We start from the raw sequence: 122737 nt of genomic DNA, 5'->3' as shown, positions 1-122737 counted from the left end.
GAGAGCACTAAAAGGTGGTTGGGAGAGTGGAGAGATCTTCCTTTGACCGTGATAGGTCAGGTAAATCTGCTGAAGATTGTTCAGTTCCGTTGGCTGTATGTTCTCCAGGTGCTGCCGATCAGGATTCTTAAGAAGGATTTGAGGGGCCTATATCGGTTATTCAGTGGTTTTTGCTGGGCAAAGAAAAAAAACGAAGATGCGTTTGTCAGTTATGCTGGGTGACTGGAGGAGGGGGGGCTTTGGTCTTCCCAATTTGCAACAATACAACCAAGCATGCTTGCTGTGTCATCTGGGAGACTGGTTTGGTCAGACACAGATCTACATACCTATAGAACTGGAGAGTATATACTATGCACCTTACAAATTTTTCTCATTACTACATCTGCCAACGTTGCAAACACCCTCTCATCTGAAAAGTGTGTTACTAAGGCCATTGCAGGAACTGTGGCGTTTCTTGGCGGGGAGGCTGGGAGCTAACCCCCTAATGTCTGACCAACTTACCATCGGAGGTAATGTGGCTTTTCAGCCAGGCATGGACAACCCGATCTTTGGGGAATGGGAAAAAAGAGGCATTTCATTACTAGAACATGTTTTGGAAAGGGAAGGGCAGTTGATCCCATATGAGCGATGGCAGAACCGGGTGGGATAGCAATGGGGGAATAGGTTTGTCTATGTACAGCTCAAGCATTTTGTTTTATCCTTGGATAGGATGCAATTGGGGACACACTTGGGGGCTAAAGTTTGAGAATTTTTCCAAGAGGTTGAGATCCGCGGCCTATCTGTTTCAGGTCTGCGTGGGGCCCTAATCAAGGGGATACCAGATAAAGATTTTACATGGTTGAAAGCTAGATGGGAAGAAGATTTGGGGGTGTCACTGGGGCACTGGGATGTCGCTGCTACGTTAAAGGCGATATTCTTGCTCACTACAGAGGCGAGACTGAGGGAGTGTGGACATCGAGTAATACTTTGAGCATATTGGGCTAAAGCGCAGCTCGTGCATGTGGTCGAAGAGAGGGAGTCGAGCTGAGCTGTCCTATATGTAAACAACAGAGACAAACTTATATTCATGTGATTTGGCAATGCCCTAAAATAAAAGCCTTTTGGGGACGGATCAGGGGCTTTTTAATCTCGGATATTGGCCCACACTGTCCAAGGGACGGCAGAACAATTATTACTAGATAAGCTGGGTGCGTTCCGGCCCCTCGCTAGATACAGCATCCTTTTATGCCACAAGCCTAGCCTGGTGGCCAAAAAAGTGATCTACAATATTGGACGTCATCAGACCCTCCAGCATTTTGGCACTGGCGTAACCATGTTCATATACTGGCCACTTGGGAAGCTAAGGAGGCGAGTGGCTCCTACAAACATAAACAACTATTTCTGAAGCTCTGGGACCCTTATTTGGAAATTTTGAGTCCACAGGGCCGCAGCCTCCTTGTAAATAATCTATAAAGCTAGGAACTGGTGGGCCTTGTCTGGCAGGGTCCTTTCTTGTGATAGGGTTTGGGGAGTCACACCTGGCTATTTAGGTAGACTGGTAATGGGAGGGGGAGGGAAGAGGAAGATTTATAAACTGGTCTCTAGGGTTAGGATGGGGTTGGGGATGAACACTAATACGGACTGTGGAAGTGGGGAGGGGTGTGTTGGGAGGAGGAAGGGGGGGAAGGATTTAAGTATATGGTTGATCGGGTAAAGGTTGGGAATGGAGAGCACAGCTAAGGGGATGGTATTTCATTCCTGTGGGTTCCTCAATATATACTTTGTAACTTTCTTAACCATCTGTTTGCACTGTAGATAATAGTGAGGGTTGGGGGTGGGGTAGGATGGGGAGAAAATGGATAGCATTTGGTTGCTGGTACAATTGTCTTGTTCATACTTATTTCAATCAGACAGTGATGTTTGCTATTCTTGCATTTTGTGTTTATTGTATGTTCAACTTTGTTGTATCACCAATAAAAATATTGAAACATAAAGAAAATGTGGGCCAGGCACATGGGATCCCTTAGGAAAAGTTAGTAGTTATGGAGGATGGGCAGACTCGATGGACCATTTGCCCTTTATCTGCAATCATGTTTCTATGTGTCGACAAGAAAGGAAATATTTACTCCTAGTAACAAATGGCTGTATATTATCATAGTGGTGTGTGTGCAGTTCTTTAATGCTGTGGCAATTTGCATACCATTAGTTTACTGTAATGGGACTAAAACTATGTTTTAGCTAATGGATTTTGTGCTGGATCTTCCTATAAGTCTTCAAAAGCCCTAGCTGATGTCACTAGACCCATTATGACGCGTCCTATATAATTCTCATCCCCAACGTTCTATGCGTCTGCCTGCCTGTGTCCGTATCTTGCTTCACAGAAGGGCTCCGAAGCTCCGAGGGATGGCGGCGGGAAGGGGGGCTCGAGAGGGTCGTGGCAGGGGGGTCCAGGGGTCAGGAACTCCGAGAGGGGTTTGGGAAATTGGAGGAAGGGGGGTCTGCAAATCGGAGGGAAGGAGGTGGGGTCTGGAACTCGGAGAGAGGGAGGGGTCTGGAATTTGGAGGGGGAGAGGGAGCGGGGTCTGGGTCTTGGAGGAGGGGAGGAATGCACTACCTGTACAAAAACTAAAACAAAAAATGGGGGGGGGGGGGGGGGGGGGGGAATGACCCTGGAACGCAGAAGGGTGAACGACCCTGAAACACTGAGGAAGGGGGGGGGACACTAGAACTGGGTGAGGGGGGGCCCCAGGCGCACGCACACACACATACTCTCGCTCTCTCTCACACACACACACAGTCACTCTCTCTCACACAGTCTCTCAAACATACACACTCCGAGCGCCCATTTCAATTGTGTCAGAAACGGGCCTTTTTTAACTAGTTATAGAATAAAGATTCCAACTGTGCCATTTTAGGCCTTTCTGAGCTTGATTATTATAACTCTTTATCAAACCATGGTGTATTTTGGGAGTAGACATCTGTCAGGTGCTAATGCTGGTCCTCAACCTCCACTGCCAATGACTTCCTTACCTTTGGGCCAGGGCTGTACAAGCCCTGCAGGTGCAAGAGAGAAAGGGGTGTGCAAATTACTCCTGTCATTTTTTTCTTTGCAGTAGTTGCAGAGCAGGGGTGTATTGCACAGGGCATAATTCTGGTTTGGGACCCCTGTACCTGAGTCCGATCTCCACCCCCCCCCCCCCCAAGCAAGCAGGTACAGTGGTACACTACACCGCTGCTAACAACCCCTAGTTTGTTTCCTCGTCCCGCCACCCCCCTCAAGAAATCTGCGGTTATCACGTTCGAGCGAGGATCTGATTGGACAGAAAAAGTATCTGTACATAATATGTAAACCGCTCTGATAGTTCCAGAGAAAGGCGATATATATCCTTTGATTCCCCCCCCCCCCCCCTTCATTGCACCTTCCTTTCAGAGGCGCCCCACAAACATTCAAGATTTTAAGATATTCACAGTAAATATACTCGAGACAGATTTGATACTGTAGAGGCAGTGTATGCAATAATTGTGGATCGGTCGAAAACCCGAGCAATTTGCGGCGGGGGGGGGGGGGGGTGCTGCTCTGGGTGCTCCCCCTGTCCTACACGATCAGAGAAGCTCCTGTTGATCCGGTGCAGCTCCACCTTAAGCCACCGAACCGCAGCAGCAGCAGCGTGGGCTGGGCTGGGGTGGGATTTCCTGTGCTGGAGGTCAGCTGTTCTCCCTCAGCCTCACTCTCTTTCCCTGAATATTGGCTCTTTCCTCTTTTCCTCATCCGTCTCACTCCCTGGTGCCTCTCGATTGGAATAAAATTAGTGATGTGTGAGCTACAGGATGCCCAGCAGCACTGGAAAGAGGTTTAAACCCACAAAATACATCCCAGTCTCTACAGCAGCTGCCTTATTAGTAGGATCAAGCACTTTATTTTTTGTTTTCACGTAAGTTCCTTTGCTTCTGCTTTTGATGCATTTTGTCTGCTGAAGTTTGCTGGCTCGGAGAGAGCTGCGGATGGAAGTGGGGAAGGCAGGACTTCCCCCAAGGCCTTGATTGCCCTTCTCGATGCTATCGGTTCCCTAAAAGCTTTGCCCTGCGGCTCCAGCAGAGACTGTACCTGGTTGCCCGGCTCTTCCTTTGCACTGCAGGGAACAGCCCTCAGGATCCTTGCAGCTGCCAGCTTTATCTATGGCGAAAACCCCAATTAACTTTTTCTCTCCGTTCTGAGTAAATAAGGAGGTGAAACGCTGTTTGATCTTGTTTATCGGAGGGTTGGTGTTGGGAGTGAAATCTGTGCTGCCTGGTAGCTGGATGGAAACTGAGATGTGCTTGTTTGGATTAGGCTGTGGCCTGTGGTTGAAATCCTGCTGGTTTCTGGGGCAGTGGCTAAACTGAAGGGTGGGCTGAAGCTCGAAAGAGGCATTTATTTTCTAGTCATGCAGCTTCACTGTGGTTTTCTTAGATAACTTACTGAGAAGCAGGTGTCCAGTCTCTAGGTGTCCCCTATTCCTGCTTAATTTTAGGTAAACATGCATTCTGCTGCTAATGTTTTGAGGTGCACTGGTTGATATTGATGGCTCATGCTGAATACTTGTTTTCTTGGGGGGGGGGGGGGGAGTTGTTGTTGTTAATTTCAGTACATTCCCAGCATATTAGGCTGCTTTGAGTTTTCAGTGACCTTAAATATTATGTATGTTATAAATATTTTTTTCTAATAGGCTGGTTTTCTAACAAATGGATCCCTGCTAGACAGTGGAATAGAGTAAATCTATGTTGTGCTTATTGCTTAATGTTGCAAAATCCTTACCTTTTGGAAAAGGGTTTTCTTTAAATCATTTGCACATAAGAAGTTGCCAGTAGGTGAAATGGAATGTCTGCGCTTCCAGGAGCTGAAAGCCAGCTTGCGTGGGACAATGTGACCAGAAACAGTTTTGCATGGCTCTAACTGGCATTGCCCGGCCCAGGATTCACTAACAAGGAAGGTCTCCATTCGTTTCAGGACAGGTGGAGAGAAGGAAAAGGGGTAGGAAACAGTCTTTCCATGTTCATTAGTGGTTACATGCGGATGGGCAGACCTTATCTGCCGTCATGTTTCTAATGTGTCCATGTTCTCCTAGGCTAGACGCGTTCAAAACATATACTTTAGAACTACTTTTATGAGCAGCTGGCCTTCATGCACAAGTAATTGCGTAAATGAAATTTGGAAGGATTCTCCTTTTTGTTTTTACAGCATTTTCAGGTTTTAGTTTTCTGAGTCACGGGGCACAGTTCTAGCGTTTACATGCATATGTGTGCTTATGTGCCTAAATGGCAACACTCTCCCTAAGCGCTATTCTGCAAATGCCCACTTAATTTACATATGGGCATAGGCATGGGTAGGGCTCACACTTATGTACATAAATCCTAGTATTCTATAATTTATGCACATAACTCCTGGTATTTTACAATTTATGCGCATATCTCCAGCATTTAGATGCTAACACACCAGCTCTGTGGCTGAAGTAAGTACTGGCGTAAATGTTAGGCTAGTATTCTGTAAAGGAAAGTAGGTGTCTATGTTCCCTTATAGAACAGACTCCTACCAGGTGCCCTGTTATAAAATTGCCCTCCACGTGGGTTTTAAAATTGAAGTGTCTAGCAGCTTGCATAAGGTGTCCCAAGCCTATCCTGAGACCCCATACCTAGTCAGGTTTTGGGATACACACAATGAATATGCAGGAGGTAAAATATGCATGCTCTGGGTTTCCAGTATATGCACATTTATCTCTTGCATATTTGTTGTGATTTCTCTGAGATCCCTATCATTGTGGAGCCCCTAGGATAGGTTTGAGAGGCTCTGTAAACTGTCCCCAGAGACTAAATGGCCTCTTCTGCTTAGAAACTTAAAACAACTCTTGCTTCTACTGTAGAGCTAAAATGATAAATTGCATATTTTATGCTAATTATTAGACTCTGAATGGATGCACTTTGGGATGTGTGCATACAAGAGGAGTTCATTTTATTTTTAAAGGTATATGGTTAGCTGGTTTTAATAAGAACAAAAAGCCATTAGTGTGACGGCTTGTAAGGCAACATTTTAGTGTTAACTACATGGAAATAAAAGGTCATTTAGCGGAAAAATATATGTTGATAGTCCAATAAAAAATGTTAACTTTGTATATTTCTTGACTTGTTTTTGAAAGCTAAGATCCCATTCCTCAGGCCAGGACAGATTGAACAGATCAAAACAAAAGATGAGATTTCTGGATATACAATTACATCATAGAATACTGTTACAGTGGTGACGTGGATAGGAAGGGGGAAGTATGTGTGAAGAGAGGAGAGAGAAAAAGTGTGGCTTAGTGGTAAGAGCAGAAGACTGAAAACCAGGAGTTGTGGAACTGCGGGCCAGTTATTCTGATCCCGGTGATGAGTAAATTAATGGGGTTGCTGCTAGAATAGAGGAGAGGTCAGTTTCTGAAAGCCATTGAATTCTAGGATTTAAGATAGTACGGTTTAGCAAAAGTAGGTCTTGCCAGAAAAATCTGAGTAATTTATTTGACTGACTGACTAGAGTTGGATCCAGGGAGAGCACTAGATGTGGTATACTTGATTTAGTGGAGAAAAACAGCAGAAAAGACCTTTAAGACTGGAGTAGACAATGATTCTTTCTTCAAGTAACCCAACATAGGCCGTGTTTCAGCATCACTATGCCTGCGTCAGGGGTTTCATCAAAGATGTCTAAACAAATTCAGTTATAGGCAGGAATTCGCCAACAGAGTCTACTGTGTGTGGAACTCCTCATAATGCTTCAAGAACACTGTCACCAAAACTGGTGCCTTTGACGCATAGGCTCCGTATAGGTGTCTTATAAATAAACCGAGAGCCCTTTTATATGGGCTTAAAGTTGACTTACTGGGTTAGAAATTGGTGGGGTGGAAGGCAGCAAAGGGTTCACTCTGAGGACAGGGGCGGCATTGGTTCTTGGTCTATTAACAATATTTTTATGAGTGACATTGCAGAGGGACTGCTGGAAAAGGGTTTCCTCTTTGTAGATGACACCAACAGGGTAGACACCCTAGAAAGTGTGGAAAACAGGAGGAAGCATCTAGTGAAGGAGGGGTTTAGAATGTGATGGTTTAAGATTTAATGCTAAAAAAAATGTAGGGTCAAGACCAAGAGAATGGTACAGTATGGGGATGAAGTTCTTTGCAGAAAAAAAGAGTGAAATTTGGGGATGATGGTATCTGATTATCTTAAGGTGGCCAGACGAGTAGATAAAGCAATGGCAATTAAGCCAGAAGGATGCTTGAGTGCAGAGAAGAATTACCAGAGAGAAAAAAGGAGGTGATAAACAGAAGCACTGAGTCTCTGGTGAGACCTCATTTGGGGACCTATTTACTAACATTGTTATCGCACGCTAACCATTAGTAAATAGGGACCTTAGATTATTGTGTGTAGTTCTGGAGACTGCACAAAAGGATATAAACTGGATGGAATTGGTCTAGAGGATGGCTACTTAAAATGATCAATGATCTTCATGTATACCCTTGAGAAGAGGCAGGAAAGGGGAAATATGGCAGACGTTTAAATATCCCCAATGTGTAAATGCATAAGAGGCAGGCCTCTTTTAGTATAACAGTGCTTCTCGGTCCTCTCCTGGAGGCACACCCAGCTAGTTGAGTTTTCAGGATTACCCCAACAAGATACATGAGAGAGATTTTCATATAGTGGAGGCTATGTATGCAGGTCTATTTCATGCATATTCATTGTGGAAATCCTGAAAATCTAACTGGCTTGGTATGACTCCAGGAGAGGGCTGAGAAGCATTGCAATGCAATAGAAAGAAGGATCTGGAATAAGGGATCACAGGATGAGGGTAAAAGGGAGTAGACACAGGAGTAATTTTAAGGAAATATACAGTGGGGGAAATAAGTATTTGATCCCTTGCTGATTTTGTAAGTTTGCCCACTGACAAAGACATGAGCAGCCCATAATTGAAGGGTAGGTTATTGGTAACAGTGAGAGATAGCACATCACAAATTAAATCCGGAAAATCACATTGTGGAAAGTATATGAATTTATTTGCATTCTGCAGAGGGAAATAAGTATTTGATCCCCCACCAACCAGTAAGAGATCTGGCCCCTACAGACCAGGTAGATGCTCCAAATCAACTCGTTACCTGCATGACAGACAGCTGTCGGCAATGGTCACCTGTATGAAAGACACCTGTCCACAGACTCAGTGAATCAGTCAGACTCTAACCTCTACAAAATGGCCAAGAGCAAGGAGCTGTCTAAGGATGTCAGGGACAAGATCATACACCTGCACAAGGCTGGAATGGGCTACAAAACCATCAGTAAGACGCTGGGCGAGAAGGAGACAACTGTTGGTGCCATAGTAAGAAAATGGAAGAAGTACAAAATGACTGTCAATCGACAAAGATCTGGGGCTCCACGCAAAATCTCACCTCGTGGGGTATCCTTGATCATGAGGAAGGTTAGAAATCAGCCTACAACTACAAGGGGGGAACTTGTCAATGATCTCAAGGCAGCTGGGACCACTGTCACCACGAAAACCATTGGTAACACATTACGACATAACGGATTGCAATCCTGCAGTGCCCGCAAGGTCCCCCTGCTCCGGAAGGCACATGTGACGGCCCGTCTGAAGTTTGCCAGTGAACACCTGGATGATGCCGAGAGTGATTGGGAGAAGGTGCTGTGGTCAGATGAGACAAAAATTGAGCTCTTTGGCATGAACTCAACTCGCCGTGTTTGGAGGAAGAGAAATGCTGCCTATGACCCAAAGAACACCGTCCCCACTGTCAAGCATGGAGGTGGAAATGTTATGTTTTGGGGGTGTTTCTCTGCTAAGGGCACAGGACTACTTCACCGCATCAATGGGAGAATGGATGGGGCCATGTACCGTACAATTCTGAGTGACAACCTCCTTCCCTCCGCCAGGGCCTTAAAAATGGGTCGTGGCTGGGTCTTCCAGCACGACAATGACCCAAAACATACAGCCAAGGCAACAAAGGAGTGGCTCAGGAAGAAGCACATTAGGGTCATGGAGTGGCCTAGCCAGTCACCAGACCTTAATCCCATTGAAAACTTATGGAGGGAGCTGAAGCTGCGAGTTGCCAAGCGACAGCCCAGAACTCTTAATGATTTAGAGATGATCTGCAAAGAGGAGTGGACCAAAATTCCTCCTGACATGTGTGCAAACCTCATCATCAACTACAGAAGACGTCTGACCGCTGTGCTTGCCAACAAGGGTTTTGCCACCAAGTATTAGGTCTTGTTTGCCAGAGGGATTAAATACTTATTTCCCTCTGCAGAATGCAAATAAATTCATATACTTTCCACAATGTGATTTTCCGGATTTAATTTGTGATGTGCTATCTCTCACTGTTACCAATAACCTACCCTTCAATTATGGGCTGCTCATGTCTTTGTCAGTGGGCAAACTTACAAAATCAGCAAGGGATCAAATACTTATTTCCCCCACTGTATATATATATTTTTTTACAGAAAGTATAATTCATGAGTCAGTCCACCACCTCTGGGAGGCTAAGACAAGCACGGATCAGAAAAAAAGAAAAACAACAACCCTGTGGAACAAACACAGAGATTCTCATGAGGGAGAAGGAATTGTAGAGCAGGAATTCTCAACCCAGTCCTCAGGGCACATCAAGCCAGTCAGGTTTCAGGATATCCACAAGGAATATGCATGAGATGGATTTGCATGAACTGTCTCTTTCGTATAGATTCCACTTCTCCTGCCATGTTACTTTATCTCTGTTGCCTCAGTTACACACTGAAAAAATGACTTGGAGCAGGATGTGCTAAAGTATTCTGCGTTAATTTTGCCATTTGTGCACGCTGAGCGGCAGTATTTATTTTTTTGGAAGGAGCATGTCAGGGATAGAGAATGAACATGGAAGCTCTATTCAGCAAACACTTTGATATCACCAGCGCATTAACTGGTTAATGTGTTATAGGGGATCCTTGTCATAGGGCTGTCGATATTTTCTCTATAAAGCACGTGTGGTGGGTGTGAAGTGTATCTTGCAGACATGGTGCATGAGAGATGCCTCCTAATCAGTGGCATTGGCGTCTTTTGATTCAGTTGTTATTAACCTGGGAAGCCCGCTCTGCCTGTCTCACAGCAAAGCGGAAGAAATAGCTTTGGATGGTTTGGGAGCCCTCTCCTCGCACGCAGCCTCCTTATTACTCTACCTTTATAGCTCTTAGTGTGGAAGTTCGCTTTTGGTTTCTCTGTCTCTGTTTTATCATTCTTGTTCATCTTTTAGTGGGAAGGGGGGGATGGATTACATGGATTCAGGAAATCGGTTAGGGGGAGATTGATTTAGAGTTTTCTTTTCTTTTTCATTTGTGAAGAGGGGAGAGTTGGAAGAGTCAGAACTCTCCCGTGCTTGGTATACCTGATTTGCAATATTTGGAGGAGCTTTATAGGGGGATAGGGATTGTTATGGATTATGATATCTCAGGGATGTACATGGGGGTGGGGGAGGGGGGAGATGAGAGGGGAAAAATTGAGGAAAAAGTTTGATGATGACCTATACGTTATTGTATGCAAAGAGCATAGCGAAGATGACTCGGTCTTAAGATGATGTATAACCAGTCCAATTTATTGATAAGTCCAAATCAATGAATAACATTTTGATGTTTGAAACAGGTGACATTTCACGGCTGCTCTTATACAATGCAACTTCTTGAGCTTCACTCTACAAATGAAGTTCTGTTCTGAAAACACTTTGAGATATCGTTTGCCGAACAAGGTTATTGCTAAAGAATATAAAGACTCCTGAGGCAGACCGATTGGCCGAAACACGGCCATATCGAGTCTCATTGAGTTTTTTTCATTGATTTGAACTTATCAATAAATTGGACTGTTTATACATTGTCTTAAGACCCTTTCTCGAGTCATCTTTGCTGTGCTCTTTGCGTGTTTGAACTTGCAAAGATTTTGTTCTTCTGTATGGTATTGTACCATAATTACTTGTCTATGTATCCTCACATTGTATTTCTTGACAGTTGTTGTTAATACTTAGTCATCAATAAAAAGTATTCAAACTGGTTAATGTGTCACTAACATAGGAGCCCTCAGCTCCTGCTCGATTGAAGTCTGAGTGCTCCTGCACGCGCTAATGCTAACAGTGCATGGCCAGAAACTCAACAAAAAGGCATTTTCTATTTTACAGCCACTTGGCATGCTAAGACCGTTTACTTGCGCAGTTTAGTAAAAGGTCCCCTTAGATTGTAAGCTCTCTTAGGATATGGACTTAATGTACCCAAATACGAATGACACTGTGAGACCAAGGTCCTGTCCTGAGCATTAACTGGAAATGTGGGATAAAGCATTTCTAGGTAGTGAGTCAAAAAGAGAGAGAAAAAAACCCCTACAGACTCTAGTACATTTGTTTATCAGAAGGTCACTGATGCAGTGGGCTGGTCCTGAAAACAATGTTTCTCATGGAGAGATTGTTCACTGCCTCTTCTTTGTGGCATGTAATTTTGTGTCTCTCTAGGTTTATTCTTGTTCACAATATTTGGCTTGTTTCCCTGTCGTAGCATCCCTTTTCATTTTCTGCATCGCATAATATATATTGCATTGGAGCAGCATGAGTTTAGTCCTCATATGTGCCAGAGCTGGTGGTGGGAGGCGGGGCTGGTGGTTGGGAGGGGGGGATAGTGCTGGGCAAACTTATACGGTCTGTGCCAGAGCCGGTGGTGGGAGGCAGGGATAGTGCTGGGCAGACTTATACGGTCTGTGCCCTGAAGAGCACAGGTACAAATCAAAGTAGGGTATACACAAAAATTAGCACATATGAGTTATCTTGTTGGGCAGACTGGATGGACTGTGCAGGTCTTTTTCTGCCGTCATCTACTATGTTACTATGTTGAATGTCTGTCCTATATGGGTAACTGATGAGATCTGCTGGGTATTTGTGACCCACTCTGGCCACTGTTAGAGGTGGGATGTTGGACTTGATGGACCTTGGTCTCACTCAGCATGGTCTTTCTTCTGTTCTGAGGGCAGAGTCCTTCTGATATGTGCTGGTACAGTTTGTGATATGACATATTGTAGGATTTTGTGTTGTTTTCTTCTCTGAATTAAAGGGTAAAGAGTAATGGATTTGATTTACTACTTTTCTGTGGTACAGCCAAAGTGATTTACGTTTTATTATATCCAGGTACTTTGAAATTAGAAAGAAAGACCAGGATCAAGTACTTTATACCACGTTCATTGTTGGTTTAATCATGACTTGGTAATGAGTGTGACTGTTGGGCAGAGTGGATGGACAGTTCAGGTCTTTATCTGCCATTATCTACCATGTTACATTGAGGCGTATTTTCAAAACACTTATTCTTAAGTTGCACAGTAGCCTCGTAGTAACCTATGGAATTTTTCTAAGTCTAAGTATGTTTGTACGTTTGGGAAGCTTGCCAGGTGCCCTTGGCCTGGATTGGCCGCTGTCGTTGACAGGATGCTGGGCTCGATGGACCCTTGGTCTTTTCCCAGTGTGGCATTACTTATGTACTTATGTAGGTACTTTGGAAATGAGCTACTATGTTACTTTCTCTGTCCCTAGTGAGCTCACAGTCTAAGTTTTTGTACCTCTTCTGTTTTAAGGCTGGATTCTTATTTGTGAGTTAATAGGGCAGCCACATTAAATTCGAGTTAGTCATGTCAAAGGCTTCTCCAACACAGGCGTACTACATGGTTTTATACATTCTCTAGAGATAAAAATGCCTGTTGGGGGAGGAGGGGAAGAAGTTTCTTCTGTAGCTTGGGGCTTTCTTTGAGTGCACTTCTCGTGTGCGTTCTCTAATCCAGAGCTTCACACACTGTTGGTCGGGACCTCAAATAGGGGTCAGAAAACCAACGTTTGGTGTCGCGACCTGGGTGGGCTCTCCATAGTTTCATTGTTATTCTACACAGAGATCGCTAAGTACTGTTCTAATCATTAGTTTAATGCAGTGGTTCCCAAATCTGGTCCTGGAGGCTCCCCAGCTAGTCAAGTTTTCAGGATATCCACAATGAATATTCGTGAGGAAGACGTGCATGCACTGCCTCCACTGCATGCAAATCTCTCTCATTCATTGTGGATATCCTGAAAACCTGTCTGGCTGGGGTCAGTGACGTACTTAGCTTGGTTGCCACCTGGGGCGGGTTGCCACTGTGCAGCCCCCCCCCCCCCCCCAGCAGAGCACCACCCTACCACCCTCCTAGCAATTATTGTGGTAACAATAATTGGAGTGGCCTAGTGGTTAGGGTGGTGGACTTTGGTCCTGAGGAACTGAGTTTGATTCCCACTTCAGGCACAGGCAGCTCCTTGTGACTCTGGGCAAGTCACTTAACCCTCCATTGCCCCATGTAAGCCGCATTGAGCCTGCCATGAGTGGGAAAGCGCGGGGTACAAATGTAACAAAAAAAAATATATATGTAACATGGAAATTAATATTGCCGAGTTCACATTCTGCTGCATTTGCTGGTCTGTGTCTTGCTGATCATATTGATGTTTTTTTGTTTTTTTTACTTTGAGTTTTGTTACTTATATGTTTAATTGTACAGTGGGGTTTTTTTTATGATATTGTACACTGCTGAGAGCAATATCAAAGGGTGCAATAATGTTTGAAATAGATGTTGGATTCTATTTCATTTATTACTTTTTTATTTGTTCGAAACATTTATTAAATGCAGCCCAGCAATACATAAAGAAAATTAAACAAAACATCAAAACCATTGGGAAAAACCTATATCAATATAACCTACATCCGTGTTTCCCAAGTCCGGTCCGGTTCGGTTCTGGAGTACCCCTTGCAAGTCAGGTTTTAAGGATATCTACAATGAATATGCATGAACTTGATTTGCATGCAATGTCCCCATTATATGCAAATCTCTTTCATGCATATTCATTGTGGATATTCCGAAAACCTGGCTGGCAAGGGGTACTCCAGGACCAGAGTTGGGAAAGACTAATCTGCATCACAAAGAGGAAGAGACCTGAAACCTAACTATACGTTACAACCTCCCAAACCCACCCTCGAAATCACAAGATACAAATCATCCCAATGACTTATATTTAACAAAACATTCCAACTGGGAACACTCAACAACCCCCAAGTTTACTCCTGGTGTTTGATTAAATACTTCAATAGCTTTTAAAGGAATTGGAGAAGGTGCAGAGAAGGGCGATGAAAATGATAAAAGGGATGGAACGACTTTCCTATGAGGAAAGGCTGAGAAGGTTAGGGTTCTTCAGCTTAGAGAAAAGGTGGCTGAGGGGTGATATGATAGAAGTCTACAAGATAATGAGCAGAGTAGAGCGGACAGATGTGAAGAGATTGTTTACGCTTTCAAACAACAATAGAACCAGGGGACACAAGATGAAGCTAGAGAATATGGTAGATTTAAAACAAATAGGAAAAAGTTTTTCTTTACTCAGCGTGTAGTTAGACTCTGGAACTCGTTGCCTGAAAATGTAGTGACAGCAGCTGGCCTTACGGAGTTTAAAGGGGGTTTGGACAGATTCCTGAGGGAAAAATCCATTGAACATTATTAAAAATTATTTTTTTTAATGGGTTTTGCTGGGTTCTTGAAGCCTAGATTGGCCACTGTTGGAGATGGGATGCTGGGCTTGATGGACGCTTGGTCTTTTCCCAGTATGGCGGTGCTTATGTGCTTAGGAAGAGAGACTCCCACAAAGGTAAACTGTTGAGCCTCAGTTGAAGAAATAATCTCCTTTGTGCTTGAATAACCATGCATACATTAAGGAAAACAGAAATTTTTGCTCACAGAAGAATGCACCCTCCTTAGCAAAATAAGGGCCCTGTTTACTAAGGTGCTCTAGTGTCTTTAGCGTGGGCTAAAACTTAGTGCGCACTAGCCATGTAAATACCCATAGGAATATTATGGGCATCTACATGGTGAGTGCGTGCTAATGCTTAGCGTGTCCTTAAAACACTAATGTACCTCTAGCGCGGCTTAGTAAACAGGGCCCTAAGTTTTCAGGACCCTGACTTTACCCTATTCATTTTGGAATCAGACAAGAAAGGTTGTCCCTTGAAGGTTTTCTAATGAATAAAATTAAAACAAAATCAGCTGAGAGATCCAAGCTGTTAACTGTGCTTTAATACTTCAGATCCTACTTCAGTTTCATTTCAAACCAAAGTTCTCAGGAGGTATAATAAAAATGAGAGCTCTGCAAACTCTCTGCATCAGGTAGGGCCAAGATCTCATGGAAATATTTTCAAAGCAGTATTTCAAGAGTTAATGAATGTGTTATAGGAAAATTTAACAAGCTGAATTTCTTACCCTGAATGGAATTTTGTAATATTTCCAAATCCCTGTGGAGAACAAGACTGTCCTTAATGCTAGAGATACGGTAGCTTATAAAGAGGATTACTGGGTCACCAACCTACCACATCTAATTCCAAAGTTTTCTCTGTTCTTTTTTTTATTTTTGCAATAAGCTTTTTATTTCCTACAGATTTTATCTGCTCGGAAGAATCTCGCAAACAAGAGTCCCTACAGTCACCCTCCGTATCTCTAATACAGAAATGTAGTCTGGATCAGAAGACTGATCTGAAAACTTCCAGTCCACCACCATAGGCAGCAAGGAAATAGGTTGAGAAGGCTGTCCTATGATAAGTTCTGAAGAAATTTGGAAGGATGTGGGAACAGAAGAAACAATTAAAACGGAGATCTGCCCAATCCACCCTGGTAGCCTCCCATACAGCCCATTAAAGAGGCAGGAAGTGGAAGAGGACTTCTACTAATGGGGCTTAAGGATGCCCCTGACACAGAGGGAGAGACGTGTTCCTTCTGTGATATCCCAGGCATTTGTGCTGCTTGTAGCACTGGAAGGGCATGCTTATTCCTTGGCCCAGAAGGGGCACCAGTCTTATTGTTCCTTTTACCCATGTCCACTTCAGAGATGCTCTGAATTGGGTTAAAGGTTTGGTAACATTTGTTTAACCAACTTTCATCAGTGACAACAAAACACATTAAAAAGGTTCAAAGTAATAAACCTTTAACATAAAAAGGCAATACCCAATTAGACTAAATGGAAAACAGACAGGACATAACACAAAAGGAGACCTAATATACATTGTATTAAGCTAACACAAATGGTAACGGATGAAACAAAAGAGGAAATTACTGGAAAGCTCAGGTGAATAGCCAGATTTTTAATCCAGTTCTAAATCTTGAAGAAGTAGATTTGGCTCTATGATTTATGAACACTCAGTTAAAAAGGAACAAAATATGCAAATGAAGACTGATGCATTGAGGGGGGCACCAAAGAGGCTCGCTCTCCTTTGGTTAAGCCCCTTCAGTTGCATATCTGAAACCACACACTACAGAGAGGCTGGTTTAAATGCACAAGGGCCAGCCTTTAGCGATGTCACTAGTGGGGGACAGAGGCAACACTTTCGGTGAGCCTAGCTTCTTCAGCACTGTCTTGTGGTGGCCCCACAAGATGCAGTGGGAAGAGTGGTTTAAATGTCAAAACTCCTGGTCAGCCCAGCCTCCTCAACACACTTCGCCATGGGCCCAAGAACACCCCAGCTAGGCTCCCCACAATTACCAGCACGCATGTTTCAGGTAAATGACTTTCTTCCTTGATGATTACTTTAACGTACGGTTTGTAACTGAATCCTCAGGACACATGCAGCCATTCGGATTTTTAGGATACCTACATTGACTATGTAGGAGCTAAATTTACATGAACTACCTTCATTCTATTCAAATTTATCTCTTGTCAGCATCCTGGAATCCTGACTGGATAAGTGTGTACTGAGGACTGGGGTGAGATCCATTGCTTTAATGGTTGGTAGGCTAGTTTTCTGATGAGTCTGGTTTAGTTGGTTCAGAATGGATTTAATCTGCCTCTTTTTGCTCTGCTGGCTACATTGGTTACCAGTACAAGCCCTGTTCATAAGTACATAAGTAATGCCATACTGGGAAAAGACCAAAGGTCCATCGAGCCCAGCATCCTGTCCATGACAGCGACCAATCCAGGTCAAGGGCACCTGGCAAGCTACCCAAATGTACAAACATTTTATACATGTTATTCACGAAATTGTGGATTTTTCCCAAGTCCATTTAGTAGCGGTCTATGGACTTGTCCTTTAGGAAACCGTCCAACCCCTTTTTAAACTCTGCCAAGCCAACCGCCTTCACCACGTTCCCCAGCAACAAATTCCAGAGTTTAATTATGCGTTGGGTGAAGAAAATTTTTCTCCTATTTGTTTTAAATTTACAACACTGTAGTTTCATCGCATGCCCCCTAGTCCTAGTATTTTTGGAAAGCGTGAACAGACGCTTCACATCCACCTGTTCCACTCCACTCATTATTTTATATACCTCTATCATGTCTCCCCTCAGCCGTCTCTTCTCCAAGCTGAAAATCCCTAGCCTCCTTAGTCTTTCTTCATAGGGAAGTCGTCCCATCCCTGCTATCATTTTAGTCGCCCTTCGCTGCACCTTTTCCAGTTCTACTATATCTTTCTTGAGATGCGGCAACCAGAATTGAACACATACTCAATTTAAGATTTTTAGCTTTAGTTTTCCAGTTCTACAGGGCACTGACCCCAGTTATTTAAATACAGTACAATGCCGGTTATCTGAACACCGATTAACCGGATGTCCAATTATCCGGACCGACATCTCTCATTTGTCTTTTCCCTCCAAACCTGCTTTTACAGTCAGCAGCGCTACACATTCTGCTTCTCCATAGCTTGTTGCCTTCCTCTGTAGCGTAGTGTCCTCCCTACAGGAAACAGGAAGTTCCATCAAAGGAGAACGGACGCTACAGAGGGAGGCTTCAGTCTAGAGAGAGGCACTGAGTTCAATGCTTGTTGACTGTAAAAGCAGGTTTGGAGGGTTGCCAGGGGGAGGGAGAATGAGAGATGCCCGATTGCTGGCCGTGGGAGAGGGGGGGGGGGGGGGGGGGGGGGGGGAAACAGGAGAGAGAGAACTGCAAGAGATGTGGAAACAGGGAATTTATTTATTTAGATTTTGCTCACACCTTTTTCAGTAGTAGGTCAAGGTGAGTTACATTCAGGTACTTTGGATATTTCTCTGTCCCAGGAGGGCTCACAATCTAAGTTTGTACCTGAGGCAATGGAGGGTTAAGTGACTTGCCCAAGATCACAAGGAGCAGCAGCGGGATTTTAACCGGCCACCTCTGGATTGCATGACCGGTGCTCTAACCACTAGGCCACTCCTCCGTGAAGCACAGTAATCAGCGAATTTGTTTTGTTATAGCGAGGGAAAAACGCAACCCATTTTGTAGGTGGTAAGGGCTCACGCGGTAATCCTGCACTAACCAGTTAGCACGCGCTAATATGGATATGCTAACTGGTTAGCACAGAACACCCACTTGCCTGCCCCCTCAAAAAAAAAAAGCAAATATTTTTTTAACGTGGCTTAGTGCATGCTAATTTGGCAGTTATCGCAGGACGCTTGTATGCATGGCACAAGGGGCGGATTAATAAGCAGCTGTAATCTATAGTGGCTGCTACTTGAGCTGAATAACTGATGGTCTCCTGTTTATGCTTTTAAATATTTTACACACCCATATGCATATCTCTATAGATGTACTTCTAACATTGCAGCATTTCAATTTGTCTTTTCATATTCTTATTGATGATTATGGAGGAGTTTTTTCTTGATCAGTTTATCAATAGCATCACCAAATTATAAAAAATTAGAAATATTAGAATAATACAGTTGCTTAACAGAATCTTAAAAATAAACGATTTCATTAAAATTCTCAGTATAAAAATTCAACAAGAAAATTAAAAACAAAACACCAGAGTCTCTTAACGCGTTTAACTTGATCATACCCCAAATTTCCTCTGAAATAGTTAGAAGCTTCAGGAACCTCAGTAGGTCAACAGCCGCTCTTATCTCTTTTGGTAAGCAATTCCAAAGATATGGTGCAACACACATAAATGTTCTTAGTGCTAAATTGTTTTGCAGGAGCGACCCTTAAGCATATTTCCTCTTGAGATCTCATCCTAGTATATACAGGTTCACAACAAATTCATACAAAGGTTTAAAAAACAAACAGCCCAACTTTAATCTGTGCCCTCTCAGCAATAGGTAACCGATTCAACTTTTGTCCAAATATGATCCCTCAGGACACAACCTACCAACAGCCAGGCACCCGCATTTTGAACTAACTGCAGACATCTAGTTTCCACCTGTTGTAACTCCATGTCTAAAACATTGCAGTAGTTCAGTCTTGAGAACCAACACATAAGTGATAGTGGCCAATCTCCCCCTTGTCAAATAAAGGATTTTTTTTTTTTTTTTTTACTAATCTCAACTGTAATTTTTTAGTAACGTGAGAACAAAAACCCAACATGTCATCCAGTAGACCCTCAGGTTCCTAACCTTACTAGTAATCTTAAGAGGAGAATTGGTAGACAAACCTGAGATGCTACCCTTTCCTCCTTGGACCTACCCAAATCATGATCTCAGATTTATCCAAATTACATTGCAATTAATTCTGGATTGACTACTGCTGAACTGCTAAAAGACATTCATTAATCCTACCCAGGGCCTCATGTCCATCGGATTCCCAAGAAATCATCTGCATAGCAATGAAAATGAAGTCCGGACCTTAAATAGAATGGGGGTATAAGGAGGAAACATGGTGGACTCCAGACTGCAGAAGGAAAAGGGCTACACCTCTTGCCTCCACAGCCTAGTGGGTCACCACGCAACATTATCAACCCCGGGGCTGCCAGTTTAAAAGTCTCAAACTAGCTGGTTTCCTGGGATTTCGAGCTACAACCTAATAAAAATTGTTTTCAGATACCAGGGCCATATTTTATTTAACAGACAATGCAAGAAAACCAGCTGTGGTTCTTTTTATTTTGTTTTTAATAGACACAAGAAGCAAACTGTTTTTAGCCCTTCCTATATTGGATCTCAGAATAAAATCTATTTTTAGATGTGCTGAACGGTTTCCATGGAGCAGGCCTGTGAGCCTGCCTTTCTCTGGTGAGGTAAAAAAAGACCTGGTGCATGGCAGGGGAAGAGGAGAGATGGGAAATGTTCTTGGATATTTCTGCATTACATTTCCAGTGTGCCGACAGACACAATGATCACCAGCAGATACAAATGGGCTCCTCTGCCTGATCCCAGATAATTTTTCAATGAGTCTTTTCACTGAAGTGTTGCTCATTGAGAAAGTGAAGATGGCTAGTGATTTTGTCAAAAATATTTCCAAGTTGTAGAGAGATTTTTCCCTCCCGGTAGTGGTAGTACTTGGACACAAAGGAGGAAGTAAGGGATGACACAGTGACATCCAGTGGGCAGCTTGCTGCCAATACCATCTTTATTCAAAAAAGCACCAATGTAGCCTACATTGGTGCTTTGTTGAATAAAGATTGTATTGACATCAAGCTGCCCACTGGAAGTCATTGTGTCTTCATAAGAACATAAGAGTAGCCATACTGGGTCAGACCAATGGTCCTTCTAGTCCAGTATCCTGTTTTCCAAACAGTGGCCAAGCCAGGCCACAAGTACCTGGCAGAAAACCAAATCGTGGCAACGCTCCATGCTACAAATCCCAGGGCAAGCTATTGCTTTCCACACCCTCTGGCAGAGTTCCAGAGCTTAACTATTCGTTGAGTGAAAAAAAAAATTTCCTCCTATTTGTTTTAAAAGTATTTCCATGTAACTTCCTCGAGAGTCCCCTAGACTTTGTACTTTTGGAACGAGTAAAAAAATCGATTTACTTCTACTCATTATACACCACTCAGGATTTTGAAGACCTCAATCATATCTCCCCTCATCCGTCTCTTTTTTTCAAGCCGAAGAGCCCTAACCTCTTTAGCCTTTCCTCATACGAGAGGAGTTCCATCCACTTTTATCATTTTGGTTGCTCTTCTTTGAACCTTTTCTAATTCCACTATATCTTTCTTGAGATACGGCGACCAGAACTGAATGCAGTACTCAAGGTGCGAACACACCATGGAGCGATACAAAGGCATTGTTGTATTTTTGGTCTTATTCACCATCCCTTTCCTAATAATTCCTAGCATGCTGTTTCCTTTTTTGGCTACCGCAGCACACTGAGCAGAAAATTTCAGCATAATATCTAAAGTGACACCTAGATCTTTTTCTTGAGTGCTGGCCCCCAAGGTGGACCCTGGCATCAGGTAACTATGATTCGGATTATTCTTTCCAATGTGCATCTCTTTGCATTTGTTCACATTAAATGTAATCTGCCATTTGGACGCCCAGTCTTCCAATTTCCTAAGGTCTTCCTGAAATATTTCACAATCCACACGTGTTTTAACAACCTTGAATAGTTTTGTATTATCTGCAAATTTGATCACCTCACTACTTGATTCAATTTCCATATCATTTATAAATATGTTAAATAGTATCGGTCCCAGTACAGATCCCTGCGGCACTCCACTGTTCACCCTCCTTCATTGAGAGAAATGACCATTTAACCCTACCCTCTGTTTTCTGTCCAATAACCGATTCCTAATCCACACCAGAACCTTGCCTCCTATCCCATGACTCTCTAATTTTCTCAGCAGTCTCTCATGAGGAACTTCATCAAGAGCTTTCTGAAAATCTAGATACACTACATCAACTGGCTCACCTTTATCTACATATTTATTCACGCCTTCAAAGAAATGAAGCAAATTGGTGAGGCAAGACTTCCCTTGGCTGAATCCATGCTGACTCTGTCCTGTTAAATCATGTTTGTGTACGTGTTCTGTAGTTTTATTTTTTTATAATAGTTTCCACTATTTTGCCCGGCACCAATGTCAAGCTTACCAGTCTATATTTTCCCAGATCACCCCTAGAGCCCTTTTTAAAAATCGGCTTCACGTTTGCCACCCCTGCTTACTTCTTTGTGTCTGGACACATCATAGGGATCCTTTCCCTGTGTTTATTTGGCCATGATGTGACTACGTACGTACCCAATTATCAAAGTACCCTACCTTCCCTAACACTCTTCCACCCTCACCCCCATCTCCCACTTGTCTAATACTATCAGTTCATGATAGAACACATTCTCTTCTTCCTTATTTGTTTCAACAGGCCTGAAAAAAATATCTGTACCCTTTTTAGCTAGTTAACTAAGGGGGCCCTGCTCTAGTGGTGGTGTATGTTTTTGCCATGCACCAGGGCCCCTTTTACCACAGTGGTTGAAAATAGCCAAAAATGAATTGGCTGTCCGGTAACTTTGTACTTGCCATGTGAGGGGAGAGCACTTACTGCCACCCATTGAGATGGCGGTAAGGGCTCCAGCACTATCCCGGCAGCATGCGACACTGCCAGATTACCACTGGGTAACCCTCTGTGTAAATATTTTTTCAGTATTTCCACTAGTGCCAGAAATGGCGCACACTGGGGGGGTGAGGGTGGTAGTTCCAGGTTGCCGCTGAGCATCCCTTTTTAATTAAAGGGCCCCCAAGCCTTTTGTAACATCAGAAAGTCACAGAGCTCTCACCCACAAACATTGCAAGAATGGTTTTGTAGAAACCTACAATCTGTTTTGTAAGTGCTATGGCATAACTGCATACTAGGACATCAGAAGTGAGACATTGTAGTACAGTCATAGTAAAGAAGTCTGCACAAAAACTGATTAGAATGAATTCATTGTCAGGGAAATGTCTGCCTGCCACAAATGCCAGTCCAGGGCAAGATACAACCAGCAGGTGATCTGACATACCTCAAGTGCTGCATACACGTAGACATTCCCTTATTGAATAATCCAGAGACAGACCATCATTACCAAGGGCTTTTTTTTGCAGTCTTTGTGCATATAGAAACAAATCTTAGTAAATTGTGCCTGAAGGTTTGAATGGGAACCAGAAAAAAAGAATTTTCATTGACTTTCTTCTTGCTGTTGATATTTTGTAGAGTAAATGTTCTGACCATTTATTGGATTTGTTCCACGCCCATGGGAAGAGAGAGTTGTACTGAGATTGGTGGTGATTCAGAAGCATGAGTTTGAGTCTGCTCTCCATATGGTTGCTTTATTTATCTCCTTGTAGCTCTTTCAGTGGAATGAAGTATTTAGAATAACAGAGCTCATAGGATGACAAGGAAGGTGGGGGGGAGTAGATGCAGCTGAAGACAAGGTGTTTATCATAGTCTCACTTTCCTAGCTCTCTTGGACCAGAGCTACTGTTTTTTTAAGCATCCCTTGGGGTATCAATTGATAAGAGCTTACAGCAGGACTCAGGTTGGCTGATCATCTGTAGTACCTGAAGATTGGAAGGTGGCCAATGTAATTAAAAAAAATTTTTTTAAGGGTTCCAGGGTGATCTTTGAAATTATAGATGGGTAAGCTTGACGTCAGTGGTGGGCAAAAATGGAAGCTATTATAAAGATTAAAATTACTGAAGACATAGACAAACATAGTTTATGTGTAAACTTTTTATTAAAAGAAAGGGCAATAAACATGTAAAAATAACATTACAATGGGGCTCATTTTCAAAGCATGTAGACTTACAAAGTTCCATAGGCTACTATGGATCTTTGTAAGTCTAAGTGCTTTGAAAATACATCTCAAAGTCTTATTGGAATTTTCAAACAATTCTAACTCCCTGACTCTCAACTACCCCCTTCCCATTACCCACCCCCCCCAAAAAGAAACAATGCATTACAATGTAAGTCTTCCAACAAATAAAGAATAATCATACCCCTGAGTCCCATATATCTACCCCAAAAATATCCAGTATAGTAGAAGGTCTGTGTTTTCTCGTTCTCTAGCTTTTTAGATTGTATTTACAGTCTTCAGGGTGCAGTTCTGGCACTGGCAGGGTTGATAATGCCCAGGTCCATGGTAATGTGACCCCTGTGTCAAAGTGCTAAGCTTCCTTGCCTTCCAGGGAAGGCATCCTAGCACCTCTGTAATGCTCTTTATTGGGTATAAGCCAACTTGGGGGACTGAGCCTTTTGTTTAAATTTGTGGTTCTGAAGTTGCTAGATTGCATAGAAACCCATAGCTCCACCTTGGGATAGATACAGCACAGGAAACAGATACACACATGTTTTTCTGCCCTTAAATGTGAGCATTTAAAAACAATATAAAAATGCAAACAGTTTTTGAAAAGCCATATTTAAAAGCACAGACCAAGCGTGCCAATGTGTGCACAAGAGCTGAGATTTCTGCAAATCTTTGTGAGCATGTGTCAGGCACGGTCTTCCCCCTTGTTTCAATTTGTTAGGTGTCAATTAACCATGTAGGTCATTTGCGTAAGGTTTTTTTATTTATTTTAGCATTGCTTCGCTATTTCTTTGCATTTCTTTCTGTGTTATGGGCTTTGCATTATGCTTTTCTATGCCCAGCTTTGAGCATCAGCCCCGCAGTGTCTTGTGCCGTAACTTCACTCTGGAAGGATCACTCTCTTTGCCAGTATATTCTTTGACCTGGTGCCGAAACAGTCAGAAGGATGCTAATAGGAGCCAAATTGTACTGGTGATTTGGGTTATGTAGATGTATCCACTGAATTTGATTGATCCCATCAACTCAGTTTATAAACGTGACTAAATTGGTTTGCTGATGTGACTGCTTGGCCTCTGCCAGTGCCAGCAGGCTGAGCTATGTAGACCTTCATGGTCTGATCCCGTATGACTTCTGTTGCTGTGACCTGAGCCAGATCTGAACTAGTGACATAGCAATGAAAGACTTTGTAATCCTGTGCCAGTCTCTTGAACCATTCATTACCCAAACAAGGAATTGTTACCATGCCCTCTTATTTTTAGGAATTCCAAAAATATATACTCAAAAGTAGGACGCACAAGCAACAATCCAAGCAAGCACAAATTCCTACTAGTTAAAGATGAGGGACCCTCAGAACAGGAGCTATGACCAGTAAATACAGCCTAGGTTCAGACTTCAAAACTTTCAATCAGCGGTCCCAACATTCATGATTTCATGTATGTGCATCAAACATATGCTTGTATATCAAGAAATTCTTCACCAAACAATGTAATCTCCGCCAAACTTGTGCCACAGTCCTTCTATTTATATTAAAAATGCTGCAAATCACGTGACCTGCATTGGACCATGCCTATATGGTGCCAACTTAAAAATAGTTAATTCTCTTTGAATGACGACTGCCTTTGCAGCCTGATTGGTCATCACCAAGCAGCAGCCAGAAGGATCAGGAAGGCCAGAGAAGAGGAACACTTAGGATTCCTGAATGAGCGATAACGCTGTGAAAATTAAAAAGTGAACCAGAATGCTGCGAGATTGAAAATCAAGCTGTGTAGTAAATTGTTGATATGGTGCTCCCTGAAGCAATTCAAAATGAAACTTGTTGCCGAGTCAGACTGCAACATTTATTCTTTGAAGAGAAGTGGCTACTTTTACATTCCTTATAGTTGATATTCTGTAGGCACGGTCCAGTGCAGATCATGTGATTTGCAGATTTTTTTTTTTAATCCACGAGTTTGGGGTGGATTATATTTTTAATGAATTTTCTTGAGATATACATGTATATATTTCATGACTTCATGTGCGTGCATCAATGTTACAACTTGATTAACAGTTTGGAGCGTGTTTGAACATAGCCAGTAGCTCCTGTTCTGAGGATCCTTATCTTTTACTAGTAGGAATTTGTGCTGGATGGACTCTTATTTCAGCGTCATCTTATGGCACCAATATTCTGGGAAAGGCAGTGGCAGCACTATGAAGCCATTTGTGAGTTGTGAATCATTCAGTTTGACATTATAAACTTTGTTAGAAACATGAAAACATAAGAATAGCCATACTGGGTCAGACCCAGTGGTCCATCTAGCCCTGTATCCTGTTTCCAACAGTGGCCAAGCCAGGTCACAAGTACGTGGCAGAAACCCAAATAGTGGCAACATTCCATGCTACCAATTCCAGGGCAAGCAGTGACTTCCCCGTGTCTGTCTGAATAGCAGACTATGGACTTTTCCTCCAGGAATTGTCAAAACTCTTTAAACCCAGATACGCTAAACGCTGTTAGTAACATCCTCCGGCAAAGAATTTCGAGTTTAACTATTCGTTGAGTGAAAAAATATTTCTCTTATGTTTCCATGTAACTTCATTGAGTGTCCCCTAGTCTGTACTTTTTGAAAGAGTAAAAAGTCGATTCACTTCTACTTATTCTACACCACTCAAGATTTTGTAGACCTCAATCATATCTCCCCTCAGCCGTCTCTTTTCCAAGATAAAGAGCCAAACTTCTTTAGCCTTTCATCATATGAAAGGAGTTCCAGCTGCTTTTTAATTTTGGTTGCTCTTCTTTGAACCTTTTCTAATTCTGCTACAGTGGCGTTCCTTGCTGAATGGCACCCGGGCTGAGCTCCGATGCGCCCCACCCCCCCCCCCCCACTAAATTACACCTTCCCCCCCTCCGGCGAAATGACAACCACCCCCCCGGGTGCACACCGCTGTGGGGGGGGGGTGCTGCGGCACGCGCCTGCTCCGAGTTCGCTAACTTCTTTGCTCGTTCGCTGCAGTTCCCTCTGCCCCGAACAGGAAGTACCTGTTCTGGGGCAGAGGGAGCTGCAGCGAACGAGCAAAGAAGTTTAGCGAATTCAGAGCAGGCCCACGCCGCTGGCACCCCCCAGCGGCGTGCACCCGGGGCGGACGCCCCCACCGCCCCCCCCCCCTTGGTACAACCACTGTTCTGCTATATCTTTTTTTGAGATACGACGACCAGAACTGAGCACAGTACTCAAGGTGAGGTCAAACCATGGAGCAATACAGACACATTACACTATTTCGGCAGATCCTTTTCTAAAATATCACCAGAAGTGAGCACACCTCACCCTGGGCATCTTGATTTTGATCCCTATGTTCTATGTAAAATGGGGCATTGCAGTGTAAGTCTTCCTGCAATTTCACAGTCCCTTAAACTTGCCCTTAAACTTTTATTGGTGCAGTCATAACATTCATCTCTCATGCCAGGCACTGTTTCTTATGTTATATCACAGGCCTAATCATTAAATCTCTGGTTGAAAAATTAATGATTCCATTACCTGGCTCTCAATTTATTACGCCCATAAATGCAGAGGTGAATCAAATGTAATGCCTTCCATATCCTGGTGGAACAGAGACTTCTCTCTCATCCCAAAAATTGATAAAAAAAAAATGTTTAAGATGTGCTTTAAGGTTCTAGCTCTCTCTTCTGCAAACATCCTGCTCTGTAGTTTGTCCCGGGAGATGGAGCCATATCACCCCAAGTCAGTCCCCCCATCTCTTGCAACATGGGAAGAGATCACAAATGGAAAATTTTACCATATTTGCCTAGTTCCACAATCCTGGAATTGCTTCCTCTCATGGTTGAATGAAGTAACGGAACCAACTTCCATTTTGGTTAAGTTAATTTTCCAGATCCCCAGTTCACCTGATTTGTTTTTCTTTTGGTTTGTCTGGGTGTAAAATAAACTGTGGAGGAGTAGCCTACTGGTTAGTTCAGTGAGCTTTGATCCTGGTGAAGTGGGTTCCACTCCCACTGCAGTTCCTTGTGACTCTGGGCAAGTCACTTAACCCTCCATTGTCCCAGGTACAAAATAAGTGCCTGTATATAATATGTAAACCGCTTTTAATGTAACCACAGAAGGGTAGTATATCAAGTTCCATTCCCACATATTAGCCCAGCGTGCCACCAAACCAGGAAAAAGCCTACATTTATCCCAGTCTTTTAAAAGCCTAGGGACCGGGGGGTGGCTTTGTTTTCAACCACTGAATGTGGTCTTCAAAATGTGTTCACTGAAACCAAATCCATATTGAGATAGATAGATAGTTTTGGAAGTGCATCAGAACTGATTCTAGTTCAAGAGCAGAGTTAAAACAGTAATGTTAAATCATCATCTTGTAATTTAGAACATGCTCTATCATGTAACATAGTAAGTGGCGGCAGATAAAGATCTGAATGGTCAATCCAGTCTGCTCAACAGTCATGTTCATTCTCAATTCAAGATTAAATCAACAAAGAACATGATATTATGTACTTGATCATGGTCCTTCTTTGTTGTTTCTGGGACATAGACTGTAGAAGTCCGTCCGGCTCTGTCCTTATGTTCCATCTACTGGAGTTGCTGTCAGAGCCCACACCAGCCTATCTGAATCCGTCTTGTCATTTGCGGGACACAGACTGTAAAAGTTGTGTGTATTGTGGGTTCTCACTCGTTCCGTCTATTCTTTGGAGCACTTATCCAAGGGATTAAGGGTCCCTATTACTAAAATGCTTTCATAAATAGGCTTAGTGTGTTTTAACACCGGTCTTTCTCATGCACTAAGCTCATAGAACGTTTTTTTTCGTTTGGCATGTCCCATGCTCATTTTCCATTAGCACACGAGACCTACAGAAAAATTAAAATGGGAGCACTTGCCACTTCCTATGTGCTCCCGTATTAATTCTGCGCTAACTAGTTAGTGTACTCTAATTGAAATGCACTAGTTGGTTAATGCAGACGTGCCCATGGCATGCTCCCTTCCAAACAATCATTGAAAAAATGTCATTAACCACGCATTTCGCACATGAAAAATGCAATGTTAGTGCAAAATGCTTTATTGTGTTTTCCTGTGCATCAAGCATGCGCTAGGGCTTAATGCCGTTATTAAAAGGGCCCCTTTTCACTGTGTGTTAACAGTTGATAATTATTTCTTTATAGCTCAACCATTTTATGATAACAAAATAACGTTAATACAACAACAACAATGAAATATATAATACAAAGAGTGCAGCGGATCCAGTAAAAAACAAAAGAATTGTCCATCATCATCAAAACTTTTTTAACAATTTTCTCTCCCTCTCTCTCCAATCAGCCCTTAGCGGAACCTACAAGAAACCCATCAGCTTAAGGAGCATCAAGAAGAAGAACACAAAAAATCCCTTCCTCCCTCCATCTCATTCCTAACCCTATCTAACAGAAATATGTACCCAGTTGCAAAATAGAGCTGACATAGCCAAGGAAACCTGAATGGTCAAACATAACATCCTCCACCAACTCTAACACATACACTCAGCAAGAAATATGGAGCGCAACAGAAGGCCTGATTTCTTATGACCTCCTTACCTTCTAAACAACTAAACATACAGACTCACAAATAAAAAAACAAACTGCAGGCTTTGGGTGCCAAAGATTAGATATAAACCTCCCAAATGAATAAAAAAGGCTTTCCCTACACCTAAAAGATCCCTTAGCTCTATAACTCTGCATTAACATCAAGACATTGGCATTTATTCAACTATACCCAATACGAAGGTGAGACAGATGATGTCCATACTCCCAGGAATAATTTTTCCCAAGAATTCCAGCCTTCCTAATGAGATAACAACCCTCTCTTACCCTCTAAGGCAAAGACTTCAAAACAGTTCAGCGAAAAACCACCAGGGAAACTGATATGGGAGTGTGCCAATAACTGTTTCCAAATAGTTAACTAAGATCTCCCAAAATGCTAAGCCCTCAGGTGCCCCCATAATGCATGATAAAACTTGTTCACCTCTTGATGTAATTTTTGAGAAAGTGGAGAATCATCTCTTCCCATTTTAAATACCTGTTCTTGTGCAAGATAGGCGTGGTTCACAGAGGTCTGCCAATAGAGCTACTCTTACTGTACACCGCCTTGAGTGAATTCCTTCAAAAAGGCGGTAAATAAATCCTAATAAATAAATACATAAACAAGTAAACTCAAAACCTGCAGAACTAATGTGGCAAGCTTAAGGGAAGCAGCAGATCTATGCAAATCAATACCCTACCTGTGCATAAGTTCTATCAGATCCTTCCATGAAGAAATCCCGATTAGCAATCTATGTAATTCCGATAACAAACACTGACTTTACATTTTTTACTATGTGAGACATAAGAAGCAGGGAAAGTTAAGGATGATATGTAATGAGACAGCTGACTGTAGGCGAAGATATCTCCCATTCGAGTCAGGGTACCCCCAACTAAAGCCAACAGAGGCTTCAATTTACCCTCTACTGTGAGAACATGTTCTAAACGGGTTATACTACATTTACCCCAATAAGTGAAGGACCCATTGTCCATGCCTGGAGTAAACAACCCATTACCCTGAATTGGCAATAAATCAGACACATCTGGTGGAATATCCCAATAACCCAACATCTCTTGCCAGAGATTGCTTAAAGGATGAAGCAAAATACTAGATCTCACCTGCTGGAGAAGCAACTGTGAAGGAGTATGAAGAAGATAGCACAGATGCAAAGGATGAAAATAATCCTGTTCCAAGTGCAAAGGGGTATGAATGGATTCCTTGAAAATCCAGTCTCCCAGATGACAGAGCAAACAGACATGATTATATTTTTACATATCTGGCATTCCCATACCACTATTATGCAAAGAACCCAAAAGCATTCTAAAAGGCTTTTTGGTTTCAAGCCCTCCCCCTAATAGTATTTCGATAACAATTTATAATGGTGTTGAATATCTTTTTTTTTTTAACAGTCTAAGGCAACATCTTTAAAATATACAACCACCGCGGAAACTCTGAATAACTGGATCCTGCCATGCAGTCTAAGATGAAGGTGCCTCCAACCCAACAACGTTTTAGATTTGGAATCTTAACAGTTTATCAAGATTTAAGCGATATAACTGAGAAGTCTTCATTGTTAAGTGTGTATACCCCAAAATTTAAAAGAATGAGACACCCACTTAAGAGGAAAGGTTCCAGGCCAAGTCTGCTGGATAGACAACTGAGAAGCTAAAGACTTGGAAAAATGTAATTTAAATTCAGAATAATCACCATACTCCTGAAACGTATCCATCAGAGCAGGCAAAGAAACATGGGGATCAACAATATGCATTAAAAGACCATCAGCAAAAGCTGAAACTTTAAACATGGAATTGTGTATTTGTATCCCATGGATTTCAGGGTGTAATTTAATTTCTCTAATTAAGGCAAGGTGAGCACATACAATAAAGGAGACAAAGGGCATTCCTGGCACACTCTCTGACGTATAGAAAAAGGCACCAATGAAATGCCATTAACAAACCTAGCTACCTGAGAATTTGAATATAAGGCAGCCACCGCATCCCTAAAGAAACCCTAATTCCATATTTATGCAGAACCGCAAATAAAAAATCCCACTCATGATCCACCCATTCCACGCCTATGGCCACACCCCCCCCCCCTTTTGATGGGACACCTTAGACTTTACGCGCACCACTTTATAGATAGAATATATTTAGCAAGTTGTGCGTGTAAATTCTAATTAAAGCCAGTTAGTGTCAATTGCCTGTTAAGTGGCAATTACTGCTGCTGATTGGCTTATTAACTAATTAACATGCGTGCACAAATACAGAACATGCCTGGATTTGTGTGTGCAATTTCGGTCACGCTATATAGAATCCAAGGTTGTGTATAAATTATTGCTTCTTGCAAAAGGCGCAGAAGCCGGGAAACTCACTAGGTAAAACTCAAAGGGGAAAACGATGGCTTATAATAACCTCAGTAATGGAAAAGGATTTTTGCAGCATTTTATTTTTCAGTGGAAAATGTCTCATGGCAGAATAGGAGGAGTTGTGGCCATGGCTGGCCCGTCAGTGAGAGGAGGAACAGAACTTAGTTCTGCTACTCTGACTGACTTGGTGATGGTGCAGCCCTCAACCCTGGCTCCTTCCATTGTCTCATTTTAAATAAATAATTTTAATCTGGAACTTTATGCAAATCCAAAGCATGGGCTCCCAGTGGCTGATAGATTAGCCCAGCCCTGACATACAGCTTTCTAACATGTGTCTGTGTCTGCCTGTACATAGGAAAGGATTACAGTCAGAGTGACTTCATTGTGGTTAGGGCCAGATACAACAGAGCAGAAATTACAGCCGGCAAAGCTTTCCAGGAGCCGCAGGTCATAGAGGGGGAAAAGGGAAAAATAACCTGAAAGGAAGGAAGTTGCATGATGGGCTGTAGAGACAGTAGCATGGAGTCTAAGGTATATGATCAGATGCACATTTTGAAAGGATTTTAGGACGTCCCTCACACACAGTTAAGTTAGCACCAGGGATCTGTTCTAACTGTTTAGGCAGTGCTCAAGAGAGAGCAGCCAGGCTTCACATTTTGGGTAAAGACAGCCTTTTCCAGGGGTTTGGAGAGCTCTGTTTCTCATCCCAGAGATGTATAGTGCTCTTCTGCTTCTCTTACGAGTGTGTGGTGCACTGTGGATAGTTTTCCCTTCAAGTGTGTGCACCTGATATCTTTTATTGTAAAGATTTATTAACCATCTTTATGAAGAGGTTCACCCTGCTTTAGAAACGCTGTTTCACCAAGTGGCCTGCCTTCTTTCCCTTTTTCTTACCACCTTGGCCTGTGTTGCTGCCCCTTCAGCAGTGCGGGCACAACCTGTGTGCCGTGCAGCGTTGAGTTAGGCTCATGTTGATCTGTCTTCATTAGGAGAGTAGTAATTCTATAAAGTTGCGCACCCAAATTTCCAACTAGCATGCAAAGTTGGGCAGGCAAGTTATAGAGCAGTGCCAGTCATAAAACACCCATAATAATAAAAGAATTGAGAAACCCTCCTATCTCATCTCCAGTCCTCAGAACTGTACAACAGAATACCCACCATTAAGTACCGATAATAGCACCTTAAGTGGTGCTAATTGTGAGTGGAGGAGTGGCCTAGTGGTTAGCGCACCAGTCTTGACGTGCAGAAGTGGCCGGTTCAAATCCCACTGCTGCTCTGTGTGATCTTGGGCAAGTCACTTAACCCTCCATTGCCTCAGATTGTGATCCCGACAGAAATACCCAGTACCTGAATGTAACTCACCTTGAGCTACTACTGAAAGGTATGAGCAAAATCCAAATAAATAATAGGCAGTAATTTGTAGCAGGGGCATAGCTACAGGGGGCCTGGGCCTCTGGTTTGGCTGGCGTCCCCAACCCCGCCAGCTGAAGCCTTCTTCAGCGCCGGTCTCCAGAGCAGCCGCATTCGCTGCCCTGCTCTTCTTTCTTCTTGCTCCTCCTGTGCACGCTGACGCTCCTTCTCAGTTTCACGTAAAGGAGTGTCAGCGTGCACAGGAGGAGCAAGAAGAAAGAAGAGCAGGGCAGCGAACACGGCTGCGCCGGAGACCGGCACTGAAGATGGCTTCAGCTGGCGGGGGTTGGGGACCCCCGCCAGCAAAGGTAATTGTTTTTGCAGGGGAAGAGGCGAGGCGGTGGGGAGGGGGGGGGAGGTAGAGCGGCACTCAGGCCCCCTCCCACCGTGAGGTCTGGCTTTGCCCCTGATTTGTAGTTAGTTGTGTAAAGTAGTGTAGTAGCTGTGTAAGTCCACCTTTTAAAGGTAATAAATAGGAATAAAGCAAAAGAAAATAAGATGATACCTTTTTTTTGTATTGGACTAACAATACATTTTTGATTAGCTTTTGAAGGTAACCCTTAAGATCAAAAAATGAGCAAAGTTGACGAATATCAGAATATATAAGAGAAACACAAAAGCATCCCAATGACCAGTTTCACAGGAAGAGGGTGCGGTGGGGTAGGTGAGAGGGAGGAAGAGATGGATGGGTAATAAGAGGGTGACAAAGCAGTATAATTTTATGGTTTATGATGGGAGAGAAAACCCAGATCTATAAGTCCTGTCTGGTGGCTGTCAAAATAGTTCATCATTTCAACTTCAAAAGTCTTACATTCCTGGATTATTTTAAAAAATCTCCTTTTAGTATTCTCACTATACAATCATTGATGCAGTGTTCTGGTTTTGTAAAGTTCTGTCCCACAGAGGTGAGGTCCTGGTTGGAATTGTGATGTTTAATATGATGGCTGTGTACATTGATTCTCGTCTTTAGCATCTGGCTTGTCTCTCCAATTTTTATTTATCTATTTAAAAGACTTTTATTCTGCTTAATTTGAAGTTCTTAGCGGATCACGTAAATACATTCATAATTCAGAACTTTTAGTACAAGAAGAGTGCTGGACAGACTTCTATGGTCTGTGTCCTGAGAATGGCAAGGACAAATCAAACTCAGGTATACATAGAAAGTATCACATACCATGTAAAATTAGTTTATCTTGTTGGGCAGACTGGGTGGACCGTTCAGGTCTTTATCTGCCGTCATTTACTATGTTACTATATTAAAAAAACAAAAAAAAGCAAACTCACGTTATATCTCTACAAACAGTTAAACAGTTAAGATAAATCAGTCCATTGGAAGAACAAATGCTAGAGAAATCATTCTTTACCCCAGCTAAATGCTTGCTTAAACAGCAATGTTTTAAGCTCCCTTTTAAATTCTTCAAAGTTTTGATGAGGCAGCTTATTCCAATGTGCTAGCCCTGCAATGCAGCACCCTTCCTTTGCACATTTTGTATTGAATGATATATATCACATTTGAAGATAAACATGTGAAGGATCCCCACATGCTAAATGTTTTTCCTTAGCGTCCCTCCGGACCGGCCCAGGGTTGGACTGATGGGTTGTGCACGCCTTACAGCAGTGCACAACCTATCAGTCCAACCTGGGCCGGTCCGGAGGGACTAAAGGAAAGCAAATTAAACTGATGGGACTAAAGGAAAGCAAATTAACTGGTAAGGTCTAATTTCTCCTCCTTTGTGTGTGGACTGTGAATTCTGTTGGCATAGTTTGCAGCTTCGTATATATTGCAGGGACGTGTGCCATTCTTTTCTTTTTGAGCTTGTATTGGGAGCTTGCCTTTCACTACTCTTTGTTTCAGATTAGGTGGTTGTTGGAAAGCCAGCATGGTGGAACTGGGAATATCTCTTCAGTAGTTCATTCTCCTGGAGTAGTGGCTGTGGATCTTTTATGATTCTTCTCAATTTTTTCCAGCTCTGGATTGTATGTCACTACAAGGTGGTTTTCTTCTTTCTACTGCAGTAGGTTTTCTCTAGGTATTTTAAGGGAAGAGGCAATGTTCTTTTTTTGAGGTTTTAGCCTTTTTGTTTGAAAGATTCAGTTATGATTTTGAGGTATTTGTCTCTTGGGTCAGAGCATACAGAGGTATCATGTGGCTTGGCTGTGAATAATGGATTTATTTGTATGTGAAGGGTTGAGGCAGCTGCATCATGTAACTGTACTTACGACGTTTAGGTGCTAAGTTCATAGAATAGCGTCTTGCGCACTTCTATAAAGGGGGCGTTCACATAGGCAGGTCAGGGGTAAAGTCTTGCAGTTGTGTGTGTAAGTTAGAGCAATGTTTCTCAGGTTCGGTCCTGGAGTACCCCTTGCCAGTCAGGTTTTCAGGATATCCACAATGAATATGCATGAGCTTTCAATTCAATTCAGGTCTTATGTACCGCTAATATCGCCTGCTTAGAGTTCAGTGAGGTTTACATCATAAGTGGGATGAAGTTATTACAATATTATAGGAAGGACGTTGTGTGACTACAGTCGGGTTGGATTAGACACAGTGTTACAATGTAATATGTAGGACATTGTGTGAGTACAAACTTGTTGGTTAGATACCATGTTACAGTATACAGTGCGGGTTACATCATAAGTGGGATACAGTTATTACATTATTATGGTAGGACATTGTACTCATACAATCTTGTTAGTTAGATACCATGATACAACTTGATTTGCATACACTGCTACCATTGTATGCAAGTCTTTCATGCATATTCATTGTGGATATCCTGAAAACCTGAGGCAAGGGTACTCTAGGACCGGACTTGGGGAAACACTGAGTTAGAGAATACTATTACATATGTGCACAGTCATTTACACCAGGCTTTGACATGGCATAAGTGTTTGTGCGTGCATGCTAACTTACGCTGAACTCTTTAACGGTGATAATTTCACATGCAACAGGGTTTCCAGCTGGGGAAAAATATTCCCAGCCCAACCCGCACCCAAAGGTAGCCCAAAAACAGCCCAAGCTGCCGAGTTGGCTATCTGAGGAGCTCCTCACCTCTTCGCATGTGCTGGTCTGCTCCACTTGCTGTGCTTTCCGCACTTTCTCTTCTCTCGCTCCTGACATGCTACTGCTGCTCTGCAGTGCTGCTCCTCCCCCCTCAAAGTGATGCGTGATGAGTCATCATCAGCTGATGATCACATCATGCACTTCACCATCCTGTTGGTCAAATTTGGAACCAAGCCTCATTAAAATCAAGCTCAGCTTAAACATCATGAACTCATGGGCAAACACAGTCCAACTAAAACTCAACACAGAAAAAACACACTGTCTCATCATCTCATCCCAATACAACAGATACAAACCCACAAACATTAACACCCCAGGATACACCCTCCCTATTTCAGACAGCCTGAAAATTCTTGGAGTAACAATCGACCGAAACCTCCAACTAGAGTCCCAAGCTAAACTCACCATTAAGGAAATGTTTCTCTCAATGTGGAAACTAAAACGTGTGAAACCATTCTTCCCGAGGCAAATATTTTGCAACCTGGTACAGTCAAGGTCTGTGATGCCCTTAGATGTCCGGGGCCGCATGCGCGCTACACTGAACGGATCAGTGTGTGTCTACCCTTCGCCGACAGGTGTGGGTAACCCGCTGAACCCTGTTCGTGATAGGGATCGGGGATTGCAATTGTTTCCAATGAATGAGGAATTCCCAGTAAGTGCGGGTCATAAGCTTGCGTTGATTAAGTCCCTGCCCTTTGTGGAGGAGTGGCCTAGTGGTTAGGGTGGTGGACTTTGGTCCTGAGGAACTGAGTTTGATTCCCGGCACAGGCAGCTCCTTGTGACTCTGGGCAAGTCGCTTAACCCTCCATTGCCAGCCGCATTGAGCCTGCCATGGGTGGGAAAGCGCGGGGTACAAATGTAACAAAAAACAAAAACAAATGGTACTAAGCCACACAGACTATTGTAACAAAATCTATGCTGGATGCAAAGAACAAATCATAAAGAAACTTCAAACTGCCCAAAACACAGCAGCACGGCTTATATATGGAAAAACGCGTTTTGACAGTGCCAAACCACTCCAAGAAAAACTGCACTGGCTTCTAATTAAGGAACGTATCGCATTCAAAATCTGCACAACAGTTCACAAAATCATCTACGCTAGGCACTGGGATACATGACAGACCTCATCGACCTACCACTCAGAAACACCATAAAATCAGCACGATCATACCTAAACTTCCATTACCCAAGCAGCAAAGGACTCAAATACAAATCCACCTATGCTTCCAGCTTTTCCTACCTGAGTGCACAATTGTGGAACTCACTACCAAAAGTAGTAAAAACCACACTCGACCACATGAATTTCCGGAAAGCACTAAAAACAGAACTGTTCAGTAGGGCATACCCCACCGACCCAACATAAAAAACCTGGACATTTGCGACACAACGTAACCAAAGATCGTAACGGACATATCCTAACTCTTCCTTTCCCTCACTAAGTTCTCCCCAATTGTCTTTACCATACATGTATCTCACTCTACCATAATATCACCTTGATATTACTCGCAACTTGTATTTGTTCATACCAGAATCGGTTAACGCCGATTACGGTACTATGTAAGCCACATTGAGCCTGCAAAGAAGTGGGAAAATGTGGGCTACAAATGAAACAAATAATAATAATTCCGGCTACAAATTTGACCAATTGGGTGTCAGTACAGAACCGGAAAGAGAAACCAACAGCAGCCACCCATAAAAACTAAACTGGCTGAAAAAGTCACAACCTGCGAGTGCCAGAAACTGCCCACGGCCAGCAAAATAAATTCGCCCAGTTCTGCAGGAAAAGACTTGGCAGTTAATACCCAAATTCTTTGTACCTAATTTTTGGACACTTTCTTGAAGCTATCCTTATATGAATGGAGCAGCCCCCGTTCCATGATCTTTTCGCAGCTGTGCTATGGCTGTAGACCTGAAAGCACACTTCGTCCCATCGGGTTTTCAGGATATCCACATGAAAGAGATTTGCATGCAGTGTCTCAATTGTAAATAAGTCTAGCTCATGAATATTTATTTTTATCTTGTTGGGCAGACTAGATGGGCCAGACAGATCTTTATCTGTCGCCATTTACTATGTTATTGTGGATATCCTGAAAATTCGATGGGACGACATGTACCCTGAGGACTGGGTTGGGAACGTCTGCTCTAGACCTTGCTGCTGCTGCTAGGTTTTGAAGCCACGGAGCGATCAGATTTGCAACAGCAGAATTGGTAGAGCTTGGGATCTGTTATTAATGTTGCTCAAACCCTTTACAATGAGGACTGTGTTCGAAGAAAAGCCTGGTATCAGGCAGAAACTTCAGTCCTTGCCATTCAGCTGGGTAATTCTAGGCCAGCTTTGTATTCCGGTAACTCCCACAGCTTCTAATTTTTCTTGATTTGCCCTAAACTGACACGGGATGGACACATGACAGAAGATACAGCCAGCAAATCCTGGCAGTCTGGATTGCTTTCTGTAAAGTTGATACAGTGTTTTCTTTTTAGCAGAGAGAAGTACTGAGTGTTGTGTGGGGATTTCTATGGTATTACTCACTTGATTGGGACTGATTCTCAAAACTCTGGCGTTGTATGAAATAGTGCAGAGAAAAACCTTCCCAATGCTCAACACTAATAGCTTACAAATTATATTCGAGCTGTTAAGGGGGAGGGTCGTGCCTGGTGCATGAGCACAAGAGTTTCACAGTAAGTGCAGCTCTTGTGTGCATGCCTGGGGAGGAGAGCCGCCAATTTTGCATGTGTTTGGAGGTGAGCAACAACAGTTCAAATTACTGAGCAAGAGATAAATTTCTTCTGGAGAGTAATTTCTCCAGCAAATCTGTTTCAAGAGAATCCCAGCACTGCACAGAAGGACGGAGCTTTTTACTGCCTGTGGTATCCAGCCTCAGGTGGTGCATCTTGGGCAGATGAGGAGATATCTATTCTCAACCTCCCCTCTGCCCTCTTTCATCCCAGACTGGTAGATTATAAACCAAAAAGCATCAGGAATTTTCCAATCCCTTCAGCGCTACTTTGGAGCTGGCGGTAGGTTCCAGTGTTTATTTATTTATTTATTGCATTTGTATCCCACATTTTCCCACCTATTTGCAGGCTCAATGTGGCTTTCAATATTACATCATGACAAGTGTCGTTAGAAAGTAGACACACAATTAATTACATACAGAGGAAGTGTAACAGCATTAATGGGTAGTATCAGTTCAATAAGCAAGTGAACAGTCAGAATATCATTAATTACAAACAGAATAAGTGTAACAGAATGGATATAATCAATTCAGTAAACAAGTAAACAGTCAGACTATCAAGTAACTAGCGATGTGTTAGAAATCCTATTGAATGTTCTGGTAAGTCTTGTTGAAAAGATGAGTTTTTAATGATTTTTGGAAGTTAGTTGTCGTGCATAGTCTTCAGATCAGGTGGCAATGCATTCCACATCTGCGTGCCAATGTAGGAAAAGTTAGACGCAAGTACTAACTTGTATTTTAGACCTTTACAGCTTGGAAAGTGAAGTTTCAGGAATGTGCGTGCTGATCTTTTAGCGTTCCTGGGTAGGCTGGAGCATTTCCATGAATAATCTTATGAATCAGCGTGCATACCTTAAACACCATACGTTCTTTAACTGGAAGCCAATGCAGCCTCTCTCTTAGGGGTTTAGCACTTTCGTATTTTGTTTTTCCAAATATTAGTCTAGCTGCAGTATTCTGAGTTGTCTGAAGTTTCTTGATGATATAGTCTTTGCAACCAGCATAAAGTGCATTGCAATAGTCTAGGTGACTTAGAGGCTCATTTTCAAAGCACTTAGCCTCCCAAAGTTCCATAGAAACCTATGGAACTTAGCCTCCCAAACTGCTTTGAAAATATGCCTCTTAGTACCATTGACTGTACCAGGTTGCGGAAGATAGCTCTTGGGAAGAAAGGTTTTAATCTCTTGAGTTTCCACATTGATTGAAACATCTTCTTAGTTGTATTCTTCACATGACTTTCAAGTGTGAGATTTCGATCAATGGTAACTCCAAGAATCTTCAGTGTGTCAGAGATAGGAAGGGAAAAGTTTGGTGTGGTAATGGAGGAGAATTTACTTGTGTTATGTTGTGATAAGACATTGTGTTTTTTCAGCATTGAGCTTTAATTGAAAAGCATCTGCCCATGATGAATGCATAATTTGGAAGCTGTGATTGATATTGTCCATAATTTCCATTAGATTATTTCAGAACGGGATGTAGATCACGACATCATCTGCCTATATGTACGGATTAAGGCCTTGGCTGGATAGCATTTTGGCCAAGGGTGTCATCATTAGGTTGAAGAGGGTTGGGGAGAGTGGAGATCCTTGGGGAACTCCGCATTCCAGTGTCCATAAAGCTGACGTATTTGAGTTAGTCTTCACTTGGTATGATCTTGTAGTTAGAAAGCCTCTAAACCAATTGAGAACGTTGCCTCCAACTCCAAAGTATTCTAGAATGTTTAATAGTACATTATGGCTTACCATGTCGAATGCACTGGACATGTCAAATTGTAACAGGAGTATGTTGTTGCCAGTTGCAATTGCTCGCTTGAATTTAGTGAGCAAAGTAGTTAATACTGTTTCAGTGCTGTGGTTAGCCCGAAATCCTGATTGGGAGTCGTGAACATAGTAACATAGTAGATGACGGCAGAAAAAGACCTGCATGGTCCATCCAGTCTGCCCAACAAGATAAACTCATATGTGTATACCTTACCTTGATTTGTACCTGCCTTTTTCAGGGCACAGACCGTACAAATCTGCCCAGCAGTATTTCCTGCCTCCCAACCACCAGTCCCGCCTCCCATCACTGGCTCTGGCACAGACCGTATAAGTCTGCCCTCCACTATCCTCGCCTCCCAACCACCAACCTCTCTTCCCCCACCTGCTCCGCCACCCAATTTTGGCTAAGCTTCTGAGGATCCATTCCTACTGCATATGATTCCTTTATGCATATCCCACGCATGTTTGAATTCCGTTACCGTTTTCATCTCCACCACCTCCCGCGGGAGGGCATTCCAAGCATCCACCACCCTCTCCGTGAAAAAATACTTCCTGACATCTTTTTTGAGTCTGCCCCCCTTCAATTTCATTTCATGTCCTCTCGTTCTACTGCCTTCCCAAAGTGTCAGCTAACTACTGTTGTTATCAAGGCAATTCTCTAGATGGGGACCAGAAATGGTAGTCTGATCAAAGAATTTTTAATTGATTTAACTTTTAAAATTGTCTTAGAATATAACTTTCCTCTTGGTGATATAAATCTAAATATTCCCAATAAATTATAGCAGTTTCAGCAGTGTAAAATGTAACTTTTGAGTCTCAATTGAATGCAATGCTGTTTAAACAGCCTCTCCTCTCTCTCTCTATCAATCAGAGCTTGGCAGGAAAAGAAAGAAAGAAATAAAAGGTTTCACAGGGCAAATTAATTAATTAAGCAATAAGCATTAAATTAAAGAGAATATCTGGTATCTCACCTATAGCCAGAAAGTTGAGAAGTTTGGAATTTAAAGGTCAGAATTTACTTTACTGTGCAGGAGTTTGGATTCAGGGGTCCAATACCTGGAAAGTTACAAAAACAAGTGGGTTTGTCTCCCCCTTCAGAGGCCAAACCTATCTCCTGCTGTGCAGTGAAATCCTCCCAAAGTGTCAGCTAACTACTGTTGTTATCAAGGCAATTCTCTAGATGGGGACCAGAAATGGTAGTCTGATCAAAGAATTTTCAATTGATTTAACTTTTAAAATTGTCTTAGAATATAACTTTCCTCTTGGTGATATACATCTAAATATTCCCAATAATTATAGCAGTTTCAGCAGTGTAAAATGTAACTTTTGAGTCTCAATTGAATGCAATGCTGTTTAAACAGCCTCTCCTCTCTCTCTCTATCAATCAGAGCTTGGCAGGAAAAGAAAGAATTGAGAATTTATCTAAATATTCAGTAAGTTGTTTGGTTACCATACCTTCCATTAGTTTGGTTATCAGAGGGATAGACGCTACTGGACGATAGTTGGTTAAGTCATTTGTGCTTTTTTGGGGGGTCCTTGGGTAAAGGGGTGAATAAAATGTTTCCTTTATCCTTTGGGAATAGTCCATTTTGTAACATATAATTTAAATGGCGCGTGAGGTCTGATACGAATTGTTGAGGAGCTAATTTTAGAAGGTTGTTAGGGCAGATATCTAATTTGCATTGGGACTTGGCAAACATTTTGAGACCTTGGGAGATGGAATCAACCAAGAGTGTATCAAAGTTAGTCCAGGTTCTTGGGAGAAGATGTGTGGGAAAGATTAGAAAGAGGAGCTGTGGGGGTGTCTGTCCATACTCCTCTGCAGGAGAATGCAGTTAAGGTGCTAAATAGGTGGTATCTTACGCCTGCGCGCCTGCAGAGGATATTTCCGAACTGTTCGGACAGATGCTGGAGGAAGTGTGGTCACAAGGGCACCATGGGGCATATTTGGTGGGACTGTGTCAGGGTTCGAGCATTCTGGAGAGCGGTCCACTTCAGGCTTCAGAATTGGTTGGGGTGCACGATTCCTTGGGATTCTCTGCCCGGATTGCACGCCTAGCGCCACACCAGCAGAAACTGGCGAACCATGTAGTTGCCACAGCAAGGGTGGTAGTGGCATCCAGCTGGAAACGTGAGGGAGTGCCACCGGTAGCTAAGTGGCTGTATAAACTGAGATATGTGAGAGAGATGGAGAGATTACTTGCTGAACGTAAACACCACATGGGGAAGTGGCACTTAGTATGGAATCAAATTCCGGACGGTGTTCTGTGAGACCTTACTGGTTATTGAAGTGAGTGTACCGAAAAAATTTCGGTTATTGTATCCACCATGGGGTGGGCTGGGAGGGGGAGAACTATAAAACTTAAAATTTGAAAAAAACCGAAGTTCTGTATTGTTAATGAAGAAAAGGCGAAACTGTAGAGTGTTATATGGATAGGAGGATTTCCTGAAGATTAGTTAAGTAGGGGAACACTGTTTTTTTCTGTTTGACAAATTTGTGTATCATCCTTTTTACTGACTTTTGCATGTTATGATTATACAGTTTCGTTGCACAATAAAGACCTTGCAAATAAAAAAAAAGTTAGTCCAGGTTCTGTCTACCGGATGTTCACCGGGGATTGGATCTAGGCCGTCAAGAAATCTTACGTATTCTGTGGAATTGATATGTAGTGTAAGTCTTAACAATTTTCTCTCTGAGGTAATTCGCCAGATTATCTGCCGAGGGGGTATTTGTGCTGTTAGAGGTGATCGGTGTGGTATCTAATAATTTGTTCACAAGTTGGAAGAGTTTATGTGTATCATTATAGTCTGGCCCAATTTTAGTTTTATAGTATGCTCTTTTGGTTTGTCTGATGGTATATTTGTATTTTCTTTGTAGATGTTTCCAGGCATTGAGTGTGGAGTCGTCTTTCTTTTTGTTCCATGCTCGTTCTAACCTTCTAACTTGGGTTTTTAGTTTTTTCAGTTCTTCGTTAAACCACGGTATTGAGTTTTTTCTTCGTGATGTTCTAGTTTGTAATGGTGCTATATTGTCTAAAATGGTTCTGCACCTGTTGTCCCATTCTTGAAGAAATTGATTTGAATCTGTTTGAGCTGACCAGTCATCATTATAAAATTGTTGCCAAAATATGAGCGGGTCAATTTGACCTCTCGTGGTATAGGTTATACGTTCTTTAATATGGTGTAAGTCGTTTTTTCGCCATTGGAGGTGGAAATTTAAGTTGTAATGATCAGACCATGGTACAGTTGTCCATTTTGTAGATTTTGATAGAAGATTAAGGTCTGATGAGAATTTGTACGTGATGATGTCAAGTGTGTGCCCTTTAATATGAGTTGGTTCCATATTTGGCCACTGAAGATCCCATAATAGGAAGAGATCCATACATTCACGTACATTGATAGAGTTATGGTCTTCAAGGTAAAGATTAATATCCCCTAATATAATAAGGTTGGAGGTGGAAATACATGTGTTCGATATGAAGTCCATAATGTGTGTTTGGCAGTCAAGCCAATTTCCTGGTGGTCTGTAAAATAGGACTTCATTAAGGTGGTTACACAAATTTATATGATTAATTCTGACTGAGGCAATTTCGAGTTGTGGAAGTATGGACTCAGTTATGGTAGTAACAGTAAAGTGGGATCTATGGATTATTATTGCTATTCCTCCTCCTCTTTTTCCATTCCTCGTCTAGTGGGTTATTTTGTGGCCAGGGGGGCACAAATCTAGAATTATAGGGTCTTTAGGATTGTGAATCCAGGTCTCGCTGATAAAGAGAAGATCAAGGTTATCTGATACAATCCAGTCTGTTATAGTTGTTGTTTTGTTGACTACTGACCTGGCATTTATATATCCCAATTGGATTGGTTGGTAGGATTCCATTAGGGTCGAAGGTGTGTTAATTTTTATTAGTTGTCTATCCTCTTGGAGTTTGGTTTTATTTTGTCCTTTCTTTCCTTTAAATTGGTTATAGGTATATGTAGTAGATTTACCTTTTGGTTGGTTGTTATTCTTCTGATGATGATTATTATATTTAGTATTTTTTCACGGAGAGAGTGGTAGATACTTGGAATGCCCTCCCGCGGGAGGTGGTGGAGATGAAAACGGTAGCGGAATTCAAGCATGCGTGGGATAAACATAAAGGAATCCTGTTCAGAAGGAATGGATCCTCAGAAGCTTACCCGAGATTGGGAGGCGGGGCTGGTGTTTGGGAGGCGGGGCTAGTGTTGGGCAAGACTTCTATGGTCTGTGCCCTGAAAATGGCAGATACAAATCAAGGTAAGGTATACACAAAAAGTAGCACATATGAGTTTATCTTGTTGGACAGACTAGATGGACCGTGCAGGTCTTTTTCTGCCGTCTACTATGTTACTATGTAGGTAATCTGCAAGGATTAACTACTGTGGGTATACTGTTGTCTGTGGGAATAGTGGTTAGAACGTGGGAGATCAGTGATAGGGAGTAAATTGTTAAGAGTAATTTGGTAGTATTCATTTAGCTTTGGTTTTTGGAATATACAAAGGGTAATGGAATTTACTGACTAGCAATTAGGTAGTTTGGCTGGTGACACTTGCAGTCATTAGTATGATATAGTACAATGTAATCCAATGCAATAGAAGCAGTAATAGCTAATAGGATTTTAACAGAGCGATAATGCTAGTCACTATAGTGCAATATGATGCAATATAAGCACTTGTAGATCATTAATACATGTCAGTGTAACCGTACCTTATAGTGCAGTATAACGTAACATTGGTAGTTAGAGGTTAAATCTAATGATTCAGGTCATTAATGCAATTCAGAATAATCCAATGTGATGCTGTAGGAACCGTTAAGAGGAAGTTAGCAGCAAAGTATGGCAGTAAATAAGATATTAAGAGTCAATAAGAAGTGATAGAAACCAAAATAGAGCAGTAAAAGGTATGGATCCCTTATTGTTCGTCTATATTACCATAGACAGGTTAGTTGAAAAAGCTGGGGCAATGGTGGGTTGCAGGTATTGACTGGAAATCTTCAGTCAGTCAAAAGCAAAGGTCAGAGATCGTTTTAGTGGGTTCACAAGATGAAGGCAGACCCAAGGGCCATTAACATGTGGTTGAGGTCTGTTAATATTGTGAGAGGCAGGAAAAGACAGCCGGTCTCTAAGCTAAGTCAACCATCAGCATCGATCGTCAAACTGGGCTGTCGACAGCGCATCTGAGGTCGCAGGGAGGCTAATCTCCAGTTGGGCCAGTCAGCCGCACCTGTCTCCGAGTTGGACCGCTACCAGCGCGGTTGAGGTTGCAGATACTTACGAGTCACAGGCCTGGTGCAATTCTTCGGCGTGCTTCGGCTCAGAACAGCTGATCACAAATAAATAGGCCTCGACAATGGGCTCAGGAACTATCCAAAGTGAGTCTCGGACAAACCATCCAAAACCGTGGCCGATTACAGTCCTTGTCTGAGTGGTCAGAGGATCAAGACCCGCGACGATCTCTAGTAGCAGTTCTGGCCAGTATCGCTAGAGTAGAGTCTGTTTTATGTGCTGTTCTCTGAGCATTAGAGGGACTAGCTAATGACCTCATTAACATCCATTCGCCTACATTTACATACTAATTTGTGGCCATCTTTGGTGCAGGTATTGTCCATCATTGGTGCACACCCTAACGCTGGCGCTAATCACCTCTAGCGCTAGCTTTTTAGCATCGGCCCCTTTTTTGGTTAAAGTGTTTCAAGCTGCACACATTCAAAGTCTCTGGTTCCAACTCTGGTGGTGGGGGGATTGTTTCTGATTACGAACAGCATAGAAACACATTTGTTTACTTCTGCTCTTAATGATGAGGGTAATAAATTGTTTTGAAAAAACATCAGGTATAGAGACATAAAGGTGGAGTGTTCTTTAGGAAAGGATATTTGGCATTCCACCTAGACCCCATGACATCCTCTCACCCTGCTTGATCCCAGCATATCAATTCAATGACTCTATCCCTAGTATCTTGCTCTCATCTGGATTCCACTTGTCAACACAATTTTTTTTCCACCCTCTTCATGGAACTCTTAGGGCCAAATCTCATTACAAGAAATTTAAATCTGGTCTCAAGTGTGTGTGTTTTGTTTTGTTTCTGTTTTTTTACATAGGCCTTTGCAGAGGGGACTGGGTAGTAAAAGTAGTAAGTAGGATGACCTTCTGATTTTCTGCTCCTGAATCCTTCATCTTCTGGCATGTCTTGTGTTATTTGCAGATGTTGATACCTTGCATTAGACTATATATATATTAAAAAATCAATGCTGTTGTATAAAAGCTTCCTGGGCCCCATAGGTTTCCTCCCAAGCTGCACAGAGGGAAAGCATTTTGAATGGCCGTAGGACAGAGAGTATTCCTGGATTCTCTGCAGGTTCTGATCATTTTATTGGATATCATCAAAAGTCTCCAAAGAACGCCAACATCATGAGCTCTAGAGACCACACAGATTCCATTTTCAGACTCTTTTTGGGTCAAAGAGCTGTGACCTGCTGAAAAGAAACCTTTTCTCTAGAACAGAACTGTAATGTGCTTTTAGGGGCTGGGCTCCAAGCACCCACTCTTTCCTCTTCTTTAGCAGGCAGGATTTTCATATTTTTTGGTTATCAATAGAAATCAAACAAAATAAAACATGGAAAAGAAAATAAGATGATACCTTTTTTATTGGACATAACTTAATACATTTCTTTCGAAGGTTGCCCTTCTTCGTCAGATCGGAAATAAGCAAATGTGCTAGCTGACAGTGTATATAAGTGAAAACATTCAAGCATTACTATGACAGTAAAATAGATACCATTGGAGATTCTACATGGAATGTTGCTACTATTGGAGATTCTACATGGAATGTTGCTATTCCACTAGCAACATTCCATGTAGAAGGCTGCGCAGGCTTCTGTTTCTGTGAGTCTGACGTCCTGCACGTACGTGCAGGACGTCAGACTCACAGAAGCAGAAGCCTGCGCGGCCACATTGGTGATCTGCAAGGGCCGACTTCTACATGGAATGTTGCTAGTGGAATAGCAACATTCCATGTAGAATCTATAGAAATCAAACAAATAAAACATGGAAAAGAAATAAGATGATACCTTTTTTATTGGACATAACTTAATACATTTCTTTCGAAGGTTGCCCTTCTTCGTCAGATCGGAAATAAGCAAATGTGCTAGCTGACAGTGTATATAAGTGAAAACATTCAAGCATTACTATGACAGTAAAATAGATACCATTGGAGATTCTACATGGAATGTTGCTACTATTGGAGATTCTACATGGAATGTTGCTATTCCACTAGCAACATTCCATGTAGAAGGCTGCGCAGGCTTCTGTTTCTGTGAGTCTGACGTCCTGCACGTACGTGCAGGACGTCAGACTCACAGAAGCAGAAGCCTGCGCGGCCACATTGGTGATCTGCAAGGGCCGACTTCTACATGGAATGTTGCTAGTGGAATAGCAACATTCCATGTAGAATCTATAGAAATCAAACAAAATAAAACATGGAAAAGAAAATAAGATGATACCTTTTTTATTGGACATAACTTAATACATTTCTTGATTAGCTTTCGAAGGTTGCCCTTCTTCCTCAGATCGGAAATAAGCAAATGTGCTAGCTGACAGTGTATATAAGTGAAAACTTTCAAGCATTACTATGACAGTCTGACAGGGTGGGAGGATGGGGGTGGGTCGGAGGTATGCATGGGGACATCAAAGCATATCATTGATATTCTAACAGGACGGGTGAGGATAGGTGAGGGGTGGGGTGATCAACAGAGAAATACAGCTTTATGGTTTATAATGGGCTAGGAACCCCAGATCCTTGTTAAGTCATTTGCTTATTTCCGATCTGACGAAGAAGGGCAACCTTCGAAAGCTAATCAAGGAATGTATTAAGTTATGTCCAATAAAAAAGGTATCATCTTATTTTCTTTTCTATGTTTTATTTTGTTTGATTTCTATTGATAACCTTAAGAGTGGACTAACACGGCTACCACATTCCCATAGTTTTTGGGAAGCAATGACTAACTTAACAACTCTTACTCTGAGAGCAGAATTCTAATTTTAAACCAGAGTAGCCCCGGGGGAGAAAGCAGGGCAGGCTCTGCCCTCTTCCCCTGTGTGATTCTGGGAGTTGGCATTCTGCAAACCCAGCACTTCTCAGAGGCTGAACATAGCAGGGGCCTGCACTAGGCTGGCAATGGGCCTGCAGGCCGCCATCAAACATTCAGTTAACCGATACACGATACTATGTCTGTGCAGGTATGTTTTAGGGCTGCAGCAAAACAGAGGCATGAGCAACATTGCAGGCTTTCCACAGTAATCCCCCTCTTCCTGTCTTAGCTGTGAACTATCAACGTTCCTACAATAATCCTTCCTTTGTCTTGCCTTACTGCTGGGCATGACAAACCTATGAGATTTCCTTTGGTCAGAGGGCAGGAGAAGGGGTCTGATGTAAGATCCACATTGGATGCAGTAAAGTAATTTGTTCATAGCAGCTGGTCTATGGAGTTAAGTTCAGCTGTTGTGCTGTGTGGGTGACTCACTGCTCCCTTTCCCTCTACCTCTGGTACAATGGCACTGATTTCCAGCACACACAGAGATCCCCTTTGTGATTACCGGCCCTGCCCTGTGCTAACCATCTGAGACTGATTTGTGAACCTGCTACAGCTGTTTGGAGAGAGAGAGTGTGCTGTTTTAATGCTGAAGGACCCTGGAAGCATTTACTAACAGACAGCGCTCACCTCACATATCCAAGGCTGTTTGTTTAGGAGGAAAACGACAATGAATCTTTTTTTTTTTTAATCCTAAATGCCAGTCAACTGGGCAGTGTATGAAGAGACCGTGGGTGACAAACAGCCCTGCTGCTGTTTTGATTTAAATTCTGCAGCAAATCTGAAAGGGCTTTTGTTGTGGAACTGGTGCTTTAGGTTTCCTACTGAACAAGAAGTTTTTCTTTTGAGGGTTCTTGATGCTGAATGACACAGAAAACTGAAACACACTACTAGTATAACATAGTCAGCCAAGACCCCTCGGGCCCCGCTTACTGCTTTTACCCCTTTACTGAATAAAGACTTCACACATTCTATTTGTAGGTTTGGCACAACTTGGCCGCAGCTTTATTTAAATACAACAACATATAACCCTGGGCTTACCCAAGCCACTTTCAGCCTCTGGCTCAATCACCCCCAAGCCGAGTCCGCCGCACTAGCAAGACTGGCTAATCTTGAACAGGGCTCCCCGCCGCACAGCAAGGGAGCCGTATGGTAACCGCAGCTGCCTAGCAAAATTGTCAACTGGCTTGGGTACCCTGCCCAAGCTGCGACAATTTCTACTTGCACACGGTAAGTTTTACTGGGGAGGGGGGGGGGGGGTTGGGTGTACACAGCTTGCCGTGGCGACCGGAAGAGGTCGGCCCGGCTCTCATCATGGGCTTTTAAGCCCCTCTCTGGCTCCTCCCGATGCCCAGCGGGGAGCCTCTGGCGATAGGGGATGTCCCTTCCCTCGCCTCGCTCGCCCCCCGCTGGGGCTTGGTGGGCATGCCCGTCGGGGCACGGCGCCATATTATTTTTGGCTCTGTGCACCCTACGGGGCACTGCGCCTTGCATCAGTGTAGGTACATTTATTTATTTGTTACATTTGTATCCAAAGAAGAAATAAAGAGGTGGGAAAAAAAGTCAGGCTATCCAAAGATGGAACCAAATGTTTTTATGTAAAAAAACAAAATTTTATTAATCTTTAAACAAATAATGATATAATAAGAACACATTAAAATTGACTCGACACAACGTTGTGTTTCGGCCGAAAGGCCTACATCAGGAGTCTATAAACATAAACAAACGGTAAATAAATGAATTAATTGGTAAATAAATTAAACATATGAAAATGTTGAAATAAATAATAATAACATACAAAAAGAATTATACTGAAAGAGGAACATGTATAGATTATCAAAAAATTATATATTTAAAAAAACTATATATATATCACAAAAATAATCTCAAAGAAATATATATATAATATAATAATGATAATATTATACAAACAGAATTATACTGAAGGAAGAACATATATAGATTATGAAAACAACATATCAATATCACAAATAAAAAAATAATAAATAAATAAGATTATGTAAATATGAGGCCTATTGAAAACTATACATGTATGTATGTATTGAATAATATATTAAATGACCTTTATAAGGAAAAAACAAATATATATACATACATGGGAGTAAGAGGTTAAATGAAAAAAAACTAACCTTATTAGTCAAATTGAGATTAAGTATGATAATTCAAAAGTAATCTCGTAACGCAGCTAAAAGATTCCAAGGATCTGCAAGTGAGATCCTAAAATTGGTCTGTAGAAAACAAAGAAAATTTAAATGGAAAAACAAACCATATAAAAATGATGTGAATAAACATTTATGAAAAACATGTGATTTGCCTATTGAACCTTTATGCAACACTGGTTCGGGATTGAAACATCAGAGTAGCTCAAAATGTATGCATATACAAAAAGAAGGATAGTATGAACGTGACAAAAATATATATATAGAGATCTAGCCATTGAGACACGCCAAGTAGTTTAATTAGATAAAATAGAGAGAGTATATAATCTGCCTATTAAACCTTTGTGCAGCACTGGTCCGGGGTTGGAACATACAAGTAGCTCAAAACATAAAATTGGCTACAAATATATTGGAAAAGGACCTCCATATTGTGTGTTGTTAATAGAAAAGAAACTACGGACTGCATAAATATTAAAAAAATGTGGTAAATCGCGGCGGCGCGAGAGCCGCGAGCCGCATGTGTTTAAAAAGAGAAAGAAAAAAGAGCTCAAGACACATACCTTAAAAAAGACCGTTATGCAAATGGACCGTCTGTCGCGGTGATCTCAAAGGTAATGATGAAAGAAAACCTGAATTACATGACAGTTTAAATGACAAAAAAGGCGCGAAAGAAACTCGCAAACCCTGGATGACGCTGGTATCAGCTGATCAATGAAATGAAAAAAACAGATCGCTCTATAGTCATCCGTGTGTCTGTCATACGTAAAAACGTCATTACGTGCCTATATATGTGGAGAAGTAAAATAGAAGCACTATTTAGCCGTTCGTATATCTAGCATACGTGAGGTAGACGATGTACGTAATGACGTGGCATAAACAAATGTATATAAGGATGTGGAGCAATTAAATAGATTGAAATGCTGTTGATGTTAGATAAAGATGTAAAACATCATAGAAGTGAATGTAAGAGAGTGTATATTATGTTAAAGAATTGGAATTAAAAAATATATGTATATATATCAAAGATACAATTTAAGAAAAAAGAGTGAAATTTAAAAATATATATTTTTGAATAATGAATTTTAATTTAAAAGTCTAATGTGTCCCATGTATGTATAATAAAATGTGATAAAAAATCCTAGTAAATTCCATATATGATAATATCAATAAGGACAATAAATATATAGGGTGTTATATGATGTCAAAAACAATAGATGGCAAAGTATAAGTGATATCATAACCAACAAGATATGTGGCAAAATATTAGTGATATCATATGAAAGAGAATATGATGTACATCAAATATATGGTCACAAACATTAAGGAATGTACACAAAATAGTAATTCAATTATGGCTAAAAATATTGAGTATGAATTATATAATGAAACCAAAAAACTCTACATGGAAAAGACATTATTAAAAAATTTTTGACCAGAAATATTTGTGCATTATATATATTATCAATTAAAAGTACATAAATGAGAAAATAATAATGATAATGCCATATCTATATTTACATTAATAAAACATAACAATAACTAAATTTAAAATGGAGTTCAGGCTAAATTTGAAAAGGTGTTCAGGCTATAAAAATGGGCGAAAGTCTATCTCATTGTTGAGTCCGTTAGGACTAAGGGTATTAAAATCATAAATTAATCTTTGTTCTTCCTGTAGTATAAGTTTATCAAGGTCACCTCCCCTCCATTTATTAATAAATGTCTTAAACACCAGATACTTGATATCTGCTATGGTGTGATTAGTCGTATGCCAGTGTTGAACCAGAGGTGCAGATTGGATGTTCCTAGATATGCAGCTTCTATGTTCGATGATGCGTGTTTTAATAGATCTAACAGTTTTGCCCACGTATAACAAAGAGCATGGGCATTGTATGATATAAATAACATGAGTAGTATTGCAATTTGAAGAATGTTTTAACACAAAAGATTTATTAGTAATGGGATGAATGAAGCAAGTTGTCTCCATACATAGGTCGCATACACTACACCGTCCACATCTTCTATGTCCTAAGAAGAGGCTATCTAAAGGATCCCTTATATCTGGCAAAGTAGAGGGGACTAAATATTCTTTTAAGTTTCTGTTTCTTGAATATGCAATTACTAAATCTTTGTTGTTGAAGCAATCGAGGCCCTCCAGGATATGCCAGTGTTTGCGTATGGACTTAGCAATGTGCTTAGATAAAAAAGAATACTTGAGTGTACACACAATATCTGGGTTCTTCTTTTGTCGGTTGGGTTGAAGCAGTTCTTCACGATCCTGGGCTAACGCTTTGGTGTATCCAGCTTCAATGTGTTTCTGAGGATACCCTCTAGCAGAGAATCTATTGCTCATAGATGCAGCTTGTAGATTGAATTCCTCAAAATCTGTGCATATCCGGCGAAGACGAAGAAACTGACATAAGGGAAGATTGCTTTTCAATTTAGGGTTATGATAGCTGGAATAATGCAGGAAAGTATTTCGATCAGTAGGTTTCTTGTATATGGTTGTGTTAAATGAATAATCATCTTTTCGAATAGTAAGGTCCAAGAAATTAATCTGGTGATTATTGTAGTCAGACTTGAATTTGAGATTAGGGTCCTGAGCATTGATCCAATCAAAAAAAGAATGTAGAGTATCTTCACTTCCCTGCCACAGGATGAAAATGTCATCTATATATCGACGATAGATCTTGATGTGTTCTTTGAATGGATGTGATGTCAAATGTTGTTTTTCAAAATCTCCGACATAAAGATTGGCTATGTCGGGAGCCATACTTGAACCCATGGCTGTGCCTTTGATTTGTTGATAAAAATTCCTTTCGAAACCAAAATAATTCTGTGTCAGTGCAATGGTTGCACATGTCAAAATCAAATGATTTGGAATACGTCTATGTGTAGATCTGTCTTGTAATGTATTTTCAATGATTCTAAGAGCCTCCAACTGCGGAATATTAGTGTATAATGATTCTATGTCCATTGTGACAAGTATAGTGTCTATAAGTGGACCCTCATAATCTTGCAAGATGTTTATCATATGAGTAGTATCTTGAATGAATGATGGTATTGACGGTACGAACGGTCTCAAGCTAAACCATACTTTACCAGTAACAATAAGTCTAAAAATATTCATGCCCCAAGGTCACAGAATAACACTAGACACATTCCATCTGCAGATGTAATTGAACATCATCAAATTGAACATAGACAAATTGAACATAGACATAAGCGAATTAGGAGTGACTCTTGTGACCTTTATACCTCCCCTTTGGATAGTCCTTGTTCCCGTCCTCATCTTCCGGGTCACTCCAGACATTCGTCAGCACGTGACACCTCTCCAGTACAACGACAAGGATTTCAATCAGTATCCCAGACTAATCTTTTTTTAGAAGAGCTATGGAAGAAAGACACCAATCTTGCACCACAAAGAATGTTTCAAAACAGGTCATTTCAAAGAGGAAGAGGAAGAGGCAGAGGAAGACTTGGTCCACCCCAGCGGTACCAGTACAGGGATCTATCCAACAATCGATTTCCCAACCGATATTAGAAGAATCCACTCCTATTTTTAACTTATCTAATCATAATTTAACAGAGGTTGAAGAAAGTATTCTTAAGAAAGGGTTATCATTTGTACCCACAGCTGGATACAATGCTTTTAATACGCGTATTGATCTTTTCAAATTTCAACGTAAATTACAAATCATACAAACATTTTCTCAATCCATAACTCCTTACCAGGATATATCGGTGGTCAAGAAACCATCAACATGGATGCCTCCAGGACAATTACATCCTCTGATAACAGCGTTCCATTCGTGCGTAGAAAAAGACATCAAGAAATTTGAAAGGAACAAAAAACCACGACATTACAATATCAGTACAACTGAGCATCAGGTTATCAGAGAATTAGCAAACAATCACGATATTGTCATCAAACCCGCCGACAAAGGTGGAGGTATTGTGATCATCAACAGGACCGATTATATTAATGAAATCAAGAGGCAATTGAATGATCGCGAGTTTTATGTGCCTCTGGGTAAGGATCCTACGATGGATATACAAAAGGACATTAAAGAACTTATCGATATTGCATCCAGGATGGGTTTTATTACACAGAAAGAGAAGGACTTTTTACAAGTCTCACACCCAACTATTCCAACCATCTATGTATTACCAAAAATACATAAATCACTTATTAACCCTCCAGGGAGACCAATCATTTCAGGCAATGGATCAATATTAGAACCCTTGTCCATATTCGTTGATTTTTTCTTGAGACCGTTCGTACCGTCAATACCATCATTCATTCAAGATACTACTCATATGATAAACATCTTGCAAGATTATGAGGGTCCACTTATAGACACTATACTTGTCACAATGGACATAGAATCATTATACACTAATATTCCGCAGTTGGAGGCTCTTAGAATCATTGAAAATACATTACAAGACAGATCTACACATAGACGTATTCCAAATCATTTGATTTTGACATGTGCAACCATTGCACTGACACAGAATTATTTTGGTTTCGAAAGGAATTTTTATCAACAAATCAAAGGCACAGCCATGGGTTCAAGTATGGCTCCCGACATAGCCAATCTTTATGTCGGAGATTTTGAAAAACAACATTTGACATCACATCCATTCAAAGAACACATCAAGATCTATCGTCGATATATAGATGACATTTTCATCCTGTGGCAGGGAAGTGAAGATACTCTACATTCTTTTTTTGATTGGATCAATGCTCAGGACCCTAATCTCAAATTCAAGTCTGACTACAATAATCACCAGATTAATTTCTTGGACCTTACTATTCGAAAAGATGATTATTCATTTAACACAACCATATACAAGAAACCTACTGATCGAAATACTTTCCTGCATTATTCCAGCTATCATAACCCTAAATTGAAAAGCAATCTTCCCTTATGTCAGTTTCTTCGTCTTCGCCGGATATGCACAGATTTTGAGGAATTCAATCTACAAGCTGCATCTATGAGCAATAGATTCTCTGCTAGAGGGTATCCTCAGAAACACATTGAAGCTGGATACACCAAAGCGTTAGCCCAGGATCGTGAAGAACTGCTTCAACCCAACCGACAAAAGAAGAACCCAGATATTGTGTGTACACTCAAGTATTCTTTTTTATCTAAGCACATTGCTAAGTCCATACGCAAACACTGGCATATCCTGGAGGGCCTCGATTGCTTCAACAACAAAGATTTAGTAATTGCATATTCAAGAAACAGAAACTTAAAAGAATATTTAGTCCCCTCTACTTTGCCAGATATAAGGGATCCTTTAGATAGCCTCTTCTTAGGACATAGAAGATGTGGACGGTGTAGTGTATGCGACCTATGTATGGAGACAACTTGCTTCATTCATCCCATTACTAATAAATCTTTTGTGTTAAAACATTCTTCAAATTGCAATACTACTCATGTTATTTATATCATACAATGCCCATGCTCTTTGTTATACGTGGGCAAAACTGTTAGATCTATTAAAACACGCATCATCGAACATAGAAGCTGCATATCTAGGAACATCCAATCTGCACCTCTGGTTCAACACTGGCATACGACTAATCACACCATAGCAGATATCAAGTATCTGGTGTTTAAGACATTTATTAATAAATGGAGGGGAGGTGACCTTGATAAACTTATACTACAGGAAGAACAAAGATTAATTTATGATTTTAATACCCTTAGTCCTAACGGACTCAACAATGAGATAGACTTTCGCCCATTTTTATAGCCTGAACACCTTTTCAAATTTAGCCTGAACTCCATTTTAAATTTAGTTATTGTTATGTTTTATTAATGTAAATATAGATATGGCATTATCATTATTATTTTCTCATTTATGTACTTTTAATTGATAATATATATAATGCACAAATATTTCTGGTCAAAAATTTTTTAATAATGTCTTTTCCATGTAGAGTTTTTTGGTTTCATTATATAATTCATACTCAATATTTTTAGCCATAATTGAATTACTATTTTGTGTACATTCCTTAATGTTTGTGACCATATATTTGATGTACATCATATTCTCTTTCATATGATATCACTAATATTTTGCCACATATCTTGTTGGTTATGATATCACTTATACTTTGCCATCTATTGTTTTTGACATCATATAACACCCTATATATTTATTGTCCTTATTGATATTATCATATATGGAATTTACTAGGATTTTTTATCACATTTTATTATACATACATGGGACACATTAGACTTTTAAATTAAAATTCATTATTCAAAAATATATATTTTTAAATTTCACTCTTTTTTCTTAAATTGTATCTTTGATATATATACATATATTTTTTAATTCCAATTCTTTAACATAATATACACTCTCTTACATTCACTTCTATGATGTTTTACATCTTTATCTAACATCAACAGCATTTCAATCTATTTAATTGCTCCACATCCTTATATACATTTGTTTATGCCACGTCATTACGTACATCGTCTACCTCACGTATGCTAGATATACGAACGGCTAAATAGTGCTTCTATTTTACTTCTCCACATATATAGGCACGTAATGACGTTTTTACGTATGACAGACACACGGATGACTATAGAGCGATCTGTTTTTTTCATTTCATTGATCAGCTGATACCAGCGTCATCCAGGGTTTGCGAGTTTCTTTCGCGCCTTTTTTGTCATTTAAACTGTCATGTAATTCAGGTTTTCTTTCATCATTACCTTTGAGATCACCGCGACAGACGGTCCATTTGCATAACGGTCTTTTTTAAGGTATGTGTCTTGAGCTCTTTTTTCTTTCTCTTTTTAAACACATGCGGCTCGCGGCTCTCGCGCCGCCGCGATTTACCACATTTTTTTAATATTTATGCAGTCCGTAGTTTCTTTTCTATTAACAACACACAATATGGAGGTCCTTTTCCAATATATTTGTAGCCAATTTTATGTTTTGAGCTACTTGTATGTTCCAACCCCGGACCAGTGCTGCACAAAGGTTTAATAGGCAGATTATATACTCTCTCTATTTTATCTAATTAAACTACTTGGCGTGTCTCAATGGCTAGATCTCTATATATATATTTTTGTCACGTTCATACTATCCTTCTTTTTGTATATGCATACATTTTGAGCTACTCTGATGTTTCAATCCCGAACCAGTGTTGCATAAAGGTTCAATAGGCAAATCACATGTTTTTCATAAATGTTTATTCACATCATTTTTATATGGTTTGTTTTTCCATTTAAATTTTCTTTGTTTTCTACAGACCAATTTTAGGATCTCACTTGCAGATCCTTGGAATCTTTTAGCTGCGTTACGAGATTACTTTTGAATTATCATACTTAATCTCAATTTGACTAATAAGGTTAGTTTTTTTTCATTTAACCTCTTACTCCCATGTATGTATATATATTTGTTTTTTCCTTATAAAGGTCATTTAATATATTATTCAATACATACATACATGTATAGTTTTCAATAGGCCTCATATTTACATAATCTTATTTATTTATTATTTTTTTATTTGTGATATTGATATGTTGTTTTCATAATCTATATATGTTCTTCCTTCAGTATAATTCTGTTTGTATAATATTATCATTATTATATTATATATATATTTCTTTGAGATTATTTTTGTGATATATATATAGTTTTTTTAAATATATAATTTTTTGATAATCTATACATGTTCCTCTTTCAGTATAATTCTTTTTGTATGTTATTATTATTTATTTCAACATTTTCATATGTTTAATTTATTTACCAATTAATTCATTTATTTACCGTTTGTTTATGTTTATAGACTCCTGATGTAGGCCTTTCGGCCGAAACACAACGTTGTGTCGAGTCAATTTTAATGTGTTCTTATTATATCATTATTTGTTTAAAGATTAATAAAATTTTGTTTTTTTACATAAAAACATTTGGTTCCATCTTTGGATAGCCTGACTTTTTTTCCCACCTCTTTATTTCTTGTTTCACGGCCCGTGGGATCTATTGAGTTCTCCACTATATGTGAATTCTCTTTACATTTGTATCCCACATTTTCCCACCTATTTGCAGGCTCAATGTGGCTTACATAATACTGGAGAGGCGTTCACAGACTCCGGTGTGAACAAATACAAAGTGATATTGTGGTAAGATAGGTTATTTATTTATTTTATTACATTTGTACCCCGCGCTTTCCCACTCATGGCAGGCTCAATGCGGCTTACATGGGGCAATGGAGGGTTAAGTGACTTGCCCAGAGTCACAAGGAGCTGCCTGTGCCTGAAGTGGGAATCGAACTCAGTTCCTCAGGACCAAAGTCCACCACCCTAACCACCACTCCTCCACTGTTGCTACTATGTGGCCGCGCAGGCTTCTGCTTCTGTGAGTCTGACGTCCTGCACGTACGTGCAGGACGTCAGACTCACAGAAACAGAAGCCTGCGCAGCCTTCTACATGGAATGTTGCTAGCAACATTCCATGTAGAATCTCCAATAGTATCTATTTTATTTTTGTTACATTTGTACCCTGCGCTTTCCCACTCATGGCAGGCTCAATGCTGCTTACATGGGGCAATGGAGGGTTAAGTGACTTGCCCAGAGTCACAAGGAGCTGCCTGTGCCTGAAGTGGGAATCGAACTCAGTTCCTCAGGACCAAAGTCCACCACCCTAACCACCACTCCTCCACTGTTGCTACTATTTGAGATTCTACATGGAATGTTGCTATTCCACTAGCAACATTCCATGTAGAAGTCGGCCCTTGCAGAAAACCAATGTGGCCGCGCAGGCTTCTGCTTCTGTGAGTCTGACGTCCTGCACATACGTGCAGAACGTCAGACTCACAGAAACAGAAGCCTGCACAGCATGGAATGTTGCTAGTAGAATAGCAACATTCCATGTAGAATCTCCAATAGTAGCAACATTCCATGTAGAATCTCCAATTGTAGCAACATTCCATGTAGAATCTCCAATAGTATCTATTTTATTTTTGTTACATTTGTACCCTGCGCTTTCCCACTCATGGCAGGCTCAATGCGGCTTACATGGGGCAATGGAGGGTTAAGTGACTTGCCCAGAGTCACAAGGAGCTGCCTGTGCCTGAAGTGGGAATCGAACTCAGTTCCTCAGGACCAAAGTCCACCACCCTAACCACCACTCCTCCACTGTTGCTACTATGTGGCCGCGCAGGCTTCTGCTTCTGTGAGTCTGACGTCCTGCACGTACGTGCAGGACGTCAGACTCACAGAAACAGAAGCCTGCGCAGCCTTCTACATGGAATGTTGCTAGCAACATTCCATGTAGAATCTCCAATAGTATCTATTTTATTTTTGTTACATTTGTACCCTGCGCTTTCCCACTCATGGCAGGCTCAATGCGGCTTACATGGGGCAATGGAGGGTTAAGTGACTTGCCCAGAGTCACAAGGAGCTGCCTGTGCCGGGAATCGAACTCAGTTCCTCAGTTCCCCAGGACCAAAGTCCACCACCCTAACCACCAGGCCACTCCTTATTGCAGGTTCATGTGGAACGGTCACATTAGGGAATCGTAAAGCGGAAGAGTTGTGTTATGTCCATTACGTACTTTAGTTTTGTTGTGTTGCAGAGTTCAGGCATTTAAGTTGGGTCGGTAGGATAAGCCTTTTGAAACAGGTTAGTTTTTAGTGATTTCCGGAAGTTTAGGTGGCCGTATGTTTGTTTTCAAGGCTTTTGGTAAGGCGTTCCACAATTGTGTGCATATGTAGGAGAAACTGGATGCATAAGTTGATTTGTATTTAAGTCCTTTGCAACTTGGGTAGTGGAGATTTAGATAAGTCCGTGATGATTCGGATGTGTTTCTGGTTGGTAGGTCTGTGAGGTCTGTCATATATCCCGGGGCTTCACCGAAGATAATTTTATGAACCAGGGTGCATATTTTGAAAGCAGTGTAGCTTTTCACGGAGGGGTTTTGCGCTTTCAAATTGCGTTTTTCCGAAGATAAGCCTAGCCTGCCGTGTTTTGAGCGGTCTGAAGTTTCTTTAAAGTTTGTTCTTTGCATCCTGCATAAATTCCATTGCAGTAGTCTAAGTGGCTTAGTACCATTGATTGTATCAAGTTGCAAAATGTTTCACTCGTTTGAGTTTCCACATTGAGTGGAACATTTTCTTTGTTGTGGATTTCACCTGGCTCTCTAGTGTTAAGTTACGGTCCAGTATAACGCCAAGGATTTTCAGGCTGTCTCAGATAGGGAGGGTGTAGTCTGGTGTGCTGATACTTGAGGGGTGGTCCGCGCTATATTGGGAGGAGAGGATGAGACAGTGTGTTTTTTCTTTATTGAGTTTTGGTTTCAATTAAAATAGACTTGCCTGGTGTGCATTAATGCCACAGAGATATTCAATTAACTCTTATCATATCCATCCTCCCCCCCCCCCCCCCCCCATGCATGTCTTGCTGTGCTCTGGACTGTTCAAGGTGGAAGGAGCAAGGTAGCCTCTCTGTCACCGAGTGTTCTGCATGTAATCTTTCTGAGCACCTCCAGAATTTATTTTATTTATGTCGTAGATTTCTCCTAACCACAGTCACCTAAAGTCCGTACTTTCTCCTCTTTAGTGATGTTGCATTATCTGGAGTAAGCTGGTGAGGTGATCATAGTGGGGGACAGGAAGGAGCTCACTGACCCCTGCTTTAGCACTCTCAGTATTACTAGGCAGAACACAGTGTCAAGTGCATTTTTGGAAGGACACTGAGACAACAGGAACTATTCAGAGCAGGACTACCCATATAGTAACATAGTAGATAACCTCAGAGAGAGACCTGTACGGTCCATCCAGTCTGCCCAACAAGATAAACTCATATGTGCTACTTTATATGTATACCTGACCTTGATTTCTATCTGTCATTTTCAGGGTACAGACCATAGAAGTCTACCCAGCACTAGCCCCGCCTCCCAACCACCGGCACTGCCACCCAATCTCTGCCAAGCTTCTAAGGATCCATTCCTTCTGAACAGGATTCCTTTATGTTTATCCCACGCATGTTTTAATTCCGTTACCGTTTTTATCTCCACCACCTCTCTCGGGAGGGCATTCCAAGTATCCACCACTCTCTCCGTGAAAAAATACTTCCTGACATTTTTCCTGAGTCTGCCCCCCTTCAACCTCATTTCATCTCCTCTAGTTCTACTGCATTCCCGTCTCCAGAAAAGGTTTGTTTGCAGATTAATACCTTTCAAATATTTGAACGTCTGTATCATATCACCCCTGTTTCTCCTTTCCTCCAGGGTATACATGTTCAGGTCAGCAAGTCTCTCCTCGTAAATCTTGTAACGCAAGTTCCATACCATTTTTGTAGTTTTTCTTTGCACCGCTTCAATTCTTTTTTTTTTTTTTGTTACATTTGTACCCCGCGCTTTCCCACTCATGGCAGGCTCAATGCGGCTTACATATTGTATACAGGTACTTATTTGTACCTGGGGCAATGGAGGGTTAAGTGACTTGCCCAGAGTCACAGGGAGCTGCCTGTGCCTGAAGTGGGAATCAAACTCAGTTCCCCAGGACCAAAGTCCACCACCACTAGGCCACTCCTTTTTACATCCTTAGTAAGATACAGCCTCCAAAACTGAACACAGTACTCCAGGTGGGGCCTCACCAACGACTTATACAGGGGCATCAACACCTCCTTTCTTCTGCTGGTCACTCCCCTCTCTATACAGCCTAGCAACCTTCTGACTATGGCCACCGCCTTGTCACACTGTTTCATCACCTTCAGATCCTCAGATACTATCACCCCAAGATCCCTCTCCCTGTCTGTACATATATGGCACAAGACCTGCAACACAGACTGAAGGCTCTCTGGAGGGGAAAAAGGAAAAACGGAACTAGAAATATTCAACATAGCCATCTTCAAGAAAGTACAAGAAGGCATTTTCCATAGGTGTGGAAGCTCACAAGCAGAGGCAGTAAGAAGAGAAGACCACTAGTGTCTGGGTGGCATCCTCAGTGACCTAGTAGGCAGGAGGTAACTGTAGAGACTTGATGTCCCAGTGGGTCCTTCTCTTGTACAAAATATTTTGATACTGTGTCACATCTGTTTTCTGTCACACTCACTCCCAGTGGGCACAAGGGGAAAAAGTGACTACTTCTTCCTACAATTATTAATAATCAGGTAGATATTCCTATTTGTGACCGTTCCTGGGAAAAGGTGACTAAAGTAGCGGATCCAGAATGTTGAGCGTGGCTGATTTTTCATATCATGGGTCCAAAAGCAGTCCGCCATACTGGGAAAAGACCAAGGGTCCATCAAGCCCAGCATCCTGTCTCCTACAGCAGCCAATCCAGGCTTCAAGAACCCGGCAACCACCCCCCCCCCCCCCCCAAAAAAAAAAAAAAAAAAAAATTTTAATAATGTTCAAATAGACTTTTCCCTCAGGAATCTGTCCAAACCCCCTTTAAATTCTGTAAGGCCAGCTGCTGTCACTACATTCTCCAGCAACGAGTGCCAGAGTCTAACTACACGTTGAGTAAAGAAAAACTTTCTCCTATTTGTTTTAAATCTACCATATTCTAGCTTCATCTTGGGTCCCCTGGTTTTGTTGTTGTTTGAAAGTGTAAACAAACGCTTCACATCTGTCCGCTGTAATCCGCTCATTATCTTGTAGGCTTCTATCATATCACCCCTCAGCCGCCTTTTCTCCAAGCTGGAGAGCCCTAACCTTCTCAGCCTTTCCTCATAGGGAAGTCGTTCCATTCCCTTTATCATTTTTGTTGCCCTTCTCTGTACCTTCTCTAATTCCTTTATATCTTTTTTGAGTTGTGTAACTTTTTAATGTTTTTTTTTCCGCATAAAAGGATGGGGTTTGGACTGTTGTATTACAAATTGTTTGCTTTAACAAAAGTCATTAAAACCTCATTTTTGTTTCTGGTGACGCTAGTTTCTGGCTAGAAATTCAGCCAATCAGAAAGCAGCTAGTTCAGCTCTGTACAGACTGGGTTATGTGTAAGCCAATCAGGCTGGGTCTCTGCATTGTCCAATCATAAAACAGCACAATAAGGACGACTAGCTGTCTTGTACTTTTAGCATGAGCATCTGGCTTCCAGTCAGAAAGAGGGGAACCAAGACTGATCAGGACTCTTCTAATTAATAAATCAGACAAAAGCTACTAATAGTTTTGGCCCCAGTTGAATACAAGTGAAAGGTTGTATGCATTTGTCTAGAGGACCTGCCACTTCTTAATAGACTGCAGTTAGCCTAGCACTTTCAACAATTATGAGTTGATTGATTTGGAAATCGATTCTTGGTCAGAAACCAACCGTCCTTCCCTTTCTATGAAGGATGCCTACGTAATTTAAACTCTAAATTCAACTTTTTCATGTTGGAAAAACATTCTAAATTGTACCAGCAAGCCTTTACATTCTAGTTGACTATTTTTTAGTATGGAGGAGTTGAAATTGAAAAGAGAACATTGCTGAATCTTAGTAATCTGCTGTTTCTTTGTTAGGTGGTGGTCTGGAGATTGCTACTGTTTATGTGAGGTTCAGGTTGTGCAGAAAGGTCTGGGCACACAGTCCTTGTACAAGAACCTAAACATAGTAACATAGTAGATGACGGCAGAAAAAGACCTGCACGGTCCATCTAGTCTGCCCAACAAGATAGCACATATGAGTTTACTTCTTGTGTATACCTTACCTTGATTTGTATCTGCCACTTTCAGGGCACAGACCGTAGAAGTCTTGCCCAGCACTAGCCCCGCCTCCCAAACACCAGCCCCGCCTCCCAATCTCGGCTAAGCTTCTGAGGATCCATTCCATCTGAACAGGATTCCTTTATGTTTATCCCACGCATGCTTGAATTCCACTACTGTTTTCATCTCCACCACCTCCCGCGGGAGGGCGTTCCAAGTATCTACCACTCTCTCCGTGAAAAAATACTTCCTGACATTTTTCTTGAGTCTATGCAGCTTAAAACACAGGAGGCAAGTCTCTTTCAATTGAAGGAAAGTTCTGGAATGAGGGGGTATAGTATGAAGGAGAAACAGGATAGACTCAGAAGTAGCCTGAGGAAATACTTCATAGAAAGGGTGATGAATTCATGGAACTTCCCAGTGGAAGTGGTAGAGATGAGAACAGTATCTGAATTTCAGAGAGTTTGGGACAAGTACATAGGATTTCTCAAGGGGGAGTAGATGGCATGGCTAGGTAGACTGGATAGGCCCATATGGTCTTTTATCTGCCTACATTTGCCTATCCTGCTTTTCTGATTTGTCTTCTTATTCAGTAAAACATAGCAGAAAAGTCTCAGAATTCAAAAGATGTAAGGGCTGGTTTATACTTTCAGAAAAAAGGGCTCCACCTTTTCAATAGTCGATTCCTCCTCTTTGCTGCACTCTTTGTTGTCACAGTGCAGTGGGTATCCAATGGGAAAGGGGAGATGTCGTTAACAAGATGGACAACCTGGCTGAAGTTTCTTCAGCAACCTGGGCTTATTGGGCCAGACTACATTTGTTAAACATTGACATTATTGCCAGGGAAGGCCACAGTATTATGTCTAGGTGAAACATGTTCCGGTAATCCATATCTTAAGAACATAAGAGTAGCCATACTGGGTTAAACCAATGGTCCATCTAGCCCAGTGTCCTGCTTCCAACAGTGGCCAATCCAGGTCACAAGTACCTGGCAGAAACCCGAATAGTAGCAACATTCTATGCTACCAATTCCTGGGTAAGCATCATCTTCCCCTGTGTCTATCTCAATAACATACTATAGACTTTTCCTCCAGGAACTCATCCAAACCTTTTTTTTTTTAAACCCAGATACGCTCACCTCTTTTACCACATCCTCTGGCAATGAGTTCCAGAGCTCATCTGTACTTTGAGTGAAAAAATATTTCCTTCTATTTGTTTTAAAAGTATTTCCATGCAATTTCATTGTGTGACCCCTGGTCTTTATACTTTTTGAATGAGTGAAAAATCGATTCACCTCCACCCGCTCCACACCACTCAGGATTTTATAGACCTCAATCATGGCCCCCCTCAGCCGTCTCTTTTTCCAAGGTGAAGAGCTCTAACCGCTTTAGCTTTTCCTCATACGAGCGAAGTTACATCTCCTTTATCATTTTGGTCGCTCTTCTTTGAACCTTAATTCTGCTATATCTTTTTTTGAGATACGGCGACCAGAATTAAACACAATTTTCATGGTGAGGTCGCACCATGGAGCGATAGAGGCATTATAGTATTCTGGGTCTTATTCTCCATCCCTTTCCTAATAATTCCTAGCATCCTGTTAAGCTTTTTTGGCCGGTGCCACACACTGAGCAGAAGGTTACATAGTAACATAGTAACATAGTAGATGACGGCAGAAAAAGACCTGCATGGTCCATCCAGTCTGCCCAAGACAAACTCATATGTGTATACATTACCTTGAATTTGTACCTGTCCTTTTCAGGGCACAGACCATATAAGTCTGCCCAGCAGTATTACCCGCCTCCCAACCACCAGTCCCGCCTCCCATCACCGGCTCTGGTACAGACCGTATAAGTCTGCCCTCCCCTATCCTCGCCTCCCAACCACCCCCCTCTTCCCCCCAACTGCTCCACCACCCAATTTCAGCTAAGCTTCTGAGGATCCATTCCTTCTGCACAGGATTCCTCTATGCATATCCCACGCATGTTTGAACTCCGTTACCGTTTTCATCTCCACCACCTCCCGTGGGAGGGCATTCCAAGCGTCCACCACCCTCTCCGTGAAAAAATACTTCCTGACATCTTTCCTGAGTCTGCCCCCCTTCAATCTCATTTCATGTCCTCTCGTTCTACCGCCTTCCCATCTCCGGAAAAGATTCGTTTGCGGATTAATACCAGAGAACTGCTCACAAGGTACAGACTTTGCTACAGGTGCTGGGCTTCTTCAGACCATATCGCCAAGGACTGCAGAGCACCTAGCAAGTACACAGAACGCGGCAGTAGCCAGCAAACCAACACTTCACGCCCGGGTGATGCCGAACCACATCCCAACCCCGAAGCGAATCACGGCGAGGAGACGGGAGAGGTAGGGCCACAGGCACTCCAAGCCACGCCGAAGTGCACGAGAATATGCGGTAAAGGCCGCGAAGGGAGATCCTGCACCAAGATATGCCTGGCCAAAGTGTATCCCGAGGGACGGCCGGAGAAGGCAGTCAAAATGTATGTTATCATAGATGAGCAAAGCAACCGATCTCTTGCAAGGTCAGAGTTTTACGACCTGTTTGGAATCCAGCAGAGCTACTCCTCATATAGCATTAAAACGTGCGCAGGAGTCTCAGCGTATTGTCTACAGTGACACCTAGATCTTTTTCTTGAGTGCTGACTCCTAAGGTGGACCCTAGCATCATGTAACTATCTTTCAAATTGTTCTTCCCAATGTGCAGGATTTGTCCATGCGTACTGTTGGATAGTGTACACACACATACACGTATACTGACTGTGAGCTGCATATGTGTTTCATAAATCTCAGGCCATACTGCGACCCCACCTTGAATATTGTGTTCAATTCTGGTCGCCGCATCTCAAAAAAGATATAGTGGAATTAGAAAAGGTGCAGAGAAGGGCGATGAAAATGATAAAGGGGATGGGACGACTTCCCTATGAGGAAAGGCTAAAGCGGCTAGGGCTCTTCAGCTTGGAGAAAAGGTGGCTGAGGGGAGATATGATAGAGGTCTATAAAATAATGAGTGGAGTTGAACGGGTAGATGTGAAGCATCTGTTCACGCTTTCCAAAAATACTAGGACTAGGGGGTATGCGATGAAGCTACAATGTAGTAAATTTAAAACGAATCGGAGAAAATGTTTCTTCACTCAACATGTAATTAAACTCTGGAATTTGTTGCCAGAGAATGTGGTAAAGGTGGTTAGCTTAGCGGAGTTTAAAAAAGGTTTGGACGGCTTCCTAAAGGAAAAGTCCATAGACCATTATTAAATGGACTTGGGGAAAATTCACTGTTTCTGGGATAAGCAGTATAAATTGTTTTGTACACTTTTGGGATCTTGCCGGGTATTTGTGACCTGGATTGACCACTGTTGGAAACAGGATGCTGGGCTCGATGGACCTTTGGTCTTTATGGCAATACTTATGTACTTAAATGCTGGGAGCCTTAATCATAGTCTGAAACACAGTGAGACACTGCAAACAATGTTTCTCTTAGTTGTTTAATGGATACATTTTGCCAATAGACATTGTGGGTTTAAACCTTTAACTGCTGCCAGTTTGTATTATTGCAGAACCTTCTGTTTTAAGCAACAGACCAGCAGGGAGGTAGTTGGATCTTGTATGCTGTTCTACAAAACTACTACTACTAATCATTTCTATAGTGCTATTAGACATATGCAGTGCTGTACACATTATATGCAGGTACTTTCTCTGTCCCTAGAGGGCTCACAATCTTAACTTTTTTTGTACTTGGGGCAATGGAGGGTTAAGTGACTTGCCCAAGGTCAGAAGGAGCTGCAGTGGGAATTGAACGCAGGTTGCCGGGATCAAAGCCTGCTGCACTAGCCGTTAGGCCATTAGATTGTCTTGAGCAGGGAGAAATCTTGTAAGTGCTCAGACTCGGTGTCTGTGGCAGCTGGGAGATATCCTTAGCATTTGGGACAGAATAATGGGACAGCTGGGTGGGTCAGTGGTGTTTTTCTGTCATCGTTTACTCTGGGATCGATATTCGAAGCAATTTAACCGGCCAGAAACAGCTCCTGAATAGTTCAATCACCTGTTCAGTCTTCTATGTTTGTGCAGCGCTGCGTATGCCTTGTAGCGCTATAGAAATGCTAAATAGTAGTAGTAGTAACCAGTATTTATTTATTTATTATTACATTTGTACGCCACGCTTTCCCACTTAAAGCAGGTTCAATGCAGCTTACATAGTAATAGGGATTACAAAGTATTGATAGAGAAAATATAAGTAAGTGTAGCAGAATAATAAAAGAGATAGGTAGGTAGAGATGGGCAAGGGTGAAGGGAGTAGGAGAGGTATGAGCAAGGGTAGGTGAGCATTGGAGGAGGGGTAGAGGAGGCGGGAGGGGGATGGGATGGGATAAGCAAATGGAAATTTGGTTTGAGATGTAGTCTAGGTCATTGTCGTCGTTTCCTGGATATGTGTTGGGTAGATGGGTACATAGGATTAGTCTAGGTCATTTGGGTAGGCTTGTTTGAACAGATGGGTTTTTTAAGTGATTTCCGGAAGGGTAGATAGTTACTGATTGATCGGATAGGTCTGGGGAGTGCATTCCAGAGCTGGCTGCCTAAGAAGGAGAAGTTGGATCCATGGTAACATAGTAACATAGTAGGTGACGGCAGAAAAAGACCTGCATGGTCCATCCAGTCTGCCCAAGACAAACTCATATGTGTATACCTTACCTTGAATTTGTACCTGTCCTTTTCAGGGCACAGACCATATAAGTCTGCCCAGCAGTATTTCCTGCCTCCCAACCACCAGTCCCACCTCCCATCACCGGCTCTGGTACAGACCGTATAAGTGTGCCCTCCCCTATCCTCGCCTCCCAACCACCACCCCCTCTTCCCTCCACCTGCTCCGCCACCCAATTTCAGCTAAGCTTCTGAGGATCCATTCCTTCTGCACAGGATTCCTCTATGCATATCCCACGCATGTTTGAACTCCGTTACCGTTTTCATCTCCACCACCTCCTGCGGGAGGGCATTCCAAGCGTCTACCACCCTCTCCGTGAAAAAATACTTCCTGACATCTTTCCTGAGTCTGCCCCCCTTCAATCTCATTTCATGTCCTCTCATTCTACCGCCTTCCCATCTCCGGAAAAGATTCGTTTGCGGATTAATACCTTTCAAATATTTGAACGTCTGTATCATATCACCCCTGTTCCTCCTTTCCTCCAGGGTATACATGTTCAGGTCAGCAAGCCTCTCTTTGTACTTGAGTCCTTTGCAATTAGGGTAATGTAGGTTGAAGTAAATTCGCGAAATTACAGACATGTTTCTAGAGGGAAGGTCAATCAGATTGAGCATATAGTCCGGAGATTCACCACGGATAATCTTGTGGATTAATGTGTGAACCTTGAAGTTGATTCGTTCTCTGATAGGGAGCCAGTTAAGTTTTTTACGAAGAGGTGTTGCACATTCAAATCTTGATGTGCCAAAAATGAGTCTTGCTGCTGTATTTTGGGCAGGCTGAAGTTTTTTTTAGGATATTGGTCTTGCAGCCTAAGAAAATACTATTACAGTAGTCAGCATGGGTAAGTACTGTGGATTGCACCAAGTTCCGGAATGTTTTCAGGGGGAGATATGGTTTTACGCGTTTCAGTATCCACATCAGTAGCAGCAATTACTAGTTAGCGCTGGTGAAAATTACTGGTTAGCACTGAACTGAAAATCAGTTACTTTGGGGGTGTTCTGGGGCAGAGTTGGCACATGGCTGATTGTGCCGATATTCAGCGCTTAACTGGCCAGGTTAACCGCATAAATGAGACAGACGTTTATGGGTTCTACCTTTAGGCCATGCCCCATAGCCAGTTAAATGCTGGCTATTGCATTTAACCAGCCGTGCGTTAGCCAGCTCCGGAAATCCAGAAATTCAGTGCTGGTGTCTGGACATGGCCCGGCATTGAATTTCTATGTTTAATGCTGGTGGTGGTCAGCAAAACGCTAATCACCGCTGGCTGTGTTACCACGTGAATCTGAGAAAGGGAAAAAAATTCCAGCAATGTTGGAATTACCAGTTTTTCTTGTAATTATTATCCTATATAATAAAATGCACCTCCAGCATTCTGAAGCTGACTGCATGGCTGAGGCATTCCTGCTCTCTGTATCCATTGACATCACGTACTTCCAGGTTCGTCACAAGCAGAAGTGACCAACCACACGAGGTTTCTCGGCTTCAGAATGTTGGAGGTGCATTCTGTTAAATAGGATTGGTCAGTTCCTTGAAGCACAGCCAGAGCTCAGCGTCCTGCACAGTAACGCTAAGACACCAAAGAGAGAGAGGGGGGGGGGGCTGACACCAGAGGGGGGGAGGTATCTCTGTCACACACACACTCTCTCACACAGTCAATGTCTTTCTCTCTCTCACTCTCACACACTGCCTCTCACACACTCTATGTCTCACACTGTATCACATTCACTCTGTAAGTGTCACACAGTCACTCACACACGTCACACAGTCACTCACACACTCTCTTGGTCTCATACACTCGTCTCACAGAGAGTCTGTGTCTCACACACACTCTCTCTCTCTCTCGCACACACTGTATCTGTGTGAAACACACTCTCTCTCATACACTGTGTCTCACACATGCACTTGCACACACACTCATTCTCACACACACACTCTCTCTCACAGACACACTCGCACCCAGACTTACTCACTCTCTCTCTCTCTCTTTCACACACACTCGCACATTCACTCTCTCTCTCTCACACACAGTCACTCTCACATACACTCTCTCAAACATGCACACTCCGAGGAAAACCTTGCTAGCGCCCGTTTCATTTGTGTCAGAAACGGGCCATTTTTACTAGTGTATTATAATGCTCTGTTTGAAAGCGAATACTGTGTTTCCCTAGGTTGTAAGGAGAGTTTATTTTGGCCTTTTTTTTGTAAATGATAATATTCAGGACTGCTATATGATTTTGAAGAGCTCATTTGACAGATTGATAAAGTGAAGGCAACTTTTGTAACCTGTCTGCCAGATGTCTGAACAGTGCAATATGTTTCCACGTTCTCTTCTGTACATAAAATACCCTGTTCCAGACCTATTCTAGGAACGGGGGCTGCAGATTGGTATGGCCAACTCCATCAGGGTCACAGATCAACTGTATTCAGATGATTTTTTTTGGAAACAGGGGCCTTTTCATAAGCACTCTGCTAGCAGGGGGTAAATAATTTTAAGCTTCCTTTTATCCAGGGAACTCATCAGGAAACAGATGTATGTTCTCTGCTTAAGAGCAGATCTCTCTGCACAGGTCTGGATGATGTGGCATATAATTCCTTTCTGGCTGGAATTTGGATGGGAAACCTTCTCCAAGCTTGAACCCTTCTGCATCCTCTCCTTCCAGCAGGGGGTCTCTCTACATCACCACCCTGGCAGAGAGGACGCTCCAGGGCACATCTCCTATCACAGCTCCTATCACAGCCCAAAGGGACACAGGGTAGTTGTCAAATGTCCAAATTTTTTTTTTTTAGTTACATTTGTACCCCGCGCTTTCCCACTCATGGCAGGCTCAATGCAACTTACATATACAGGTACTTATTTGTACCTGGGGCAATGGAGGGTTAAGTGACTTGCCCAGAGTCACAAGGAGCTGCCTGTGCCTGCAGTGGGAATCGAACCCAGTTCCCCAGGACCAAAGTCCACAACTCTAACCACTAGGCCACTCCTCCACTAGCAACATTCCATGTAGAAGCCTGCCCTTGCAGCCGCGCAGGCTTCTGTTTCTGTGAGTCTGACGTCCTGCACGTACGTACGTGCAGGATGTCAGACTCACAGAAACAGAAGCCTGCGCGGCTGCAAGGGCAGGCTTCTACATGGAATGTTGCTAGTGGAATAGCAACATTAACATTCCATGTAGAATCTCAAATAGTAGCAACATTCCATGTAGAATCTGAAATAGGAAAAGGGAAACTGGGACTTGATATGCTGCATTTCTGTGGGGTTTACATAGTATATACAGGTACTTATTTGTACCTGGGGCAATGGAGGGTTAAGTGACCTGCCCAGAGTCACAAGGAGCCGCCTGTGCCTGAAGTGGGAATCAAACTCAGTTCCCCAGGACCAGAGTCCACCACCCTAACCACTAGGCCTTTTTGAAATTCTTTTGTCCTTCTCATTTTGAGAGCAGATTAGGTGTTTGGGAATGCTATTCCTTCCTCCTTTCATGTGTGCAGGTCTGGAAGACAGATTTGAGCTTAGAGAAATGTACATTTTTTTTAAGTTTTCCAAAAATAGCCAGAAGACTGAAAAGGTGATTTTTATCTCTGCAGCTCAGCTGCGCTGTATGAAATGCCATCTGGTGCACAGATGCATTCTTCTTCAGTTCCCAAAATGCCACAGCACAGAACCAGTAACAATTTATTTCTCTGAGCTCGTGGTCAACCATAGTCTTTCAGGTAGTAACCTCTAATACACTTCCATTGATGTTAGGCCATTGGATGACTTGGCGGACTAGCTATTTCACACTAAGGCCCAGATGCACAAAACTTAAAACGAGCTAGAAGCATGCTTTTTATACTGCTTCCAGCCGGTTTAGCGAGCACGGAGCTCAGTGAGACATGCACAAAAGGGCTCTGCGAGTCTTTTCCTGTCACGGTAGCAGCTAACAAAAATTGTATGCAAAATTATTTTAATGAGCTAATTACTATTCAAATGTGCATTCTGAGTGATGCCTAGCGATGCACAGAAGGTACTGCCTACCTTTACGATAAAATTTTTACTGTTGGTCAGTTGCTGCCGGTACTGCTGTTTCTGTCCCACTACTGCTGAAATCGTAGCTGCTGGGTGGCTGAGGAGAGCTGCGGCATCCCTAGAGCCTGCCTTCACCCCCACTCGCCAAGCATGCACGCACGCTGCCCTTCACTTTCACCTTTGCCTCGCTCTCCCTTGCCTCCCTCCCTGTCTTTACTGCTGCCGAGGGTCTGGCAGCGATTAAAAAAAAAATGTTTGAAAGCAAAAAAAAAGCTACACACTGCTTTCATACATGCAGCTTGTATGCGTGTATAAAAGAAGTCTGTAGCATGCACAAAGCAGCCACGCTTAGCAATTGGCTGTTCTGCGCATTATCAGGTGACAGATTGGCTTGTCCCCTGCCGAGCTGCTCACTGTTTTTGCAAGCAGCTCATTTGCATGCTAGTTCTTTTGAGCGTCCTTCGCTATTTCCAACTTGGTCATTTTTACCAAGATGGAGGTGGAAATGGCAATCGGTGCTTTACCTGGACTTTGGTGCATCTGCCTGTAAATCAGGATGGTTGTCAACCCAATCTATATAAATAATTCTCACCTCAAACATTCTGAAGCTCACTCTGAGGCAGGGAAACACTGGAGCCCTGCACTTAGAGGCTGTCACCACTCACTGTCACTCAGGCACCACTCACTCTCACTGATAGACCCGCCCTCAGCCACGCCTCTTCCACACATAATTCACTACCTCAACGTTCTAATGAAGCTGCAACTTCTGGTTTGTGAGGCGGCATAGATCGGAATTTATCCCCATTACTGTTTGCCCCGCCCTCGCGTCAAACGTGATGACGTCAAGGGCAGAGCAATGATACTTGACCAATCGCATTGCTGCGCCCTCGACGTCATCACGTTTGACGAGAGGCGGGGCATACATCGATCTACTACGTGACGACGAACGGAGGGAGTGTGAGGCAAGCAGGCTGTAGGTCATACGCAGCGAGGGAGCCAGCCAGCCACTCTGTACGTCACGGGATGAGGTGCGGCGAGGCGACCACGACCACCCTCAAGCACGGAGGGTAAGTCCACCAACAAGGGGAGGGGGATGGTAACCAAAGCGCCTTGCTAGCGCCTGTTTCATTGGCCTCAGAAACGGGCCTTTCTTACTAGTAAGTAAATAATACAAAGAGCAAAGCAGTGGCCTTGTGGTTAGAGCAGTGAGCTGAGAGCCAGGGAAGCCAGGGTTCAAATCCTGCTTCTCCCATTGATGCTTCTTGTGACCTTGGGCACGTCGCCTCCCTCTCAGGTATAGGCTTAGGACTACATTTAGGAACATGCTTTTATATTTTATGTTTGACTTATGAGTTGCTACAGATGGACATCTAATAATTGTTTAAAATTGAATCTGAACAGACCAAGTATTGTGGGCAGGCGACCAAAACAAATGGATCTTTCACACTGCTCCTATTATAGCAGAAAGAGGCATTTCACAGATGCGCTCTTTAAAAATTCTGGGAGTGGTATCAGACTGTGGAAGAACAAATTGCTTCAGGTGGTTAGGAAAACTTTGTTACATCTTTGATATATACATTAAGGTGCTTACCTTAAGAAGCAGTATTTGGGTTTTAGATATGCATAAACCAGGTGTCTAAATTGAATACATGTCTTAATCCCAAGGGAGGGAGGAGTGGCCTAATGGTTAGTGCAACGGGCTTTGATCCTGGCAACCTGGGTTCAATTCTCATTGCAGCTTCTTGTGACCTTGGGCAAGTCACTTAACCCTCTATTGCCCCAGGTACAAAAACTTAGATTGTGAGCCCTCTAGAGACAGAGAAAGTACCTGCATATAATGTGTACAGTGCTGTGTATGTCTAGTAGCACCTTAGAAATGATTACTAGTAGTAGCAGCTTACAATTTAGGATCTACATGTCTAAAACTGAAAAACATGAATTTGGCAAGGGGGTCATGGTTTCAGTAGGACTGAGGCAGGCCTAAAAATTAAACTTGTATTGCCCATTTCAGAAGGTTATGTACATCTTTGTCACAACATTGAGATTTCTACCTGCTACTTGGGGTGCCTAGATTTCAGAAGAGTGCTTCTATTGAGCAGCACCAAACTGGAGGGATTAAAGGAAGATGGCCCTCTGAAAACAAAACTGGCAAGGGATACCAGGGTCTGTGACAGCTTTGGGAAAACTGTTTGTAAAATGGCTGACATGAACTTGTATGTTCCAGCATGTAAATGTTGCTATTTCATAATGTTTACGTTTATGTGCCTATTTTGACCTATTCATGTTGTAGGCGTTTATGATTCTAAAATGGATGCTCCTGCCATGCACAACTGGCACATAAATTCAAATCCAGGCTCCCACCTGATGAATCATGGTCCATGGTTAATAACTTAGATTGCTTCTTAGCTCTAGCTTAGAGAAGGGACTAGGGTTACCAGTCATCTAGGTTTGGTGACAACAAATGTTAGGAGATACAATGGGGTTCTGGCAGGATCTGGGTTCTCTACTCAGGTCATCCGTCATCTCCTTTTGACTGAATGTCTTTTGATCCTCACAGAATCTATCCAGCTGAAATCTACGTAGTAGAGAATTTAAAAATTCAACCTAAGGATATCATAGTTCCAGAAGCTGAAGCTATATGGGGACACCCCATTGAGGTTCTGAGTTGTCTCTTGTTTTCTAAGTTTCCTCCCTGAGACAAGAAACATTAGTATTGAAGTGGATTGAAACTTTGATTGGGGGGCTAGATGTTTTAAGGCTCATTAAGGTATTCTAAATGTTGGTGTTCCCATAAGGATCCTCCCCTCCTTGCCCCTGCTGTTAAATATTTCTATGCAGCCTTTGGGTTGTTTGGTGAGAAATTTTTGGAATTTCTTTCTGTGCTTGTTTGGTTGATATCCAGCTGCTGGTACCAGTGGAGAAGGATTCTATGATGGTGATGGAAGATTTGAATGAATGTTTGGCAATTAGTGTATCAGTGGTTGCTATGTAGTGGCTTGGTATTGAATGTGGCTAAGACTGTCTGCATAGGGAGGGGGCAATATAAGAAAAAAAGATTGTCCCTTGCTGCCAAAAATATGAAGGGTGGAGATTCCATGGGTTGTATTGTTCAGGTCTTTGTGTGTAGTTTTGGAACAACAAGGGGCCAAGCCAGGCCCAAAGACAGTGTTTTTTTAACTGAAATTGATACGGCAGATTTGGCTATTTTCTGAAGGCGTAGGCATTGTGGATGGTGGTGCAGAGTGAGATTTTATGTCATTTGGATTATTGCAATGCACTGTTTGTTGCGCTGCCCAGGTAATGGATGCAGAAACTCCAGATTGTGCCAAATGCAGTGCATAGGCTTGTTTTGGGTGTGGAGAGGTTTGAAAGTTCATATTTGCTGCAGCCTGCACTACTTAAGCTTCCAGTGGAGCAATAGTGCCATCTTAAATTGTTGGTTGTGGTTTTTAAGGCACTACGTGAGCATTGGTTGGGGTGCTTTGGGGAGCTTCTTCAGAGGTATCTGCCTTTAAGAACTCTAAAGTTTCCCCAGCGTAATTACTTGACAGTGCCTACAGTAGAGGAAATGTGAGTAGTTAAGTGGAACATAAGAATAGCCATACTGGGTCAGACCAGTGGTCCATCTTGCCCAGTATCCTGCTTCCAACAGTGGCCAGTCCAGGTCACAAGTACCTGGCAGAAACCCAAAGAGTGGCAACGTTCCAGAACCCCAAAGAGTAGCAAGATTCTGGAATTTCAAGGAGTAGCAACATTCCATTCTACCAATCCCAGGGCATACAGTGGCTACCCCAATGTGTGTCTCAATAGCAGACTATGGACTTTTCCTCCAGGAACTTGTCCAAACCTTTTTTTAGACCCATATACACTAACTGCTGTTACCACATCCTACAGCAGCAAGTTCCAGATATTAACTGTTCTTTGAGTGAAAAAATGTTTTAAAAGTATTTCCATGTAATTTCCATGAGTGTCTCCTGGTCTTTGTACTTTTTGAAAGAGTGAAAAATTGATTCACTTCTACCCATTCTACACCACTCAGGATTTTATAGACCTCAATCATATGTCCCCTCAGCCGTCTCTTTTCCAAGCTGAAGAGCCTTAACCTCTTTAACCTTTCCTCATAGGAGAGGAGTTCTATCCCCTTTATCATTTTGGTCGCTCTTCTTTAAACCTTTTCTAATTCCGCTATATCTTTTTTGAGATACTGCAACCAGAATTGAACGCAATACTCAAGGTGACATCACACCATGGAGCAATACAGAGTCATTACAATATTCTTGGTCTTATTTTGCATCCCTTTCCTAAGGAAGGCAAGGGCATTCAGGGTAGTGGGGCCAGAGGGCTGGAATAAACTACTCTATGGAACTGTAAATTGTGGCTGGCTTGGAGCTTTTTAGAATAGGACTTAAAGTGTATCTATTTCCATGAGGGATTTTGGGAGGGATAGTTTTACTGTTGCCTATATTAGCTACTACTGCTACTTTTTATCATTTGTATAGCACTACTAGATGTGCCCATTGTACACAAAACACAGAAAAGACAGTCCCTGCTCAACAAAGCTTGCAATCTCTTCAGGACAAGACAAACAGGGCAAATAAGGGATTAGGGAGTTACATTTATTGTGATTAAAACTTGACTTCCTTGTGTTATTCATTCTGCAGCTTCTGTCAGTCTCTCTTCTCTTACTCCCTACGTCCCTCCCTGGGAGCTCTGTTCATCGTCACTTGTTATCTGTACCCTTCTCCTCCACCACCAGCTCCTAACTCCGTTCCTTCTATCTGACTGTGACGTATGCCCACAATAGACTTCCTGAGTCAGTACGTCATGTTCCATCTCTGACCCTGTTCAAATCCAGGCTTAAAGCTCGGTTTTTGTCATGTTATTTTGGATTGTTTTTATTGATCTATACATTATCTTTATTTATTTATTAGGGTTTATTTACCTCCTTTTTGAAAGAATTCACTCAAGGTGATGTACAATAAGAATAAATCAAACATGAGCAATAGACAATTACAGCAGTAAAAATATTCAAATAACAATACAAAGTGTGGCATACTATAGTGCTTACATTGATTTCAGTCAGTAGAAGAGCTCTGTGCTGCTTGATTATCTGATCCCGTTCCTCCCACCTTCTTGGGCAGAACTTGGCTAGGAACTTTCTCTGTCTTGCCCACATGCTGAAAACTGAAATACTGCAATAAACCTTGGCAGCCCTGAAAGCTGGAATGGATTTTCCGTCACCCTGCAGAAATCTACAAATGTATTCCCTTTCTACTTTTTGGCATCTGTTGGGTTTTTCCAAGTGGTGAATGGTTTTCTTTTTTGCAGCTCAGCCTAGGAAGTCACCCCACACTCAGACATATACAAACAGTACTGTCTTCCTTCACGTAGGGATCTTTGGTTCTTGGAGTTGGCAATGTGGCCTGTAACTATTTGTTCACATCGAGGTATTGGTGAATTAGTGACTTTGTGAGCAGGATTGGTATTGTACTTATATAGGGTAACAAGACAGAGAGATGCAACCATGGTCTATAAACCCACAATGTCACAGTCCCAGTGCATGTCATTGGCCATCAGTTGTAGTGACACTATAGAGATAATGGAACAAAAAGACCAGTTGGCCCAGTTATTCTTTTCCATAACACGAGGATTTATCACAGCTGCCAGCTAAAGAGCGTGGTTCCTTGTAGGTTCTCTCTCCATATCCAGGACCATTTTTGTCATTTATATTCTACCATCTTGATGTAGGCAAACATCTGGCCTCCTAAGTCCCCGGCATAGGCTGCTAATCAGTTTTGGTAACATAAGAATATATATTTCTGCTAGGATATCATGTTATTACGGTCTGATCTGTGAGTATTGGCATTGATTGAATGTGTTGAAAGTAACTGAGGATAGTCTGATCCGGTCAGGTTGGCAGTGAGTGAATGTAATCTGAACTTGAGTGTGTTGACAGGGTGGATTGTGTTTATTTATATTTATTTATACTTTCTACACAGCCCTTCAAAAAAACATCAGAGGGGTTTACAGTATCAAATCTAAAAATAAAACAGAGAGAAAAGAAAGAACAATACATTTTAGGTGCAAATTACCACAGGCCCAATTAGCTACGACCATAGACCAAAGAAAAATATGTTTTCAGGCCTTTTCTGAATTTTTTTGTAAGACCCCTCTAATTTAAGATATTTAGCAAAATAGTTCCATAATAGAAGAAACAGAATATAAAACACCGAATTCAGTATGTCCTCAAGGCAGACATAAACTGGGGAAGGGATCATAAGCAATCAATCTTTCTGTGATCGCACTACCTATGTGCATATCTATGGAATGAAACACTTTTTAAAAAATTTTTTTGTTACATTTGTACCCCGCGCTTTCCCACTAATGGCAGGCTCAATGCGGCTTACATATTGTATACAGGTACTTATTTGTACCTGGGGCAATGGAGGGTTAAGTAACATAGTAACATAGTAAATGACGGCAGATAAAGACCCGTACAGTCCATCCAGTCTGCCCAACAACATAAACTCATTTTACATGGTATGTGATACTTTATATATATACCCGAGTTTGATTTGTCTTTTCCATTTTCAGGGCACAGACCGTAGAAGTCTGCCCAGTATTGTTCTTGTACTAAGTTCTGAAGCTAACATTGAAGCCCCTTAAATTTACACTCCAGCCCATCCCTATCTATTCAGTCACGATCAGGGCGTAGACTGTAGAAGTCTGGCCAGCTCCCATTTTGTTTCCCAATTACTGGTATCGCCACCCAATCTCCGCTTCCATGGAACCATTCCTTCTAAACAGGATTCCTTTGTGTTTATCCCACACGTTTGAATTCCATTACCGTGTTCATTTCCACCACCTCCCGTGGGAGGGCATTCCACATATCCACCACCCTCTCTTGTGAAAAAATACTTCCTGACATTAGTCCTGAGTCTGCCCCCCTTCAACCTCAATTCATGTCCTCTAGTTCTACCGCCTTCACGTCTCCGGAAAAGGTTCGTTTGCGGATTAATACCTTTCAAATATTTGAATGTCTGTATCATGTCACCCCTGTTTCTTCTTTCCTCCAAGGTATACATGTTCAGGTCAGCAAGTCTCTCCTCGTACGGTTTGCAACGCAAATCCCATACCATTTTTGTAGCTTTTCTTTGCACAGCTTCTAGTCTTTTTACATCTTTTAGCAAGATACGGCCTCCAAAACTGAACACAATACTCCAAGTGGGGCCTCACCAATGACTTGTAGAGGGGCATCAACACCTCCTGCTGGTTATGCCCCTCTCTACGCAGCCTAGCATCCTTCTGGCCATGGCTGTCGCCTTGTTTCTTCACCTTCAGATCATCAGACACCAACACCCCAAGGTCTCTCTCCTGAGTCGAGCTTACTAATCTCTCCCCTCCTATCCGGTATCTCTCTTTTGGGTTTCTGCACCCCAGGTGCATCATTCTACACTTCTTGGCATTACATTTTAACTCAGTCACAAAAGTGTGCTACAGACAACTTTTTTCTCATTCAGTTTATTACAAAAAAAAATTCCCCCTCCTATACACATGCGTTTACTGTTCACAGAATAAGCTCCATTCTATACAGAGATTTAACACTTTTTACACGTTATACAATTTTTTTTGTAACAAAGAGAAAAAAAAAAGTTTGTCTGGAGCACACTTTTGTCATTGATTATAATTGATCGTGCTCTGGTTGAAAATAGTTTGTCCCCTTTTAGAATTATTTTAACTGCCAGACTCTCGACCATTCTTCTAACGTTCGGAGATCCCTTCTCATTGTTTCTACTCCCTCCAGGGTATCCACTCTATTGGCTATTTTCGTGTCATCCGCAAAAAGGCACACCTTTCATTCCAACCCCTCAGCAATATCCCCCACAAATATATTAAACAGAATAGATGCCAGCACCGATCTATGTTGAAGGCATATGCCCTAAATATGTAATACTTTATTTATTAGGATTTATTTACCACCTTTTTGAAGGAATTCACTCAAGTATGGCATAGTATACTACTTACATTGTCAACACAGTATGTAATAGAACATTATAATTGATAATGAAGGGTAAAGCAAAGATGGAACATATAGATAGGTAAGAAGAGTTAGAAAGTTACACATGAGGTCAGAGAGTGTTGCAGATAGTAGAAGCAGCTCTTGAAGGTTGCTTGGATTTGGGGAGTCAGCATTAATAAAACAATGATGGAATATTCACACAGCAGGCAGCCAACAGATTTAATTTCCATTGAAAATAATTAACTTTGTATGATCATAAATGTCATTCAGCTCCAACTGTTTACTGCTGCTTTCCCTTAACCATCATTATTTCAGGGACTCATCTGTATAGAAAGATTACCCCCCCCCCCCCAAAAAAAAAGACATTTTACAACCAAACAGACTTGAAAAATAAATAAATATATACCGCAGAACTGGAAAATGTTGGCAAATTGAGACTGACTCTGGACTTCTGCATGAAAATAGCTCTGCCCTCATTATTCAATATCTCTTTTATAAAAAGTAATAAACAATATTAAGTGCATTTTTATAATATACCACTGCATTCCACAAAACAAAAGGAGCAAGTTCCCACAAACCATCTTTCTCTTTTGATCTAAGCACAGTAAAAAAAGATTTTAAATGCTCCCAGGTTCATGTTTAATGTGGGATATCATAAATAAGTAAAAATACACAAGGAGGTGGGAACGGAAGTAGGCTAGACAAACCTCAGGAGCTATACAATTGAAATTTATTGCTTAAAATATATATAAAAATAACATAAAATTAATACCCCAAAATTGTATGAAACAATACAGAATGAAATTAATATACTAAAAACTCGGTAAAATACATTAAAAGTTATGTCAATACTCAAGACTCAGTTCAATAATATACATTAAAAGTGATGTCAGTACTAAAGGCTTGACACAGCACCGTTTTTCGACATGTAATGTGCCTGCCTCAGGAGTCTTAAAACGAGTATGTGAAAAAAATATATATATGTGGCTAGGTTGAAAAAGCAAGGGGGTCTTTAAAAAGACTGTGCGTATGTGAGACTGATGCAGAAAATGATAGTGTTAAACGCAAGGCAAAAGTCCGAAAAGACCGTGCATACGTGAAACTGATGCACAAGATAGAAAATGATAGTGCCAAAAGCAAGGCACTTTCGGACTTTAATACATATTTTAAGCAATACATTTCAATTGTATTGCTCCTGAGGTTTGTCTAGCCTTCCTCCCTTCCCACTTGCGTATTATTACTTGTCCCGTGGGGCTTTTTTTGTTCAGTTACCTGCTGGTTTATAAATAATTAAAATACATAAATAGATAGAAACTCTGAATGTTGAGCACCTGATTCTCATAACATAACCTTTACCAGGAGAAACAAATCTCTACACGAATACAGTGCATGCTAGGGTGTCCCTATAACTAGCCCCTCCAAATGACACACTGATTACAATTTATAACAAATTACTACTCTACCTAAGAAATGTTATTCCATTATTATAACTAACTTCCGCAAATCTCTGAAAACTCATCTCTTCCAAAAGGCCTACAAGGAAAATACATAGCCTACAAACTACTTCAACAAATCACACAATTACCACAGCTCACCTCTAACCTACCTAACACTTCCCGTCTATCCCCCCCTACCCAATCTTTAAACAGCAAGAATTGTACTTGTCATCGTGAAACGACTATGCTTATCTTCTCTTACCAACACTCAAACTATAAGAAATGTACCTGTTAACACGGAATGATTATGTCATAACCACACTCTGTAAGCCACTTTGAGCCTACAAATAGGTGGGGAAAGGTGGGATACAAATGCAATAAATAAATAAATAAATTATACTTCCTCTGTGTACGTCCGTGTGCTGCACAACCCCGCATGTTTGAAAATGTAAGTGGAATCAAGTAAAAAATGATACCAAGAAGAACAAGAACGTGGATGAAGTAGCTGATAGGTTTGCTTGCTTTGTTTTGAGGGTACGGGGAATCAGTATGACGGCTGCTCGGGGAAGCAGAAAGAGAGATTCACCACCATGGCTTAGCTTATTGACGTTATGCTCCTGTTCTCAATCAAACCTCCATGAGCAGTGAGCCGTGTGGGCAGCACTGAAGACAGCTGCTTCCGGCTGCCCAGGTCCGTCTCGCTACTTCATCCCACTCACAAGCAGTTGAAAAGGGGGGATGAAGCAGCGAACGGACCAGGGCAGCCGGAAGCAGCTGCCTTCAGCGCTGCCTGTGCCGCAGCTCACTGCTGGAAACAGGGAGGAGAGATGTAGCTGGCCCGACCCGAAGGAAGGGAGGAAGAACTCGGCTGCCTGAAATGGGGACAGGGAGCCTGAGGAAGCAAAAATCAACCTGATTGGCCTCTATTTTGGGGGGGGGGGGCTGAGACATAAATTGGGGGGCCTGGGCCCCCCGAGGCCCCCTGTAGCTATACCACTGCTTACACTTCCACAGAAACCTCACAGGAACTGTTTCCGTCCCCATTGAAACCCCGCAGGAACTTCTTCCATCCCTGCGGGAACCCTGCAACACCAGAAGGGATTCCCATGGACGCCATCCTGTGCAGGTCTCTAGTTCTAATCCTTCCAATTTGGATGCTAGTATTCCTGGTGATCCACATAGCAGCTGAGTTTTTTTGCATTCAAATGAAGATGTTTAGTTAAAAGCCATTTGGAAACTTCAGAACGGCAATGATTTAGCAGGGCTGAATCCACTGCAATAGGATTTACATAATGAACTGATTGTATGTCATCTGTCATCTGTGAATAAATATCTGCTAATACCTTCTGATTGGATTATAGTGGCCAAGGACTAAAAAAGATATTGAAAAGACTGGGAGAAAGAATTGAGTCTTGAGGGACATTCCAACTAAGAGGCTTTATTCCTGTCATGAAGCATACAAGAACATAACATAGGAACATAATTGTTTGCCATACTGGGACAGACCGAAAGTCCATCAAGTCCAGTATCCTGTTTCCAACAGTGGCCAATCCAGATCACAAGTACCTGGCAAGATCCCAGAAGAGTAAAACAGATTTTATGCTGCTCATCCTAGAAATAAGCAGTGGATTTTCCCAAGTCCATCTTAATAATGGCTTATGGACTTTCCTTTTAGGAAATTAGCCAAATCTTTTGTAAACCCTACTAAGCTAACTGCATTCTCTGGCAACGAATTCCAGACTTTAATTACGCATTGAGTGAACAAATATTTTCTCCAGTTTGTTTTAAATGTTCTACTTAGCTTCAATGTGTGTCCCCTAGTCCTAGTATTTTTAGAAAAGGTAAACAAGCGATTCACATCTAAAAGATCTTGAGGTTTAGAAAGGAATGGAACTGCTTACGGACTATGCCTTAATTGTGATTGATAAGGTCAAAAGCAGAAAAGTCCAATGAAACAACTACCTCAACTTTTCTCTGAGGCCCAGGTGCACAAAACCTAGAGAGTTTACACCGGTTCTAGCTGATTTAGCAAGCAAGGAGTACAACGAGACATGCATAAAAGGGTTCTCCTGAGCTCTCTTCCTGTCACAGTAGCAGCTAACGAAAGTTATATGCAAAGCTATTATAACGAGCTAATTACTATACAAATGTGCTTGCGATGCATAGAAGCAGCCCCTACCTTTACCGCTGAAAATTTAATGGGAGGTCTGGAGCTGTCGATCCTGACAGTTCTTGCAAGTACTCCACAGCCGTAGGGTCCTCTATAGTGGCAGAAATAGAAAAGTGGTTGGGGAAGAGAACAGGAAGGGGAAAAGACTCATGAGCTTCTTCAGAGAAGGAGGACGTGCTCCAGTTCCTGCAGCAGATTCCGTGGCAAGATTGGACTCGGCACTGCTGCAGAAACTCTGGATTTCACATTGCCTCTTATTGGGCACAGTACTGCAGCAGCAGAAACTATAAATTCACCAGGCTCAGCACCGCTGCAGACACCCCAAACTCAAGCTGGCTTTCACCTTCAGCAGTGTTCGATGCTGGGTGGCGGTGGGAGTTGAGAGGCTCTCCCTTTTTCCTCTAGTGCTCCAAATAAATCGGGACAATTCTTGTGACTGCTCTATAGCGAGGATGGGGTCAGAGAATGTAGCCTGCCCTCTCCTCCCCTCTTTCTCTGCGTGTATTGTAGCCAGTCTCCTTATGTTGCAGATAGCTGAAGGTAAGATCCAGCACTTTTTATTGTGGAAAACAAAAAATAAATCTACAAACTTCTTTCATACACGCAGCTTGTCTGCATGTATGAAAGACATCTGAAGGAGGCACAGAGCAGCCTCACTTATCTGTTTTGCACATGCTTAGCTGACCGAATGGCTTCCCCACTATCGCATGCAAATGAGCTTGTTCACCACTGCAGCGAGTGGCTCATTTGTTTGCATGCGACTTGCTTTGGAATCCCTCAGTATTTCCAAATCGGTAATTTTTAACGAGGTAGAAATACAGACGGATTTTTTACAGGGACCTTTGTGCATCTGGACCTGAGTCAGGATATTCTCTGACTGACCACGTTAAGTACAGTGATAAGGATTATGTACTGTGGTGATGACAAAAGCCAAACTGTCAAGGATATTATTCATTCAGTTTTTCTAAGTATCTACCAAGTTTCTCTGTGATTTTTGAAACAAATGGAACATTATAGGCCGATTCATTGGTGGGGTCAGTTGGGTCAAATGTAGAATTTTTAAGAATAAGCATTAATAATTGTTTCTTAGCAAAATATAAACATAAAATAGTCTTTTTATCCATGTTAGACACTAAAGATAAAATTGAAGTAACACTTTTTTCTATATTATCACTAGAAGTTTGCAAAAAATCTGAAATATTTAATGTATTCTGAGATGTAAGTTGACCCTTTTAGAAAAATAATATATTATTTTGCACAACCAGGAGACGACAGAACTTCCCTTAAATATGTCTTGAAGAGGTCAAGGTAATGAGTAATAGGAAAATTCAAAATATGCAAGTTCTTAGATCTCATCATATTTTTTTTTTATTTGAATTTGAGTATACACTCCCAAGTAAATTTAAGGCAAGAATAGAAACTTACATAAAAAAGAAAAGCTAATTACATTTAAGAGTAACAATTCCATAAATCAAGTTCACGTCACCTCATCATTGGTGATGTGATCTGATTATATAATTGAAAACTGTCCTTAATATTAGAAGTATCTACAGATTGAAGAGTAGAAGACTGAGAAGAAGGAGGTGTTGATGCCCCTGTACAAGTTGTTGGTGAGGCCCCACTTGGAGTATTGTGTTCAGTTTTGGAGGCCTTATCTTGCTAAGGAAGTAAAAAGACTTGAAGCAGTTCAGAGAAAAGCAACGAAAATGGTAGGGGGTTTAGGTAGCAAGATATACATGGAGAGACTTGCTGACTTAAACATGTATATATTGGAGGAAAGGAGAAACAGGGTGATATGATACAGACGTTCAAATATTTGAAAGGCATTAATTTTTGCAAGCAAACCTTTTCCAGAGACGGGAAGATGGTAGAACAAGAGGGCATGAATTGAAGTTGAAAGGGGGCAGACTCAGGAATAATGTCAGAAAGTATTTTTTTCACTGAGAAGGTGGTAGATGCCTGGAATGTCCTCCCGCGGGAGGTGGTGGAGATGAAAACGGTAACGGAATTCAAAAATGCATGGGATAAACACAAAGGAATCCTGTTTACAAGGATCGAATCCAAAGAAGCTTAGGGGAGATTAGGTAGGAAAACCAGTGCTGGGCTGACCTCTGCGTTATGTGCCCTGATAGATTTGGATGGGCGGAGTTTTTCGGGTGCTTTGACAAGAACTTCAGAAATTTTAGAACAAGGCCAGTGCCGGGCAGACTTCTATGGTCTAAGCCAGTGATGGGCAACCTTTTGAGCTTGGTGTGTCAAAATTCACCAAAAAATCGAGCATAACTCGGGTGGTGTGTCACTTCAAGAAAAATCACTGCTACTAGGAGCGCCCCCGGGCCCCCCTACCCGAGATCGCTGCCCACCCGAGGTTGCCGGGCCCCCCCTCCACCCGCTACCGGGCCCAGAACTAACCTTAAAGCCTCCTTTCACGTTGCAGCAAGCAGCAGCAGGGCAGACCTCTCCTCCTTCCTTCTGTGCTCCGCCCTCGCGGACGTTACGTCAGGCGAGGTCAGGACACAGAAGGAAGGAGTGGCCTGCCCTGCTGCTGCTTGCTGCGACGTGAAAGGAGGCTTTAAGGTTAGTTTCCGGGAGCACTGCGGCAGCGCCGCGTGTCATCGAAAATGGCTACGCGTGTCAGTGCTGACACGCGTGTCATAGGTTCGCCATCAGGGGTCTAAGCCCTAAAAATAGCAAGAATAAATCAAGAACAGGTATACATATGCTGTAACACTTCATGAGTTTATGTTGTTGGGCAGACTGGATGGACCGTACAGGTCTTTATCTGCCGCCACCTGTTACTATGTTATGTAATCGTTTAACATTATCCAACTGTTTATCCAGGTCAGATTATTTAGCCACAGATTGATCAGTAAATTTGCATAGCTGGAACAAAGTTCCCTGAATTTCACATCTTTGTCCAAGAAAATATTTGCATTAATCTTATCAAGGGAGGTGGATACTGAAACAGCAAGGGGGTAAGGGACAAAGAAGACACCAAACCCTGCGATGACATTGGTCGAGGAGAAGGAGTTCTATGGACCCTGATGGAAGTACAGTCACATGTTGATGTATTTTTTGGTCCTTTTACCGCTGTTTGTTTCTTATCTTCCATGACTGGATTTAATTTTTCTATTCCCCATAGAAGCAGCTGGAAAATCCCTCTCTCCTCACTTTTTTTTTTTTGTTACATTTGTACCCTGCACTTTCCCACTCATGGCAGGCTCAATGCGGCTTACATGGGGCAATGGAGAGTTAGATGACTTGCCCAGAGTCACAAGGAGCTGCCTGTGCCTGAAGTGGGAATCGAACTCAGTTCCTCAGTTCCCCAGGACCAAAGTCCACCACCCTAACCACTAGGCCACTCATCCACAACTTTTCAGTGAACTGCCTAAGTTAACTAGACAAATCAGACTACATAAAGCTTAGGGGTCCTTTTACAAAGGTGCGCTGAAAAATGGCTTGTGGTAGTGTAGGCATGGGTTTTGGGCGCATGCCAATCCATTTTTCAGTATGCCTGTAAAAAAGGCCTTTTTTTAAAAAACATTTTTGCCGAAAATGGACGTGCAACAAAATGAAAATTGCCACGCGTCTATTTTGGATCTGAGACCTTACCGCCAGCCATTAACCTAGCGGTAAATCTCACATGGTAACCAGGTGGTAATGACCTACGTGTACCAAATGCCACTTGGCACGCGTCCAATACGTTAGGCAGAAAATAAAAATTATTTTTCGGACGCACACCAAAAATGAAATTACCGCAAGAGCCACGTGGTAGCTGTGCTGTAATTCCATTTTGGTGTTGGGTGCGCGTAGACACTTATGCAGCTTAGTAAAAGGTCCCCTTAGGTGGCTAAGTGCTAAATAGTTGGCCGCTCAAACCCAAATATTCACAGTCAGCGCCCAGATATGACCGGGCATTGAATATCTTGGTATAAGGCCAGCAGTGTTATACTTTTACATGTTTTCTTATTATAAGTGTGTTTGCATTCCTTCCCTGAATCTTGCTTTTCAGCTGTTGTGTACATATTATCTGCCCGATGTTGGCATGTGTGTGTGTAGGGGGGGGGGGGGGTGTTACTGATGATGATCAGGATAGTAGCACCTTCACTTTATTCTGTTATAGCGGCAAGACTGGCTCTGCGGGACGAATTGTAAGAAACTTATCTCCTCCAGAACAAAATGCAAATCAGACTGAAAAATGTTCAGCTTAATGATTTGTTTTTAAGTGTCCATTCCGTAATGGGAAGCAATTTTGCCAGTACTGCTACTGTGGGAAGACTGTGAAGTAAAACATTTGCATGAATTGTTCAAGCCATTCTTTTGGGATTTCAGGTTCTCCTTTTTTCCCCATGAATTCTCATCTTGAACAGCATTGATTTAAGGAACAATAAACCTTGCAGGGATAACATTTTGGATAATGGATGAATTATATGTGTAGAAGAAACAAATGATCTGGCAGAGATTAGCTGCTGGTGTTTGATTGCCACTTTGGAGTCTGACCTGCCGTGATTTTCTGATTAGTACTGAAGCTATAGTAGTCACGGTGTCTCTGCACATGGGAAATAACATGTATGACCCTATTACCAGGGGTTCCTGAGGATAGTAGTATCATACAACAGGTTAATCAGAAGCCTCTCAAAATGAGTATATAACAGTAAGTTTTTAATTATTAATTTTTTTAATATTATATATAGTTAGCATCATCTAAAAAGGAAGGAAAAAGCCTCAATTCACTCCTTTTAAGGCTCAAAGCCCAACATTTCATGGTGTTCACAGCGTCATCATCAGCTTAAAAATCCTTCCCCAAAATCTTTAAATGATGCATTTATTTAAATTCTCAGAAAAAATGAGCTAGTACTTAGCTTTTAGCTCAATCCTCTTCTGTTCCATTCCACAGCCAACCATGGCCAAGGGCACTGTGAAAATTCTACAGCCATGTAAGACTTTGTTTGTTCCACGGGCCCTGAAAAAGGTCACGAAACCTTGGCCATGGTTGGCTGTGGAATAGAACAGTGTGTGTGTTCTTGTTTTACAGTATCTCTAATGAAGCGAATGATCCGGGTTTGTGAATCTTATGCAGTTTATCAGGACCGTCACAGTTCATTAGCCCCTTTGATCGCCCTTAGTGGTCTGAAGATCAGAACTTCAGGATTGATGGACATGATGGAGTATCATCTTGAGTGCTCTGCTCCCTCAATTATTTCTGTTCCTGCTTGTGTCCTAGTTGATTGGTGACCAGGTGTGCAGCAGAAGTCACAGGTTGGGCCAATGCTTCTTCTATAGTCCCTTCCCAGTTGCTGAAATGAGGCCACCTTTTAAGATCCAGCCAACCTAGACATTTTCATGATTGGTTGCTGGGGACTGGTGGAGCTATGGCCTTGCTCTTTGAAAAGGATTATTTTCAGTCTTAGCATCTAAACCATTCATTGCTTGCCCAGTCTTCCAGGATTGTTGGAATGTTGCTGCTATTTGGGTTTCTGCCAGGTACTTGTGACCTGGATTGGCCACCGTTGGAAGCAGGATACTGGGCTAGTTGGATGATTGGTCTAACCCAGTATGGCTATTCTTACGTTCTTATGATTCCTGTGGAATGCCAGGGTAGTATTCTTTTCTGGCCCCTGTGTCATTCATGGAGAGCTCTTTTAAGGCTATGGAGGCAAAATCCTAATAGTAATGACCTCCTTCCAATCATAGGCAATGCAGATTTTCCCCCTGGGATGGATAATGCAATATTCCAACGTCAGAACTCATTGGGTATCTCTCTCTCAGAGAACACTTGCTGCGAAAGAATGGTTCTACTTTATCTTTTGCAGATTTGCAGCAGGGAGTTAGTTGCTTTGCGGCTGGCATATGGTTATGCTTACTTGCAATTATCTCATTATATTTTGTCATTGGATTCACAAGATTTATCTACTCATTTGGGTAATACATTAAAGAACTTTTTGCAGGGAGATGCTTTGGGCAGTGCTTCTGTATCATGGCTACATAAAGTACTGAGTAGTGTCCAGCCATCTAAACGATGTGACTCTTTGAAGGCAACCTGGGCTAGGGTAATGGGGTGTCCCGTAGATTGCATTTCATTTAAAACTTTAATTAAATCCATTCTGGATATAGTACATAGCTCTGAGTTGTGGGAATGTCAAGTTTGTTTTATCCATCAAATATATTTTTCCTAAAGGCAAGCTTTCCATGCGGGTTGTGCCAGTGCCCCACAATGTTTAAAATGTTAAGCTCCTGATATACTCTTTTTCATGCACTGTGGAACTGTTGAAGGATCAGGGTCTTCTAGAGAACTTTAGTCAGGGCCCCTTTTAACAAGCTGCAGCAAAAGGGGGCTGGCATTGGTGCGGTTTTTTACACACGCCGAGGCCCCCTTTTACCGCAGCGGGTAAAAGGTAGGCCTTTATTTTCTACAGGAAATGGCTGCGCAGCAACTAAAGCACTTGCCGCATGGCCATTTCGGGGAAAGCCCTTACCGCCACCTCAATGGGTGGTGGTAAGGGCTCCCCCCGAAATGGCCATGTGGCAAGCGCTTTACTTGCCATGCGGTGTTAGCTGGGCGGCACTGCCTGATTACCGCCGGCTACACATCGGCGCTACAAAAATTAAAACATTTTGTATCACCGGATATGACAGCGCACTGGGGATGGGAACTACATTGGGCTTATTACCGCTGCTTTGTAAAAGGGCCCCTCAGTTACTTACAACAGATCCTAGGATCTTAAATACAGCTGTCAGGTGTTGGGATTCTCTTTAACGTACCTAGCTTCCATGGGGTTCTGGGACGTGGAATGAAGCAGTTTTTGAGCAAAGCTTGTACGGTGGGAAAAAATGTATCCATAACCACTGGCTCAAGGTCAGCCTCCATCCTTCTGGTATTGGAGGAATAAGCTACATGCTTTGATGGTGTGGGAATCATATGGTAGGTTAGTAGTAATGTCCGAAAATTCTTTTTCACGGAGAGGATGGTTGATGCCTGGAATGCACTCCCGAAGGAGGTGGTGGAGAAAAAAAAACTGGTGGAATTAAAAATGGCGTGCAGGTCTTTATCTGTCATCATTTACTGTGTTACTGTTACCTTAATAATGGACTTTTCCCCATGGAAGTTGTCCAAGCCTTTTGTAAACCCATCTGTGCTAATTACATTTACCATATCCTTAGTAACTTTATTTATTTATTTGCTGCATTTGTACCCCACATTTTCCCACCTATTTGCAGGCTCAATGTGGCTTACACTATTTGCAAAACGTATAATCATAAACAGAGTAAGAGGTATGGTCTAATTTAACATATTACTGTGTAAGAAATTAGGTAGGTAGATAGGTCAGTAGAATTATTTACATAACACAAAATAAAACAGATAAGATATAATGACCAATAGTGATAATGTGATTAACATAATTAAATTAGAAGGGATCAGTATTAGTTGGTTTAATTGTAGAATGGAATCAAGTCATTAAGGAGGATTTTTATTGTAAGTCTCTTCAAACAGGTGCGTCTTCAATAACTTCCGGAAGGTTGTCAAGTCATGCGTTGTTTTTATAGCATTCGGTAGTTTATTCCATTTTCAGAGCTTATTGTGCATTGTGGGGAAAAAATGTTTTCAACAATTTGTTTAAATGTTCTACTCAGTAACTTTATGGAATGTCTCCTAGTCATTGTGCTTTTTTGGAGACCAACGGACATCAGAGATGTTTATGTCTGAAAACATAAATTGTAAAGCAGCTGGAATAAAATGCAGCACGGAAATGCAATCTGTAGTTGCTGTGTGTCTCATGCCTCATCTCTTTGCCTCTCTGTAGGTGCCCCTGGTTGTCCAGAACCATCTCCTCGGTTATCCCTCTTTACAATGGGCTCATGTTTCTGTTTGTTCTGGCCAACTTCAGCATGGCAACATTCATGGACCCAGGAGTCTTTCCAAGAGGTAAGCATAAAAGATCAGATTAGTGTGGACAGGGAAGACATTTTTAATTTCTTTTATTTATTTGTAGCATTTGTATCCCACATTTTCCCACCTGTTTGCAGGCTGAATGTGGCTTACATTATGCCGTGATGGCGATCGCCACTTCCGGGTACAGGATTTCAAATGGTATTACATTTAGGTGCATACATACTTGGTAAAGAAGAGTACATTGTGGTATTGCATACAAATGATTTTGCATCAAGGTTCATACATACATGGTACAGAGGAATGCATTATGGCATTGCACAGAGGTTTCTAAGTGATAAAATGATTTGTAGCATAAGTTAGGTCATCGACTATAGAGATGTCATTTTCAACTTAGGGAATAGATTGGTAGTGCGTATTGTACAGCTTTCTTTAATAGCAATGAGGTTAAACAGTCAAGCGGCAAGAGTTCGGTTTTGTCTAGTTCGTATAAAGTCTAATTATTTTGTATATAGGATGGAACGTGGTAAGCCTTCAGATTTTTGGCCTTTATTCCAAATTTTGGACTTGTTTTTAGTTCATTTCACACATTTGTGTTTATAAAAAGAAAATTAGTAACTTACGTTAGAGCATTGTATTGTGCACAGATAAACTTAACTTATAAATTAATACATGTAAATATGCTTTGTATCGCATGCAACACATTTTTAAGTCATGCTAATGAATTCCCATCCCTAGTAGAAGCATTCCATTGACTTTCGCCTGGTTTTAACCCATTTTCTCAACCACCTCTTGCCGTCCCTATGGGAGGCTCTCAGCTTGAATCATTAATTCATAGAAATCAAGAAGTGGAAACAGAAAGCTTTCACTTGTACAGACTGAAAGCCTAACGTCCAGGCCTAAAGATAAAGGGTAAGAGTTTCTCTCTCTGCTCTCCACTTCCAGCCACTTCCATTTTCTCAGTCCTTTTTTTGTTTTTTGTTTTACTTTTTCCTATAATTAAATAATGTGAGAGCAGTCTAGGTCTGTACTGTTCTAATAGTGACTGCATTTTTTATGGGTCATGTTCCCAGACAAGTTCTGTACTAGAGAAGCTTGGTCGTTGATGATACGTTGAAACCTTCTGCTCAGTGTGCTGCTGAGGCTAAGAAAGCAAATAGAATGTTAGGTATTATTAGGAAAGGAATGGAAAACAAAAATGAGGATGTTATAATGCCTTTGTATTGCTCCATGGTGCGACCGCACCTCGAATATTGTGTTCAATTCTGGTCGCCGCATCTTAAAAAAGATATAGTGGAATTAGAAAAGGTGCAGAGAAGGGCGACGAAAATGATAAAGGGGATGGGACGACTTCCCTATGAGGAAAGGCTAAAACGGCTAGAGCTGTTCAGCTTGGAGAAAAGGCGGCTGAGGGGAGATATGATAGAGGTCTATAAAATAATGAGTGGAGTTGAACGGGTAGATGTGAAGCATCTGTTCACACTTTCCAAAAATACTAGGACTAGGGGGCATGCAATGAAGCTACAATGTAGTAAATTTAAAACGAATCACTCAACGTGTAATTAAACTCTGGAATTCGTTGCCAGAGAATGTGGTAAAGGCGGTTAGCTTAGCGGAGTTTTAAAAAGGTTTGGACGGCTTCCTAAAGGAAAAGTCCATAGACCGTTATTAAATGGACTTGGGGAAAATCTACTATTTCTGGGATAAGCAGTATAAATGTTTTGTACATTTTTGGGATCTTGCCAGGCATTTGCAGTGGCGTTCCTAGCCTGGATGACACCCGGGGCGGATCGCCGATGCACTCCCCTCCCCCCCCTGCGAAATGACACCTCCCTCCCCTGCAAAATGACACCTCCCCCCTGCAAAATGACACCTCCCCCCTTGGCGAAATGACCCCCCCGGGTGCACGCCGCTGGGGGGGGCGTGCTGCGGCGCGCGCCTGTCTGCTCCCAGTTCGCTAACTTCGCTCGTTCGCTGCAGCTCCCTCTGCCCCAGAACAGGAAGTAACCTGTTCCGGGGCAGAGGGAGCTGCAGCGAACGAGCGAAGTTAGCGAACTGGGAGCCGATAGGCGCGCGCCGCGGCACCCCCCAGCTGCGTGCACCCGGGGTGGACCACCCCCACCGCCCCCCCCCCTTGGTATGCTACTGGGTATTTGTGACCTGGATTGGCCACTGTTGGAAACAGGATGCTGGGCTCGATGGACCTTTTTGGTCTTTCCCAGTATGGCAATACTTATGTACTTATATATAAAGTCATACATATCGCTGAATGTTACAATAGGCCTACTAACTACTAACTTGTTTGGGGGTTATGATAGGATGAGTTGGGATAGTTCTGGGTATTACCAAGGGAAGGGGGAGGGAGTGGCTAGTATTCAGGGTTTGTGTGTGGGGTGGGTATTTGGAAACTCATTTGTTGAATTCTGTTATTGATGCTTTTGTGTCATCTTGTTATTGTTTGTTGTTGTATACTGAAGTTGTTCTTCAGGGTTCTAGTGCTACTGTGGCCTTAAATGCTGGTGGGGTTCTTTTTGAAATATACCACTTATAGGGCAGAGAGGTGCTTTCTACAGGTCTGTGTGTAGTTGTTGTGCAACATCCAACTTAGTTCATTCAACAAATAACTTTTTGCACACACACATACACACACTCCTCTCCTTGGGTAGACCATTCTGGTCTTTATCTGCCATCATTTACTGTCCTATCTGATATTCAGCCTGTGGTGGTCGGTATTTTCAAAGCTGCTGCCTGGATATTCAATGCTGGGCCTAATCCAGGCACCTACAGGAAAGAAGGGACAGGAGAGACATAACTCAGACACTCGCTGCATTTTAAGCCTCTCTTGCCCAGTTCAGTCATTCTGAATATCTACCCCTGTGTTATGTTTCTCTGTAATTTTCTTCTACAATTACACAGTGAGTGAAACCTGACAGTGTGGCCTACCCCAATCATACCTCACTCTTCCCTTGTTCCTCCTTCATAAATCAAATACACAAGTCATCAACATTATAATCCCTTTATTATCAATACCAAATTCTCTTTTTTTTAAATTATCTTTACATTTCATATATAAGCTCAACGCTACTTATCTTAATTTTATAATGAACCTGCAGCGGGTCCATTATAAAATTAAGATAAGTAGTATTGAGCTTCTGTATGAAATTTATAAGAAACATTTTTTTTTAAGAGAATTCGATATTGATAATGAAGGGGTTATAATGTTGTTGAATAAATAGTGACTGATGATGAGGCAGGCAAACCACAGATTGAGTGGTCCATGTGGAAAAAAAAATTGCCACTGAGGTCTAGAAAGCTAGTATATGATATAGTGGTTTGATAATTTTTGATTAGTGTTGAATGTTGTACTGCTTTGATTTTAAACGTGTTTTCTTTCTCTGTGGAAGAAAACATTTTTACTCAGCAAGGTTGATTTACTGTTTTAATGTATTTAATAAACAAGAAAATGTTGGAGGTGGAAAGTGTGCACTTGAAGAATGGGACTGGAAGTACAGGAAATGGCGGGATCCCCTTTTCAAGATCAGGGCTACAGACATAGAATAGTAGAAAAACAACATAGATCTCTTCATTGCCTGGCGGATTATTTCACCTCTGCTGTTTCTTTTCTTTTGAATCCAACAGCCGATGAAGACGAAGACAAAGATGATGATTTTCGAGCTCCACTTTACAAGAACGTGGAGATTAAAGGAATCCAGGTACGGATGAAGTGGTGTGCCACCTGCCACTTCTACCGGCCTCCCCGTTGCTCCCACTGCAGCGTGTGTGACAACTGTGTTGAGGTAAGCAGCCCATGCAAGATAAATCCACAAGCCTCTTTTGATACCATGCTGGTTACTTGACTGTTCTGTCCACTTCACAGTAATTGTTTTTCTCAGTAAGTTATGGAGCAAGATGGTTCTGTTTAAGGCCTACTTTCCTTCTGTCTCTGGGGCTTGGGGAGTTGCCACCTGATATCCTAGGAATCTTATGATACAGCTGCCTGTCCCATTATTCTATTTATAATACAGTAAAGCTCCATAATCCCAGGGTGGCTAGTGAGAAGGGAATACAGCCGGCACACTTAGAGAAGAACAAATTCAGTATTTTACCCTCTACTAAATTTCCCAAGAATCCAGGCAGGTTTACGTGAGGTAGAGCAGCATCCCATTTTCCTGGCGTATTCTGGAGGGTCTGATTCTGTACGCATTCTTCACATACTGAGGCCTCGATGCTCAAAGCTTACTGTGCTAACAATGTTTGATTTAGATTGGTTGTAGCTAGGCTAGCACGTATGTTATTTCAGCTCTAATGCACAAAAGGGTTCTGCATGGCTTTTACTGTTCGCTGTAGCAGCTACTAATAATCCTTTGCAAATGTATTACAACGAGCTCATTAGTATTAAAATGAGCAATCCATGTGATGCACAGACGTTACCTACCTTTTAACGTGCAAAATTTTCGGGGTAGGTCTGGAGCTGTCGTTGCATGAGGGCGACTTCTTAGAGGAGCTGTCTGCTTTAATTTCTTAATAATAATCGCACCTGTGTGTCAAATGTGAAGGAGTTCTTGCTGTGGCATTTTCAAACCCTGAACTGGGGAAGTTCTCAATGCTTGGATTCCCCGAGAACCAGTGTTTTCAGTACCCAAACAAGAGCACCAAGCTCTCCAGAGTAGTAAATAGTCTAGAGTTGTATCCTGAGGTCTTTCCCCCAGATCCGCTCAAATGCTGGTGGAACTGGTAGAAACAGGGAATCCCACAAGCAGCTCGATGATGACAGCGAAATCCCTCCCACAAGGGGCAGAGAAACAAAAGCAGACAGCCAGTCAGCTGGGAAAAGCCCCTATGATGTCAGCCAGTGCTGAGTGATGTCAGCAAAGAGACGGAGTTTAGCCCCGCAGTAGTAGAAACAAAAAAGAGATTCCCAAGCATGCGGACAAAATCAATCGAGGGCAGCCTGAGGGAAAACAAGTACAAGCCCACGGCAGCTAAGCCATGTTGGGGGAGTGCCTAGAAATGATCAGCAGTGCGAGGGAGCTGGCAGTGTGAGAACCAGTGCACCACTGGGTGAGAGGAAAGTAAACAGAAGAGAGGAGCCTTGTGAGCGAGTATGCACAGATCATGAATGTTTACCAAGAGACTGTTCTGCGCATGTGCTAGGCACTTTCCCCACTTTCCCTACAGAGTTGCTTTCAGAATTACCGTGCATCTCATTTGCATGTGATTTCCTTTGAGCATCGGTTGCTGTTTAGAAATTGGTAAGTTCAACTGAGGCTATAAATGCACTTCAAATTTAACGGCAACTTTTGAGCATCGGGGCCTGAGTTCTCCTAAAGGTCCCTGTCAGTTTGAAGAGTACAAAATGCCTTTTCCTCATCTGCAGAATTATGTGACAGAAACAGCACAACCAGCTGAACTGACTGCAGAAAAGGTGAATACGGTACATGGTTTTATTGCCATTCTTAAATCATTTAAACAAACACAGATTTTCTCCTGTTGTTCATTGTTAATTTCTTGCCATCTCTTCAGTAAAGTAATGTTTCCCCTCTGGAATAAAATCAGTTCACTTTGCAGATCCCTAATGAGCTCTCTCTCTCTCTCTCTCTCTCTCTCTCTCTCTCTCTCTCTCTGGCATTTTAGTAAAGGGCTTGAGGGACCTGAGCAGTGAGGGGCGGGGAGGTGCTCCTGTTTGTGCTAGTGGTTATTAGCAGGGGTTTTGTGCGCAGAAGAGTATTGATCACTGTAAAGAGAAGCAGATCACTGTATAGAAGGTAGTTCTGTGGTCTCGACAGCCCAGAGACACCGTCAGCTTTGGCTAATTCTTAGGATTAGCCCAGGGCTGGATTAAAACCAACTGATGCCCTAAGCACAGCCCAACAATGATGCCCCTTGGCCCTTTCATTGCTTAACTGTGAAAAGACATAAAAACTCAGTAAGTGCTGAAAAATATTATTATTGTATGAAACAAAACAGCATATGTGTTTTTAATGATTAGAAAAACACTGAAATTCATGTTGGTTAATGAGTGTGGCAGCAGCAGTGAAAGAGAAAAGGGCATACTACTAGTGTGGGGAAAAATTCTGTGGTGCCCCCCTTCCCTTGGTGCCCTAAGCACCTGCTTGTTTTGCTTAATGGTTAATCCAGTGCTGCATTAGCCACAGAAAAGTGACCACATGCAGAGAATTTAGAGCCCTTTGAAAGAAATGCATTTGTATTCCTATTCTGGGATAGAGTAAGGATAGGAAGCACACCGAGACCCTCTCACTGTGATGTTTGCCATATGCTTGCTGAGAACACTGTCAGACCATTCTGTTTTTCTGACACAGGATTTTGACCACCACTGCCCCTGGGTGAATAACTGTATTGGGCGAAGAAATTACCGCTTCTTTTTCCTGTTCCTGCTGTCCTTAAGTATGCACATGGTCAGCGTCTTCAGCTTTGGCTTGGTCTACATTTTAAACCATATGGACAGACTGGGGGCAGTTCACACCACCATCACGTATCCTGTTTTTCTAAAGAAGGGGAGATGGGGAGGGGGATTGAAGAGGGGCCAGGACCACAAGGGTTCCAGCAGTTCTCCAAGATGGGTGATAGCAGGAGCGGACTGAAAGTGATCTCGGTCCCCGGGCAATAAGGGTCATGAGCCCCTAACTACCTATCAGAAGTGATTAATTTAGATAAAGGATAGGGGAGAGTGGGCCCCTTGCTGCTGTGGGCCCTCAGGCACTGCCCTGTTGTCTCAGTGGTCAGTCCGCCCCATGTGGAAGAGCGTAATGGAAGCAGAGGCGTTCCCCAGGCACACTAATTTAGATCTCCTTTCACCCTTGCTTGGGATAAGTACCCAAAGGTCATGAGGTTTAAACCAGAATTGAATGAGCCTGTCTGTAAAAACAGAGATAAATAGAAGGCCACTGGAAACTGCAAAACGGAAACAATGTCAGGGCTAGCTGCTTTGTGCTTGTGGCTAGAACAGCAGGCACTTCTGAAGAACACTTGTGCCCACTTGGAAAAGAGCCATATTTCCAGGAGAGCAAGGTGTTCTTGGAAGGGAGGTATCCTGGAGGGAGGAATTTTCAGAAGGGACGGTGTGCTTTTCACTGTGAAGAAAGTGCCAGTCAGTAATGGCTGATTTTGAAACTGTCCTATTGAGTGTTAGGTTTGGCCTCCTTAGCAGTGATGCCCCAGTGTGGCAGTGATGTGTGTGGCCGGACTTTTCTTCATCCCTGTCATTGGTCTGACTGGATTCCACATTGTCTTGGTGGCTCGAGGTCGTACCACCAATGAACAGGTAAGCTTGATTTCGTCATTTCTTCCCAGCCTCTCCTCCTCCAAGCACACATTGCCCTGAGGGACCAGGGGTGCTGGCACACTCTTCCAGATTCAGTCAGCTGTCTAGTTTCCTGACAGAATACAAATGCCCGTTCTCAGGTCTTTTAGCAAAACGTTTTTTTTTTTTTTTACATGTTGCCAGCTGACTGCATGTTGCTCTGAGGTTTTGGTCCATGCCTGGCTTTGAGCCTCTTTTTGATGTTCCTGGGTAACTTTTCATCATGGCGTAGTCAATCTGGATGAACTTACTTACTTGAGAAACTGCTGACAGAAACATCAGATGTGTATTAGATCTAAATCCACTTTTCCCATCGACTCTGTCCTAAAGTTCTGAGGACATTGTGAGATGATCACCTGGATCTGGATGAGGTCTTGCTGTTTACAGGATATTGAAGAATGTGGAGTGGGTGAGCTCCTGGGAGGTTGTGCGCTGTGGAGTGGGTGCTGTCCCGGATTCTCAGGAGGTTTGAACTGTGGAGTGGGTGATCTCTGGGGCTCCCAGGAGGTTGTGAACAGTGGAGTGGGTGAGCTCTGGGACTTTCAGGATTATCTGTGGATTGAGTTCCGTAAATGGAGCTCCCTGTGCTCTTGGGAGGTTGTGCACTGTGGGGTGGGTGCTATCCCGGATTCTCAGGAGGTTGTGAACAGTGGAGTGGGTGAGCTCTGGGACTTTCGGGAGATTGTTATCTGTGGATTGAGTTCCGTAGGTGAGCTTCCTGTGCTCTTGGGAGGTTGTGCACTGTGGGGTGGTTGAGCTGCTGGTGCTATCAGGAGATTGTGCACTGTGGGGTAGGTGAACAAGCTCCCAGTGCCATCGGGAGGTTCTGAGCTGCTCACTTGGGCATTCTTTGTTTTGCAGGTGACTGGAAAGTTCCGTGGAGGTGTCAATCCTTTCACTCGAGGTTGCTATGGGAATTTGGAACATGTCCTTTGTAGCCCCCTGACTCCCAGGTACAACAGTAATGTTTTCCAATAGACACAATGAAGAACTTTAAAGAAAAATTCATACACATTTACTCTCAAAATGTATTTCTGGTTACCTGTCTTTTTAGATAGGTCAAAATTCTATTTTAATGTTCAGAATAATAACACCATTTGCACTATGATCAGTTTTTGCATAAACTGTGATGTCATTATGTCATTAGCAAGTGAACACTTGAGAGAGTCTTTGCTTGTTGCAGACTGATGACCATGGACACTCTCTATGTAACTGAGGCTGTAGGATTCTAAATTGCAAAAAGAAAAAAAAACCATAAAAACAGAACTCTCCACTACCCTCCATCACTTATACAATTTGAAGACCACTCCCTGGTGAACAAGAGTGATACTAAAAACAGACCTTCTCCCAATCCAAATTATAATTAAATCTCATGGCAGCTGTGGTTTTCATTCTTACTGTCAACAGAAGATAGATGGACTCTCTTTCCTTTTCACTGCTCACAGCAGTGGGGTCTCTCCTTTTCACTGCTCGCAGCAATGGGGTACCCACCCTGTGCCCCTCCCTCTTTCAGTGCTGTTAACCCCAGCCAAGCCTTCAACTTTCAGTGGGCTCAAACAGTCCATAGCCTCCTGCTTTAGTCAATGGAATAGATCATTCTTATTGACCTGCTTTTATCAACTGTACTGGGAGTCCCCAAGCTCAGTCCTCGAGGACTACAGCCTAGCTGGATTTTTACAGTTTCCACACTAGCTATGCATGAGAGCAATTGACATGCACTACCTCCATTGTATGCAATTAGGTCTTATGCATATTCATTGTGGAAATCCTAAACTTCCCATTGGGTTGCAGTCCTCAAGAATGAGTTTGGGGTGACTGTGCTACTGCTGTTTAAAGGAGACTCCCCATTAACTCTTTCCTCATAGTGTTTTTCTTCCTTTTTAAATTGTGAAGATACGTTGTTGAGCCAAAGAAGAAACAGGCAGTGAGCGTGAAGCCTCCTTTCCTTCGACCGGATGTGTCAGAGAAGCAGATCACTGTAAAGATCAGTGACAACGGGATCCAGGCCAACCTGCAGAGAACTAAGGTAAAGCAGCCCCAAGCCCACCCCGGCTGTAGTAAGGTGGAACTGCCCTGAGACCCTCCAGGCTGCATCAAGGTAGAGCCACCCTAAACCCGTCCTAGCAGCAGCCAGGTGAAGCCGCATCAGTGAACTGTGGAGTGGGTCATCTCCAGGCCTCTCTGGAAATTGTGAACTGTGGAGTGGGTGAGCTTACGAGAGTCTGTGAGCTGTGGAGTGGCAGCATTAAGGTGGAGCCACCTCAGGTTCCTCTCAGTGGCATCAAGGTGGAATTATCTTGAGTCCCTCTGGGCAGTATTAACATGGAGCCACCCTGAGCCCTTCCCAGCCATAGTAAGGTGGAGCACCCTGAGCCCCTCATGATGGCAATAAGGTGGAGCTGCCCCAAGCTGGAAGAAACAGAAGCAAGAGAGAACTGCTATTAGAGGTGTATTTTTAGAGACTTGTGTTTCATGAGGTGATTCTGGCCTTCTTTTCCCAGTCTAAAAGTAGCCTGGAATGTCTAGAGGAGAAGAGTATGGACATGCAGCCTTCTCTGCCACCAAAGGGAGACTCAAGCAAGTATGGCGACCTGAAGGGCTTGGGTGCAAGTGAAGGTGAGCACATAGCTCTGTCTTCTCCTGTATGGCTAGATCTTTGTACAGATGATGGATTTACATGTATATGTCTGCTGTGCCTGGGAATACATTGAAATATTAGTCCCAGTGGACAAGGACCTGTTACTAGGACCAGCTCTAGGCTACCCAGTGCCCTGTATGAAAACTGAAATTAGCATGTCCCCCCCCCCCCTACTTCATTAGTAGCAGCTCCAGCACAGTGCTTCCTTCTTCAGTAGTGGCAGTGACTCTGGCACGACAAGAAACCTCCCCCCCCCTTCCCAAACCCCGTGCCCAGCACTATTATCCTCATGACCCCCTCTTTCAGCCTTCCTACATGGTCTGAGAGGGCATGTGGGATTGGTAGCGCTTCCTTCATGTATGGCTTTCTCTGAAGCCACACATATCACTTCCCCAATAGCCAGTTCCACTTATTGCCTGGTAAACATTCTTTTTATTAATACAGAAGTCAATATTCAGTCTGCAGATGTAAGGGGCTGGTTAACCACTTCCAGCTGGGGTATTCAGTGCTGGGGCATGTGCGGCTCCTGGCATTGAAGATCTGGGTTAACCAGGCACCGACCGATATTCAGACCGGTACCTGATTAACCTGATGCATAAAGTTAGGACAGCTATTTTACTGGTTACTTAACTGGGTTAGCGGAGCCAGCTAAGTTTAAGGTCTGCCCTAACTCCACCCCTGGACTGCCCACAAATTAGCTGGTTTCAGCATAAGCGGTTAAGGAGGATATTCAGTGACACTACTCAGTTACGTGTCACTGAATATCCCCGAATAGCCCCGCACAAACCCACTGTCTTTTCTTTTGCTCTTTTATGTCTGTGTGGGCCTTAATGAAAAAGAACTTTTCTCTAGTCTTTGCTTATTGTAACATAGTAACATAGTAGATGACGGCAGAAAAAGACCTGCACGGTCCATCCAGTCTGCCCAACAAGATAACTCATATGTGCTACTTTTTGTGTATACCCTACTTTGATTTGTACCTGTGCTCTTCAGGGCACAGACCGTATAAGTCTGCCCAGCACTATCCCCGTCTCCCAACCACCAGCCCCGCCTCCCAACCACTGGCTCTGGCACAGACCGTATAAGTCTGCCCAGCTCTATCCTCGCCTCCAAACCACCGGCTCTGGCACAGACCATACAAGTCTGCCCAGCACTATCCCCGCCTCCCAACCACCAGTCCTGCTTCCCACCACCGGCTCTGACACAGACCGTATAAGTCTTCCCAGCACTATCCCCGCCTCCCTACCACCAGCCCCGCCTCCCGATCTTGACTAAGCTCCTGAGGATCCATTCCTTCGGCACAGGATTCCTTTATGCTTATCCCACGCATGTTTGAATTCCGTTACCGTTTTCATTTCCACCACCTCCCGCGGGAGGGCATTCCAAGCATCCACTACTCTCTCCGTGAAAAAATACTTCCTGACATTTTTCTTGAATCTGCTCCCCTTCAATCTCATTTCATGTCCTCTCTTTCTACCATCTTCCTATCTCCAGAAAAGGTTCGTTTGCGGATTAATACCTTTCAAATATTTGAACATCTGTATCATATCACCCCTGTTTCTCCTTTCCTCCAGAGTATACATGTTTAGTTCAGCAAGTCTCTCCTCATACGTCTTGTAACGCAAATCCCATACCATTCTCGTAGCTTTTCTTTGCACCGCTTCAATTCTTTTTACATCCTTAACAAGATACGGCCTCCAAAACTGAACACAATACTCCAGGTGGGGCCTCACCAACGACTTATACAGGGGCATCAACACCCCCTTGAAAAAGGTTTTGTCCCTATTTCTGTCTGTCTAGAGGTCTCAAACCAGTCACTGTCTAGAGTTAACCAAAAAAACTCTTGACAGTATCATGGGACCCATTACAAAATCTTGGTTCTTCAAAGTCCAAATTTGAAACAAGAGTTTCTTTCCATACTTCAGGTTTTGGATTTATTAACCACTTTAAATTACTTTTCATTTGGATAGTAGGCGTTGTGGGGGGGAGGGGGGATTGGATAGGGAAAAGGGGTAGTTTGTGATTGTTAGGCAAACACCAGGAGGGTGTTTTACTAAAGATTAGCACACGTTATCTTTCACAGGACCCATTTCATTCCTATGGGTTCTGCTGCAGATGACATGCTCTAGTCTTTAGTAAAAGACCCCCTAAATGGTACTGACAACAGCAATATATGAAACACTTTATTGTTTCATGTTTATTCATTAATAACATGTTTTAAAGTTAAATTGCTTTTCATGAGTTTCTTCTGGTATACCAGAATTGATTTTATTGTGGAATATATAGGGAAAACATTTTTCCACTAAATAAATGACTTTACATATTACTGCTTTTCAGAAAGTAACCTTTCACCGAAATTGATGAGTCCTCCGACTCCGGCAATGTATAAATACCGACCAGCGTTCAGCACAAACCCCAAAGTTCAGTATCATCCTACAGGTGAACAGGTGAGTCGGAAACCAGGCCTGTGCCCTGCGCCTGCTGCATCTCTCTGGGCTCCCATGTACCTCCTATAATCAGCACGCTCAAAGTTACACCGTACAGGTCTGGGATGAAAGGTTTTTACTTCAGTACAGTTTTGTCAGCTCTTAGTATGGTCTCAGTAATAACATAATTTAAAGCTTTTCTGACTGATTTCACAGTTCATTTTCAGAGTTGCTGTCTGTGCATGAGCCAAAAATACCTCTTGTCTTTCTCACATCACTGGTTCAATTTTAATTTCGTTTCAGATTCCTGCAACAGAGGGGCACAAGGATGGAGCTGGAATGGAAGAGGCCTGCAGGAGCACTGATTACCAGTCTGAGCCCAACCTGGATGTCCCTGATTACAGAAAGAGCTCTCTTCACAAGACATACCAATCCTCGCCTCTCCAGCTGGATTCACTGGCCGTTAACTCTCGATCACTAAGCCTGAGGTCGGCAAGCAGACGAGGAACAGAGAAGGTCCTTCTACATGTCCTGAAATCAGATGGGGCAGCCTCCGCGCCTTACAAGAGCATTTTTTCCCCCAGTGCCTTGTCAAACAGGAATGGGAGCTTGTCTTATGACAGTTTGCTAAATCCCCTGTCCCCTTCCATGGGGAGGTGTATAGCCCAGAGTGGTGCAAGCTCTGTAGGATATCATTCACCATATTTGTCTGCTAAAATGTGCCACTTGAGAGGCAGTGAGCTACAGCGCCAGCCGGTACAGAGTTTTAGCCCAGTTCTGGGGAGAGCAGCCTCACACCAGCGAGAGCCGTCACCGGTGCGCTATGACAACCTTTCTAAAACCATCATGGCATCCATTCAGGAGAGGAAGGAGATGGAGGAGCGGGAAAAGCTGTTGCACTCCCATACGGAGTCAGTGTTGGCAGACTCGGGGGCGTACGATGCTCCAAGCACTTACAGTCTTCAGCAGGTCAGCACTCTGTCTGAAGACCCACGTAGCATGGTCATGAGATACGGATCTAGAGACAGTTTGCTGGCTGCCAGCAGCTTTAGCACAAGGAACCCTATAGTGCAGTCCTCGGTGTCTTCGCTCTCCAGTGCTATGGCCAGGGCGCCAAGGACTTCCACAAGTTCTCTACAAGCGGATTTAGCTAATAATAATGTCCTGCAGGGCAGGGTCAGCAATGGATCTTACAAGTCACCTAGCCACCAGGTCCCACCATCCCCCACGGGGATACCAAGGTCACCATCTTATGGGGGACAAAAAGCACTTGCGTTTCTCAGCGCTATGGAAATGGTGGATCCACAGTCAATGGGAACTCAAAGGTAAGGATGGCTATCTGGCTTTAAAGTCAAATCCAGCTTCATATGAGGGTCATTATAAAACGAAGTGTTGTCTGTAAAGCACATCAAAGACCATACAAGCCGCACTGTATTTTTTATAGGAATCAAATTTTGCTATGACACATTCTTCTGGTAATAAGCAAGTTTGTTGATTTTCCAACACTGATTAAGACCATGCCTTATGAATTTCAGGCCTTGTATTTGCTCTGCTTGTAGATCTCATTATGTTGGACCTCAACAGTGCAATGCAAGAATGATTCAGTAACTCCCCAGCAGTGCCATGTGCTGGTTTCATTCCCAAGCCCAAGTTTTGTTCGTCAAACTAGATTGGACTGATGCTGTTGAGGAGACAGCAATCGCAGTTCCTCGGAGGGAGGAAGTTTCCACCATGTGGTCATAGGTACACTGAGGAGGCAATGAGGGGAGCATATGCACTGGGTTCTACAAGAAGCTGTGATCTGTTACCTCTGGCTGAGGGCTGTCACTTTAAAGGTTGGGTTACATTAATAGTGGAGATGGGGGGGTATTAAACCAAGGTAAAGAACCTAGCTAGTTGTAAATAAAGGCTCATGGTGCCATCTCCCCAGCAGAGGCTGGCTCCAGTTGAACTGAAGCCTGAAAGCGCGGGAGGGAAATTGCCAGGTCAACAGAGAGAAAGTAGACTGGCCCCTCACCTGCTGAGAAAGATGTGAGAAACACTAATAAGGGACTATTGGCATTACAGCCTGTGGAGCCAAGGGGTACTTGGAAGAGGTTCTCATAGGAAGGGGAGTAGGGCATGTGCTATAGTTATAGAATCAAAGCTCAATAGGAACTGCAAGACCAGTGCAGAATCGATTCCCAGTGTTCTTTGCTCTGTGGGTCTCTTATTCCTAGCCTCTAGCAGTAGTGTAGCCAGACCTCAGTTTTTGGGTGGGCCTGGGGGTGGATTGGGTGGGCATGACCCACATATTTCCTCTCTGTCCATTCCCCTCACGTAAAGATAAATACCTAGGCTGGCGGGGATCTCCGGGCCCTGCCAGCTGAAGAATCTTCTGGAGGCCCCCAAGGCTTGAGAAGTCTCATCCCTGCGCCAGTCACCAGCGTGGCGGGAAGCAGCATTCAGCAGCGTTGCCTGTGTGCCTGCCCGCCTTTTAAAATAATTCGTCTCCCCAGGCTCCGCTGCATTTACTTCGCCCATCGCAAAGCGCTGCCATTCGCACAGGCAGCTCCGCTCCCCTTTGCCGCGTCCATCCGGCCCTCTCTGATCCACTTCCTGTAGTGGATACATAGAGCCAGATGGATGCGGCAAAGGGGAGCGGAGCTGCCTGTGTGAACAGCAGCGCTTTCTGACGGGCGAAGAAGTAAATGCAGCAGAGCCTGGGGAGACAAATTATTTTAAAAGGCAGGCAGGCAATGCTGCTGAACGCTGCTTCCCGGACCCGGCGGACCCGCGGGAGAAAAGGCAGCGACAGCAGCAGGATGTTGGATGGGCAGGCCTGGAGGGAAAGTGGCTGGGCCTGGGTCCGTCCAGGCCCGCCCGTGGCTACGCCCCTGGCCTCTAGGCCTTCCATTCGTTATTCACTACTAGGGTTTCTCCTGCATGCAAGTTGACCTTCTGTACACTGATATTTGTCATGTGGGCCGTTAACCTACAGGGAGCTAAGTTGTGATGCACCAATCTCATATCACTTGAGCTCGGAATTTATGCTGAATCTTCTGTCTATAAAAAGAACCTCCTATCCAGGCCTCTTCAGCATTATTTTGATGCTGAATACATTTAAAGATGGGTGATAGTCAAGCTTAGGTGTTGGTCTATAGCTGTCTTTCTAACACAGTCTCTTTTTTTCTTGTTTGCTTGTTTTTTTTGGGATGCAGGGAAGATCTTCAACTGAAGACTCCCCACAATAAACTTAATGGACAACCAAAAGGGATTTCTCGGGCTGACTGCCGGCTGGGATCAACATCGAGTTCCCAGGGTACCACAGTCAGTCCCTCCCGACACTCTAGTGTTAAAAAAGTGTCTGGAGTTGGTGGAACAACATACGAAATCTCGGTGTGAAAGCATCATTGACAAACTGGAATCATAAAAGGAGGTGTAAGGACCTGGAGGAAGTAACTGTACACCTTAATACTTCCTTATTGGGCCAATCAGCAGCCACCTTATTTCCGAAGTGCATAATGTACAGCCAATCGGAAATGTCCCTCAGCCTGACTGCTTGGGGAGATGGGTGGTGAGGGGTGGGTAGATTGTGGTTTGTTTGATGGAACTTAAACAAAATAAGCCATTGTGGTTTTGTCTGTCAAACAGTGTCTCATAGACGTTGTGCTGTAATAGAAAAAAAAAAAAGGAAACAAAATTCATTTAACCCAGGAGTGGGGGATTGTCCCTACCAGGCTTCATGGCAAGGGCTTCCTGGAGGACATACCACAGGTCACATGATCACAATCCTAGTAACCAAGATAGCCATGGAATCTGCAGTCCATGGTACAGAGAAGCTTCCATTTACACCAAATGTTGTGTGCTGTTCTCATTAGGGGCATGGTGACCCCTCTAGAAAAGTCATGGTGTGCCTGTCCGTCTCATACGCTGGCTGTCCCATAGCTCTGCGTGAGATTCTGTTTTCTACATTGTGTGTGTGTGTGTGTGTGTGTGTGTGTGTGTGTGTGTGTGTGTGTGCATGCATGTTGCTGTGTGTACTGCTGCATGAATTGGTGAAGTCATTGTGACACCACACTGAATGTTTAAGGGTTCGCATTCGTTTGCCTCTGTACTGTGTTTATTTTTATTGAAAGCTTTACTTGTTGGAAAGGAATTTCTGAAATGGGTGTGCAATACAATTAAAAGGCATGGTGTTCTGGTCAGCCAATCAGATGTCTGGATTGGCTGAATGTGACCTGCCTTCTTCTTGTGCATACTGACTGCCTCAGCAGTGCAATCATTTCATTCCAGCTTTTAATTTAATTTCTCTACATAAATTAAAGCAAGACCCTGTCAGAGTAGGAATATTTCAAAAGGTAGCTTGGTAGATGGTTATGGTCGGATTTATTTCAATGAAATCATCATTTTTGACATTCATTATGCTGTGTTCCTGGGGCAGCCATGTTTGGAAGAGAGACTTACAAATGGTAACTAAATGTCACTTGTGAAGCCAGAGGCAGCACATCAGAACCGGGTCAAGGTTATTTGCACCTTCCCACCAACATGACTATTATGGCAGCTAAATCCCCACTTAAGTTTTTAAGTTTGATGGAGTTTTTCCCTTTGCATTCTCATTTCACACTCTTGGGTACGATGTGCTTTCTTTTGACAACCAAACCATCCTAACTATTAGTGATTACGCTTCTCTTCCTTGCAGGAAGTAGATAGACATTTATTAAATGATTGCTTGACTGCTTTTGCAGACGTGTCTCTGCCCTAACTGCATCTTACGTTCTTCTGCAGTTTTGGGTCTTTTCTGTATTTTGTTTTTACTATTTTATATAAATCTCATCTTTTAAATTTTATGTTTTCTTTGCTCCTCATGATAATTTTTTCCTTTTTCTGGTAACCAGGAGGAGTAAGCAGCACAGTCCCAGCCTTAATGAAAAGAAATTTCATTGAAATTCTGTAAATCAGTTGTCAGCATTTGCTTTGCTAACTCTGCTGTGGGCCTGGCTTGGAATCTTAGCTGTGGGTTCGGGCCCTGTCTGGCATGTTGCTGGAGAGTTAACCAAAGCCAAAGAGCAAGTCCCAGTGTGGCTTGACTGGGCCCCATCCAAGTCCTGTCTTCTTTGTTGTGTGTTTCTTAACAGTGCTGTTGAGTTCACAGAGCTTCTATCGCCTGGTCTGCTGACTGTTTGTTTGTCTTTCTTGTTGCTCTTTTGGTAGTGCATGAAGTGTGCCCGTGCTGTCTCGGGCACATCAGTTCTTTTGCAGTTAGCGATTGTTCCATTACGCTGAGATTTACCTTTGCATTTTAAAGAGAATTTATATATATATATATGTGTGTGTGTGTGTGTATGAGTGCTGTTGGTGGGGAGGGTTAATATCAACAACCATCTGCCCCTTTTCTGAGACCTTCTTCTAGTTATGTAAATATCCTCTGAGTCCACAAGTTTCCAGACTGGAGGTCGGTCAGCTGTTATGTGCTCAGACTCACTACGGATCTTTCACATGGTGAACAAAGGGGATCTCACTGCATTCCTAGAAGACACTGATGTTATCTTCATTCCTTAACATTATTCTTGATAGACGATGGACCCACTTTGACATCATGTGGCTCAGGTTAATGCTGAGGTGTTCAAAACAGTTGATTTGTTGAAAGAGTGGATCTCATGAAATCTCAGAAGCCATGCTTGAGGTTGAAGGATATAAAGCAAACACAAGAAGGATGGTTTTCCATAGCACAACCAGCTGCCTGCTAGTTATGGACTTAGTACTCCGCAAACACATGAAGCAATTTGGTTTCTCAATGGTAACCTCACACTCAAGTAGACAGCATCCTGCTCATATACCTATGTTAGTATTCAGTCCAGCCATAAAATCAACTTAAAAGAAATATTTAATAAGGAGTTACTTTAGACCTCTTCCTGATGGTGATGAGGCTCTAATAGTCAGCACTTTATAAGTTATTGCACTCCTGGGGTAACTGGTGAAATACAGGACCTAATAGGACCTTCTTTTACAGACAAGCCAGCTACTTTCTCAGACAGGCACTGCCTTGGTGTCTAACCCTGCCTCAGTTCCTGGTAGATCCTTGACCATATCTTCTTTGGCTTGTAGAGTCAATGTACATGTAAAGCTATTATAGGTCCTCACAAGGCACCCTGAAGACCGGGAGCAACAATTTTCATTGAGTGTGAATAGGAGGAAGACACCATTTCAAGGCCATAGTGGCTATTTTCATACTTAACCCTTTAGGTTGTGTAATAATCAAGATTATTCATATGAATGGGCATTTTAAAGGGTCAGAACTCCTTTTTATGAAGGTGTAATGCAGTCAAGGTGTCATCTAAAGCAGTGCATTGAGTGATTTAGAGCAGGTTTCACTGTACCACTGTACTGCACTATCATCTGATCATTGTTACGAATTCAAAATAACAGTGTATTGTTTTACTTAAAATCCTACAGTTGGATCTTGGTCTACTTTAAAACTAGCTGTGAAAAATGATATATACTGACGAGCTATTTGTGCAGGTGAGCAACTGGTCATCCAGAGTGAATTATGATGTTAGAAAGATCAGTGTTTTTATGTCATTTTTTAGACATATGTCAATGGCTACATGTATTAATCTTTATAATAATAATTGACTTCTTATATAGTGTTGCTGCTGGGAGCACTTCACACATGAAACAGTTACTGTAGTGTTCAGGCTCGAACCATAGTAACATTTCTTTTGACCCAAGTAGGGCATACACAATACAAAAGGAAGATCAGTCAATTTGTGTATATCATGGATACGAAACATCAAAAGACCACTAATACATTAACAGTACCATCAGAGGTGTGCCTTATGGGTAATAAGAACTACTTGTTTGGTCTTTTTTAATACAGGTTGTCCTTGGTTCAGAGGACTTAAAACTTGTGTACTGCCAGCATCTCAGATGTAAAATATGTTTACCTTATCCAGTGGGTGTTGGAGATGGAGACAACACTGAAGGCCTGATGTGTCAAGGGCTTTTACTGTAGGCACTGAATGGGCAAGAATTCTTGGCAGTAAGGTCCAGATGTGCTAAGGGTAGCCTCCTGTTCTTTTGTCTGTGTTGGAACAAGCTTAGTGAATCACACTTTAAGAGTAATAATGAGCGAGGGAATTCCTTGGAGCTGATGGTAATCAACCGCAATTCTAGAGTGTTGGCCACAGGTCATGATTTTAAAGGGGAAACAAAAGTATGCAAATTAGCTCAGTGCCACTAACTGTATTTAAATGCATTATACATATTCATTGTGGATAGCAGGGAACTCAAAACAATAGGAGGCATTTGGGAACCACCATTCTCTAATATTTGCTGAATATATGAGACATTTAGCTTGAAGGGGGAGGGCTAGAAAGCAGAGCTGTGCTGCCCCCACCCCCTAGTTTTGGTGTTGGCATATCAGCTTTCTACCACTGATGTTCCAGTATAAATTGCACTGAGTGAAGGGCTGCCAAAGGGCAGGAGAAGAGCACCCCATTCAGGGGGTAATTTTATAAATGATGTGAATATGTAGAACAGCGTCTTACATGTGCAAGTGAGCACTTAGAAAATGACCCCAGCGTATACCAATATGAAGGTAGGTGCTGGGATAATTTAGCACCTACTTTTCTGCAATATAAGGACAGTTCTATAAACTGGTGCTAACATTTTCATACCCAATGCAAGTAAATGCTTAGAATTCTAGCACTTATGGGCACGTGTGTGCCTAAACACTTTTCTGCAAATACCCACCTAACTCTTACATAAGATGCATATGCAAGGGATACAGAGCATGGGAGGGACATGGGCCAGACTCCCAGAAAACTATAAGTTGCATGGGTCCCTGCAGCATGTAGGTGCTCGCAGTTACACCAGCTCTCCATGTGGCTGCTTAAATGTTAGGCATGTTGTTAGATACCAGGTTCCACTAGTACTTAATGGAACCCAGTCAGCTAGGTTCTGTGTTGGAACAGGCTCCTATTGCAGTGGCCTAAATGGAGATGCCTGTTCATAGAATTGTGTCCTATACACATAGGTATTTCCAGGGGTGGAGAGTGGGTGGGTAGGGGCAGGATTGATTCTTATAAAATGCACCAGATCTTACCAACACACACAAAGTTCCTCCTGTCCTGGTGTATCTTTTTCATGTGCTACTTTATTCATCGGCATAAATATAAAAGCCCCTGAGATTCTAAGAGTGAGCCTAAGCTATGCAAAAAACATTAAACAGGGGTTACTCCAGGAATTGGAATAATCTGATTTTTGCTTAACCTTATAAGATCTGGAGAAAAGAAAACCTCTACACCAAATAGGAATTCTACCACTTAAACCTGTTTTCTCCAATTCCAGCGGCATAAACGCATAGTCCACCAAGTCAAAGGCACTCAAAAGGTCGAACTGTAAAATCAGAGCTTTATGATTGTTTTGAAGCAAAAATCTTGCCTTATCCAATAATGAACCCAACCCAAAACTGTTTCAGTGCTGTAGCCCGCTCGAAATATCAACTGAGAGAGGTGTAAAATGTTATGACGCCATAGATAATAATTTAGCTGAGTGCAAACTAGACCTTCCTGAATTTTGGCAAATATCGTTATGGATGCAACCAGTCTATAGTTTGAAACTTGCCAAATAGAATCCTTCAGATTTTTCAACATGGGAGTAATAACAATACCTCCTATTTTTTTTCTGGAAAAAGACCATTTAGAAGCAAAAATTGCATCCACAATCTGAATTTAATAGGAGCAGACAACATCAGATAAGTTGGACAATTTAGAATATCTTCAAAGTAAAGAATTGAAGGACTTTCAATAGGGGACAATATCGACCCAGAATCTGTCGCCAGTATCAGTTATACTTACTTACATTAGACTCTAATAGCTAATCTGAAAATGTAGATTTCATTTTCTGAATTTTAGATTGAAAAAATTGAGAAGCAGTAGGGTATCTAAACAGTTATTTAGTATCAATAACATCCAATCCAATTTTCTTTGAGTAGAAAGCTCTGCTTTTTGATTTAAGCATACTTTTTTAAGTACAAATAGCTGATCTCCAATTAGATCTATCTTCAGAACTCCTACTTTTAATCCATTTATGCTCTAAGTGCCTACATCTTCGTTTAAGACTAGAAAGATCTTTATCACACCATTCATTACCAATTTTAGTTTTCATATGGATTAGGGCAATAACATCAATTATCTTCTGACTACATTGCCTCCAGATTTCTTCAAAAGTTGTAGGATCCATAACCACCCCAGGAATGATCAAATTTATCCAAAAGCTTCCACACAGAGTTATGTGATAAAATGCATTTATAAGGGTTGATCTTGCCTGCACTCCACTCAGTCTCCACCCCTAAAACAGCAATGGGTATATCACAGAAAAAAAAAGCAGTGAAGGGCCTTCTCTTATGTGCATCTACCCCGGCAGTTTTATAAGTGCCTATTAAAATGTGGGAAACACCGGTCCACTTATAAAATCATCACCTTAGTGTTCTAGCATTTTCAAGCTTTTATTCCTGTCCTTGAAACTGGGAGTCAGTCCAAAAGGGAAGTGGTCACATGGGCTAGAGAAAACCAGAAATAGACTGTAGTAAATTGTGTTTTCGTCTGAGTCTCTTCATCCATCAGTTCCTAGTGCTTTCCCTAATTCTGGATCATGCTGTCTCCTCTGCTTTATCTTATGGGATGTTTTTACCTCAGCTCCTTCTCACTAGAGCTCAACCAGGCCCTTCATCTTCAGCTCCACCTACCTCGGCACTCCATAACATGACATCCACATCTTTCAGTATCAAATGCAATTTTCCCCATTTGTTCAGGTATTTCCCCTTATTGTTCCTAGTATACGCCCCTAGATCCCTTCTTGTTCTTTGTGGCCATACACAAGGTTCCCTTAACAATTCTATGCTCCTCTAACTGCCTATGCAAGTTAGAGCACTGTATTAGCAATCCACCTCCAGGTCCAGGTTGATTTAGCCCAGGGCTTATCCTAAAGTCATTAGAATGGGAATTAGAAGAGCAGATCTGGAGTAACAATGCACTAAGAGGGTCTTCCACTAAGGTGTGGTTGTGTTTTTAGTACGCGCTAATGATTAGCATGTGCTAAACGCTAGAGACACCCATAGGAATACAGTAAAACCTTAGTTTTCATCGATAATCCATCCGAAAATAATCGGCGAAATCCGAAACCAACGAAAACTGAGGCAATAAGAAATTTTTTAAAAATGAATACAAAAGACTAATGTAAAGAATAAATGAACATTTAACATGGCATTTACCTTTCTGAAGACTCTTCTTGGCGTATGGAAGACGGAGAGAGAGGTGCAGATTATTATTGTTTGGAAGGGGAATCCCCCTCCATAAGGGCACAATGATGAAATTCTTATCTTCAAGCCACAGTCATTTATGCAGACGAAATTCAAGCCACAGCAGAGGCACTGAACCAAGAGAGCAGGCAGTGATCACACATCGAGAAACAATGCCCCAGAAGAACGCCGCAGGAGAACGCAAAATTAGCAGCATGGGCACGCCGATGAAATCCGAGGCAACAGACGAAAACCGAGACAAATTTTTCGCAAACATTCGACGAAAACCGAAAACGGCGAAATCCGAAGTCAACAAAAACCGAGGTTTCACTGTATATGGATATCTCTAGTGTTTAGTTCACGCTTACTTTTAGCACGTGCTAAAAATGCTAGCGTGTCTTAGTAAAAGAACCCCTAAAAATGCAGTTGGCTCCCCCACAGTAGTGCACAACATTTAAGAATGTTTTGGGAAAGGGACATTGCAATGTATGGAGCCGTGGTTGCACTGGACCCAACATAAGTTTAGAACAGGGGTTCTTAACCCAGTCCTCAGGACACACTTAGCCAGTCAAGTGTTCAAGTCACACACAATGAATATGCATGAGACAGATTTGCATACAATGGAGGCAGGGAATGCAAATCTATCTCGTGCATATTCTTTGTGGGTATCCTGAAACCCCCATTGGTGTGTTCTGAGGACTGGGTGAGCAGACACTGAGACAGTGGGCTCTAGATGCAGTGTCCCTGTGTGCGCCACTTGGGAGGGAACAAGAAAACATCACCTTCTTTTTCTTAAAAAGAGAGAATAATGATTAAGCTGCTATGTTTCCATGAAGAAACAGTTTACTTACCTTGTCTTTGTGTCGATTGAATGTTGTAAATCAATCCTATATGTACGTATGCTTGCATCTGTAAAGAGACCCACAAATGTGTACATTATATCTATCTAGACAGTATTTACAGCACATGAAGAGAATCAAAGAAGGAATGCAGGGGTCTGTTTAGCTACAGCATTTGTTTAATATGTAAAGGGTCCCAGGGGAGGAAGAGGGGCACTAGAAATCGGAAGAAATGCATTCTGTATTGAAGGGCCTATGAGTGTAAAATATAAATCTGCATGAGTTTATTTAACTGTTAAAGGCAAAACAAATATATTTATTTTCACTTGTATTAAAGCACAGAATGGCTCCTGTTTTTCAGAATCTGTAACACTAGGTAACATATGCTAGTTTGCTGTATTTTTCCCCCTTTTTTAAGTTTATAATAATGTTCTCTATTGCTATTTTTTTTTTTCATTTAATTCTGGAAATAAATTTGTTTTCCTGTGTTTTATCTACAAGCTGTATGTATTTCTCATACTATGCATTCAAAATCTTGTATAATTCACCCCAGCTTTTAAAGTTAATCAACTGCAGTGTAATCTAACACAGTTAATATGAATAATGCAGAAAATATACTGATTTTTTGCCGAAAAAGAGTGCACCCTCCATAACATTGCACTGTACATGAATCTAAGTTAATGATACTGGCTCTTCACTGTTGCAGTGATGCATGCGCAACAGAGAGATGCAAAGAGAGGTGTGGAAAAAGTGAATATACTTTCAGATAATTTTAGAAGTAGGGGATGCACTATAAAACTAACTGGTAACGACTTTAAGACAATTTTAAGAAAGTACTACTACTTACTACTGCTTATCACTTTTATAGCGCTACAAGGCATACACAGTGCTGTATACCATACACAAATAGACAGTCCCTGCTCAAAGAGCTTACAATCTAACTAAGACAGGTAAACAGACAGAACAATTAATAGGGAAAGGAATAAAGAGGTGGGGATAAAAGGACAGGGTTAGGAGTCAAAAGCAGTGGCAAAGAGGTGGGCTTTTAGTCTGGAATTGAAAACGGCCAAAGACGGGGCTAGACGTACAGGCTTGGGAAGTCTATTCCAGGCGTGAGGTGCAGCGAGGTAAAAGGAACGGAGTCTGGAATTATCAGTAGAGGAGAAGGGGACAGATAAGAGAGATTTATCAACAGAACAAGGCGAGCTGACGTCAGCTCATTTGCCTGTTGTTACGAAACCAGCCAGCAGCCATCCAGGGAGGCACGTTGACCATAGAGATTTCTTTTTAAAATGGCTGTTCTTGCTGTACAAGCCACCATATACTTGAGTTTTTCCTGCATCATTATAGGTATTATGTTTTGTTAAAGGCCCTCCATTCAGCAAGCGTCCTGTAAAATACATCTCAAATTGTGGCTGCCTGAATTTGGATTGACATATTTAAGGGCCTCTTTTATCAAGCCATGCTAGTGGTTACCGTGCATCAATGTCAGTGGAGCCTGTAGGCTTCCCTCTACCGTGTCCCCACTGTGCCAGTGAAAAAAAACAGGAAGTGATGTCATTGAGGGCGAGATGCAGTAGAAGGAAGCCTGCAGGGCTGGGCCTGGCGCAGGTTGTCTATAGGAGCTGCTGCAGGTGACTGCTCAAAGGTAGAAGGGGCGGGGTTTAGAGAGAGACAGGCAGCTGCCGTGCCACCTGCGGTGAAAAGAGAGAGAGAGGAGTGAGGTACTACCAATGAGGTATTTTGGAGGCCACTAGGCTGTGTGAGCCACCCATAGCTACGCCACTGGTTTTCATCAAGGAAGATGTGAGGGAGATACCAGGGCCAGAAATGGTCTTCAATGCTGATGAATCAGAAAAACTGAAACAAATCTCTGTAAACCTGGAAGATGTAATGGGGAAAATTAACATACTGAAGAGTAGCAAATCATCTGGACGGGATGGTATACGTCCCCGAGTACTGATAGAACTAAAAAATGAACTTGCAGCGCTATTGTTAGTAATATGTAATTTATTTTTAAAATCAAGCATGGTACCAGAAGATTGGAGGGTCCAGAAGATTGGAATACCATCCCGTCCAGGAGGTTTGCTACTCTTCAATTTGTCAAATTGCACCATTACATCCTCCAGGTTTATAGAGATTTAATTCAGTTTCTCTGACTCGGTAGCTTTGAATACCATTTCTGGCACTGGTACCTCTCCCAAATCTTCCTCAATGAAGACCGAAGCAAAGAATTCATTTAATCTGTCCGCTATGGTTTTGTCTTCCCTGAGCACCCCTTTTACCCCTCGGTAATCTAGCAGTCCAACCGATTCTTTTGTCGGCTTTTTGCTTTTAATGCACCTAAATATTTTTTACAATGTGTTTTTGCCTCCAACGTAATCTTTTTTTCAAAGTCAGTTCCTTCTTCCATTTTCTGAAGGATTTTCTTTTAGCTCTAATAGCTTCTTCCACCTCACTTTTTAACCATGCCGGCTGTCGTTTGTTCTTCCTTCCTCCTTTTTTAATACATAGAATGTATTTGACCTGGGCTTCCAGCATGGTATTTTTGAACAGCATCCATGCCTAATGTAAATTTTTGACCTTCACAGCTGCTCCTCTAAGGCTTTTTTTTTTCACCATTCGTCTCATTTTATCATAATCTTCTTTTGAAAGTTAAATGCCAACTTATTGTATTTCCCGTGTGCCTTTATCTGCTGTCACTTACTATATTACTATGTGAAGGTTTAAAGACCTTTCTTTTTAGTAAAGTTTATGATCTTAATTAGTGAATTTTAATTTTGATTCCTGATTCTCTCTTAGGGAAATTATTTGTCTGATATTTGTTTTATGTTACCCGCTTTGATTCCTGAGTAGATATAAGCGGGATATAAGTACCAGAATAGAATAGCAAACATTGCTTTCTGTTTTGGTGTGTGAAGTATTATATATGAAGATTTGAATTTGGTTATCTTCTAGTTTGTACCAGAGACCACTGTGAAAGAACAACGCGGCGTGTCTCAACGCGGCAGTTGAATGTAGTGTTTATGGATGGGGGATAGAGTTAGGGTGTTGTACTGCACATGTACCACTCAATTATGTCACAGAGTGTGTTTTATGCTGTTCGTTTTGTGGTTCTTAATAAAAAATCACAGTACATTACAAGACAAAAAGCATGCCATCGTCAGCAAACATAAATGTGCCCTGGGAGCACCTCCTATCAACTTGACTACAAGTTTTTGTGTCATGATGGCCAACTTTCAGGAGTGGAGGAGTGGCCTAGTGGTTAGCATGGTGGACTTTGGTCCTGGGGAACTGGGTTCAATTCCCACTGCAGGCACAGGCAGCTCCTTGTGACTCTGGGCAACTCACTTAACCCTCCATTGCCCCAGGTACAAATAGGTACCTGCATATAATATGTAAGCCACATGAACCTGCTATGAGTGGGAAAGCATGGGGTACAAAAGTAATAAAAAATAACATTTTACCCACATACTTTACTTTGAAAACAGTGGTCTCCTGAAAGACTGATTGATTCTCACCCCATTCTGCTCAGCTGTACTAACCTCTACTTGTCTACCACTGAGCACTCCGAGGAAACCCAGTGCAAATATGAGCTTACATTTGTAACACCCACAGTACATACCTTTCCTTTTATATCCAGAAGACTATTAAGGATAAAAATAATTTCTTTACTTTGGGCTCATGTGAGAGGGGGAGGATTAATAGTCTCATTTATGGTTTTGTAACTGTTACGTCAAAATAAAGTGATTTTTTTACCAGTATATCTTTTTAGAATCAAAATTAGCATTTAAAATTACTAAAGCTATGTTAATTGCAGTCAACTATGCGATTAATGCATTAATCATTTATCTCCATTTTAACAAACTAATTGAGATTAAAGCATTTAATTGCGCCGCGTCATCTCCTGTCTCCTCCAAACGTCTCTTCTGCTCTCTCATAACCAGTGGCGTAGGAAGGGGGGGTGGTCCGCCCCGAGTGCATGCCACTGGGGGGGTGTCAGCTCCGCTGGTTCCCTGCTCTCTCTGCCCCGGAACAGGTTACTTCCTGTTCTGGGGCAGAGAAAGCAGGGAACCAGCGGAGCCGATGCAGCTCCCAGCAATGTGCACTCGGGGCGGAGCGGCCCTCCCACCCGTCCCCTTTCCTATGCCAGTGATAAGAATGCGCTCCGGGGGGGGGGGTGCACGCGCCAAGGGGGGTGTGCGCCGTGCTGCAACCCGGGGGGTGCGCAGCGGCGACCCGCCCCAGGTGTCAGCCGCCCTCGCTACAGCACTGCTCATAACCCTTGTCCTCAGCATGATCCAGCATCTTTGCTTCCAACCAGGATTCAACATCCCCCCCCACCAAACATCAGCCTACCTTAAAAATGGTCATCTGTTGGTCCCCTGAAGCGGCAGTGGTGCACATTTGCTGCCTGCGATCTGCTCCAAAGCTTTCTGGCTTGTTCTTCCTACTCTGATATCACTTCCTATATTTGCATAGGTGGGATGGGTCAGAGGGAAAGCTTCAGACCTGGCCTCAGGCAGCCACTGCCAGGGACTAACAGAAGACCACCTTGAAGGAAGACTTGGGGGGAGAGGGGAATTGAGAGGGGGCAGATGCCGAACCCTGAGTGGGTGGAGGGGAGTGATTTGCAGACCTGCAAGCAAAACTGGAGGGGGTCACCAATGGAAGCTATTGCACAGCAGTAAGCTCCAGCAGCCATGAAAATAACTTTGTGATGCTCACCACCAAATTTGTGGAGGGGAGGGAGGGTGAGTTACTGAACAATAGGAGAGAGGGGGAGAGAAAGATATAATGGACCTGGGGAAAAGGAAAGGGACGGAAGGAAGGAAGAGAAAAGGAGTTATGTTGCATCTAGGGGGCAGGAGAGATAGATTAGCAGTCCTTTAGGGAAGGGAAGGGGGATGGGATTTGATATACCACCTTTCTGTGGTTACAATCAAAGCGGTTTACGTATTATATACAGGTACTTATTTTTTTACCTGGGGCAATGGTGGTGGTAGTGATGGGGGGGGTAAGTGATTTTCTCAGAGTCACAAGGAGCAGCAGTGGTAACTAACTAACTAAATAAATAAGTAGATAGATAAACTTTAGTCGCGACTACAATTTTTTAATCATACAGTTAATCACAACTAAATAATCGAACTGCAGCCCTACAAATTACATTTGTAGCCTAAAATCTTTTGGTGGCCCCTGGAGCTTTCTTGTGCTCACTTTGCGGCCCTTTACATGGAAAAGCTTGGAGACCACTGCTGTAAAGTGTCCCCTTCCTCATGCCTTTATTTCTGGTTGTATCTGTTGCTCAATTGTTGGTTTCCATCTTTTTGCCATTTTTTAAACCTCTATGTACTTGCCATGCCTCATCACCATTTTTGTCTCCACCTCTTCTGAGAGGATCTTCCAGGCATTCTGATTCTTCTACTTCCATGAAGCTTTATATCATGTCCCTACTTCTACAGTTGTGTCATGTGCATTAATACCTTTCAATTATTTAAATGTCATGTCTCCCCATCCCACCTCCCCTCTAGGATTTATGTCTTTAAGTCTCTTCTTATGTCTTCTGGTGCAGCCTCTGCACCATTTTAATTGTTTTCCATCCTTGCTGAGATACAGTAGCACATTATTATTAAAAATAAAGCTTCACCAATTAAATAGTAAATGATGGCAAAGACCAGCATGGTCCATCCAGTCTGCCCAGAAAAATGATCAGTGTTGCACTTGCTACTCTGTGCAGGTTACCCTTCCCTCCCCTTTGTTATTAGGGTTGAACCTGCCACTCTGTACAGGTCACCCCCCCCCCCCCTCTCTCTCTCTCTCTCTTTCTTATATTTTATTTAAATTTATGTGAGTCATTTATGTTTTGTTTTATGTGGAAATACTCTATACATTTATTCTATCCCCTTTCCATTTAGCAATCCTCTGTGATTACCCCACACCTTTTTTTTAATTCCGTTACCATTTTCATCCGCAGCACTTCCCAGCATTCACCACGCTCTGAGTGAACAAATATTTCCTGATGATGCTCTTTAGTTTCCTTCCTTGCAATTTCATGTCTAGTTCTGTAGCATTCCCATTTTTGGAAAAGGTTTGTTTGTTCATTATTATCTTTCTAATATTTAAATATCTCCCCCATTCTTCCTCTCCTCCAGGGTATTTATATTCAAGTCTTCAAGTCTCATCTCATAAGTCTTCTGGAGCAGGTCCCATACCATTTTGGTTACTTTCCTCTGAACCACTTCAAGTCTTTTTATGTCCTTGGGAAGATACAGCCTCCAAAACTGAACACAGTACTCCAAGTGTGATCTCACCAATTATTGCCTCTCACTATCTGCTAGTTATACCTTTCTCCGTGCAGCCTGGCATCCTTGGCTTTGGCCATTGTCCTGTCACATAGTTTCACCATCTTGAAATCCTCAGACACGATCACTCCTAGTAGTCTAGTGGTAAGAATAGCAGGTTGAGAACTAGGAAAAACATGGTCCGTATCCCACTGATGTTCCTTGTGACCTTGGGCAAGTCACTTAATCCTCCATTGCTGCAGGTATAAATTAGGGCTAGATTTACTAGTGTGTGTTAATGTACTAATGCATATAATTGCATTATGTGTTTTTTGTTGTTGTTATTTAATGCAGTCCCCACAATTAGTGCAATTGCACCCATAATATATATAATATGTCTATTTTAAAGATATTATAGATTTATTTTAGTGTA

The 122737-nt window shown here is 42.4% G+C and overlaps 1 protein-coding gene across 1 annotated transcript; it reads left to right on the top strand.

The window, feature by feature from the left end:
* Positions 1-3758: 3758 nt before the first annotated feature.
* Positions 3759-108432, top strand: ZDHHC8 (zinc finger DHHC-type containing 8). The gene is made up of 11 exons (XM_030218836.1): positions 3759-3911; positions 92432-92553; positions 96157-96314; positions 98838-99010; positions 99697-99799; positions 100700-100791; positions 101732-101864; positions 102340-102454; positions 104814-104923; positions 105206-106227; positions 108103-108432. The coding sequence occupies exons 1-11, from the start codon at positions 3808-3810 to the stop codon at positions 108284-108286; spliced, it is 2316 nt and encodes a 771-aa protein (XP_030074696.1). The 5' UTR covers positions 3759-3807; the 3' UTR covers positions 108287-108432.
* The last annotated feature ends 14305 nt before the right edge of the window (positions 108433-122737 follow it).

This window comes from Microcaecilia unicolor, chromosome 11 (genome assembly GCF_901765095.1).
Source record: "Microcaecilia unicolor chromosome 11, aMicUni1.1, whole genome shotgun sequence".
Classification (NCBI taxonomy): Eukaryota; Metazoa; Chordata; class Amphibia; order Gymnophiona; family Siphonopidae; genus Microcaecilia; species Microcaecilia unicolor.
The sequence above is the reverse complement of the archived record's forward strand: the minus strand, read 5'-3'. Positions and strand labels throughout refer to the sequence as shown.

Bases quoted from the DNA above. Each gene is read 5' to 3' on its own strand.
- ZDHHC8 (XM_030218836.1), top strand. From the start codon at position 3,808: ATGCCCAGCAGCACTGGAAAGAGGTTTAAACCCACAAAATACATCCCA. The intron at 99,011-99,696 runs GTATCCTGTTTT...GTGATGCCCCAG, and splicing joins GCAGTTCACACCACCATCAC to TGTGGCAGTGATGTGTGTGG. The intron at 104,924-105,205 runs GTGAGTCGGAAA...ATTTCGTTTCAG, and splicing joins ATCATCCTACAGGTGAACAG to ATTCCTGCAACAGAGGGGCA.